Source organism: Myotis myotis, unplaced genomic scaffold (assembly GCF_014108235.1).
Source record: "Myotis myotis isolate mMyoMyo1 unplaced genomic scaffold, mMyoMyo1.p scaffold_m19_p_13, whole genome shotgun sequence".
NCBI classification, from domain to species: Eukaryota; Metazoa; Chordata; class Mammalia; order Chiroptera; family Vespertilionidae; genus Myotis; species Myotis myotis.
Window position 1 is genome coordinate 21,045,049 of NW_023416317.1, and position 144,179 is coordinate 21,189,227.

Genomic DNA, 144,179 nt, shown 5'->3' on the forward strand with positions numbered 1-144,179 from the left:
TCCTGTACTCAAGTTCACACAGCTAGGAAGTGGGTGAACTAGGATCAAACACAGGTCTGTCCAACTTTGCGTGTAGGCTTTTCATTTACACAATGACATGCGTCCCAGGGAGGTGGCAAGCTGTCACCAGCACCGTGAGTCACCGGCACAGGCTCCGATGCAGACCAGAGCGATTCTTCCATTCATTAACTCCGTTATTCCAATACAAGTATCTCGCCCCGGTTTTGCAACAGCTGGAGGGGAATGACAGCCTGGATGACCCCAAACAGGAGAACTTTTTTAAACTTTTTTTGACCTCCATTATATATGTTGCACTTTATTTGCGGGGATGAGGGAGGTATTGTGTTTTTAATCAATTTATTTAGCTTCTCAGTGTTGTCTGGTGTGGGATATTATTCAGCTGAATGGATATGTTGTCTGATGCAGGAGGTGGGTGAGAATGTCGGCAAAAAGAGAGACATGGCCCACTACGAGGCCTGGAAAGCTCAGCCCGGTTCAAACTGCCATTCCAACAGCAGAAGTCGAGGGACGACACAATTTGGAGTGGAGATGTGCTACAAGCCTAAAATACACAGATTAAGACTCGGTGAGAACAAAGAAAGTAAAATCTCATTAATATGTTTATATTGTTAGGCTGTTAATAATGATATTTGGGATATATTGAGCTAAAATATATATTTTATTAAGTTCACCTGCTTGAGTTGACTATTTTCCTGTGGCTCCTAGGAAACTGAAGATGGCACCTGTGGCCGGCACTACGGCTCCAGGGACAGTGCTGAGCTCCTTGGGCACAACGGCATGGAGGCCGTCCTAAGGGCTCCGGCTCTTCTTGCAGCAGAGGATAAGCTGCGGTTTAGAAGCACCAGGGAGGGGCTGCCTGGGAAGGGAAGCTATGGGCTGGGAGAGCACTCTGGGGGCTGTTAGGATTTCCCAACTGCGGAATGTTTAGGACCAAACAAAGCAGAGAAGGGAAACGTGAGAGAGCTGTTTCGGAGGAGAAAATACCTGCCGGGTCAAATTCAGATGATCGCACGCAAAAAGACACCTGATCCGGTTACAGTCCTTTGGAGGGAAGTTTCTACTCCTCAGCAAATCACACCATCAACCCTCGCCGGCTGATGCAGAACAGGGCTGAGAAGAGAGTTTTCAGGGCGCAGGGAAATACAGCGAGAACGCCTCGGTGAAGGCCTGCTCCTGTTTCCTTGCTAAGGATCCAAGAGAAAAACGCGGCCTCATTAGGCTCCAGACAGCAATACCCAACAGTGCGCTCTTTTAAGCCTCCCCGCAAGGCCGCTGACAGGAAAGGCCGTTGCCATGGAAACCGGCCCCGCCGGGAAGCGGAGTGGCGCAAACACAGACAGTCTCACGGCCGCTGTGTCCACAGAGCCGACCAGTTGGTAAATATTACACCAGGCACATACCAGAGACGCAAAGCAAACAGTAAGTCATCCCGGGGCCGCGCCGGCCGAGCTCCGCGAGGAAATGTTGAACTTGGAAACACAGGCTCGCTTCCCAACTTACAAAGGACCATCTCCCAACGCAACAGGGTGACGATGGGGCACCTCGGCATTTGCTGGCCCTGGAGCATCAGGGGCCTATTTATATGCCGTTGTGGTGGGTTTTTTTCAATAAATACAGTCGGCCCTGCATATCTGCGGGTTTTGAATCCAAATGTTTGGCATCCGCAGATTCAACCGACCATGGATGGAAAACAGTGTTTTCGCATTTGCAGGTGCAGTTTCCCAACCGCAGATTCCCATCCAGGGTTGCTTGACTCCACAGAGGCAAAGGGCCAACTGTAGCGTCAAAAGTTATTGACTTGTCAGTCCTCCCAGTTAGTTCTGGTTTATTAGATGGAGGCCACAGCTCTGGTCCAGCAAGAGCAGAAAGCTGTCCTGTACTCTCCGAGAGCCTGCGATCTGAAATCGTGTTTTTCAAAAGGTGGTCTCCTAACCGCCCTTAATCAGAATTAACTGAGGAGATGATCTAAAATGCAGGTCCCCAGGCCCCATCCTGGACTAACTGAATCAGAACATCTGGGAGTGGTACCCAGAAGCCTGTATTTTCAGCAAACTTCCCAAGTGATACTCATGCCCAGTAAAGTTTGAAAATCAATTCTCCCTCCGTTGTTTTTGCATTTCTGAAATGAGTTCTTGGAGCATCCGCATTGGAATCTCCTGGATGCCTGTCTGTGACCATCACCCACATCTCAGAAATCCTAACCTCTGGTCTCGGGAACCAACATGTAGAATGAGACCTCAGGGGGTTCTTGCCCACAGAGAGGTTTGAAGCACTGGCCTAACGCAGTGTGAAGCAGCGCTCCTCAGCCCTGCACGCACTGGAGGCTGGAGGGCCGGGGAAGCAGAGATGCCTGCCCCACCTCCAGTCTGGTGCACTAGGTCTGTCTGGAAGGGACCGAGACTTTATATTCTTACAAGCTCCCAGGTGACGTAGATGTTGCCCATCTGCAACTCAGGTTACCCTGAGTAGCACTAGAGTAAAACAGATTATTCTTTATTTTTAAAATATACCTGTGCATAAAAAAATCAACACAGAACCTATTGAAACAAAAATAGCCATGCCTTTTCTTTTTTCTGGTTGTTGTGTCTTTTTAATCTCAATTTTAATCTAGAAAAGAGGTCACCATGGGTGTTTTGAGTGTGTGTGTGTGGGGGGGGGGGGCGGTACACATAAAAATTTACCATTTCTAAGTACAGTTCAGTGGGCATTTATACACTCACAGTTGCTGTGCTACCATCACTTTGATCTGGAGAACCCATACTAATGAAGTAGTCACTTCCCAGTCCCCTGAATCCCTGGTAACCACTACTCCCTTCTCCCGCTCTATGGATTTGCCTCTCCTGGGCATGTCACATAATGGCATCGTGGAACATTTGTCTTTTTGGGTCTGGCTTCTTTTACTTAGCAGCATGTTTTTGAGGTTCATTCACATTGCAGCAGGTACCAGCACTTCATGCCTTTTGATGGCTTAACAATAGCCCATTGCATGGCTAGACCACATTTTCTTTATCCGTTCATCAGTTGATGGATATTTAGGTTGTTTTCACCTTTTGGCTAATGTGAATAGTTACTGCTATAAACACTCATGTACAGGCATGTCTCGTTTTATTGCTCCTGGTTGAATGCACTTCACAGATAGTGCCTTGTTTTGTTTTGTTTTACAAGTAGACAGTTTGTGGCAATCCTGCATTGAGCAAATTGAAAACCTTTTGGAGAGGGTTCTCCATTTTAGAGTCTATTAAGAACATTCGTGATACATGGGTAGAGGTCAAAACAGCAACATTAGCAGGAGTTTGGAAGATTTTGATCCCAACCCTCATGGATGACTTTGAGGATTTCAGGACTCAGTGGAAGAAATAGCCAGAGATGTGGTGGAAATAGCAAGAAAACTAGAGTTAGAAGTGGAGCCTGAAGATGTGACTGAATTGTGGCATCTCAAGATAAAACTTTAATGAAAAAGGAGTTGCTTCTTGTGGATGAGCAAAGAAAGTGGTTCCTGGAGATCCAATCAACTCCTGATGAGATGCTGTGAAGACTGTTGAAATGACGCCAAGGGACTTAGGATATTACACTAAGTTGGAATATTACACTGATAAAGCAGTGGCAGGCCTTGAGAGGGTTGACTCACATTTTGAAAGAAGCTCTATGGTAGGTAAAATGCTGCCAAATAGCATCACATGCTACAAAGTATGATGGATGCAGCCAACTTCATTGTCTTGTTTTCAGAAATTGTCACACACCCCAGCCTTCAACAACCACCACCCTGATCAGCCAGCAGCCATCAACCTCAAGACAAGAGTCATGTATTTTTTGGTTTCCCACTGTGTATGACATGCTGTATTGCTTTATTTCCTTTGATGTGGTAGTCTGGAACCAAATCTACAATATCGCTGAGGTATGCCTGTATAAGCTTTGAACACCATTATCAATTCATTTAGGTATATATCCAGGAATGAAATTGCTGGGTCATATGCTAATTCTGTTCACTAGTAATTTATTGAGAGACTGCCAAATGGTTTTTCACAGGGATATCCCATTTTACATAGCAACCAGCAATGCATAAGAGTTCCAATTCTTTCACATCCTCACTAATACTTATTTTCCTTTTTGTTGTTGTTGTTGTTATGGCCAACCCACTGGGTGTGAACTGTTATCTCATTGTGGTTTTGATTTAGTATTTCCCTGATGACTATTGACATTAAGCAACTTTTCATGTGCTTCAGGGCCATTTTATCTTCTTTGAAGAAATGTCTATTCAAATCCTTTGCCCATGTTTTAATTGGATTGTTTGCCTTTCTGTTGTTGAGTCATGTTATTTATATAGTCTTGATACTTAGACCCCTATCAGATACATGATTTAAATAGTTCATCCCATTCCGAGGGATGTCCTTTCACTCTCTTGAAAGGCCATACCGTCTTGAAGATTAACTGAATTCCAAGGCAATGTCAATGCTACAGAAGTTCATAACAGACAAGGGCCTGGATGCTTCCAGTCAAAACATTCCAAGAAGAAACTGAAGCCTAGAGAGCTACAGTGGCTATTCCAAGGTCTCGGGGAAACTCACCAGTATTAGAAAGGACAAGAGGACATTCAGTCCACTCCCCCAGCACCCAACATGATATGCAAACATATACACATGCATATGATATCATTTCATGTCCGGAATGTGAAGGACACTGAAATACACCCATAGAAAGTTACCTCTTCTCAAAAGTCAAAGTGCAATACACCTTTAGAGTTTGTTTGTTCACACCCCACTTCCTTTTCAAATGGGTTTTGTAGATTCCAACAACAAAGGGTCTCATGAGGTTAGTAAAATAGATACAGGAATAGTGAACTAGACAAAGGAAAAGGAAAGAAAGGAAATAGGAGGCACCATAGTATAGATAACAGAATCTATGAGTAGCTCCGAATTTTGCTGTGAGCTCCCTGGCAGCCTGGAGGGGAAAAAAGAAAATAAAATACTACATAGGTCTTAGTATCAGGGCTAGTTATTTTTAACAAATACTTTTCCTCATGGCAATTCCCCAAACCATCATCAGATAGTTAGAAGGTCTCCTCATGATTTAAACACATTTTGGTAAGTGTTTCTGAACACTGACAGTCTCCCATTCCACCTTTCCCTTGATATTTTGCAGTAGAGCAGCTCATGCAGACACAGAAAGCTGCGTGCTAGCGCTAAGGGAAGATGGCGTAGTAATCTTGGGAAAGGACTTGTAGGGCTCATGCGTTCAGCTGCACACGCCATCCCCGATACAGCCATCCTCAAACATCACGGACAGTCTACACCACACATCTCTAGGAGTGGAACGATTCCAGAGTCTTAGATAACTTTCCAGGAAAACAGAATGGGTAGTCTCCAAGTCCAAAAAAATTAACAATTCCTTTTTTGGAGAGAGAGAACTGCATCTGAGACATGGGAAAGATAAATCTGTGGAAAAAGTCCAAATAGACGTCCCCTAGTAAGATGATGTCTTCTGAAGCAAGGAATTTTCCAGTAGCCGATGCTTAGTGAAGTAGCAAAGCAAGAGTCTTTCTCCCAAGGGGACTGTTCACTATTTTAATTAATTAATCCAACACACCCTAGCGACAGAAAACTGTCAAACGAATGTATGTGAAGGTGGGAAAGGAGGAGGAAGTGGAGAGTCAGAAACCAGGAGAAGTGATCACGGTCAAGCAGAGTTCTCCTTTTCATTGCGTCTACGGATACTTTTTAGTTCTTGAGTTAGAGACTCCAAGTCATAAAATTTAACAGATGAATCACTGTATTCATTAGAGTCTTTCATCAAAGGCAACAGAAACTGATTCAGATTAACTGAAGCAGAGAAGAAATTTATTGAAGGCTGTGGGTGACCCCGAAGGAGAGGAAAACTCCGAATCAGAGGAGGAAAAACAAGGCTTAGTCTCTTCAGGACACAGCATTCTTGATTAATCACCCCCAGCCACGTAGGTTCTTGTATCACTGGGCAAGAGTGAAATTCCTGGGCAGGAGAGTCTGACTACTGCAGCTCCGGCCAAATGTCCACCCCCCAGCCAGGGGAAGGCAGGTCACCTGACCAGCGGTTCTCAGTGGGGGGCGATTTTGCCCCCAGGAGACACTTGGCATTGTCTGGAGATACTGTTGGGCATCAGTGAGCTGTTACAACCAGGGATGCTGCTGAGCATCCCATGATACACAGGCCAGCCCCTACCACCAAGAACCCTCCCACCCCAACTGCCAATGGTGCGGAGGTTGAGAAACCCTGGTCCCGACTGATTGGCCCCAAAGGAATGCAAAGGGGACATCCCATCAATGAAAAACTGAGGTGTACAGAGGACACGTCCAATGTCTGCTCCGTTCAGATTCCCTTGAGCCCCTTTGGCCTTATCTCTTTCTCCTGCCCCAGCGTGTTTCTACCAGCACCCATGTGCAACTTTCTTCAAAGGATGCTGCTTGGGCTGCTGGAGCCACGTGCGAGCTCAGAGAGCTGGGGGACTCGGAGTGTACATTTCCCATGGGTGACCCTGCGTTGTGGGGGATGGGGGGGGGGGGAATTCCGCTCTCTGGCCTCAAGTCGGGTGCAGTTTACACTCCAGAGCTCCCATGGAATCAGGCTGAGGATAGGGGGTCCCTTGCTGGGCAACTCCTCCTGTCCCAGGCCTACTTCCCCACTTCCTTACCAGGTTCTCCTGGAAACACTTTCTTTTTCTTATTGGGGTGACACTGGTTAATAAGTGTATTGGGGTGACACTGGTGAATAAACTGATATGGGTTTCAAGTGTACAATTCTGTGATACATCATCTATCTATTGCATTGCGTGCCCACCAAAGTCAAATCTTCTCCCTTCACCATATATTTCTGAATAACTCATTTGAACTTATATCCCCTCTGAGGGTCTGCTTTGGGGAACCTGGCCCAAGCCAAGGTGCTCTTCCCAAAAGAAAGGACAGAAAAGATCTTGCTGGGCCGCCCAAAACAACAGAGACCCACCACAATGCCTCGAACCTTCTTCTTGCCCGGCTCCCAGCTCTGCCCTCGCTACGACAGCACACTGGGTAGCCCAGGGTTAAGTGCATGGGCTTGCAGTCACCCCTGGGCCTGAAGCCTGCTTTTGCCACTGTGCAGCGCTGGGAGAGTTCTTTCCTCCGTTTCTATCTATGAAACAGGCATAACGCTAGGACCGCCCTCACAGGGTGGTCTTGAGAATTAAAGGGAAGGATAAGAAGCCTTTATTCTAGTGTGTCGTCCTATTTGAATGCTGATCAAATGGGTGCTCATCCACTGCAGATGCTGTGATTACTAATAACTAGAAGAAGAATCTCTTGCACAGAGCAAGGAAAACTATGCCTGTAAATTCATTAGAGCTGCAAGTCAGCTTTTTCAATGTGAATCCAGAAAGGAGGGATTTGCAGGAAGGTGACCAAGACACTTAGTTTGTGAAGTAATGGATACCTTCACCTCACTGTTTTTATTTTAAAACCAAACCTGTCACAATGTCTATCATCAACAAATTAACAAACAGCAAATGTTGGCCAGAACGTGGAGAAAAGGGAAGTCTTGTGCACTGTTGGTGGGATTGAAAACTGGCACAGCCATTGTGGGAATCAGTATGGAGATTCCTCAAAAACTTAAAAGTAAAATTACCTTTTGGCCCAGCAATTCCACTTCTGGGTTTTTATCTAAAGAAATGTAGAACACTAATTCAAAAAGACATGTGCATCCCTATGTTCATTGCAGTGTTATTTGCAATAGCAAAATATGGAAGTAACCTAAGTGTCCATTGATAGATGACTGGATAAAGAAGAAGTGGTGCATATATACAATGGAATATTACTTGACCATAAAATAGAATGAAATCTTACCATTTATAACAACATGGGTAGACCTAGAGGGTATTAAGCTAAGTAAAATAAGTCAGACAGAGGAAGACAAATATCATATGATTTCACTCATATGTGGAAGCTAAAAAAAAAAACCACACAAAATAACTGAACAAACAAAACAGAAACAAACTCATAGATACAGAGAACAGACGGATGGTTGCTAGAAGGCAGGGGGCTTGGGAAGCAGGTTGAAAAAGGAGAAGGGATTAAGAAGTAAAAATGATCACAGGGATGAAGTACAGCATAGGTAACATAGTCAATGCCATTGTAATAACTATGTGTGGTGCCAGGTGGGTACTAGACTTACCAGGGGGATCACCTTGTAAGTTAAATAAATGTCTACCCACTATGCCGTACACCTGAAACCAATGCAATATTAAATGTCAACTCCGATTGAGAAATAAAAAAAATTTTAAAGTACATGGTTACCTTCTGAAAATCAATAATAAAAGCGAAAGAAGAAAGAAAGAGGGAGGAAGGAAGGGAGGGGAGAAGGGAGGGAGGGAGGAGAGAAAGGAAGGAGTGAGTGAGGGAGGGAGGGTCATTATATTTAAGTCAGCAAAGAAACAGCAGCCAGGAAGTGCCCTGACTAGAGGGGTTCTGATGGGTGGGCTGCAGGCCAGCTGTTATCTAGAATGACACCTTCATAAGGCTCCAAGATGCTTTCTCGTTATTAACAACAGGTTGTGCTTTCTAATCATTACCAATACATACAGCAAAATCCCCTCTGTGGCCGGCCCAGGCATCATCCCTGCGGATGGCTGGAGAGGCAGTGGCTCACCCAGGCAGGAAGAGACGATTAGACAGAGGGAGAATTACGGGGCTTAATCACAGCAAGGAGATGGGGAAGGCACGAGAGAAACCACAGTGTGGACCCCTGGGAAGCTGAATTGCTAGTTCCTTGTGGAAATCAGAGTAGCTGAAGTGCAAGGTGGAGATAAATGCCTTATGAATGAAACATAAGAGGCCGCTAGTCTGCAGATAAGAAAATTAGATGTTTGTAAGCAGCAGAGACGAGCAGAGGAAAGCCAGCAATCCTCACGATGTGCAAACAAAGTCCTCCAAGTGGATGGAAATCAAACAAAGGCTATTACGGGAGACCTAGGGTAGGGGCAGAAAACTGGTCCCTGGGTGGGAAGGGAGGAGGAAGAGCTCAAACAACTCTCATTTCTCTGCCTTCTCTGCTGCTTGTCTGGTAGAGACATAGGGTTCTCAGTGAGGCGAAGAGGATGCCTTCTTCTAAGGTTCTGCATCTTTAGGAATTCTGATGGGTGGGCCGCAGGCCGGCTATTATCTATTCTAGAATGACACCTTCGTAAGCAGAAGCAGAGACTTTAGGCTCTAAGATGCTTTCTCAGTATTGAAATAGCCACACGTGGCTTGTGGTTCTGATACAGGAGCCACCAGCCACATGTGGTTATTATTTAAATTTAAAATATTTAAATTAAATAAAAACAAAAATTTCGTTTTACAGCGGCACGGGGTGCTAATTCCAGCTCGGTGGCTTGCTTAAGCAAGTCACATTCCCCCCAGACCTCGGAATCCCTCCCAGAAAGCAAGGTCTGCAAGACCTCTTCCAGCTCCAGTGTCCTCTGCTCTTCAGTCTGTCCTAGAAAGCAAGTCAGGAGGAGCATCACAGCTAAACAGCCACACACCTGCGCCTGCAGTCCCAGAGCTGTCGGGGGCATGGCCTTCCAGGCACAGCCTGTCACTTAGCACTTAGAGTGTGCTGGGCACTGGACTCAGAGCTTCACATCTATCCAATTCTTTAACCCCTGCAACAGATGTGGAAACCGAGGCTCGGAGAGGTAAAGTCACTTTCCCGAGCTCACAAAGCAGGGAAGTAGAGCCAGGGTTTACACACAGCAGGCTCCGGCATCCGTGCTCTTGACCTCTGATGACTCACCGCGTCAAGCACCACCAGCAGCACTTATTCAAAGTAAACATGCTCTTCCCAATTGGCACCCCCACCTTGGCCACCCCACAAAGCAGCAGGAGACTAAGGGGGTGAGGAGAAGAGACAGGGAAGGGAGGAGAGTGAGAGAGGGTACAGGAAGGAGACGGGGAGGGAAAGACGCCAGACATACAGAGATGGCTCAAGTTCTCAGCCAGGGGTGCCTACAAGGGACCTGCACTATCTGGTTTTCCAGTCTGACACCTGTCCAGGCGATGGATGAGTGATTCCTTCCACTTGCTGGGAGGAGAGAGCAGTGAAGACAGAGGCAGTGGACAGAGGCTGGGGGCAGAATAAGTGAGGCCCCGTTGGTTAGGAGTATCTAGTCCCTGGTAGAAGCACTGCTGACCTGCACTGACTCATTTAATCCCCGCAACAGGCACTTCTTGATCCCCACCGTGCAGGTGAGAAAAGTGAGGTGCAGAGGGTGAAAGGATCGCCCACAGTCACAGGGCCAGTCAGTGCTCCCCTGAGTCTCATCTCCGCTTAGTCAATTATCTTCAGTCTCCACGACCATGAATTGCTGTTGTAGCACTTCGTCCAAGTGCTCGTTCCCGGAGGAATGGCAGGAACACTGAGCTAGGAGTCAGGAGACCTGGGTCTGGGGCCACGTCTGCCTCCAGCAAATTCTGATCTCCGCAGGTTCTTTCTTCTCTCTCAGCCAGCATTTCCCCATTTATAAAATTACCATACTGATATAAATGATGAGCTTATGTAGGAGTCGCAGTAGTAATAATATTAAAAGTACTAGTGGTGGCAAAAGAAGAACTAATAGTAGGTGCAATAGTGATTGAAGTAATATTAGTAGTAATAGAAGTAGGAATAATAGAAGTAGGAGTAATAGAAATAGCAGTGGAAGTCATAGCAGTAATAGAAGGAGCAGGAGGAAGAGAAGAAATAGTAATAGTAGCGAAGGAAGTAGTACTAATAGAAGAAAGCATAGTAGTAATAGTAGTGTCATAGACATAGTGACAGTAGCAATGGAATTAGTAAAATATAGTATTAGTAACAGAATATGTAATAGAAGTAGTGGTACTAATGAGAGAAGTAATAATAATAATGAGTGTAGTCAGCGAGGAGGAAGAGGAGGAGGAGGGAAGGAGGAAGACACTGCCAACATTCACTGACAAGCACTATGTGCCAGGCACTGTGCCAGGCACCGTTCCAGACATCATGCTGAGTGTGGCTTGTGCACTCACTCCTTACATCCCTTGTTAGATAACTACTTATAATTATGCCCGTTTTACAGATGGGGAAACTGAGACCTGGAGGCATCAACCTGTGCAAGGGGGTGGTAGAGTTTGTGCCTTGACAGTCAGCTGTGTTGCAGGTTCCCAGGCGCCCCCACCAGGCCTGGCTGCCTCTCTAAGGCCTCCCTACAGGGAGTAGCTGTCCCCTCAGCTTTTACTGTGCTCATTCCAAAAGTCTTGCTACAAAACCTAGCAATTTGGTCCCTTGTCTTCTGAATTAGAAGGAAGCTTAGAACTCACTTCCCTCAGATAAGGTTCTGCATAAATACTTTCCATGGAATGCTCTCTCTGCTTTGTTTGAAAGATCCGCATGAGACTGGTTGTCACCCAACACTCTGTTGACATTTCCTTTTTAAAGAACATAACGTACATTCTTGGGCTGGATTCAAACATTCTTACATTTTGTATTTTTGTTTTATTTTTTTTTTTTTTTAAACTGTTTATGGAAAAACACAATCTTTGGAAATGTTAGGTGGAAGCCCCGAGTTCCCGCTTCCTCTGTGATGAGGGGCATGAGATGTCAGCCCTCAGCAATTCTAGGGGCATTCTCCCCTCCCCCGCCCCAGGACTGGCACAAAGCTTCAGAATAAGAACATCAACTGAGCACTCAGTGTGTTTCCGGCACTGTGCAAAGCATTTCCATGCATCTTTGTCATTTAATTCTCTCCATAACCTTATGAAATAGGGTGTTGCCATCAGCCCCATCTATAGGTGGTGAAACTAAAGCTCCCAAACGTTAAGAAAATCTCCCATGGTTGTAAGTGACAAGGAAAAGAATCTTAAATACAGGCCTGTGTGAATCTAAACAGGACTCCCGGATTGACTGGGAATAGCTGCAAATAACCAGCTAAGGGAATGTAAGTAACTACAGAAGGAATGAAATCTTCATTCAGCAACTCACACACACACACACACACACACACACACACACACACACACAAATGGGCATGAGAGGTCACTGGTAGCACCCACCTAAGTAAGATGGGAAGGCAGAGGCTTTGTGAATATCTTCACAGTCATCCATTCATTGTTTATTCAACAAACATGTACTGACCACCTGGAATGCCAAGCAAAGACCTAGGAACTAGGGATACAATGGGAGCCAAGACAGGTATAGTACAGGCCCTGCCCTCCCAGGAGCTCACAGCTGAGGGGAGCCAGCAAATCAATAAACAGTTACAATTCAGTGGGAGAAATGAAATGCCTAGCTTAACACAAAAGACTATAGCAATCTGGGAGGAGACCTGATACAGCCTAGGGGGTGATCATAATAGCATTAACTTACAGAATTTCTGGGAGGACTAAATGACATCAACTACACAGAAAATGTCCAGTCCAGCACCTCCCACAATTGTTTTAGAATCCCAGCATTAATCACAGCTATTTGTGGATGTGTGTGCACCAATAGGTTGTGAATTATTCTGGGGAGAGACAACATGCTGTTTCTCTCTATATTCTCATGCCTCAGACATAATAGCTGCTCAAAAAATGCTTGTCAAACCCAGCCGGCGTGGCTCAGTGATTGAGCATTGAGCTGTGAATAGGAGGCCACAGCCCAATTCCCGGTCAAGGGCACATGCCAGGGTTGCGGGCTCAATCCCCAGTATGGGGCATGCAGGAGGCAGCTAATTAATGATTCTCTCTCATCATTGATGCTTCTATCTCCCTCTCCCTCTCCTTTCCTCTCTGAAAGCAATAAAAATATATTAAAAATAAATAAATAAATGAAAACTGGCCAAATTACATTGGATGCCACTCTAACAGGACCCAGGCATTTCAGTGGCTTCAGTCTTCCTTCTCCTTGACCTGCAGCTGTCTAAAGAAGGCAAACCCATATGGCTCATGTCTTAAGCAAAACTTTAAGAAATGCTGCCAGCCATGAGAAAATAACCATGCCCTGGGTTCCCACACCCAAGGAATGGTTTGCAATCACGTGCCTAGTCTGCACTCTGCCCTCTGACCCGTGTTTGCTAGTGTGAGCAATCAAGAGGCCACTCTGAGAAACTGCACGGAGCGAGCAGGGAATACCATTTGGCTGGTATCTGAGCCTGTGGTCACCCTCGCTGTGGATGCGTTTTCACATTCACGTCTCACGCAGAGGTCTGTTCCCCCCAAAAAAACTGTTCTGAAGACACAAGACCTAATGTCCTAGCCCTCTGCTGCCTAAAATTGCCAACTGTTCCCTTCTTCAGCTCAGGAACTGCGTCAACTTTCAGATCCTAACCGCAGGGCCACAGAGGAGCCAGACGCGCTAACCAAATATTATTTGCTTCCCTGGTTTCTAGTGCATTCTACAGGAGCATTCAGCTCCCAGAGACCCAAGACTCTGCGAATTATGACCCCAACCCTTCACCACTCACTCACTCAGGCACCAGTCATGTTCTCAGACACCTCAGGTGGCTCCAGCGTCTCATTCCAAGTGTTGACTATGCTTTCTTTTTCCAACGTTATGAATGTGCTTCTTTTTAAGACATATTTTGCTTGGAAGGATCTGCATGTCCTCACTACCAGTCTCTCAGACTTCACCAGCAGAATATGCCCCTTAAAAAGTCAAGCACAGCCGAAACCGGTTTGGCTCAGTGGATAGAGCGTCGGCCTGCGGACTGAGGGGTCCCGGGTTCGATTCCAGTCAAGGGCATGTACCTGGGTGGGTTGCGGGCACATCCCCAGTGGGAGATGTGCAGGAGGCGGCTGATCGATGTTTCTCTCCCATCGATGTTTCTGACTCTCTATCTCTCTCCCTTCCTCTCTCTGGAAAATCAATAAAATATATTAAAAAAAAAAAAGTCAAGCACAACTGATCAGAGAGGTTCAGTGCAGACATTCAGCAGGAAGGCAGCGAGATCTGCTACCTCGTTCTAAGACAGTAGTGGGGTCGGGAGGGGAAGGCTGTGAAGGGCATGAGGTCACAGACGTGCCATCGGGGGACCATTCTTCACTCTGAAAATTATCATTTACTTGGAATACCTCTTCTGTTCCATGGATGTGAGGCGTGTTTTCTTGTTCAATGAGAAAATGGAAGGAATAGGTCATTGAGGCCTTCCATTTTTCTCATTCTTGTCATAGAAGCATGCAGAAACTAAAAATGCTGCTAAGTTAGGGCAGCCCAGGGATATTTTGAGCTTGCATTTCTGGCCATTTCTCTCTGTTTTATGTGGCTTCCTGCTCTCACATCTGATGAAAATAGCTCTTTCCATAGCAACACCACATAGAGATATGGCAGGTTTTGGTTTCTTTTTAAAGCAATACTGTTTATCTTGAAACTGAACAGAATTCTCCCCCTCTTTCTCTCACTCCTCAATCACACCAGTGTTGGCAGGCTCTCTTGAGGGCATGTGAGGACACCTTAGCCATCTTTACCAAGAAACGATAGTTCTTTCTGTAGTCTCCCATATGACATTAATCCTGGGTACTTATAAACAGTTCTGAACTTTGAATGTTCAAGTCCAAGTTCTTAGCTTGATGTTCAAGGCCATTTTCACAATGGCCCAGCCTGCTTATAAATTTCCATGTCCTAGCACTGCCTACATTTTACTTGGCATGCCAACAATGCCATGATGCTTATCTGGGATTCAAATGTACCTGGACTTCATGGTCAGCCCACCATTTCATTACAGTCAAGTTCAATATATCACTTCCTGTCAAACATACAGTTGCTTACACGCACATAAACACAAATACATAGACACTAAAATATACTCTCTATTACATTCAGACAGTAAAGTAGAATTTTACTGAAGGTCTGTGGAGAGAAACTGAAGAAAGGCATTAGGTTGTGATCCATTTGGCCAAATCCTTTAATAATTTTTTTAACAATATTTCCTCCAAGTACCTTTCCCTATGATAACTGTCAAGTTTATCTCTCCCCTCTTTACGCAAAAATCATTCTCCAAAAGTTAAACTCTTTCTCCTCACCCCACACTCAGCTCAAATATCCACTGAACAAAATAAGAGCCAGGAAACCAGCTTGGAGGTTTCAGTGAAACCAGGTCATTAGGCATACCCTGGTGACCCAGCTTTCCTGGTGAGTCGCTGGCTGGGAGAGGTGGGTGCTGATGCTCAGTTCCCTGTGTAGAGTTTACAAATACATCAGGCAACTCTGACTCCACAAGTGTACACACTGTTCCCTCTTCCTGGAATTCCCTTCCCACATTGCCTGTCTGATGAACAATTTAAGGCTTCAAGATCCAGGTCAAGAATCACTACTTCTGAGAAACCGTGGGGATTTCAGACATGTTTCCTCATCCAAGGGAAAATATGGAAGTCCAAAGCAGACCACTCTGACTTAGCCCTGTTACACGACCCCTGGGTTTCATACTTGTTGGCATATCCCTTGGCCCTATTATAGCATAAATTTCTTAAAGGGGAAGTCTTCCTACCCAAATCTCAGGCCAGCATAGTGCCTGGCAGAGTGTATAAATGTACCAATAAATGTTTGTCATATGTAATTTTATTTTTACCACACACCTGAGAGTTAGGTGGAGTGGGGGTATATATGAATAGCAATCACTGGGCAAATTCCTTTCCCTTTCTGAGACACAGGATATACTGTGTGTGCATGCTGTAAACACTTTCCACGCACTAACTCATTCAACCAACACAATAACCCTATGAAGTGCACACTATTATCATCCATGTTTTACAGATGGTGAAGTTGAAATTTAAATTTCCCTTCCACAGATTTGCTTTGTTTCAAATACTTGTCTCCCACCCTGGGAGGCCCCTCTGCAGGAGGAATATGCACTCAAGCATGACTATGTGACTTGCTTTGACCTATGGAGAATAAGAAGTGATATGTGTTGCCCTGGCCAGTGTGTCTTAGTGGTTGGAACATCGTCCCATACACCAAGAGGTCGTTGGTTCGATTCCCTGTCAGGATATATACCTAAGCTGCAGGTTCGATTCCCCAGTCAGGGTGCCTGTGGGAGACAAACAATCAATGTTTCTCTCTCTCTCTCTCTCTCTCTCTCTCTCTCTCTCTCTCTCTCTCTCTTTCTCTCTCCCCCCCCCCCCTCTAAAATCAATAAACATATCCTTGGGTGAATATTTAAAAAAAAGAAGTGTGTAATTTCAAAACTGCAAAAATCAGTATGTCTCAATTCCCCCCGCCCTATGAGCAGCCTCTGCTCATCACCCTACCATAAAGATGATGTAATGAGGACAGAAATACAGTTGACCCCATGTTCAAATAGTACAAAAAAATGAGCCTTTGTTTTGACCATCACTTGGGGGTCATTTGTTAACTCAGCATAACTTAGCTTAAACTTATGAATGAACTCAACCAACCTGGTCTTTTTTCAAATGAATGAGATTAACATCCATCTATCTATCCACATAAGCCATGAATCTGGAATTTATCTATGGTGCCTCTTCTCCCTTCCCCACCCCTTCCCCCTGAAAACAAATTCCAAGTCCTGTCAGTGTGCTTCCTAAAACTCCCTGAACTGGAATACCACCTTCTTAGGTCAGGCCACCGCCATTTCTCCCCTTGGCTACTGAAATGATATAGCTGAACTCCCCAACCCCACACTCCACTTTTTCCTCCCTCTACTAGTATACTATCCTCCACAGATGCTTCAAGGACAGCACCAATCATATTACCCTGATGCTTGGAAGTCTTCAATGCCTTCCCATTGTTCTCTAGAGACTAAGCAATATCCTTAAGTTGGAGACAAGCCCCTCTGTGACCTGGCTCCTGCCCACCTCCCCAGCCTCATCTTACCCCACCCTCTCACTTAGCCTCAGTGATCCAGCCACTATGACCTTCTTTCCACCTTAAATAAGTATCATCCACCTTCAAGTCTTGCATATGTTGCTCCTTCTACCTGGGGTTCTCTCTCCACTACCCACCATCAACCCCCACCTCACTATTCAAATGTCACTTCCTTGGGGGAAACCTCCAGGACCCCCATAGTTTGGTTCTGGCCCCTTAATTAAGTCTTTGATTGGATCATATACTTCCCTTTCATAACATTTTTCACACTTGCAATTTTAGATGTATTTATAGGATTGCTTTATGGAGCTGCCTTCTCAACTAGACCATAAGCTTCATATTAATGAGAATCATGCCAAATTCATCTCTTAATGTGAATGCCCAACCATTTCTGAAACAATTGGTGAATGAACAAGTGAAATAAAGTCCCTTTCCATTTGTATATTCTAGGGCTCCTCGTAATGCTTGAAAACCCTCCCCATTCAATTTGTTGGGTCCAAATAAACCCCAGATACCACAATAGTAATATTTCATTAGTGTTTCTCAAGGCCCTTTTACATTAATTTCATTTACTTAGGCCCTCTGGCCATGCAGGTAAGTTAAACTCAGGGCTGCTCTGGATCCTGGCCCTGCGCTAAAGACAATAAGATGAACGTGAGTACTGACAAGCAGGGCTGGGTCTCTGCAGCCTCAGAGTTAACTCAGTCAGGAGCTAAAACGGACTGTTTTTCTTTGGGAATGCGTGAGGGTGAGGACCAGAAACGGAGCCCTGGCTGATATTTTTCCCTCAACAACCAGCCAGGGATTTGGACATCCCAAGGGCATGGTCTGAGCGGTTTCATATAAACAGTACCAGAGGCCCACAGCGAGGCCCCTGTGTTTTTCTAGGCCACTGGTCATGACATTGGCTGTGCCACTGTTCTTACTGATGGTCATCAGAGGAAGGAGGGCTGGGCCAGCTGCCAATAGATGCTCCGTGATCGGCATAGCTGTTTATTTTCAGAGTTCCAACCCGAGCTCCCAAAAGCACCCTTGTTGAAGGTCACAGGACAGGGGAGCCCAAGCATCAGCAGCATGGGGTACAAGGAAAAGCAGCAAGTTTCGCCCGTGATCCTGGGTTCAAATCTCAGCACAGCCACTTAGCAGGGATGTAAACTCGGGAAAGTCACTAATTTCTTTGAACCCTGGTATCTTCATCTGTTGAGTGGGGACCAGGGTGAGGATAATTCTTTCTACCTCTGAGATTATTAAATGCATATGAAGCTCAGTGCATAGGAGGTACTCAGTAAACATTCACATCTTCTCTCCATCCCTAATTCTTCTTCCAGCGGAGTGGAATTCTCAGCTTTTACCCAAATGGCTAAGAGAGTGATTCTTTGCACCTCATACTCTCATCCTTACTTTAGTAGAAAAGACGGAATGTTTTTAGTTCCTTTAGAAGAATGACAATGGGGGGGGGGAGGGTGGTGGCAGTGAACTGTATGAGAACCAACAGAACATTAGAGAAATGACTGAACGTTAAGAAATAGCTTGCCCTGGCCAGTGTCGCTCAGTGATTAAAGTGTCGGCCCATGCACCGAAGGGTAGTGAATTCGATTCCCGGTCAAAGGGCATGTACCTGGGTTGCAGATTTGATCACTGGCCCAGTCGGGGTGCATGTGGGAGGTAACCAATCGATATGTCTCTCACATCAATGTTTCTCTCTTTCTCTCTCTTCCTCCCTCCCTCCCTCCCACTTTCCATTCTCTAGAAGAAGGAGAAGGAGAAGGAGGAGAAGGAAGAGGAGGAGGGAGAGAAGGAGAAGGAGGAGGAGGAGGAGGAATCTCTCCTCCTGTTACAGAAGTATTAATATCAATGTCTATCTTGTCCTGGGCCAGTGGGCCAGGCCCTGAGCTGAGGGCCCTGCATGTCTGCCAGCAGTGTGACGGAGGGCAAACCACCCCGCTATGCCTCCATGGCACGTGCTGAATAAGGATGATAATGACAGCTCATCATAGGGCTGCCGCGAAGAGGAAGTGCTTAGAACTGCATGCATAGTGAGTGCTCAGCAAATGATAGGTCCTGTCTTCCCCCGTGCGCATGCTGGAGCGAGTGTGCTGGCTTCCCAGAGCAGACGCAGGTACCTCCTCCCAACTCGGTGCTTAGCACATGGCGTAGCTTGAAATCAGCTATCATGGCATTTACAGCACAGAAATCAGAAAACACTACAAATATTTTTTTTTTTATTTTCAGAGAGCTTGTTATCAGCTATCTACCAGCATGGAGCTCTAATTATTCTTTCTGTCACCCATGAAGAAAATGGCTCTTCTGGGGAGGTTACGTGACTTTCCCAAGGTCACGCGGCCAGTAAATGGCAGGGTTGGGAGTTATATCAAGTCTGTTTGGCATCAAATGTCATAGTTTCTTTCCACAACAGATGTGCTGATATTTAGAATAAAGGAAGAGGTAGCAACTTGCATTTTTAATAGGCTCCGTATATATTGTGACGGTCTTAAAAGGAATCAAAATATCTAACCAACTATTGTTAATTTAGCAAACTCCTTTATAGCATGTGCTTTCACTTTCTAACAGCGCCTCACAGTATTCATTCACGAAATCCTAGCCATGACTGAGGTCCTTTTTACTGTCATCCCACTTTCTAGATGAGATCACAGAGGCAGAGGGGAGAGAAGCAGCTTGTTCAGGGTCACGCAGCGGAACAGAGATGCCGCCCAGAATCTACTAGTAACTCCAGAATCTGCTGTGCCCTCAGCCATGGGACTGGACCGCGTCTCCATGATCCCGAGGAGCGTTGGCCTCGAGCTCCAGCACAAAACCCGCCGCGCCCCTCTGCCCCTTTGCCCCGGGAACTCAGTGGCACTGTGTTTTTACTTCTTGAATCACAGAGAAAATATTTACGGAGGCTCCACAATCGCACCCCGGGGGCAGAAGTCAGTTTGCACAAGGGCCTCGCAGGTGGACTTCTTCTGTCAGCAAATTCTAACTGTGTCACGAACCTTGCCTTTGGAGCAAGGCCTCGCGTTGCCGAGGGTTGGCGGCTGCGGCCTCTGAGAGCGCGGCCCGAGGTGGTGCGTGGGAAAGATCTGTACTGATCACGTCCTATTTGAAGGCTGATTTCTTTACCTAATCAGTAGTGTGTGACTCCCAAATTTAGGAGGTAAATGAGGCATGTCCAAGTAGATTCGAATTCCAATCACTTCCCCCCAAGTCCATTGCTGTGACCTCGGCCCTGGGTGATGGTATCACGGCCTGTGGTTGACTTTAGATGGGTCTCCTGGCTTCCATTCCTGCTGCCCACAACTCTGTTCTCCAGAAATTAAACACAGTGAGACTCAGACGGTATAAACAACATAACATAACATCGCTACCGAAGCCCTTCCATGCTTTCCCCTCATACAAGAATCAAATCCAAACTTTTACCATAGCCCATCAGTCCCCAAGAGATCAGCCATCAGCCAAGATCCTCAACCTTATCTCCCACCTTCTCCCTCTATTATCTCAGCTCCAGCCAATGGGCTTCCTCGTCTAGTTCCTCCAACAGGCCAATTCCTTTTCACCTCAGGGCTTTGCACTTGCTGTTTTACTACCTTAAGTTTTTTTCCAAATGGAGATATGGCTCTTTGTCACCATTCAAGGCTCAACTCTAATACCACTTCCTCAGAGCACTCTCTGTGCGTGCCATTTAAAGGGCTCCGCTAGCATGTTCTATTCACACTCTATTCCCTTCAGAGGTCTTGTCACTTGCTTATGCATTTCCTGGTTTAGTTCTTTTTCTTCCCCCCCTGCACAAGCTAGAATATAAATTGCATGAGAAAAGGACTTTGTCAAGTTTACAACTGTCTCCCCAATGCCTGAAACAGTGCCCAGTACCTGATAGGTGTTTAATTGATATTTGTTGGATGAACAAATAACAAGTGATGAAACATAAGCAATGGCTATGACTCTACCCAATGTGGAGTCACAGCCTCCAGATCACAACCAGAGACAGACAAACAGGGACCTCAGTCCTATTTCCCGAATATCAGGGCTGTTGTGGAAATGTCCTATGGCAGTGGTCGGCAAACTGCGGCTCGCGAGTCACACGCGGCTCGCGAGTCACACGCGGCTCTTTGGCCCCTTGAGTGTGGCTCTTCCACAAAATACCACGTGCGGGCGTGCACGTACAGTGCGATTGAAACTTCGTGGCCCATGCGCAGAAATCAGTATTTTGTGGAAGAGCCGCACTCAAGGGGCCAAAGAGCCACATGTGGCTCATGAGCCGCAGTTTGCCGACCACTGTCCTATGGTATCATTTTTGAATGGAAGGAGAGGTCTCCAGAACTGATTGACATCCAGCCCAAGTCCTCAGGAAAGCAAAGTGATTTGTGGGATGAGGAGGTACCTGCCATTCTGCCTGCACCACATCTTCAGATTGGAAAGAGGGGGTGACAGAGCCTCCCCTCATCAGACCTTTGTACAGTGTGGCAGGAACTGTGACTTCTTCCTAACTGAATGAACAGAGCAAAGGCGACAGCATTTCATTAAACAAGACTCCACCTGAGCAGACTGGAGTGAGAGACGCTCTCTCCATTGCTGGCTGCCATGTTGTGAGAGGGCCACCTGGCAATGGCCTGCAGGCATCCTCTAGAACAGCGGTAGCCAACCTTTCGGACCTCACGGACCACCAGTGGTCCACGGACCACCGGTTGGCAACCGCCGCTCTAGAAGCTGAGGGTGACCTCCAGGTCACAACCAGAGACAGACAAACAGGGCCCTCAGTCCTACAACCAGAGCGGATGGATTCTGCCCACAACCTGAGGAGCTGAGAGTAGTTCTTTCCACAGTCAAACCTCTGATGAGACCACAGTCCTGGCTGGGAAGACTCTAAGCAGGGGACCCAGCTGAGCTGTGCGGGGACTCCAAACCCACAGAAACTGTGAGGTAATTAACATTGATGTTGTTTTAAGCCACTAACTATGTAGTAGGTTGTTACACAGAAATATGAAGTAAATTTAACACAGAGGAAGTTAAAGTCATTCATTCATTTACAGAAAAGAAGGCCCTTCACTAACGATATCTGCACTGAGGCCAAGTCAGAAGCGATTAGAATTTATACTGTAGAGCCTGCCATCAAGAAAATGAAGAACACAAGGCATTTATTTGCCACTTCAAAGACAAGTTTGGGGAACCAATGGCCAGTGCGGTTGTGATGCCCCCTGGTAGTTGGCATTAAATTAAGCAAAATGCCCCTATGAACTTGTCTTCTGGAGCAACCGGGAAAAGACAGCCAGGCCTGGGGGAGAGATTCCCGAGGGACAGTGCATATACTGAGAAGACAATGGAGCAGGCTGAGACCCTGGGCCTGCGAGAAAAGGAAGAAAACGTTCTGCTGAGCACACCAGGGGCCCCCCATGTAACGGGAGGCTTAGCAAGAAAGGGTCATGGGCTCCCAGGTAGCAGCTACCCTCTCGCCTGTCTCTCTCTGGGAACAGCTACAAACAGCTTCAGATCACTGACTTGCTTGGGCAGGAGCGTAAGGAAGGGGGTGCCAGGGCACACGTAGTCTGGGTCTCCCTGGCAGTCCGGTTCGCTGGGTGAGCTGGGCTCGCTGGGAGGTACAGGATGGTGCTGGAGAGCACCAGCACTGGGCTGAATTCTGAGGATGAGTTAGGTTTCAGGGCCAACCACTTCCCAAACTCCTGGGTAAGTTTCATAACACACTTGTTATGATCCCACGGGGATCATCCTCATCCCTCGCAAGTCATTAAAGTCAGTGCCTGGTGATGGCTGCCACCAGGCACCAGACAATTTGGGGAAGTGAAAGTACAAAGATGTAGCCCAGATGCCAAACAAATAAGCCATCATGAATAGAGCCAAGGGACCCATCCACTTCCTAGGGCATTACCTTCACATCGCCTGGCCATCTCTTCCCACAACAGTGCGTGTTCCCTCCTGGAGGTTATGACTCAGCTGCCCGGCTGTGGCTGGCGTGTCTGTTGGGCAGGCTCCCGTTATACCCTGGGTTCTCTCATCTTCTAGGAGCGAGGAGGACACATGGCAAGGGGCTAGGGAGGAGGAGGAAGGCAAAGGAACTCTCTGGGCAGTAGAATCAAAGAAATGAATGGGACTGAGGGACAAAAGGTGTTGGAATAGGATTGGCATGAAACCAGAGGGGAGAGGGCGAGACCAAGCCCAGGCTGGATCAGCACTAAGGACCAGGAGCTGGCCTTCAGTGATAACCATTTCCCGCGAGAAGTGGTTCTCAAACTGCAGTTCCTGTCTGCACAGCATCAGCATTACTTAGAAATTTGTTGAAAGTACAAATTCTTGGGGCCCATTCCAAACCTACTGCATCAGAAATTCTGGAGGTGGGGCCGGTCATTCTGTGTTCATGAGATCTTCGGGGAGTTTCAGTGGTTTGAGAACCACTGCTCTTGGGTACTCAGGGCCCTCACATTGTCCAAATCGAGGCTCTACCTGGGAAATAACTGGGTTTTGTCTATATTTTTCTCACCCGCCCTCATGGAATTGTATGAGTCCTATCTGCCGGGCCTTCTCGTCACTACTCTCTCCTCTCCCTGGTCTAAGCCGCCTAGTTCACGCTCAGGTGTTAATGCTTGCCATAGAATGAATCACCGGCCCCACTTTTTTATCCCTCCTTCTAACTGGTGCCTTTTGCCATGAAATCATGCAGTCCCTCTGCAAGAGGCAGATTATATGACCCCATCCCTTTCCTTTGGGCTTGGTCCTGTGACTTGCTTTGGCCAATGGGATGCTAGCAGATGTGATGCAAGCAGGGGCCTGAAATGTGCCTGTGCATCCCAGCTTGCCCTCTGACACCTCTGCCATCCCCACCACCCCTCAGCCTGGGCCCAGAACAAAACACATGTACAGCCTGTGCCATCACATAAGCCAACACACTGACTTACAAGCAGAATTGTACACCCCAGGATCCTGGGTTGGTCTGTTGCCCAGCCAGCAATAGCTGGCATTGGGCACCTACGGATTTGGGTGCTAGTCTCCTGGGTGAGCTATCTCCCCATGACATCAGACTTCTAAAAACCCAGCATCTTATAGCAGAGTACCCTTCAGGCACTTGTAAGGACACAGTGAGGTATATACTGAAGGGGGATCAGTTTGAGGGACCGGGAGCTCTCTATGTCTCTCCAGGTAACTGGGAGCGGAGCTCCCATAAGACACTACCAACTCAGACAATGAGCAAGACAGACAACAGTGGGTTTGAAGAGCATCTATAAAGTAAATCACTTCTTAGAAGAGAAACATTATTAAAAATGTATTCCAGCCCTGGCCGGTTTGGCTCAGTGGATAGAGCATCGGCCTGCAGACTGAAGGGTCCCGGGTTCGATTCCAGTCAAGGGCATGTGCCTTGGTTGCGGGCACATCCCTAGTGGGGGGTGTGCAGGAGGCAGCAGATTGATGTTTCTCTCTCATCAATGTTTCTAACTCTCTATCCCTCTCCCTTCCTCTCTGTAAAAAATCAATAAAATATATTTTTTTTAAAAAATGTATTCCAAAGGGTCACACTTCCCCAGCCTGAAAATATCCAAAGATGGAGACAAGAAAGGTAAACTGGAAGAAACAGAAAGAGCCATGTTCTATGATAGTTTCCTTAGTTAATCTGAAATCTTCATGAGCTGAGAGTAACCCAGGAGGGGTTTCCATGTGGGAATATCAGGGCTCTCTACCTAAGCTCATATCATAATAAAGAAAAGTTTTTTATTTCTAAACCTGCTTTTTCTGTTTGGCTTGGTCTCACCTGCCTAGCATCTACTCTCTCTTCATCTGCAAGCACATCACCCTGTTTTTCCTGGAGGGAAACCACCATCTCCCCTTTGTGCTCAGGGGATGGGAGAGGAGAGTTCCACTCCCACTGCCACGGGCACCAGATGCTCTCAGCTCCAACAGAGTCACTCACAGGGAGCCTGAGGCCTCTCCTCCCCTGCCTGTGCCTCCAACTGTACAGTGGGGGGGGGGGGGGGGGGGGACGGACTGTCATGGGACCGTGCCGAGGGGCAAACTGAGAGATGGGTGTGGGAACTGGCACCGGACTATTTCAGCCACTTTGGCCAAATGAGCAGGAGTAACCCTCCCTTTCCCTGTGTGGCCAGACCTGTACTGTGAGGCACTTGTAATTTCTCTACTAGTGGTTAACGAAGAACTCTTAATTAATTTAATATTAATGAGTAGAATCCGGGAGAGGCCCACAAACAGCAACCCCTATATCCTGGGGTGCTGGACTGGAAATCTAATATTGACCAAGCACCTTCTATGTCCCACAGCCTGAGCCAACCATTTTCTTACCCTGAGGGCAACTATACTTGCTTCTACCCAAGGGGTCCTCCTTACTGAAAAAATCTCTCTGCTCGGCTCTATCCAGTGCACTCCTACTCATCCCGCAAAACCCTCCATCACCTCCTCCTCTAGAGTTAGGTGCTGCCTCATCTGGGCTCTCACAGCACCAGCCCAAAACTCTGTTACCACCTGTGTCATACTTCCTTGTTTTATTTATTTATTCATTTTTAAAGTTCTTTATTGTTAAAAGTATTACATATGTTCCCTTTTTTCCCCTATTGTCCCCCTCCAGCCCGCCCCCACCACCCCCACCCCAGGCCCTGACCTGCCCCATTGTCTATGGCCTTGGGCATGCATATATGCATACAAGGTCCTTGGTTGATTACTTCCCACCCATCCACCCTCCCCGCCTTCCTTCTGAGATTCCGCACTCTGTTCCATGCTTCCATGTCTCTGGATCCACTCTGTTCATCAGTTTGTGTTGTTACTTAGATTCCAAATATGAGTGAGATAATGTGATATTTGTCTTTCTCTGACTGACTTATTTCACTTAGCATGATACTCTCCAGGTCCCTCCATGCTATCCTTCCTTGTTTTATATCTAACATATGGTGATCTTCTTATTACCAAAATATGAGTTATTCAATGTAAAACAAAATCCTAAAAAAACATGAATAAGATAAGAAGTGAGATAAATTCTCCCTTTCGACACAGTGTCTCTCCCCAGAAGTAAACATCAACAACACTCAGTGTGAATCCATCCGATGCTTTCGCTCGCATGCAGTGAACTGTGTGTCTGTCCCAGGACACATGAACTCCCCAAGGGCAGGAATCTGGCTTCCCTCACCTTGTGCCGGTACTGTGGGGCCATTCGCCTGGATTCCAACCCTGGCTCACACACTCACTCGTCTGCGACCTGGGATGAGTTAACTCATTCAGACCATTTCCCAAGACCAGGCACACACTGTGGACTGGACAAGATGAAGTGGGAGCTGGCAGGACACGTTCCTTCCTCAAAACAGCAGCCACATCGGTACTTAAAACCAGTCAGAATGACCTTAGCTGGTCTGGCTCAGTGGACAGAGCATCGGCCCATGGACAGAAGGGTCCTAAGTTCTAGTCTGTTCAAGAGCATGTACCTCAGTTGCGGGCTCCAATCCAGGGCCTTGGTTGGGGAGCATGCAGAAGGCAACCAATCGATGTGCCTCTCTCACATCCATATTGTTCTCTTTGTCTCTTCCCCTCCCTTCCATTCTCTCTAAAAATCAATGGAAAAATATCCCCAGGTGAGGATTAGCAAAACAAAAAAGCAGTAAGAATCAAAACAATCAGAGATAGGTCCACAGGGCTTTGCAGGAAGAAAACTGAAGCCCAAAGACATAGGGGCCGATCTCTCAGCAGCTGGTGGTGCAGCAAGGGCAAGAACAAGACCTCCCAGCCCAGGTCCAGACTTTGCAATAGAAAGACAGCGTGGCCCTGGTGCCCTGGATATACAGCGGGTCAGTCAGGCCCTACCTGGATACCTACATGACCTTGAACAAGTAGGACCCCCTCGGTTACTCCATTGATAAAATGCAGGTACTAACTCTTTCATTGAATTTAGTAACAAGAACATATAAAAGCCCTCAAAACATCAGTAAGTAAAATACAACCAAGGCAATAGGAAAAGTGGGCAAAATAAACAGACAATTCACAAAAGAAGAAACATAAGGCCAAAATATATATATATGAATTAATGTTCCATATCCTTAGTGCTCCAGGAAATGCAAATCAAAATTACAATGGGAGACCACTTTTTTATGTCTATTAGCTTGGAAACAATTTTCAAATATGACAGTTTCAAACATTGCATTGGACGTAATCTGCGGGCTTTCTGATAGGTTGCTGGTGAGTGCATACATCAGGGAAACCACTTTGGAAAACCAAGATGCACACGAATGTTCAAAGGCCATGTTTACAAGAGCAAGAGTCTGTGATTGCCCAAAAAGTCCTGGGGAGAAGACTGAATGAACACACCGTGGGATACGGCAGTCATGCATGCAGTAGTATGTAGGGTAACTTTCTACAGCCGTCATTCAGATGAACCACAGAGAAGTCATCATATGGATGGATCCCAGCAAAGTATTACATGGAAACCAAGTCCCTAAAATTAGGTAAAGTGTGGTAGCCTTTTATATGCAGATAAAAAAAAGAAAATGAAATATACACATATATACGTATGAATTTACATACATACTTATGCCTGTATAGAGAGGAAAGCCAGAGGGTGGGAAAAGGGGTTACCTCTGATGGTGTGAAGAGGGAGCCACACTCTTAGATGTCGGGTCAACTCCTGAGCTTGTGTTTTGAAGTCCAGGTCATGAGTGTTCATCTCATCGTTAGAATTTGTAATTTTGGGTGTGTGTCATAAACCCAGAGTCATTATTAATCTAATTCTGTGAAGCTGAGAACCAATGACAATGCGGACAAAGATTCCACTTGGCGGTGAAACGTAATTTTTGGCCTGGAACACGTATGTTCCCCTGGGAAGGATCGTTCCCTGGAGTCTTTGTCCACCAGAGTCAAAGAATGAATCTATGGACGGGAGGTGGTATAGCAAAGGTGGAAATTTATTGAAGAACAAGTACAGACTCCCACGTGGGGAGGGAGAAAGAGTTCCCTTTCCCTGCGGCTTATAAAGGCTGCAGATCTTGGTGCCTTGATATCCCCTCTGATGGGTCACTATTCCCTTAGACTGGTTACTATAGTAACTCCTGAGCTCCCCCCACCTCCTTCCTTATTGTTTTCCTAGTCCCTTTGGGGTTTCTTCTTCTCCTTCTGGATGAAGGGCTTCCTTCCCTTTATTTTGTAAATATAGACCTTTTGCTGTTCCCAGCTCCCTCATTCTATGGAAATGTGCCTGTTGCAGCTTTTCAGCTTCCCTATTCTGTGGAAATATGCCTTCTGCTGCTCTGCAGCCCTGTGCTTCTTCCATGGTCCCCTTAATTTCTAAAATTTCCTAAACCTGTCTTTTTCACCCCTAAAAATTCCTGTTTCAGCAGGTGTGCCATGAGGGTTCAGGAATGGCCCAGCTCTTAGGCACCTCCTTAATAGCAGCCAGCTGGGGGCGGGGGGGGGGGGGGGGGGCGGGAGCTGGGTCTTATGTGCATATGTGGCTCAAAACCAGCTTGAAAGGAGCTAAGAAAATAAAAGTCCTTTCACACCTTCTCCATCCACCTGGGGGCTCAACTGATGTTGTGACTCAATACCATCTCTTGGCTCTTTGGTGCTCCTGGTTTGAAGATCACACAACTCTTGTCTGGTGGATAACAAGGCCCAGTTACTTCCCAAAGTCTCCAGTGGCCCTTTCTGAATGGCAACTGTCCTCTTTAAAGTTCTGTGGCGGGTCAGCACTGCCCTCCCTTCAGAAGGAACTCTCCTAGTCGGGTCTCTGGCCCAAGGATTTCGCCAGCCTAGACTTTGGGTTAAAAGAAAAACTGCTTTTGGCAGGAAGGGGGCGGGGACACCTTGTTGACACTGCTCTCCTGCAGGCTGGAGGTGAGTTTTCTTTTTCCTCCCACACAACACAAGGAACAGAGAAGTCATTTAAGCCTCATAAATACTGGCAGGCTCCAAAAGCAAGTCGCCAGCCTTAAAAACATGTCTCTGTTTCCTTTGGCCAATTTGCAAATCCAGTCATATTTTCAGATCACAAGGTAAACAGAGGGCGGAGAAGAGTAAGGAGGCCTAACCTGGGCGGGCCAGCATCTTCCCAGAGAAGCTAGGAGAAACGGCACTGGATAGAAGAGCAGCCACGCCCATACTAGCCCCAAAGCCAGGAGGGTAATTTTTTTCTCTGCATCTTCAGGGGGAAAATCAGAATGTCCCTGAAAAGGGTGCCACACCTATCCCAGTCTCGGGGCTCAGAGGCAGGGAGCAGGTGGTGGGGGAGGGGGAAACTGGTCCAGTCTGTCATCTCTAAAGCTCTGGGATGGAATGGGCAGCCTGGAGAGGTAGAAAGTGACCCCCGTCTCTTTAAAAAACACAACCCCCTGCCTTGTGGTGAGCCCCTCTGAGCAAGGCTGCTGGGGAATGTTCCCGAGGGGGCAGAAGCAGAGCAGAAGCTGGAGGGCAGGAGGCTGAGACCAAAACCCTCTGAACTGAAGGCTGAGCATAAGCTCCAGAAGCCTGTGACTCTCAGACAGACAAGAAACCAAGATGCTAGCCGATCGTGAAGTTTCTCCCCCCTCACCACCACCACCAAACCCCTGGACTTACAAGCAGTTCTCTTTGTTCAGTCTATTCTATGAATTCAGGCTGTTCTGTGATGTAAAGTGAGAGGGCAAGGGCTACGCCCTCCATCTTACCCCGGATCCTCCATATTTAGGCAGCAGCCATCAGCCATGTGCTCGGCAAGGAGCTTCTTCCCAGAAGCCCAAGCCTCTGCATTTTAAACTAACCAATGACGATCAAGGGAAATGCGCGCCATAGACACAACCACATCCTGTGTAACAAGACCCCAACTTGCAACTGGCCAATCGGCAGGGCCCACAGTCCTCTCTCCTCCCCTTACTCCACCCCCCATAAAACCCCTCCTACCACAGGGCTATCTCGCTCTCTGCCGCTGCATCGACGAGTGTGGTTGGGGAGCCGAGCTAGCTCGAATAAAGACTCTATCTGCTTTTGCATCGGACTTGGCTGGCTCCCCGATGGTCTATTGGGGATCCTGAAATCTGGGCTTAACATAAAGCTCTACCCTAACTGGATTGTGGGCTCCATGGAGGCAAGGATTTCCGGGTGTTCGCATCCCTGTTACAGCAGCTATAACAGTGGCTGACACTAAGTACTGGGGAAACATGTGTTGATGAATATGGAGGAAAGAACCCTAGCCAAGGCCTCTACTTCTTTTCCGTAGGTGATCCAAGGACAGACAATGCCTCATCTGGCTGCCGGTGGCAGTGGCTGGGCCGCAGCAAATGTTCATCTTTGGAGCGTCTCTGCACAGATTCACAGAGTCCTCCCGCCCCCATGAGTCTAGCCATAGCCGCACCTGGTGATGTCATGTTGGAGCAGCCCCGAAATGTCCCTCTGCCCCAACACTCGAAAGGAAGGTAAACTGTGGCCCCGGACACCAGATGTATAAAAAGACTTCCGCTGCCCTGGACTTCAAACCTCCCCATGTTGTTGACATTGAACCCTAATTATGTTGACATTGGTCTCCAAGGTAAACAAAGCTTACAGGGGAAATGTTTGGACCTCGAGATTCCTGTTTGCTCCAAGTTTGGACTAATGGCCGGAATAATGAACATTTCCATTCATTTCCTTTTAAAGTGCTGCTGATAATGGAGCTAAATGGACAGCCCCAAGCCATTTCTTTTGGTCAATTATCAAAAACAGTCTCTGGAATGCCATCAATATGCCCCACCCCTGTGGAATTTCTCCTGGAGGAAATGCCAAGAATGGTACCTCCATGAAGGCCCCGAAGTTCTGAGAGTAAAAGCAAGGAGAGAAAGGAGAAGAAGGGAAGGGTAGGAGAGATGAGGGTGCCAGACAGCAATAGCTCTTCTGATCTGCTGATCTCCAGCCATAGTATTGTTACAGAATTTACCAGGTGACCGGAGAATAGGAGCCTGGTACAAAATTAAGCCTTTAAAGTACCTATCCTCACTGAACCCTTCAACAGCCCGAGACAAAGATTTTACACTCTCCATTTACTAGATGAGAAAACTGAGGCCCAGAGACCTGTCCAAGGTCACACAGCTGAGGTGTGACCAGGCTGGGACTTCTGCTAAAGTCTGTGCTCTTGACCACCGGTTTGCCCTGTCTTTGTGCCCAAATCCTGCTCCTCTCTTGTCTCCACATGCATCCGTCCCCATCATCTGAGGATGGTTTCTGAGTGGCACTGAGACTCCTCAGGCCTGGAGGAACAGAAGTGAGCATATGAAGTAAGGGCTAACGGAGGTTCCATGTGGCTGGGTAGTAGACTGCAAAGGCTGGAGATGGAAGCGAGCTTTGTGGGTAAGCCAATGAGCTGGCCAGGGTAGGGTTTGAAGTGGGGAGGAGTGTGGCCAGGACTGTGTATTAGAAACATCATGCTGACTGTGGCGTGCCAACCCTCCTGGGGCCCCAAGAAAGACAGAAACCGGGAGGTGGAGGAGTCATCTGGCCCACGGCACTCCCAGAAGGGGCAAGCCTGGCCAACTCAGGCTAGTCACCCAGCCTGGGAAGCCGGTCCCTGTTGGGTCTGGCAAGGAGGCGGTCATGAGCTCAGCAGGAGAGAAGGCAAGTGTCCCTGGGTTAGAGCTGCAAGGGTCTGCTCCCGAGTCACAGCTGGGCCATCGCACAGAAGGCTGGCCGAGAGCCAGAGCTACCTTTGTTTCTGACACGGGTGGTGCTGCATCAAACTGGAGTGAGGCTCATCCTTGGTACATGAGGGCTTAAAGCTCTGAACATGAGCACCAGAAGCGTTGCTACTCTGAGTATGGTCCAGAGCCCAGCAGCATCAACATCGCCTGGGGGCTCCTCAGAAATGTAGAATCTGCCCTGGTTGGTGTTCTCAGTGGTTAGAGCAGAGAAGTAAGGACTAACCCGCAGACCAAGGAGTCAAGGGGTTCAATTCCTGGTCAAGGGCACATACCTCGTTGCAGGTTCAATCTCCAGCCCTGGTTGGGGTGTGAGCAGGAGGCAACCAATTGATGTGTCTCTCTCACATCAATGTTTCTCTCCCTCTCTCTTCCCCCGCCTCCTCCCTCCCTCCTACTCTGCCTAAAAATCTTGGAAAAAATATTCTCTGGTGAAGATTAAGGAAGGAAAAAAGAGAGGGAGGGAGTGAGGGAGGGAGGGAGGGAGGGAGAAAGATTTGCAGAATCTCAGACTCCACCCAGACCAGCTGACTCGGACTCTTCAAGTCAGAAACGCTGTCCCAGAGCTGCCTACGTTCTGCCTACGTCAGAATCCCAGAGGCGCATTTCTGGAATCTGCTTGACATATTAAGCTCCCCAGGTGAACTGGATACATGCGGAATTTTAAGAACCAGTACGAGACACCTGTGAAATGTCTTAAGGACGTCAATATAATGGCATTCAAACCACATCTTTCAGATGCCTCCCCGACCCAGGAGAGTCACAAAAGTTCCCTTTGAGGTGCCATGGAAAAATACCATCCACCTCTCAGAAAGGATGTGTGACAGCTCATAAACGGAGCAGGTGGGCAGCTAAGTAGAATGAGTTGTAGGAAAACTCCACCAGCCCACAACCCACTAAGCACCTTTCTCCACATTTGGACGATGACAGAGCCCCAAGTCCCACCTCTGGTTTACGTCTTATGTAAAATCACAGGTTTTCCCAGGGAGAAAAAGCACATTTGCATTCAGACGAAGTTGTTGGTGACTTTTCAGAGCCTGCTTTTCCCAGTGGCAATCTGTCAGCAAGTCTCATTCTACCTCCAAAGAAAACCTTGAGGGTTCCACTTCCCCACACCTCCATGGCTGCGTCATGTCTCGTTCGCATGTCTGCCAAGAGCATCCCAGCTGGTCTCTCTGCTCTGACTCCTGCCCCTCTCTGATCTCCGCCCCACGTGGCACCCAAAGTGGTCACTGAAAGATGTAATTCACATCATGTCATACTCTAGCCAAAAGCTAAGAACTGCCTGCATCCCTCTCCTTGGCTGGAACAAATTACCACAAATATGGTGGCTTAAAGCCTTATTGTCTCACGCTTCTGGAGGCCGGAAGCCCAGCATCAGTATCACCGGGTTGAAATCAGCCTGTCCACAGGCCATGCTCCGTCTGGAGGCGCGAGAGAAAAATCTGTTCTTTGCCTCCTGCAGCTTCTGGAGGCCGCCAGCATTCCTTGGCTTATGGCCACATGAGTCCAATCTCTGATTCTGTGGTCACACTGCCTCCTCCTCTGTCTGTGGCAACTCTCCCTCTGTCTCCCTCTTTATAGGGACAAAGGTGATGGAATTTAGGGCCCACCTGCAGAACCCAGGATAATCTCCCCCATCTCAGGATCCTTAACTTAATCACACCTGCAAAGTCTGTTTTTGTCCTAACATAACATTTACAGGTTTTAGGAATAGGAAGTGGATATCTTTGGGGCTCATTATTCAGCCTGCCACACTGCCTTTCCATTGCCCTTGATAAAATCCAAAGTCTCTTGACTGTGGCCCCACATGACCTGACCTCTCACCACCATTCAGACCCCGTCTTGCTCCACTTCCTTCCTCTCGCAGCCCATGCCTTGGTCTGCTTTTAGATCTTCAAGTATGTTCCTGCCACAGGGCCTTTGCCCTGGTGGTTCCTTTTTCTTGGAATGTTACTACTCTTGGCCTCATTTGCCGAAAGAATAAAGGTGATATTCCCAAGAATTCAGAAAACAAGTTGGTGGGAAAAATAGAAGCAGCAACATGGGTAGAGCTTAAACCTACCTACTTCTCTGTTTTGCCTATAAAGTTGTTTGGCTAAAGGTGCTTGTACCTGTTTTTTGTTTTTTTGTTGTGGGTTTTTTTGTTTTTTTTTCAGTTGCCTAATACCTCTAGTTACCTGTAGGTTCCCTGGGAAGGAGTTGCTTACCAGCAGTCACCAACCAGTGGTCTGCAGACCACTGGTGGTCCGTGAGGTCCGAAAGGTTGGCGACCGCTGGACTAGACAGCAGTAGCTAAGCTACAACTGGGTATTTATAGGAAGCTCAGATGGAACCATCCGCAGCCTACTTGTTCTTAAAAAAATAAGACAACCCTAGGTATAGAAAGCTATTTTGACTTCCAGCAATAATTTCAATGATGTTTCTTCTTCTAGTGATCCATGAGTGCTCATTGTTGATTTTGGTGGCAATGTGTAAAGGCCACTGCTAATGGCTGCATCCTGACTGATGGACGAGAGCCCTGCCTGTGGTGAATGACCTGTGATTATCTCCTGACTCTGAGGGCAGGTCTATCGTTAAATGGCATTCCCAGGTGCTATTGTGATGAAAATGTACATAGATGTTCTTTCTTGCCCCAGAGAGAAGTCAGTTCTGTATAGTTATCCGAATCACCAGCAGCCACTGTGTTATAGCTGGTGAGTGGCCCAGAGTGATCATTCCCCCTGTTCCAGTTTGCCTGGGTCCCTCTCCATTAGCACTTTAATTCCTGCATCCCAAGTGATCCCTTAGTTTCCGGTAAACTGGGATGACTGGTCTTTCTAGTGGTAACTAACAGGCCTATCCTTAACACTTGAGGGACCCAGGGCAAAAGGGTGTAAGTAGAGGTCTCCATCGTGTCTGTCTAAACATATAGGTGTTATAAATCAAGTTAACGCACTGCTCAATAAACGTGTTCCATCCTCCTGCTGTGATAAATGTCTTCAAAACAACCTGGAAGGCCAGGCTTGAGCTCTGAGCTCTAGGACTCCCACCTGGCTTCCAGTCTACCTCTATCTTCTCTTCTCACTCCTAGCTGCCCGCCCCCCCCCACTCCCCCATCCCCTGCCCCCCATGGGTCTTGCTCATTTAAGTGCAGACACTGAAACTCCATCCACGCCCATAAACAGCCACCTCTTGTTTCTGCCTCCCAGGGTCGGGGGTCTAGGGGTAAGTGTGATAATGTCCATCCTTGGAGGAGATGCCCCCAGGGAAGAAGCCCACTCTGCCCTGGAAGTGGGATTAGGGCTTTTCAATCAGGGTGCCCTGGAGTCCAGGGAACCTAAGCCTGGCCTGGAAGGGGTGGTCACCAGAGGGCCAGAGTGGGGTCCCCAAGACAAGGGCCACTCTGCCTGAGTCTAAAGGCAACATTAGGAATCACCATTCACTGGAGGCCCCTTGAAATGAGAAACCATGAGATAATTTTCAATTACCAAACACACCACCAGGTCCTACTGGGCAAAGGTTAGAGTTGTTCAACTCAAAGGAAAGTTTGCACAAAGCCTCATAGATGCTCTCAGACTCTTCCTGGAAAGAACTAACTAAGGTCCTCACTAGAGGAAATGAAATACTATAGCAGGGAATAGAAGAGTGGCAGTGAGGAGACCAGGAGCTTAAGACTCACCCTCCTGAGCCCATGCTAACACAGGACTTCTGTTTTCCTTCGTGGGGTTTACTTTGATGGATGATGCAGATTGTGGTCAAAGCATCAGTAGGTCAGAAGCACTGCACACTGAAAATGACTGGTCCGCTCTGGCAGCTCTATTCATGAGTGTGGCGGGTGTCAGGCAGCTGGTATTGCACAAATAACAGCACAGAGGTGACCTATTGTGAGGTGGTGGAAAAGATCACGAAGGCAGAAACACCGATGTCATGGCTAAAAGCATACTGCCAGAGAAGCTGGATTTAGAGAAGGCCTCTGCCATTTGCTAATAGCAAGTCATTAGGTGAGTTACTTTGCTTATTTGAGCCTTGGTTTTTCTTGCTGTGCAAAATCGGGATCCAAATAAAACCTACCATATGTGATTGGTATGAGGACTGAGATACAACATAGAAAGAACTTAACCAGTGTCTCTAACATGGTAAGTGTTCCAAAATACTGCATGCTTGTAGTAAGAGAAGAGATGGTGATGGTGGTGATGTGATAGTGATCGTGGTGAATGTGACAGTGATGGTGGTGGTGGCGGTGAATATGATAGTGACAGTGGTGAGTGTGATAGTGATGGTCGTGGTGCTGGTGGTGGCTGGTGATGGTGGTGAATGTGATGGCGACGATGGTGAGGGCGGTAACTGCAGCACTGCACTAGTAGAGTAGTACTAGCTGTTGTCAAAAAGGGGCGGTACCACTGTAGTTATATGGGGCTTAGGCAGATTAGTTGGATTCTAAGGCTCACTATTCTTGAGTCTGGAAAGAAAGAAGACATCTTTGTTAATAATAAGATAGTGGGTAAGAGAACCCCCTTTGACAGAGGAGAGGATGTATGAACTAATCCTGTGGTAACTGCAGAATACCAAATAGATCTGCTGGGAGACACAGGGAAACATGACTCACTCAAGCCTTCATTGAAAACATGTGGCATAAACGCTGCAGTGCCCTTAGCACAGAATCATCTCAGGCCGCGCGAGGGACGCCAAGAGAAGCTGCTGAGGGAGCTCACCGTTGTAGTCATGGTTGGTCAGGCTCGAGCTGAGTCATCCTAGCGATTCAGTGGCATCTCAAGCCATAGACGACGGATCACTCACAGGCAAGCCTGAATCACCACTTCCACCAGCAACTTATCCCATCCCTGGCCAAACTTAGGTACTACTCAATGTGTATAAATGAATCATTTCTAAATTAAGCATGAAGATTTCCAAATTAGCTCAAAATGATCTAACATCTGGACAAGAGATACATCTTACTGAGTTGGAGGAAGGGACATTAAGAGAGAGAGAGAGAGAAATAGAGAGAAGGCTATGTTCTCTAAGAAAACTATTTCCTTTTGAAATATTGGGTCTATTTTTATAAAAATGACTGACTCACTTTATTTTTCTGATCACTGAAAAAGAAGGGGAGTATGTGTAATGGATTGCTTTACAACCAAATAAAGATGTCATGTGGCCACCAGGCTTTCTAATTTGGTTTATATTATTCTAGCTACATTTAAAATGCACATGCGAGCACGAGATTCATTCCTCAGTCGGATTGCCCAAGGTCTTTCTACTGTTACAAATAGCTTCCCGCAAAGCTTTCGCATGCCTTCTGGGATGCGGGAATATAGCTCACCTCACAGCGCTCTCTGACCTGGTCACCCCAAGTTCTTGATCTTGTTACTGTGGACTGCGAGCCTCACCACAGAGCTCTTGGCTCTCGGAAATACACTAGGAAGGTCCAAAGGCTCTCTCTGCCCTGACTTCTCAGTGCCTTTTGCTATAGGTTTTCCAGTTCCAGGGCACAAGGGGGACGGGAGGAAAGCATTCATAGTCATTTACCCTGAGACAGATCGGGGTTCAACTCCTGGCTCTGCCATTTCACTCTACATGACTACAGACAAGTGGCTTATCCTCTGGGAGCCTCAGCCTCCTCATCTGTGAAATGGGGACACTGAGAGTGCCTCACTGAGGATTATTGGGAGGATTAAGTGTGAGCATATTTGTAAAGGGTTTGGCTCAGAGCCTGGCTACATGGCAAGAGCTCCACAAATGTTAGCTCTTAATCCTTCTAATGGAGGAGTATTTGGAGTTATTTATTCAGACACCCCAGAAGTAAAGCCACTTGAAACTGATGTTTTAGGTAATAAAAAACTGTACTCTCCGGCCAAACCAAACTTTCACCTCAGGGCCCACGCTTTTCCGATCATGACGCTCCCCATTCATCACCTGTAGTTGTAATTGCTTGTTTAAAGATTTGTCTTCCCAAGGAGAGTAGATCCTGTGAATCCTTTTTCATTGCGCATGCCCAACACCCAGCAGAGCTCTTGGTACAGAAAGAGATATACAACAGTAATTTGTCGAATGACTGGAAGACTGAATGACTGATGCGCCGATGGGATGACAGACTGAATGAATGAACCACAGACCAGATGGCTGAATGACCAACTGAGTGACTGACTAAATGAATGAATGAATGAGTGAATGAATGAATTGGTCATCTAAATTCAACTGGATGATATGAAAATACTTTCCTAGCATGACAAAAGATGAGACTACTAAATACAAGATTTTTAATTTGAAAAGATAGCATCTTTGGGGGGAGGATATATTATAACTGTTTTTTAACATCTTACAGTTAAATTCTTTATTTCCTAACCTCCCCTCTCCCCCAAAGATGGGATAGATGTTAATATCCTACTGGAAAACATTACTCACTCCACACTCACGTGGCCCTCAAAATGCATATCCCCCAACCTCCATCATAACCCAGGATCTGCTTGACAGCTTCTGGCCTCAGTGTGTCTATCCATGTCAGATGACATCATGGCCAAACCATGTGTCTTGGGCTATGAGAACAACTGGGGGAATCAACAGGAAGCCCCAGACCTTCCACTGCCTGACTTCTGATAACTAAGAATCTTTCCTGAAATCTCCCACCCACCCCTTTCTTCTGGGTGAGCTCATCCAGGCTTTCCAGAAAGGCTGGTCAGGGGTAAGGCATTGCTGGACTTTGTCAGGCGGATTTGGTGTCTTCATACCTTCTTCATCAGACGCAGGACACACTCATCTTTCAGAAGCTCTGGAATTCTGCCATGGACGTCTGGACATTCCATTGCATTCCCACGGGGCCTCTTAGGGTGTACATGGTTAAGCCATAGGAGATCCAAATTGTTTTTAAATTAAAACCTGCCTCAAATGAACATCTTAAAACAACCGCTGAACTAGTATTTTGACTAGTCTATCCTCCTACAAAGAATCTGTGATTGAAATGAAGTAAGTGAAACACATATTCAATGTCATTTTCCTGGTAAAAGGGAGGGGGAAACTCCTAAATTCAGGCTGATCAAAACCCTAAAAGTCACAGGGAAGATTTTCTAATAAGAGAACCAAACATGGTGACTGCCTACCTGGCAATTTGTAAATAACAGTTACACAGCTGCCAGGAATCAAACACCTTCTCCAGGCCAGGCACTAGAACACATGTTTTCTATATATCAGAACATCTCATCTGCATGGCAGTACTATGACGCCGGTATTATTGCTTCCATTTATGGAGGGGTAAACTGAGGTTCCCAGCGGGTGCCCAGGCAGGAATTTGAAGCAAACTGTCTGACTTCAAAGCTGGTGCTCCTACCCCTCCACAGGCTGCACCACAGCCACCGAGATAGGAGGGGAGGATGACTGCCGATGAGGTGGGATGGCATGGTGGGATATACCTTAGGCGGAATAAAACAAGGCCTGAAATCTGGAGGAAAGCATGGAGAGAAGACCGCGTGAACACGTGACCACAGTTTTCTAATAGAGCCACTGTCATCAACGGGAGAGCCCCTCAATGGGTTCCCAGGGCTGGAAAGAACAGACGGATGACAGCGCTGGGGACACAGAGTCAGCCCAAGGGAGTGAAGCACCTTCTAACCATGACAGCTGTCCAGAACTGCTGGCACCGACTGCTGACACAATGAGCTCTCCGACGTGGGAAGCATCCATGCAGAGGGTAGGAAACGTCCTGTGGAGGCCACCGAGGTGAGGGCAGGACGCCTCTGAGGTCCTGTCCTACTGTTTGCTTTGGGCAAATGTTCACTCATCGGCTAAGAAAGTGCACCCCTGCCTGCACGCAGCCGTTGTCTGTCACTGATGAGCAGTAAAAGATCTGTTCAGTGTGACCGTTTCATCTCCTTGAAGGTGGAGGAAACAATGAGGGGACCTATCATTCTGAACCTATTCGTAATAAACAAGGGAGAATTGAGTGCACCTGAGAAGACAGAGGAATCTTGGGGAGAGGAAAGAAATATGGCCATGACTGCACACCAAGAAATGGGGTAGGTGCTTTACACAGCTTCACTCCTAAAGCTGGGTACCACCTCTTGAGGTAGGGCTGATCATTTCCATTTGAGAGCTCGAACAATCCCAAAGAGAGGTTGGCTTGCCCATGGCCACATAGCTAATACGTGGTAGAACCAGGGTTCAGACTCAGATACGGCAGACTGCAAAACCCTCACTCTTTTCTCAACAGTGTGCTGCCAAACCCAGTGAGTCAGAGGCTGGCAGGGGCGCTGAGAGAATGGTACCTCGGGAAGGTAGATTTTGATGGGTAGAAAAAGGAATAAGAATGTGGGGAGGCCTGGGACAGGAGTTGGCTGAAGGCGCCTGCCCCTGCCTTGACTTTTCCAAACAAGTCTGAGCCCGCGGGTGTTTACTTAGAAACGTCCTTGCTTAAAGGACGCATGTATCTTCTCAAGGATTCTTACCCTACTGATAGTATCTAATAGTTAATTTTAGTTCAAGCTGTTGTTACAATAAAGCCTAAGGAGGCAGGCGAACAGGGCTCTTTGCTCCTATAGCCAACCAGTCCCTTAGCCTCTCTTTCACAGAAATGCGTGTCAGAGTAATCCATTCATCCGTCGCTCAGGGGCTGACCAGCAGCCCCAGCAAGTGGTTCCCCGTGTGAAGAGCCCTGGCATAGTAAGGCTGCAGCATGGGTAGTACACAAGGAAGTAGATCAGAATGGGATGCCCAGGCAGGTCAATTTAATCATAGAGGACAGACAAGGAGAAGAGATGGATCAAGCCAGACATCACTCCCTTTGCACTTCAGTCTAATTTCAGCCCTGAGCCAAAGCACAGAGCTGGTCCCAAAGCACAAATGATGCAGGTTCACACACACAGGACCTCAGATACTTTAATCCAAACAAAATGCAAATATGTCAACTTTGCCCCGAAGGTAACATCCGGAAACATCTTCACCATTATTTTCCAGAGTATAGGATGATTTCAATACCTCATGGAGAGATGTTACCAGGGAACGCAGGTTCACGAGGCTTTGGAAAATTAAAATGCCCATAAGGCAAACAGAATGGAAAATATGAGCGTGAGAAAAGATGTGAATGATGACTTTAACTACACTGATTTTTATCTCCTTTGTCTCCTAACTTCCCCTGAGAAACAAGGATGCCATGATGCTCCCCAACCCCTCACTCAATAGAGATTTTCTGATGGGTTGAGCAGGCCTGCTGAGTAGACTCTTATTCTAAAATTGAATTTTATTCTAAATAGTGCCCATAATTAGGTTGTGGAGGGTTACCTACAAATATAGCACAGGTAGTAAGTGTGGATGTGTGGCGGGGAGATGAAATTTCTTTTACTTCCATGCTAGGGATGCAGGGCTGATAGTGTAGGGATTACATGTGATTAGCAGAGCTTGGCAGGTGATAACCCAAGCAATGGTGCTGATGCTTTAGCTGTTGTTTTATAGGTTTTATCAATAACAACTTTGGAGTCTGGAACACGTGGGTCCAAATGCAGGTTCTGCAACCTGAATTGTAACCTGGGGGAAATTACTTAATGTCATCAGGGCTCAGTTTGCTCTTCTATAAATGGGAATAAGACCACCTGCTTCAAGGTGCTCGGAGGATACAGTGAAGCCGCCCTTAGATAGAGAGCAAAGTCATGTTGATGGTAGCTCAGAAGTGGCACTTGGTACCAATTATCCCGGGCATGCCCCGTGAGGCTGGAAAACTCCCCTTTGAGAGGCCACTGTACACCCACCACCCAGGCCCCTCCAAGCTAGTCCACCCCGCCCAAAACGCCCCTCCTCCAAAGATCAAAATCATCCTTAGACTAGGAACTTGGAGTCGCAGTACTAACCTCTAAGCCTGTATAGTGTGTCACACCAACACCTCACCCCCAATGGGCATGTAGAACACAACACGTAATTTGCTACATCTCACTGCCAACTCCATGCAGGTCAGCGGATCATAGTGATTCAAGCTACAGAGGGCCCGGCTCAGCAAAGTGCTCCACATTCCCCAGCGTCTCACACCCAAGCCTCATCCCCAAAGATTCAAGGCTGGCTTCCCGTTAGCTGGAACCCTGGCCTGGAGACACTCCACACTGGGAAAGGCCACCAGGGCTCAGACCCGGCTTCTGCACACCGCCCACACTCACTCCTCACAATGAACCCATTTTTACAGATGAGGAGACTGAGGCACAGGGAGTGAAATACCTACAGTCACTGTCAGTGGCCGAAGGAAAACTCCACAATCTTCTCATGACACAAGGGCAGCCATGTGAAGGCCCCCCAAATTTCTTTTTTTGCCTCTCCCAGCACTTCTACCTGGTTTTCCTGTTCCAATTAGTTGCCGAATCCCAATTCCTTTAACAAATTCACGTGCCAACAGCAAAAAGACTATATAAGAAACACACAGGGCAGCCTATATCTCAACAACCTAGGGAAGGTCGCCCAGGCCTCTCCTAGACCCCCCTTTGGCTTCCATATGGGTCAGGACCCTCCACAAAGGGAGAGTAACAAAGGGCCTATTAACAAAGGAGAAAACAGGGTTCAAGGAACTCACTAAGGAGGAGGAAGCACCCCAGGCCGGTGACAGCAGGAAGCCAGGAAGCGGGGGGACGCCCCAGGCCCAAAGGGCTCAGAGGGAGAGCTGTCTCAGGCGGCCAGAGCTTCTACAGGCAGAGAAACACCACCACCTTCAACACCCAGGCCGGCAGCGGGAAGTGGAGAAATGAAGTGCACCCACCTCTGACCTCCGCCGAGCCCCTGCTGGCTGAACCCGAGGAGAGTCCCTTGCTGGAGCAGGTCAGCCTCCCAGGCAGAGCGGGAGGAGCCGGGAAGGAGTGGCTCTGGAGGGACCTGAGGGCATCCAGGCGCCCCCAAGCCTGGGTCCTGTCTCTGCACCTCCGCCCAGGCCGAGCCCTCACGCTGCCCCAGTGTCTCCTCCGTGAACCCAGCTGGTTTGGGATCCTGATTAGCTCTGAGGCTGGAGCAGAGATTGTTTCTCACCTGTAACTGGAATCACAACCTGGACCACCTGGGGCTGCTTTAGGGATGGACAATCCAACCTCTGCCCCACCCACTCGCTGCAGGCGGTGTTTTCTGGGCCTGTTTGTGAGCAGCTCTTCCTTTTTACCCAACAGCTCAGCACCTGAGCGAGGCTGAGGCTGCAGCGGGAGCCCAGCTCTCTGAGCTTGCTCTGCCGCCCGAGGGGCCAAGAAGAAAAAAGCAGAGAGTCGGCCAAGAACGACAAAGACCCAGTGAGCAAACCTGGGACAAGGCCCAAAAGAAGAACACAAAGGCACGGTTCCCAACAAGCTCAGTCACCTAGTCGGGTGTCACAGCAACATGACAACCTCTGTAAGGAAGTTCCCAACCACCAGCTTAGAGCCCAGCCTGGTCGCTGAGAGACTAGCGATGCTGGGCTCCTGGGCCAGGGCAGCCCTGCAGGAGCCCGTAGGGAGGGACTCGTTAAACCAGTGACCAAGCACAGAGCGCAAGGAACGTGCGCCAGGCACACCGCGGTGTGCGTGTCCCAGCTGCTGGTGAAGATGCGTGAACGGCAGGTCCCACCAGCTGTACATTTTGAAAAATAAAACTTTAGTAAGTCAAAAATTTAAAAAAAACAACACACACACAATTTAACCTCATAAGTACTGACAGCACACAGAAAATACCAGGCACGCATTCCCCTCACCTGTTCACTTCCTTCCTGCAACCCAGACGGGCTGCTGCAGAAACCAGAGAATAACACACACACACACACACACACACACACGCATGCACGATGGGTAGGCTGAGTGTAGCATTAAATATTATACCTATGGAAATTTAATGTGCAATATGTTTCCACCCCCACCACCACCCCCACCCCCACCATAACTAGAACCCTCTCTGAGATAAAGAGTAAATGCTAGTTTAAAAAGGAGCTCCTCAACACATGTAACTTTTTGCCCCAGGGAGCTTCAAGAATTATGAGAAGCAGGGGTATTTCTTTTTTAAAAAAAAAAAAAGAAGAGGCACCAAACTTCACTCCAAGAAGTAGCAGAGGGAATAACAAAGTAGCAGAGAATTAAACCTTTAAAACAGGCCCAAGAATCATGAGAATGTTTTCTGAGCTGTCTACCAAAGGACCACAAACTCAGCAGCTTAGAACAACACTCATTTATCATGTCATAGTTTCCACCAGTTAGGAGCTCAGACATGGCTGAGAGGGGTCCTCTGCTCAGGGCATCACATGGCTACGATCCCGGTATCAAGGTTTCCGCTGGGGCTGCGTCTCCTCTGACGCTTGGCTCCTCTTTCAAGTTCATGTGGGGCTGGCAGAATCCATTTCCTTACAGATGTAGGACTCACCGCAGCTTCCTTAAGGCCAGCAGGATCTAAGAGAGCTTTCTCCTGTCTCCGACCTACACAGACCTTCTTTTAAAGGGCTCGCCTGATTAAGTCAGGCCCACTCAGGATGATCTCCCTTTTGATGAACAATTAGGGACTTTAATTACATTTGCTAAATCCCTCCACTTTTCCCCAAATCCCACCATCTTTGCCTCATTCTATGGGTTAGAAGCAAGTGACAGGTATCACCCACACTCACGGGGAGGGGATCACGCAAGGGCCTGGGTCATCAGAATTCTGCCCACTGTGGACAGTTATAGACGAACACGTGAATACACTTCGTAAGGCAGGAGGAGTAAAGATCATTATCCTCATTTTTCAGAGACTCTTAAATACATTGCCCAAACCACTGATCTCGCCCCTGTGACAGAGCTGAAACACACAGAGTTCTTCTGGGTCTGAATCCTGCGCTCTTTTCACTCCCTTGTCTACCTGGCCAAGAGGGTAATGGCTCCACCACACCATCAGGTGGGAGATGTATCTGAACCTCAGACCAAAGGGATCACTTGCTCCCGGTAAATAATAACAAATCTGGGTTGTACGTGGCCTTGCAGGTGATGGTCAGCCACACCACTGTTAGTGAAGCAAGGATCAAAATGCAGGGCTCTGGACTCCTGGTCCAGTGCTCCTTCACCATGGGCAGATCCCCTTCTGTCTTTCCCTGTCCCTGCCAAAGACAGGCTATGAGGCAGGGGGATACTCAGTTCCAACAATCATGTTTTGTTTTTATCCCGATGTTTCGGCCTTAAAGGCAAAGTCTTTCTTGATCTAGGAGGGCATCCAAAAATATGGAAAAAAAAAAAGTAGTTATTCTAAAATTAGTTACTGTAAGAATGGCAGGAAAGAAACCAAAAATTTTAAACTGTGAACAATGCACCGATATATGGTACAAATGATGGCCCAAGTGGATACAAATTAAAATACATTATGTGGTTCATGGTATATATATTTATATCAATTAGTACACATTAAAATATACTAAGTGAAAAAATATAGTATAAAAATCATAACCAAAGAGAACCTATCACTCAAGTAAGCCACGCTTGCTACATTGTAACAATTTAAAAAATCATCATTGTGAGCGAGAGTTATTGGGATTTCCTAAAGTAGCTAGCATGAACCCAAAAGATCCGGGTTCAAGGTTTTGCTTGGCCTCCTTCTAGCTTCGTGATTTTGGACAAATGCCTGTCCCTCCCAGCACAGTGCTTGAAACAGAGTAGGCCGGACACTCAGCTATGGGTGCCCAGCCCCTTGGTCTCACCATCTGATAATGAGGGGTTGTTAGTTACTAGCCAGGTTTCTACTATTAGTACTGCTCAGGTGTCCTTGCTGTGAGTGAAATAGTAAATCAGATATTGCCACACCCCTGCTTGACACTCTTTATAATTTCTCTGTCCAGTACAGTAGCTATTGAGCTTTTGCAACGTGCCTGATCTCAACTGAGATGGCCTGAAATATAAGACACACCTAACTTCAAAGGTGTAGCATGAAAGAAAGAACGTAAAATATCTCAATAACATTTTATATCAATCAATATTGCACAATGTTTGGGATTAAATAAAATATACATAGTTCACCTGTTTCTTTTCACTTTTTAAAATGAGGCTACTAGAAATTGTAAAATGACATATATGGTGCACATTATAGCTCAGTTGGAAAGCAATGATCTATAGCTTCTTACTGTTCTCAGATAAAAATTTAACCCCCCTTAGTGTGACCTACAGGGCCCAACACGACCTAACCCCTGACTACCTGTCTCAGGTCCTCTCATACATTCCCCATAGGCCGAGTGTAGCGTTAAATATTATAACTATGGAAATTTAATGTGCAATATGGTCCCACCCCCAGAACCATAACTAGAACCCTCTCTGAGATAATGGGTAAATGCTAGTTTAAAAAGGAGCTACTCGACACATGTAACTTGTTGCCCCAGGAAGCTTCAAGAATTACAAGAAGCAGGGGTATTTCTTTTTAAAAAGAGGCACCAAACTTCACTCCATGAAGTAGCAGAGGGAAAAAAAAGTAGCAGAGAACTAAACCTTTAAAACAGACCCCAGAATCATGAGAATTCTATTCCATGATTCAGAAGGAAGTGAGCAGGTGAGGTGATATTCAATGGCTTCGCTTCTATTCCAGTGGGAGGAGACATGTGAGGCAGGAATCTTTCCTGTCTTATTCACTGCCTTTTGTTTTCACAGTTCAGGACCCAGCCCATTCTCCCTGGCCCTCATTGCCCTCAGCTAGGCTGACCTTATGATCCCTCTGACGTAGCAAGCACATATCCATCTAGGGTCTTTGTACTCATGACTCTGGAATTTTTCTGCAATTTTCTTTCCATGGTGTCTCTGCTCATAGCTGATTCATTCTCCTTCTTCAGGTCTCAGCTCACATTTCACCTCCTCCATCAGGCCTTCCTGGACCACCTGCTTTGAAGGAGTCACACAACCAGTAAATTCTTCCTCCATTTGTGCCCCCCAAGGCACTTGTTGCCATCCTTACTCAGTTACCTTATTTAATTATCTGTTCGTCTGCTGGAATAGAAGCCCTGTGAGGCCTGAACCTTTCCTGTCTTATTCACTGTCTTTTGTATTCACAGCTCAGGACCTAGCCCATTGTAGTTCTCAGGTCACCATTTGTTGAATGAATGAAGAAATAAATGAATGAATGGTGAAAAGAGCATAGGTCAAAAATCCCAGTTAGGACAAACCTAGTTCTAGTGATGAGGACAACGCTACCATCTTACCAGGTGCCCACTCTTTTTCCCTATAATCAGTCCTTGATGGTCATTTTAGGAGGCAGTGGGTGTAACTGAAAGGACACGGTCTGGAGGTAGAAGCTCTGAGTTCAAATTTCAGTTCTGCCACTTACTGGCTGTGTGACCCTGGACAGAGCCCTTGACTGTCCCCGATCTCCATTTCCCCCCAGAATGGTTGTCTTGAATTTCAAATAAGAGAGAATCTTATAAATATACCAGAGAGCCCTGAGGGTATTTATAAGACTAAGATGTTATTAAAAGGGAGAGATTCTTTCATTTACCTGGATGTCCCCAGTACCCAGCACAGGGTTTGGCTTAAGGCAGGTGCCCCAAACTGCTGGATGGATGAATGAAGCTTCTAATGAATGAAGCTTCTAATGAATGAAGCTTCTAACAAGCCCCAGCATCACAAAGCAACAAACCTTGGGGAAATCAGATCTCTCTGCTGGTCCAGCCTTGAACAGAGGTCTCATTTGCTCTCCAAGGGAAGCAAGTGGACCTCAGAGTTGGAGTGAGGCTGAAGTGTACTGGCCACATCGCCTCCGTTTCCCGGAACAGCCCCAAATGACAGTAGTCTGTCCAGGTGTCCACGAAAGCTCTCTCGGTCTCCTGAAACATGTGGCTCCCGGCGTCCGGGTCAGCAGCCTCAGCCGGGGAGAGAGTGAACTCCGGCAGGCGGCAGGATCACCTGTCAGCCACAACACGGTCTCTTCCAGAAAGGAGAGATTGGGCCACTGCAAGCAGTAGCTCCGGATTCCCACACTCTGCGAAACAGCCACGATAGCCGCTCCCTTCACTGCAACTGGGCCCAAGGGTAAACATTAGGAGAGGAGGGAGTGTTGTGTTTGGAGCGAACAGTGTTCAAGTTAACAAAATTAGGATGATTCCATGGAACAATGCTTTCTCAAGACGGGCAAGAAGGTGCCTGGGAAGGGAGTGGGAAATTACGTCGCTGGGAAGGTTTCTGCCTAGCTTGTGGGGGATAAAGCTTGCCTTTGTTATTCTCCCGGCTGCTGAATTACAAGGCCTCAGGCATGACAGCTCAGTGCAGCACTATTGTTCCTAGCATTTGCTACTGAAAGGCCTGTTCACGGGAAACCTCTCTCCAGCCAGGCTTCTGTTGGCTGCGGATTATATATTTACACACCGGCTTAACATGCAGCCCACCGGGGAAGTTTGGGCAAACCAGACCAGGTGTAGCATTGCACCATCTCTCCCTAGTCCACCTCGCCTGCTCACTGCTGATGAAAAGCCAGACTCCAGCCTCCGTTCATTCAACGGAAGGAAAAGGCCATTCTGGGTCTTGCAACAAGGGAGTCACCACCAGAAAGCCCTTTCCAGGAACCTGGGGGTCACAATTTGGGATCATTGGTCCCGGTTTGTGATTGCTGGAGATGATGATGTGTTGAGAACCAAAAGGCTTTTAAGAAGGAAAGTACCTCCGATAAGAAGGTCTAGGACAGTGATGACGAACCTATGACAAGCGTGTCAGAGGTGACACGCAAACTCATTTTTTTATTGATTTTTCTTTGTTAAATGGTATTTAAATATATAAAATAAATATCAAAATATAAATCTTTTTATACTATGGTTGCAAATATCAAAAAATTTCTATATGTGACACGGCACCAGAGTTAAGTTAGGGTTTTTCAAAATGCTGACATGCCGAGCTCAAAAGGTTCGCCATCACTGTCCTAGGGTGTGACCTGCAGCTCCCCCTGTACCCCCAAATCAGTCCCACATGATGTGCTTTGAAACAACACCACCCTTCCGCCCCTCCAAGGCCGGGTTTTATTTTAGCCCCTTGAGCCTGGTTTCTAGCACGGCCAATGTGGGGTCCAGGATGGAACCCACAGAAAGAGCAGTTTTTTCCCCAGAGTGAGAAGGGGCTTGTGTTTAGTCCTCTGTCCTGGCAGGGAAAATGCCTGTGGGAACCCAGGTCCGTGGAACTGGCTCAGTAGAGGAATGTGGGCTTCGAGGCAGACAGCAGGGCGTGGAGGGAAACCGGGCCAGTGCTGTCCTATAGTTGTTGTTAGATGCTGCAGCACGAATTTCCTGAATTATGGCTTGTAATCCTGTGCTTCTTCTCCCCAGGTGAGTTCCCCGCCTGGGTCCCCGGTGAAAGCCCTGCTGGAGAGTTCCGCTTCAGACCAGGCACCCTCTGTGATCACGTTTCTTCCCCTGTCAGACGGGAGCGATGGTCCTCGTGGTAATGAGATGACTACAAGGACACGGTAAGAGAACATGCGGGTGGGAGTGAAGACCTACGCCTCGGCATCCATAAAATCAGGACGGTCTTCGCTTCCTCGCGGAAGCAGGAGGCTTCACACCAGCGCAAGTTATGAGAGGCAGGTTCAAATTTACAGACATCAAGTTAAAATACGCATCACTCGCTGGTACGCTCACCTCCTCTCTGGGGATTGGAGCATTTGCCCAGGTTGGGGGGAAGGGAGCCAGCCACGGCCATGCCCCTGCAAGCCACCTGCCCTCCCTCGGCGGCACCCCTCCCAGGACCATCAGGCAGGAGAGGCGGGAGGGGAACAGAGCTCAGCATTTATTTTTGGACCCAGCTCACTAAAAATATCTCCGCCTTCCTGTTTGATCACTCTCCCTTTTGACCTGAATGAATCGCGGCCGGCGGCCCGCCCCTCCCTCTGCCCGTTGTCCTTTAAAGGAGAAGGGCGTGGGGACGGGCTCCGGCCGCTGGAGGGAAGGGCGCGAGCGCTGGGGCAGGCCGGGGCCGCAGCGCTGACATCAGGGCAGCCCCAGCTCAGCTGCAGCCTCCAGCCCAGCCCTGGCCGCCCCGAGGGAGGGGGAGGCTGCGCGCTGGGATTGGCTGGCCCGGTGCGAGCGCCCGCGCGGATTGGCTGGCGAGGTTTTAGAGGGAGTCCCACTCTCCAATTAAAGGGCCCGCCGCGCCCCGCTGCGCGCAGAGCTCCGCCCGGGCCCGCGAACTTGGCCATTCAGCCGGCGCTGTCCCGGCTGAGCGCCCTCGCGCCTCCGCCTGAGAAGCCGGGCGCTGTGTCTCCAGCCCAGAGAGGATGGCGAAGGTGGCCAAGGACCTCAACCCGCGAGTCCAGAAGGTGAGCCGCGACTTGTCTGTACTTACCCAGACATGCTCTTCTCCCCGGTTCCCTCTCCCATGCGTTCCTGGAGACTTAGCTAGAAGCAAGAAGGAAAGTCATTAAATTCCAAGACTTCGCAGCAAACAAAATAGTTGGGAATACTTGTTTAAACTAATAGGCACCCCTTCAGGCATAAAAACAAACAAACAGCAGCAACAAAAAGCCCTGGTGTGAAGCATTTGCAATGAGTCTTAGTTCTTTGGTAATGCTAATTAAAATTTAAACAAGGTGAAAACCTGCTTTTACATGGTCATCCAATGGTGTGTTGCGGGAGGGGGAGCCCTACCTCTCCCTCTCCCTCTCCCTCCCCCCCTAGCGATGGAGGTGAAGGTAGGAGGGGGGGGAGGGGGATGGGGGGGACTGGCTAGTACTGTTTACTCACAAGGAATTCCCCCTTTCGCTGCCACCCGAGTGCTCTGTGTTTTCCACGCGCGGTTTTTTAGTTGGTGATGTTGGCAGGGGCAGCGGTTCCAGCTCACGGGAACTAATTTCTGTCCCCAAGGTCTGCACGTTTCCCTTTCTCCCTTTCAAGAAGGGCTGGCCAAGAGCCCAGGAGGTCATGGGTGAATCACTGCAGGAGGGGCCTGCGGCTCAGCCTGTAGCTCCAGCACCCACCAGGTCCTTACCTGAATGCAGTCGGGAGAGGGCACAGGCTGGAGGCTCACAGGACAGGAGCTGGAAGGGAGCAGGCCTCCTTGGCCAAGGGAGAAACGGAGGCCCAGGGTCAGGCAGAGCTGGCCCCAGCAGGCAGCAGGGAATAAGGAAAGCCTTAACATCGAAACCCTGGCCCTGCCTCTTCTTAGCTGCATCGTATGGACAGTCTCTTTTCCGAGACCCTCTTTCCCTGTTTCCAATAAGGGGATGGTAGTCGCCCGCCCCCTCCCCCCCAGCAACAGTAACAGTGATGGTACAGTGTAAGCTAATCTCCTAAAGCTGTCTCTCCCTCCACCACCCCCTTTTTAAAAAGATCCAATTGGCTTTATTGAGGGATTTGTGAACCGGGGCAGAATCCTACGTACTAAATAGAGAGGTGCTCCAAGAAGTTCCACATCGGTTATTTTTAAACTCAGATTTCAGGGGGTTTGGTCTTGCAGGACAAAGTCCTCCTTAGATATCTGCCATTACCTGCGGGGTAGAATGAGAAGAAAAAAAAAGAAATTATGTCAGAATCAAAATAAAAACGCAAGCCCAGCCACTTAGAGGCGCAGCATTCACGCATCCGATTTATAGCTGTGCCTCTGCAAGGCTGACCTGCACCGACTCCCACACAGAGGCCGGAGGACCCTCTACACCCAGTCAGCCTTCATCCGGGCCTTTCTCTGGAATGCACCATGCACCCCTTGCACTTGCCGGACTATTTGCAGAATCAAGCCCTCTCTCCTGTGGAATTCTCGCCACACTTTTGACCCACTTTACAGTTGTGGGTCTGTGAAACCGTTTATTCTTGTATTATTAGTTATTGTTTTATCTTCCATATGAACAACTGTAAACCTACTTTTGCCCCACCCTGCATATACTCTATGATGTGGTCGCCGCGGGAAGTCTAGTAGCCATCTGTCACTGGATAAGTTCTTATGATATTCTGGACTACATTCCCCGCCTTGTTTTTCTTCTTTGCATAGGAGAGTGTGATTATCTAGGTTAGAGGTGGGACATGTTCTCCTTCTTGTCCCCTCTGGTGTCAGCTTCCTCGGCCTGCAAAGGGTTTATTTTTCATTTAGATCCAATTACAGGCTTAGAGAAGGAATGTGGTGGGTAGAGATGAAAGGGCAGATAGTCTTTACCTCTTGGGCCTATGACAATCAGTAGGAAGATCGCCACTTTGTAGCTTAACCAATGTCTTCAACTCAAAAAGTCAAGGGGGGAGGGCGGGGAAGAGAAGCTCTCCTTGTTGAGCAAATACAGTGCCATATCCACAGCATGCTGAAAAGCTTTCATTGCATATTTACTTTTTAAAACTGCAGCAAGTGTGTGTGTGGGGGGGTTATAACATTTGGCATCAGAGTGCATAATCACATGTAGGCATTTCAAAATGATTTCATAGACACTTAGAGCGTCAGGGGACCTATTTACAAAATGAGAAATGATTTTAAATGGCATATAAGCTGTCTCTACTGCCCTACCCCCCCTTCTCTCCCCACCCCCGGCCAGAAGCTGGAAAGTCATAAAATGGTCTTCAAGAGAGAACATAAAATACAGAACAACTGGAGTAGTCTTAGAAGTCCTCTGACCAACCCTAGACAGACCAAGGGACTCACCATGTGTCACAAACAGTTAGTGACAGAGCTTAGAAACAGCTCCCTACCTCCTCTCATCTGCGCCAAGTCCAGTGTTCCCATTGGATGGATGCTCTTGAGGTATTTGTTTTCCTGCTGGGGAAGAGAGGTCCTGTAACACAGAATTCCCTGAGAATGATGAAATAGCCAGCTCTGCTTGGTAACAAAGGGCCTTGAGTAAGCGGCTTGCCATTGAGAGGCAGGGGATGAGAAGTAAGGGCCTTGAGTCGCGGCTCACATGCCATTTCTCTTGGTGGAATCAGTCATTATTGTGGGTTTGTTCTTCTATTGTTTACTAAGTGTATTTAAGAATTTGGGGTACTGGTATTCTTGTAACCAGATCTGGGTTCAAATCCCCGCTCTACCACTTACTGGCTGTGTGCTCTTGGGCAAGCTAATTAGCTTCTGAGTCTGTGCCCTCAGTTGAAAATTGGGAGCCAATAGCAGCATCTACCTCCCAAGGTGACTGTGATTATTAAATGAGATGATGTATATAAAGGGACTTAGTACATGAGCTCTTAAATAGAGTCAGCCATTGTTATTGTCAGTGGCGGTGGTACATCTCCATGGGTGTGTGAATGCCGAAAGGAGTTTTTGGGTAAATGAAGGACAGACTTTTCTTTTTAAGTGTCCAGAGCAATGAATTTTCATTCGGCTGAACCAAAGCCCATTGCTCTACCTCGATGAGCTAGGACAAGACCAATAATCTCATCTGCATTCTAGCCCAAAAGATACATGGAACATGGAACTCTTGTCACCATTTAGATAAGGGCACTGAGGGCCAGAGGGATCGAGCTCCTTATCTGAGGTCACTGAGAACCTGTGCTGAAGCCCATTGGGCTTTGCAAGTATACAGGCCCCTCGGCTGCCAAGGAACTTGCAGGAATTCCAAAGGGACGAGGACAAAGAGACCTAAGAGCATGCTCACTGTTGACTGAGTGTGTGCCAGTGGACTGGCTCCAAAAGGTTCTATTTTTCACCCCTCAGCCCAATGTCAGGGGAGCATTCAGCGATGGTTCTTCTGAGCGCATTGCCAGCTGGGCGTCTCCCTCCACCCTGTCCACATCACATCCCTCTTGGCTTTCCTGTCCTTCAGCTTTCTCCCCCCTCTCTGTACTCAGCCCTTCCTGCTTTCACCTCCAGTTCCTGCAACGTGCAAAACTGCTGGCATGTCGCCTGGGTGAGCAGATCCAACGTAAACATGGCTCCTCGAGAATTGTCGTTGGCTCCCTCAATCTTAAAAATATAGTAAGCTGTCACTTAAAGACTTTAATAGCCATAGCATTGGAGACATGCCCATAGGTGTATAAGCAACTTGGCCCAAAAGAGAGCCTTCGTTGAGAGAGAGAGAGAGAGAGAGAGAGAGAGAGAGAGAGAGAGAGAGAGAGAGAGAGAGAAGAAAAATGAAATAAATTATCTAAGACCTTAAATAATGCCCCAAAACAGATGATGAAGTCTTTACTATGTAAATTGCAGATGCTTGTCATATTGTGCAGACGTGTCGTGTCTGAATATGTAGGATTGGGGGCTAATGATTGGCTTTCACCAATGTATCTGCCACCCGTGGTGAAGGGAGGCAGGGAAAGGCTTAATCACAAAGCATCTCTAGGCTTTCCTCTAAGCATCTCAGCTCCAAGGCCTTCTACAAGTAGGACAGTGGAAAGGGGACTTTCTGTTCCCCTCTGAAGGTCAGTTAATCTCTCCACATTAACCGACCAAACGTGACAAGGGTGAAAAAGAATAGGTTGGATTCAGCAAAGGCTGGGGACCAGGAAGGAGGGACAGGCTCACGTGTCTTTCTTTTTCACCCCTACTCCGCCACTTCCAGTGCGGAAAAGGTCAGGATCAGAGAAGTGGGGAAATAGCTCCCCTGCAAGCCACTAGAGTCAACCTCAGAAGAGGAATTTGATTTGACTTTAAAAAGGGAATCATTTTTTCTTTCCAAGCCGCTTACTCAAAATAGTGTGTGTAAAATAAAGTGAAAATCTGTCATGTTAAGTTCAGACCTTGGGAGTTCTCATATCTCCAGTGTTCGTCCATCATGGTTTAAATATTTATTATAAGAAAAGTTTTGGGGCAAGGGGTTGAGTCATTATAACAACTGTAGGCATGTATGCACTGGGTGACATTGGACAGGCCACTTTTTCATGAAGTGGCAGAAATTGGATGAGAACCTTCTAGTACGTTGACCTTTCCTGTCTACCAGGCTGTCTCCCAAATAACAAATCATTATGGAAAAGTGGGCCTAAAACTGTTTCACTGAAAGCAGAACTGTGGAGTAGCCTTTCTGGACACCCAGAAGAAGAGACAGTTGCTTTTTAAGTGCCTTCGTCTGGAAATGCCTCCCCCCACCTCCCCCCGAGGCCCCGCTTTCACTTGGCTGACAGCTGTCATGATCTCACCAGATGCAGGGCCACCAGGCACTTCTACAGGAGCCCCTCAAGTTCATGCCATTTCCTTAACTTCACGTGGAACCTTGGGGTGTCCCGAACCCATCTCAGAGCTTCTCATATATCAATGGCACAGATCTACAGAAGCTCAAGAAATGTTTTCTATGAAGCTTTTATAGAAAGAGTTAAACAAGGAGTTGGGGCTCATATATGCCCATGTGAGACTCTTTTGGTGCCTGAAACTTATATTTGGTATCTAAGTCCAGATATCTGATGTGGAAATTCAACTGTTTTCACAAGAACAGAAACAATAATGCAACTGCAAAGCCTTGTAAAACTCCAGATCAACTCTTTGGCTCATTGTCTGCTCTTTCATAAGAGAAGCAAACCCTTTTACATTTGTGGTCTTACTTTCACCATTGATTTGGCTCTTGTCCCTTCAGGACTCTGCGGGAAGACTGATTCGTCTGTTCTCTGTCAGGGCAGACAAGTTTGAGGGAAGGCAAAAGAGAGGAAGGAAAGACATTTCTTAAATGCACACGGGGCGGTTGACATTTCTCACATCTCATTCCATTTAGCCTTCAGGGCTGCCATGCGAAACTATCAATGACCTTTTTAAACATGAGTAAATTAAGACTAAGGGTTTAAATCATTTGCCTAAGATAAGAAGATGGCAGGTTAAGAACACAAACCCATTCTTCTCTGATTCTAAACTTACGCTCTTTCCACGCCAAGAAGAAATGAAAAGGCTTTCATCAGAAGCAGAGGTCTGGTGGAGAGGGACTATGATCATTGCCATGAGCTTCACAGAGATCAAGGCCTTCCTACACAGTGATAGTCTGATTCAGGAACCACCCAGCATTTGCCAAATGTCACTACGCATCTGTACCTCTCTGATATCGCTAGGTCACCACCAGGTGTCTACTACCACCCACACCGAGCCAAAGCCATTTCCCAGGCATAGAGCAAGGGCTTCTGGATTTCTCCTGGTTCCTGGTTTTCTAGAAGCCTTGTAGAATTCTCTAGGGAGGAGTTGTAGGCTGGCAGGGAGACAATTTAAGGCATCATGTAATGTTACCCTGAAATCACTAAAGACGCAGTAACACTTGACAAAAAGAAGAAGAAGAAAACAAAAAACCTTCCAGAGATCCCAGGCCCAGAGCTTACAGGAAACTCTAGCCTAGGGATAAGCTTGTGTATCCATGCCTGGTCAGGCTGACTCATGTTCTACCGCTAGCACGTGAATCAGGACCAAGCAAAACATGGTGCAAGCCCCCACCAGGACATGCTTTAAAAGGGAATACGATTGCTGAGGGGGCAGGAACCGAAGGCTCCCTTTGGCAACTCACTCTCGAAGGACAAAGCAACACCAGGGTCCAGCCCATGGCTGCTGTTTCAAAGCCACATGATTTCTTTATGGATTGTTTTTCTTTTCTTCCTCCTGTTTTAAAATACTGGCTTCTTTGTGAAATCAGTCTTTGGAGAACATGCAAATGAATCACTATATAAAAGAGCTGAGCCAAATCTAACGATCTGCTTGGTCAGTCCCTTAATGTTGGAGATGGGACATGGGGGAGAGAACTGGTGTAGCCAAAATTTACATGTGACGTGACTGAGAGGTGCATTGACTTACGGCATCTTTGATGAATAAAGGAGAAAAGGGTATCTTCTATGTTCCTTCACTTCCATGCTCAGAATACTGTGATTTCAACTTCACATTCTCAGAAGGTCAAGTGAACATTTTGGCTATGAACTTAGTTTTGGCCACAAGGTTTAGAGGCCATTTAGAGGAGTGGTCAATCACATGACCTTTACAAGTATAACATCTAGATGTGATTCATGTTCTGCCATTTGCTAGGTCTGCAACCTTTGCCAGGTCGCTTTTCTTTCTGGACCTCTGGTTCCTCATTGGAGAGAGAAGAGTTAGTAGTAGTTCTACCTTTAAACAATAGTTAATGAGATAAAGCAGGTAAAGTGCCTAGATGCATAGTAAGTGCTCAAAATATATCCCCTCCTGCTGTTGTCGGCATCCCCATCATTAGCACAGTGCAGGAATCCCAGAGGTAGTTAAGTGCTGGAACGTGGAAGAGCAAGTCCAGCTTACCTACGTCACACGTGGCTTCTAAGCTATCAGATTGCAGGACCTTCTCTTTGTAGCTAAACTTAGACCTCGCCATAAATATACTCAGGCCTCATCATATGCAAAACCATGACAATGACAACCATTTGCCCTGCAGGTCTGCTTGCTACACTTCCAAAAAAGCAGCCGTCCCCGGAGAGGCAACCAGTCATTGGCCTCGGATGTGTGATCTTACACAGGCACTTCGTACCCTCACCAAGCCTTGGATGTCTTACTTATAAGTCAGGGTAATAGCCACTCATTTCTTCATTTAGAAAATATGTTTTCAGTGCTTATTATGTGTCAGGTGCTGTGCTGAGTGCTGAACACAAGACAATGACTGAGAAAGTCTTGTTCTCAGCCATGTAAACTTGAGTCTGATGAAATTCATTTCTCAAAGATGGGAGAAAGGCCAAATCATGCCAGTGACCTATGATTCTTTATGTCCCTCGACCTCCGCCACCACACACACACACACACACACACACACACACCTTTTTCTCCTTTTGATACCCACCCTCAGATTTCCCAGCACTGCACACATCTGAGCCACATCCCAACCCTGCTCATCTCAACAGGGTAACAGTGGAATGAGCATAATTCTTCTCCCAGTTGTTGCACCTTAAACAGAGCATTGAGTGGAGAGAAGTCTGAGGCAAGGGCGGCTGACCACCACTGGCAGCTCTTAGGTACCACTGGTAACCAGTGGCCACTTCCGCCTCCTTCCTGACCTGTGGTGGTAGACAAGTTGTCTGTGCTCAGTCTATGTCTTCAGAGGCTCTGTCCTTCGTGGTGTTGATGTCAGGGGAACCAAAGGGCAGGAGCATAGGGAAAAGGCTCTTGGCTGACTAACACCCCATAATAAACCTGCCTTAAGAAGACAGCATCTATTTGGGCTGCATGACTAAGTGGCATTTCCAGGTCTGATGCTGAGGCTGAGCACTGAGGTGACTGACCTGGTTCATTGGCTGGCTGGAAGGGGTGGAGGGAAAGTGACAGCCCTGCCCTCATCCTAGAGCAGAGCCACCCACCTGCCTGCCACCGCCTGTGCTCCCCACCCCAGCCCTGGCCCTGTGGTCCTCAGTGTCCTTGTTAAGATGGTCTGGCCCTAATATGGGGAGGGATCAGCAGTTGGGGTTTCTTATTTTTAGATGAAGTCAGGGAGAGAGATTTTTTAAATATTTTTAATGGATAGATGTGACGTTAAAAAAGGGATCTGTGGATAGAATTGAGGGTACCCAGAATGTAAATGCATCTTTACATCCCCAACATGAAACTGAAATTTAGCAATTTCTTTAATTATGAATGAAGACAAAGCCCTGGCAGACAAAGCCCTGGTGTCTTCTTTTTTTAAAAAATAAAATAAAATAAAGCTATTGTACATGACATTTACATTAGAAAAAGATAGCTAGATACAGGCCCTGTGTCCTTGACACCAATGGAAATCTGGTATTTTCATAGCCTATTCCAGCAGTGGGAGATGCCCAAAGGACCACTTCTACTGGTCCCATGCTGAAATAGTAGTAATTACATCAGCTGCAAAATTAACTTAATAAAGGCACAAATGTTACTAACTTTGTTTTTATAAATGTTTGTAATCCTACATATTTTATTATATACATTTAACACATTGTTCTGGGAAGGAACACTTTCATGTTAGTCAAAAGAACCCAGCTATATTAAGACCTCCATTGAAATAAAGCTTTACATGCATATCACACATACACACACACTAGAGGCCCAATGCACAAAAATTTGTGCACTCGGGGGGGGGTCCCTCAGCCTGGCCTGTGCCCTCTTGCAGTCTGAGACCCCTCGGGGGATGACCACCTGCTGGCTGAGGCCCGCTTCCTGGGGGAGTGGGCCTAAGCTGGCAGTCAGACATCCCTCTGGCGCCCCGGGAGCCCTCAGGGGATGTCCACTTGCCAGCGGGGAGCAGGCCTAAGCTGCAGTCGGACATCCTTAGCACTGCTGAGGAGGTGGGAGAGGCTCCCACCACCACCACTGTACTGGCAGCCATCAGCCTGGCTTGTGGCTGAGCAGAGCTCCCCCTGTGGGAGCACACTGACCACCAGGGGCAGCTCTTGCATTGAGCATCTTCCCCCTGGTGGTCAGTGTGTCATAGTGACCAGTCATTCCCAGTCGTTCTGCTGTTAGGGTCAATTTGCATATTACCCTTTTATTATATAGGAGTGCCTGGCCAGCCTCGGTGAGGGGCTGATGGCTGTTTGCAGGCTGGCCACAGCCCCTTCAGGGTGGGGGGGTCCTGCTGGGGTGCCTGGCCAGTCTGGGTGAGGGGCTGAGGGCCGTTTTCAGGCTGGCTAAGCCCCCCAGCGGGGACCCTCACCCCATGAGGGTTTGGCCAGCCTGGGTGAGGGGCTGATGGCTGTACGCAGGCTGGCCACAACCCCCAGCCACCCAAGCTCCCAGTGGAGGCTGGCTGGAAACAGGTATCTGGGATTTATTTGTCTTCTATAATTGAAACTTTGTTGCCATGAGCAGAGGCCTCAGCTGGCTCAGGGCTGGCAGGAAACTTGGCTTCCTCCATCACCCAGGCAACCAAGTCTCCGGCTTGCTTCAGCTCCGTGGCTGCTGGCCGCCATCTTGGCTGGGTTAATTTGCATATAGTCACTCTGATTGGCTGGTGGGCATGGCTTAGGGCATAGCGAAGGTATGGTCAATTAGCATCTTTGTCTTTTATTAGTATATATATATATATATATATATATATATATATATATATATATACACATACATACACACACACACACACACAACTATAGGGGATTGAGATCTGAGGTACTTGGCATAGAAAAACTGGGTTTCAATCCAGTTCTGCCACATGTTTCCTATTTTACCTTGGACAAGTCACATTAGCTCTGAGCCTCAGTTTCTTCATCAATAAAATGGGCCTAAAAGTTTTCCTCACACCAATTTTCTATTTAGTTCTGAATACAAAACTTGGCAAATAATGAATGTGTGTAAGTTAAACATGAGTTATCACCCTAGTTGGTTTGGCTCAGTGGCTAGAGCGTCAGCCTGTGGACTGAAAGGTCCTGGGTTCGATTCTGGTCAAGGGCACATGCCTGGGTTGCGGGCTTGATCCCCAGTAGGGGGCATGCAAGAGGCAGCCAGTCAGTGATTCTCTCTCATCATTGATGTTTCCATCTTTCTCTCCCTCTCCCTTCCTCCCTGAAATCAATAAAAATGTATTTAAACAATAAATAAATAAATAAACATGAGTTTTCACTATTAAAAGAACTAATGAGTGAAATGGTAAAGAGAATTAAAAAATTGTTTTGATTTATTTTATTTTATTTATTGATTTTAGGAAGAGAGAGAAGGAGGGAGGGAGAAGTGAGAAGAGAGAGAGAGAAAGAGAGAGAGAGACATCAATTTATTGTTCCACTTACTTATGCATTCCTCGCTTGATTCTTGCATCAGTATGTGCCCTGACTGGAGATCAAACCTGCAACCTTGGAGTATGGGGACAACGCCATAACCAAGTGAGCTACCTCGCCAGGGCCAAACATTATTCTGATGAAACTTATTACCTACCTCTGATTTTGCAAACTAAAAATTTACTTTGTGCAAGCACATATGCCATGATTATGTGCCAGGGACTGAGCTGGGAAGTGGAGAAGTAAAAGGAAAGGAATCCCAGGAAAGGAACAGCCAGTTCAGCCATCCAAGATTATACCGGTATCTAAAGGCCTTGATCAGAGATACAAACATGGGCCTCAGAGATCAGAAGAGGAGGTACTCAACTTACCTGGCGCTGTCAGGGAAAGCTTACCCAAACGCGACATGTGAGCCAAGTGCTGAAAGACAAGGATGGATGAGCTATTAGGATCGGGTCACAGTCCAGTTTTATGCCTTCCAAGTCTGACACCCAATGTTTTCCATCCTATTTAACTTCTAATTTGAGGGATATCATCCATCTTACACTGTGGAGAATGCATTCCCCTGTATCCATCCATGATGCACATCTATGATTTTCCATCTGAGAACTTGCTGCTCTTGCCTCTCGACCAAAACCCTTTGGGGTGGTGGGATGGCAGGGCCTGCCAAGCTGGCCTGCAGGAAACGTCTTATGGCCGCGGCTGGAGGCTCTCCTAAGCCCAGCAGTGGAGTGCCAGCAAGCGCAGCCCCAGCAAGTTTGATTTTTTGTAGGAAGATATAGATTCATGTTATATCAGAAGATAACTGAGGATAGACGAGAGAGAGGAGAGAGAGAGAGATTGTGTCTAGCCTCAGTTATCTTCTGATATAATATGAATATATGGAAAGCAAGGACAAAACACACACACACACACACACACACACACACACCCCAGTAGGATTCTTCGGTGAACGGAGTGGAAGAAAATCAGCCTTTGAAATAGGGGCACTTGATTGACAAGATCCAGAATCTTGCAGCAAAACCCTCCCTTTTGCACTGCTCTGATTTCCCATCGCCGACGGGTCTACAATGGGGGTCCCTCCTTGTCCTGTTGTGGAGCAGATGATGCATCAAAATGAACAACACGCGGCTTGGATATTAAAATGCCACTGGGGGGATTGTTCTGGATTTTTGTCAGTTGCATATGGTACGTTAAACAGAGAAAAAGAGATCCTGCTAATTAACTAGAAAAGGAAATTATGGGGATCCTCCCTGTGTTTGCAAGGACCTGAAGAAGAGGCAGGTTCTGATGGAAAAGCTGTGTCTCTTCGTGTCTGTCCTAACAGCCAACAGGCCCAAGCAGCCTGCGGGAGAGCGTGCTGCAAGAAGAGTCACACTAATTAGAGCACCTACTGTTACCCACTCGGCACTTTTCCTGGGACCCAGCCCAGACCGGGCCCTCACAAGGGAAACAAGCATATACCTATTTGAAGAATTCTTATACTGTACTTTTCCGCAATTAGAATTAATTTTCAACAGGGGGAGTGGGCTTTGGAGATTCTTGAGGTGAACTTCCTTGTTTAACAGATAAGGAAACAGATCTGGCAGGTCAGGTCAGAGAGCTTGTTAGTAGAAGAGCAAGGATTAGAATTTAGGGTGTCAAAGTACTTCAAGTCCAGAAAGACTTAAAAACTCTATTTTGGTCCAAGTACCCCATCTAATACCTTAAACATGAGATGAACTGGGAAGCTAAATGCTGTAAGAATACCACTGGTGAGCACTTATTCCTCCTAAGGCGATCTGTTTTTTCTTAATCCCTCTAACTATTAGGTAGCTCTTTTTTTATTTGAGCTAAAATATCTCTCTCCCTCTCTCCCTCCCTCCCTCTCTCCCTCCCTCCCTCCCTCCCTCCAACTTCTCACCCTTAGTTCTCTGTTTCCTTAGTTCAAGTTGCAATGGCCAGTTCCTGTTCAGCATCACTTCTGTGTACCTCCTCCATCTGGGCAGGGACTTCCCTCTCCTTCCTTCTTTACTCAGTGGGCAAGGCCACTCCCACGCCACCAACTATCCTGTTTCTTAGGGGAGTCTTTACAGTGGGAAAATGTGCCAAGACAAGGGAATCGGACATTGTAAAGCACTAAGAGAAGTACTCCAAACCCAAGTCGTAAATACTCATGAAAAATTAGCACTGTTCCACATGCCTCATTCATAAAAAGGAGGAGAGAGTAATATGAAATCAGAGAAAGCTAGGAGGAAAAGATGAAAACCTTGGTTAATAAAGAAAATATCTTGTAAAAGCTTTTTAAATTATTTGCAAAGTTGTCATAGCTTATTACTTACTATATGGAATGCTAAAACAGTAAGAGAGCAATCTAAGTTTTATGTCCTTGTGACTTTTCCATCTAAAGGAAATGCTCAATAAATAAATATGAGCATTTTAATGAGCTGGCCATTAAAATTAACTCTCATTTAAAAATACCTCTAAGAAAGTGAAAGACAATCCACAGAGAGAAAATGTTTACAGTACATATATCTAACAAAGGATTGTATCCAGAATGTGTAAATAACTCCTATAAATCAATAATTTTTAAAAGTCAACCCAATTTTTTAATCCTCACCTGAGGGTATGTTTTTTAATTTATTTTTAGGGAGGGGGAGAGAGAGAAAAAGAGAAATATTAATGTGAGAGAGAAATATCGATTGGTTTCCTCCCATACACACCCCAACCAGGGATTGAACGCACAACCTTTTTGGTGTATGGGATGAATGCTCCAACCAACTGAGCCACCTGGCCAGGGCAAGACAATATAATTTTTTAAAAAAATAAGGATGACTTACTGAACAAGTATGTCACAAAGAAAGATGTCTAAATGATTAATAAGTGTAGGAAAAGATACAAAACCTTATTATTCATCAGAGAAATACAAATTAAAAGGACAATAAGATAGCATTATGTACCCAGCTGAATGGTAAAATTAAATAATGACAATAGCAAGTGTTGACAAAGATGTGGAGCAACTGGAACCCATACATTGCCAGGGAGAATGTAAAATGGTACAATCACTTAGGAAAACTGGTAGCTTCCAATAAAGTTAAATGTATACCTACCCTATAATCCAGCAATTTCACTTCTAGGTATATACCCAAGACAAAGGATCGTCACTACTGTCCACAAAAAAAGCTTGGACAAGAGTATTTGGAGCAGTTTTATTCATAATAGCCAAACAATGGAAATAATTCAAACCTCCATCAATAGAAAAATGAATAAACAAATCCTTTTATATTTATACAACAGAAAACTAATTAGTCATAAAAAAAAATCTAATCTTTGCAACAACAAGGGCAATCTTAAATATATTTGATGGAAGTGAATCACAAAAGCCCACCTACTGTGGTCCTCCATTGATGTGATCTTCAAAACAGTGATCGGAGTCAGAAGAGTGGGTGCCTTTGTAAGAGGCTGTTATCAACTAGAATGGGGCATGACGGAACTTTCTGGGGCACAGGACGTGTGCCGTGTGTTTATCCGGACGGTCGCAGAGAATATCCGTGTAATCAAGGGAATACTTGAGATGTGTGAATTTTCACTACCTGTAAATTTTCCTTGAAATACTGTTAGAAAGTAAAAAAGAGCCCTAACTGGTTTGGCTCAGTGGATAGAGCATCGGCCTGCGGACCGAAAGGTCCCAGGTTCGATTCCGGTCAAGGGCATGTACCTTGGTTGTGGGCACATCCCCGGTGCGGGGTGTGCAGGAGGCAGCTGATCGATGTTTCTAACTCTCTATCCCTCTCCCTTCCTCTCTGTAAAAAAAATCAATAAAATATATATTTTTTTAAAAAAGAAAGTAAAAAAGACAATGTTTGATAAATAATTGGAAAGTGTTATGTATCCAAACAGCAGAAGGTTGTGGGGACAAGGAGCTGAGGGCTGGGCTCTTGCTGCAGCCCGTGGAGCAAGCATGTGAATGGACCACTTTGTCTCAGGGACCTGCTCCTAGGGATTCTTTCCAATGTTTCCATGGACCTTCGTTTGGAACTGAAGTTTCTGTGTGACGGGTCCCTTTTCAGCTTCTCCTCTTGCTACAACAATGGCCACTCGTTCCCTGACTGTATGCTTTCTTCCTCACATGCATGCTGCAAGGCCTTCTTCTCTATGGGACAAAAACTTCCCCCTTCCCCAGCCCCCTCCTCCATGAAGCTGTCAGTCCTCCGAATTCCTGGTGTGGATTTACTCCCTTACTGAATGGACAGTTTGAATGGCCCTGGAACATGTACACTCAGCCTTGCCTGCTTAACTCCTGTATCTTAATATCCTGTTCATGCCTAAATTCTCATTTTAGAAGTCCTTGACTCCGAGACCATACCTTATTCTCCTTTGTGTGCCCCCACAAAGCCTGGCATACAGTAAGGGCTCAACAATGGCACTGGATAGACAATGAAATAGAGTGAAGGATACAGGAGAGAGAAGGAAAGGTTTCAAAGGAAGTCAGGGCAACTCGGTTCTCCATCCTGACAGAGGGGAGGCATCCTGCAGGGATGGAAAGGGGGAGAGAGAACATGAGGCCAGAGGACACGAGACAGACGTGGAGTAGAGTGGGTGGGACCACCGGCCACTTCCAGTTGCCCCACACATGGAGCTTAATCTAAAACCTGATTCGTGGACCAAGATCAGGAGTGGGGTGAGGGGAGAGAGAAGGACTTTCCTTGGTGCTGTTGTTTAGGTTTAGGAAGGATCTTGAGATGAAAAGGAAATGAACCTGAAAGGGTTGGGGAAGGCATGATTCCAAACCAGACCCTGAACTTCTAATGTCTGGTTCCAAGTTTATGATCCTCCTTCCAGTTTGTCTACAAAAGGACTGACTTCAGGATGGAGGATGTGAGCCAAGCCTTTGCCGTGTTTCCTTCCTTCAGACAACTAACTTGAACCTTCATCTGAACCCGAGGCCCCCGTTTCTGGCTGGGAGTCTCTTGAGAACAAATGCCAATGGTTTGCCTGGTCTGGAGGCGGTTGGCTCAGATCTCAAGACAACAGCAGCCCCATCTCAGGAGAGTTGGCCCTCCTGAGAGGCAGGAGCCAGCGAGGCGACTGGACACTGGCTGACGTTGAGTCCAAACCACTCCTAGCTCAGGCCCATATCTCCTTTAAGTTTCTAGTCCTTGATGAATATTTATACCCAAATAGGGCCAGTGGAAAAGTTCCATCTGGGTGGATTTTAAGAGTTTTGCCTTTGCTCAGCTCCGTTGACCAAACTCAGGAAAGTGGTGGAATCTTTGCCAAGTACATGCTCTTTGAAGTGTAAGAAATTCTGAGAAGGCGCTGGGCCCATCATATTTCTGCTTATCCTGAAGACTTAGAGTTGGCACTCCCTTTTTTAAAAACGCTTAATATCAACACCTCTGGGCTTTGTAATTTTAGCCAAGCCCTTGACACCGAGCTGACTGCGAATGCTCTTTTGAAACAGTGGGTGACGGCCCATGCTAAGTTGTGCTGGGATTGAAAATGCTTTCTTAGTTGACATTTTCCCCATGTGTTAAAAATCATAATGGTTCAATTAATCACTTTGCTTCTGCTCTTTACTTTGCTAGTAGAGAAACAGCCCCACATTTTCTCCTTAGTTTTGCTAATTATTCCATACTCGTCAGAACCAAAGCACCAGAAACCTCCACCATGTTCTGCCATTGATATGAGGGGCAAAAATAGAAGGCTTGCTCTTGCACTAGGCCTAGTAGCTGCACTTATTAAGCATTTAGGCCACACGCAGGCATTGTTCTACATAGTTCTTTTCTAATGTTTCCACCAACCTCACTTTACAGATGAGTAAACGAAGATTCAGAAATAAGATTTAGGGACTAAGTAAATTGCCATGATGATATAACTAGTGTGATGGATGTGAATAGTAAATGTAGGGAATCCAATCCACATCTGCACACTCTTCCCTCTGTACCTTTCCCATCTGTACCCAGCATGTTCACCCAGCAGGGTTCCAGAAGGATGGGCCATGAGCATGCTGGTCATACAATGAATTCAGTTGGTACACAGTCATGCATTCACAAATTCAACCCCATGAGCATCTTCCTCCCTCTTCAGTTCCTCCTCCTTCAGATTATGTCAAGGAGACAGCCTCCACCTGGGGCTTAAGTGTCTCTAAGACCTCGGACACTTACCCAACTCCACGTTCAAGTTTAAGTCTATGGGGGCAGGGTCCCTGCGTGTTTAGTTCATTGCTCTGTCACCAGTGCCTAAAATAATGCCTTGCACATAGTAGGCCCTCAATAAACATCTGTGTGAGTAGCTTACTCTATAACATTTTCATTTTTGCCTTTCATCAGTGCTTGTTGGTGCATTGATGGAGAGTGGGCCTCAGGCTCAGAGTGTTTAGAGAGCAACAGTATTAGCAAGAATTTAATAATGCTGTTTCATATTTACTGTATTTTTATGGTTACCTCCCATTTATATACATTTTAGGGATAAAGATTTCAAGAAATAAGTTTTTAAGAAGTGATTTGTTTCAAGAAGAAATATAAGTAAAGATACCACACAGATGGCATATTGCGGACAAAACTAATGAAGGAGGAAGATGAGTCCCTTAAATATCTCATGTTTGGTACTCTCTACAGCACTGTACAGTTTTCAGAGCATCTCATGTACATCATCACAGTTGATTCTCAGAACAATCCCATGAAGCCCATAGGGATTGCGATCCATTTTAAAGATAAGAAAATCGAGTTTCAGATGCAGAAACTGCTCGCCAGGGGCACACAGGCAGTGAAAAAAGTAGCCAGGGCTCAGGTTCAGCTCCTCAGCTCCAAGGCCAACAGTTCTCCCTCACCTCTGCCAGCAAATCATTTGAAGGGCGGGCGTGGATAAAGGGATATTCCAGAGCAATATGCCAAGACCAGAAATGCCATGGAAAGTCTGCAGAACTTAATGACTCTCATGGATGGGCCTGGCTTTCACAATTTCCTGGTGCTTGTATAGATTCTGTTTCATGGAAAGCCTGTGGTTGCCACGTTCTGAATTTCTCTAAAGAAGTCTGATTTTCTCTAGTGAGGCACCTTCCAGAAAGTTCAGAAACTGGCACTCCCATTGGGGAACATCTACCTTCTGGGGTACCTCATGGAAGGAAGGACACAAACTAGAAATGGGCCCCTCGATGAGGAAAAGCCCGGTTCTGACCAATCAGAAGAGCTAACTTTCCAAGTCTACTTGCCTCGAGTACCTGACTGGCATTCAGACCGCAGGCCCAGGTGACTGCACGGGCAGGGATACCATAAATGTGGGAAAACCAATGGGTTTGAGGGGCAAAGAAGGTGAGTGGGCAGTTCCATTGGTCTATACCTGAAGACATTTTAGGAGCTGAAAACACCCCTGGAGATAAAGCTGAGATCTGGAGGGAAGAGTTGAAGCCATTTGAGTAGATTCATACATAAGAGAAGAGATATTGCCGAAACCGGTTTGGCTCAGTGGATAGAGCGTCGGCCTGCGGACTGAAAGGTCCCGGGTTCGATTCCGGTCAAGGGCATGCACCTGGGTTGCGGGCACATCCCCGGTGGGGGATGGGCAGGAGGCGGCTGGTCGATGTTTCTCTCTCATCGATGTTTCTGACTCTCTATCTCTCTCCCTTCCTCTCTGTAAAAAATCAAAAAATCAATAAAATATATTAAAAAAAAAAAAAAGAGAGAGAGAAGAGATATTGAGAATGAAGAGAAGACAAGAGCCAGGGCTAGAACCTTGGAAGGGAAAAGGGAGCCATTGAGGGGGAAGGGTTGGCCTATAATCCTCGAATCCAGGGTGGTTCTTTTTCCTTCCAACCCCTCCTGCAGGCATCAGCCTCAGATGTGTTAGCTTTTAATGCACCAAGAAGCATTGATGAAAGGCAAAAATGAAAGTGTTATAAAGTAAGCTACTCACACATATGTTTATTGAGGACCTACTATGTGCAAGGCATTGTTTTAGGCACTGGTGACAGAGCAATGAACTAGACATGCAGGGACCCTGCCCCCATAGGCTTACAGTCTAGCGGAAAAGAATGACATTAAAGAGTTATATCCACAACGAACTAATTAGAATTGTGATGCATACAACTAAGAAATACAAGACGCAGGGTTTTCTAAGACCATATGTTAGGGGTGTCTGAGGGAAGATTAGGAGTTTGTTAGGTAAAGGGAGTGGGAAGTGGTCCAAGCAGAGGGAACTGAATGTGGGCAGGCTCAGAGGTATACAGGAATGTGGCATTATTCCCGCGGCATATGGTTAAATGAATAATTCTAAATTTACTCAAGAGATAATTTTCTGGAAAGAAACTTGGCTTCTGTAGTTCTGATTTTACATTTTAATTGTGTTAAATGAGCTTCAAAGGTGAGATCTTAAAAGGGAATCATTTATAAAGTGAATTACCATGTACTAATGTCTATTTCATAAAACTGGGCTTAGAGAAACCTGGCCTAAATACTCTCTTAAGGTATTTTCATTTCTAAGAATCTGTGACTTTCTTTATGTCATATTTTCTTAAACACAGAATTCAACTATATAAACTTTGTAAAACTACTGCATTATATGAGTTAAAACCAAAGAAAGGAGGAAATACTTGAATGTGTATTGAATGTTAGTTTTAAAAACATATAACAGCAAAAAAGAGAGAAGGGGGAAGCCATTTATAAGAAAATACTTGTTTTAAATGAAAAAGTCTTGCTAAACATCATTACACTAAAACATAAGTGTTGTTTTGTTTTTTTAACATCAAGGCACCAATATTGGATGAAAGGGGTGTGTAAGTGTGTATGAGTGTGTATGTGTGTGTATGAGTGAGTGTGTGTGTGAGTGAGTGTGTGTGAGTTTGTGTGTGTGAGTGTGAGTGTGTGAGTGACTGTGTGAGTGTGTGTGTGTGTGTGTGTATGTGAATGCTTCCATTGTATGAGTTAACCTAAGAACTTGGGCCTGAGATTCCCAGCAGGAACCATTTGCATAAGCAAGGCCTGCAGGCTTTCTAATGACAGAGCAGTACATGGACACAGCACATTTCCTTTTAAGACATTAAGATTCAAATAGGCAAGATTACAAGTTCTCCAACTTGGTTTGCTAAGTCTCTCCCATTTCCAAAATTATTCCAATAAAAGTGTGTTATCATTGGAAGGATCAGAAATGCTGCAAGTTAAGAAATCAGACACACACACCCCCCAAATTACATCCTTATAGGACGGCCTCAGGCCGCTGAAATCAGGAGTCCTGTAAGCGATGGGAGGGACAATGAGGAAGCATTGCTGGCCTCTAGCTTACAGTTTTCTACTTGAGGAGTCAGTCGATTAAGAGCTGAAACCTAACAACCATGAAGCCAATTCGATTTTAATTCCCAAGCACAACCTGAAGATACCAGGCCTCGGGACACCACAGCTTGTTCTCATTTAGGAAATCGGGGGGAGGGGGGGAAGAGTCCCTACTCGGACTTTCTTTTCCTTTATCGTGACATCCCCGAGCCCCTTGGTAAATCTCTAGATACGATTCCCAGAGGATCTGGGTAACTTCTGGCCCCTAGTGAGGCTGGTGGTTTTACTGATCTCTTCCAAAAAGCTGGCAGGGCCTGTCTAAGAAAAGAAGAAAAAAAAGACCATTTCAAGGGGGGAAAAAAAAGAAAAAAGAAAAAAAAAGATTACATTGGAGCCTCTGGAAACACTTAGTTTGGCAAGAAACGCCAGGACAGCTCTTGACCTGTGGGATCCCGTTCAGAGTGGAAGAAAACAACGCCCCTCTGGGAATCCGCGTGTCTGGCGAGGTCCATGGGAAGTCTGAAGTGCAGAGGCAGGGGGACCCTCCTCCCGCCGACTGTTTCCGTGAAGCAGGGAACCCCTCAAATAATGGGCCGACTTTCTAGAAACAGGGAGTTCTCAAAAACAAAGGAGGAAGGTTTTGCCCCTCCGCTGCTCCTGTCAGCCTGCGTGCATGCACTTCCTGTGCCGTTGGCTGGTCAGTGGCTGCATCTCCTTCAGAGGGAGCTGGTGTCAAAGATCACACTGGTTCAGCCTTAAAACTCCTATCCCTGCCCGAGCCGGTTTGCTCAGTGGATAGAGTGTCGGCCTGCAGACCGAAGCATCCCGGGTTCGAGTCCTGTCAAGGGCACGTACCTCGGTTATAAGCTCCTCCCTGGCCTGGGCCCTGGTCCTGGTTGGGGCTCGTGCAGGAGGCAACCAGTGGATGTGTTTCTCTCACATCGATGTTTCTCTCTGTCTTTCCCTCTCTCTTCCACTCTCCCTAAAAAAATCAATGGAAAAATATCCTCAGGTGAGGATTTAAAAAAAGTCCTATCCGTTCAGTGTAGCAGGGCCCCTCATACATGGACTCGTGGGCCTGATTTGGATACAACCGCGTGTAAACATCAGTTCTCAGCAAGAAACAAGCAGGGAAGAGGCCTCGACCCTGCCAAAGAGTGTCAGCCGAAAGGGTCAGCGTCCTCGCTTCTCGGTGGCCCTCGCGCAGACCCAGGGACCAGCGCCATCACCTTCGGGATCAAAAGATATTCTGTGAATACCTCGCCGCTGCCCGCTTTCAACTGGGAGCGGGAGCCCCGCCTTGCAGACGGCTTCCTACAGTTGCTACAGCTCTTCCATGCAAGCGCCCCTGTGGCAGGCCTTTCCAAGAGCTGCAAACCCTTGAAAAATGTACTGGTTCGAGTTTTATCACCTCTTTGCCTATTTTTTATGAACATGCTAAAGATACAAAAAGGTACAGTTATCGAAAAGGCAGACTGGAGAAAGGAAAAGGAAGGGGCAGACCATCCCTATCTTGCTGGCGGAGTGTCTGCTGCGTCCTGCCAAGTGATAATGGGGTGGGAGGGAGACGTTACTAACCGGCTCCATGGGGCTGGCAGGCCAGGCCAGAGAGAGGAGGGAACTGGGCCTGTAATCATTCATTTTTCGTCGGGAGATTTCCAGGATGCGGTTAAGAATGGGGTCACTATCAGGGTGGGTGAGGTTTTAGAGGGAGTCACCCCCAGGCAGGCTTGGCCGCTCACTGCAGCCATGGCCCGGGGTCCGGGCATGCCCCTGTGTCTAGAACCAGCTGGGATGGGTGAAGCTTTGTGGCCAGAGCGGGAGGGGAGGCAAAGGCAGGGTCTTAAACAGAGAGACCTTTCATCTTATATTTTCCTCTCTCCACATCTGGACTTGCTTTTCCACTCCGTTTTCAGAGCCAGATTAACCCTTTGTGTCCACACCTTGGGGATCTCTGATCCTTTCCTCCCCTGGAGGGGAAGAAAGACCCAAACAAGTGATTACAACGACAGATGTTCCATAAAGGCTCAGGCCTGGTGGCTAGGAGCTAGCGCATGGGGGAGGGAGAGGTACCGAGCCTGGGAAAACCAAGGACCTCCCTGAGGAAGGGACATGGTTTCCAGAACTTTCCCAGGGGCATGTTCATCAAGGGCCTGGCAGATGATTAGGACCCACCCCCTCCCGAGGGTCTGGGATCCCTCCCCTGCCTCTGCGCCCCCAACCTGGCCCCAGCACAGCAGGCTTCTGTGACTCCCTGCTCCTGTCTCTCCGCCCTGATCTTACCTTAATCTTACCTGTGAAACACAATGTGTATAGTCTGCCCCAAACCCAAATTCTCCTAAAGCTGAGTCTGGGCAAACTATCTTGGCAGACAAAACAAGACAAAACGCCATTTCTTATAGAGGGTAGCTGGTACCCTTTTGTTGGGCATTTATACAGAACTTTATTGGGACATCAGACACTGCGAACATCCTGAGCTAAATCCATCAAACTAGCTCTTCCTACCACAACCGTCCACGCGATAAATTTAACATATACAGATCACCTAATAGGAAAAGAATGGAATCTATACCGCGAACTACCAACAACCCAGGCACTTGTGCAATCAGAACAGCACCCACTAGCCGTTTTCCTCTTCTGTTGCTTTAAATAGGATCGGTCTTTAAAAACAAAACAGGGGAAAAAAAAGATTTCCATCCATAGAAGTCTAAGTACTAGATCACTTGCGTTAATCTCAATTTGTTTAGTCTGTGCATTTCTGTCCTCATTACACAATTCAGGAAACTGTATCTAAATCAAGGAGATTTCTTCACATCTGTGCTTGCCCAGACAGAGTAGTAGAAACGGCCCAGGGCAGCCCCGGGGGAGAAAGGACACAGCCACACGCGGCCCTGCGCACACAGAGGTCACCTCTGATGCAGACGAGGACTTCGCTGCCGGTATCGGAGTAGCCGTGCTTTTAGGAAGCGCTTTATCTGAAGTGGTTTCCCTGGCTGATTTGCACGTCATCATGGAGCCCACAGGTCCAATGGTCCAGAATGAAAATTCAAACAGGGAGAAAGACCGCCGGCAGCCAGTTCCGCACACTCCTCTGCCTGGTGCTACCGTAGCTAAGCCTGTGGTCTTGAGGCCAGAGGGGTTAACGCTAGACCCCTCCAGGATCTGGCAACAAGTCCCACTCTTCCCTCTCCCACTTGGGGAAGGACGGTTCTCTTGGCCACACCTGCAGCCCCGGCCTGAGGCCTCCCCAACCAGCAGAGGAGCGTCAGCAGGGAGATAAGTGAGCCAGAGGACAGGCGAACACAGGGCACCAGTTCTGCCCAAGACTGGAGTGGGCAAGACAGGGAACGTTCATTTCACATCAAAACAGGAAAATACATATTACGGAAATGCGTGCCAAAAAGCATCCTAATGAAAAGCAAACACAGGAAAGAGCCTTGTGGTTGGCCTTCCCAGCATCCCTGGGGTTCTGGGCCCGCTGCACCACCGGTGACAGGGCCCGTCACAGGGAGGGTTTGTGGTCAGGAAGAGTGGCAAAGGGAGAGGCAGGTATTGTGCTGGTGAGTTACTGATTTCATTACTCTGTTAAGGTTTTGTAGGGGGCCTGGCTGAAAAAAATGAAGAGATTAAGCAAACAAACAAACACCGAATAGACAACAGTATGGTGATTACCAGAGGGGAAGGGGACTGGTGGGAGGTAGAAGAGGGGATAAATGGTGATGGAAGGAGACTTGACTTTAGGTGGTAAACACACAACTTTTAAAAAAAGATTTGTAACCCTTTTTTAGCAACTCATGTTTTCAGTTGTTGGGGAGCTTCAAAAAGTGGAGGAAGTTCAGACCCCTGTCAAGATCCTGGGGTTCTTGAGCAGGACAGTGAGGTGCCCCCTTATACTTCCCAGCCAGGCCACTCCCGAAAGGACGAAACTTCCTAAGGGAAGAACAAACTGACAACTCTTCGTGCTGCAGCTTGTGACCACCTGGGGCCTCCGGTGTCCCCAGTTTGGGTTCCTCCGTCTGAGACGGACTCTCTCAGTTCCCACCCCCCATGGCCCTGCAGGGTGGGGAGGACTTCCCTGTCCTCAGGCCAGGCAGAGGGTCTCCACAGCCAAGAGAGCCCCTGAGAGGAGACAGCCAGCCACAAAACCTAGAGGAAGAGAAAGGGGGGGGTAGCTTCCCCTCTGTACAGCTGTTAAGAACGTTATTGCATTTGGCACAAAAGTCTATGAGGCAGGCTTGTGCCAGGGCAGCTGGGACCAAAATGAAATGACAACAACGGAAGTCAGACCTGCGTGAAAACTCACCTTGTAGGAACTGTGTCTGCAAGTTGAGTACGGTGGTGGGTGTTAAGCCAACGATGTTAAAATCCAAGTTGGAGCAGCTGAGGATACAACAGTGTGGCCCCGTTTTTTCCAAACTTATCTGCACATCCGAATCCCCTGAGGTTGGGAGGGTGAAAAGATCCGCAGGTGATCCTAACGGGCAGACAAGTCCCTCACTATCAACGTATGGTACCCGGGGCCTGGCAGGGCAGCTCAGTTCATTAGAACATCATTCCAAGAGGTCAAGCTTGCAGGTTCCATCCCAGGGCACATACAAGAAGCAACCAATGAATGCATAGATAAGTGGAACAACACATCGATGTTCCTCTCTCTCTCCTCTCTCTCTCTCTCTCAAATCAATATGAAATAAAATTAAAATAAAAAAGTGTGATCCCCAGACCAGCGGCACTGGCTCCCCCAGATTTGCTAGACCAGAATCTGCATGTTAGCCAGATCCCAGGTGAGCTTTATGCTAATCCGTGTCAGATTAATTTGAGAAGCTCTGGCTTCCTCCTTCCTGGCACTGATCACATGTCTAACTCTATATTTCTGTGAGTTATTTGAGAAAAAAATATGGAAGGGTGCCAAAGTATCTTGGAAATGGCTTCTTGGCAGCACTTGCAGGATATTGGTTAAATTAAGGTGGAGATTCCAGATTCAGAGAGACCTGGGTTCAAATCCAGGCTCTGGAGCTTTAATTTGACCTCTGTGAATCCTCTTCGTTAGGGAGCCCAACTCCTGGCTTTGTCACTGAAAGTGTTTCATCCAGGCCCAGAATCAGTTTCAGGCAAAGCCACACAGCGAGTTACCCTTCAGTGGGCTCGTGTGCAACCTTGGGAGACCAGCAAAGATCCGTGGTTTTCAGACAGATGTTTACACCTAAATCCCCGGGAGGGCTTGGACAGCCATGCTGGGCCCCACCTGCAAAGTGGCCGATTCAGTAAGTCCAGGGTGAGGACTGAGGGTCTGCAGGGCTAACAAGTTCCCAGGTGATGCTTGGGGACCACACCTTGAGGAGCCCTGCAAGGTAACCTATCTCATGCGGGTGTTGCAGGATTTGCATGAGCTCAGGCTTAGCTCAGTGACTGGAAAACCGCAAAGCCCAGTACTTGTTACAGCTGATATGAATTCTTTTTATTATGGAAAAATGGGACTTATTGTAAGAACTGCATACAGCCAGGTGGGTACTAGACTTGTGGGGGAGAAGGGGGAAAATGGAGATTACTTCATAAGTTATATAGATGTCTAACCACTATGTTGTACTCCTGAAACGAATCTATACTAAAAGAGAAAGATGCAAATTGACCATCTCTCCATGATTGCCCACAAGCCACGCCCACCAGCTAATCAGGAGTGAGTATGCAAATTAGCCCAACAAAGATGGTGGGTTAATTTGCATACACAGGTGTCAAGCGCCCCAGGAGGCAACGGCAGCCATGGGCTCCCAGGACCTTCGCTGGCCCCCGGGAGGTAAGGCCGGCTGCGCCTAGCCACGTCTGCGGGCTCCTGGGACCATCGCTGGTGGAGAGCAGAGCAGGAGAGTGGGTGGAGAGCAAGAGGTTTGGAAGACTTGGCAGAGCAGGAGGCCGCTGGACACAGAGCAGAGTGAGAGAGAGGGTGGCTTGGAGGATGTGGCTCCCTCTGTCACCCGAGCTTCCTCATCACAGCTGTGGAAACTGACAGCAGGGAGGAGGAAGTCCCACCCCCACAGAATCAGCCAGAATCAGCCATTGGTCAGACAGCTCTCAGCGACCTGACAGCGAGGACTCTGATTTACCTGCATCTCAGACCACGACAGTAGAGAGGAGGGACTATGTCTAAAGAACAACTGTTGTCACAAGGTAGCTCTGCAGCCAAAATATGCTGGCGTTATCTACAGAAAATGTCTGAAGAGCAGCGTGCGTCTGATCTTGAAAGAAGGCGGCGCCTGCCACAGATGTATCTGAATGCTACTGGAAAAACGCTCTGATGCCAAAAAACACCGGCATCATCGACAGAAAATGTCTAAAGACCAACGCATCATCGACAGAAAATGTCTAAAGACCAACGTGCCTTTGAAGTTGAAAGAAGGCAGTGGCAATGACAGAATATGTCTGGAGAACAGTCATCAACAAGTACTACCAATTCTGGTAGAAACTGCCGTCTCAGCGAAAATGGAGTACATGAGGATGCAATTCTCGAACATAGTTGTGATGGAATGACTGTTAGATGTGAATTTTGCCTATCACTAAATTTTTCTGATGAAAAAGCATCTGATGGGAAATTAACTCGATGTTGTAGCAAAGGGAAAGTCTGTCCAAATGATATACATTTTCCAGATTACCCAGCATATTTAAAAAGATAATGGCAAACGAAGATTCTGACAGTAAAAATTTCATGGAAAATATTCGTTCCATAAATAGTTCTTTTGCTTTTGCTTCCATGGGTGCAAATATTGCATCACCATTAGGATATGGGCTGTACTGTTTTAGAATACACAGACAAGTTTATCACCGTACTGGAACTTTACATCCTTCGGATGGTGTTTCTCAGAAGTTTTCTCAACTCTTTATTTTGGATACAGCCGAAGCTACAAGTAAAAGATTAGCAATGCCAGAAAACCAGGGCTGCTCGGAAAGACTCATGATCAACATCAACAACCTCATGCATGAAATAAATGAATTAACAAAATCGTACAAGATGCTACATGAGGTAGAAAAGGAAGCCCAATCTGAAGCAGCAGCAAAAGGTATTGCTCCCACAGAAGTAACAATGGCAATTAAATACGATCGTAACAGTGACCCAGGTAGATATAATTCTCCCCATGTAACCGAGGTTGCTGATATATTCAGAAATGAAGATGGAGAATCTCCTTTTGAAAGGGACTTGCTCATTCAGCGTAAACCAGATCCCAATAATCCAAATGCCACTAAAATGAAACAAATCAATATCCTGTTTTCTACATTAGATGCAATGACATATCCTATTCTTTGTCCACAATTGAAAAAGGCTGGGGAACAGATATTGCATTAAGACTCAGAGACAACAGTGTAATCGACAATAATACTAGACAAAATGTAAGGACACGAGTCACACAAATGCAGTATATGGATTTCATCTCTCTGTGCGGGACATGTTCAATCCTATTTTAAATGCAGGAAAATTAACTCAACAGTTTATTGTGAATTCATATTAAAAAATGGAGGCCAACCGGATAAATTTCATCAAAGCAAACCAATCTAAGTTGAGAGTTGAAAAATATAGTGGTTTGATAGATTATCTCAAATCTAGATCTGAAAATGACAATGTGCCGATTGGCAAAATGATAATACTTCCATCATCTTTTGAGGTTAGTTCCAGAAATATGCAGCAGCGGTATCAGGATGTTATGGCAACTGTAACGAAGTATGGCAAGCCCAATTTATTCATAACCATGACATGCAACCCCAAATGGGCAGATATTGCAAACAATTTACAATGCTGGAAAAAAGTTGAAAACAGATCTGACTTGGTAGCCAGAGTTTTTAATATTAAGCTGAATGCTCTTTTAAATGATATCTGTAAATTCCATTTATATGGCAAAGTAATAGCTAAGATCCATGTCACTGAATTTCAGAAACGCGGACTGCCTCAGGCTCACATCCTCTAATTAATTCCCTTTCAATGTGCATGAATTTCATGCACTGGGCCACTAGTATAAAATAATACTGAATGTCAAATGCAATTGACAAATTAAAAAAAAAGATGGGACTTAAGCTGGTCCCTAAAGAGTGGGTGGGATGGAAGCCCTCTGGGGTTTAGGTGACCATGAGCAAAACCACCGAATGTATATTTAGGAGAACTTCTGGAGGCCCAGTGACTGGGAAGAGAACCTGGATGGAAACGGGAGATGATGTGGGAAGTAGAATGGGAAAATGTGGACAGGTGAGGCGGCCACATCATGGGAGCCTCCTGACATCTAACACTCAGCAGCCTTGAGCCCTTTAAAAGTGGTTCAGCATTACTTCAAGCAAGGTGGCTGCTCATACCCTCAATATAAACAAGCTATTAAGAGTTGAGAGTAAACCCAGAAATAATAGCAAGTGGTTATGGTTTTTGTCCCTTTATTTTAAGTGATGTCTCTACGAAACAAATCCATCGTCACAGCTTGGGTCACAGTGTGACTCCAACTCCCCAGAATGGTCCTAAGCATAGCTGACCAGGCGTCACTTCGGGGAGAAGCCTGTAAATTAGGTGAAGCCAACACCTGGTGATTTTCTCCCACAGGCACCGCTCAGGACTCTGATTCACTTTCCTCTCTGGCTGCCGCCTCGACAACTGCCCTTGAGGCCTGTCCGTTGCCTTGAACATCTGTCTACACTTTAGTTTATTTAGCAGAACAAGGTTGGATGATAGAAATCTCAGGACCAAGGTGATCATGACATTTTCCTAGTGCTCCCACCCGAGCCCTTCCAGGACTTCCCACCCCTGCAAACACACCCTCCCACCCCTTTGGATCCAACAGGCCTGATGCCCAGAGCCCAGGACAGACTCGGAGGAGGCTGTCGGGGCCTGGAGACTCCTGGTGTGGTAGGAAGTCACAGGATCTGGATTCCACAGGCATGAGTGTGAATCATGCTCTGAGCAGCAAATCCCATCAGTCCTCTGAGCTTGCTTTTCTCATGAGCCAAACGCAATATATCCACAGCCTACGGCTGATAGGAACATACTTAGTAAACTATAGAGAGCTCGGTGCAAAGTGCCACGGCAGAGCGGACGAGAGCCTAGCTCTGCAGTAAGGCTCCTTGGTTTCACTTCCTGCCTCTAGCACTTAGGAGCTATTAGATCCTAACCTCTAGGCCTGATTCCTCATCTGAAAACGAGGTTAGTAAAAGTCTCTCTCTCATAAGTTCATTAAGTAGCTTTAGTTAAATATGAAAATGCTGGGCATTTCCCCCCAACACATAAGTCATATTCAGTAAATGTTAGTACCGTCGTAAACATTAGGCGAGATCAAGCGTGTGCTTGAAGGCCAGTACCGATCCGTGTACATTGGAAGGTGCCACCCCCCAGATGAGCTCCAGTCCAGACCGCTCTGATGGCACAAGTTGCTTCTGTGCCCAGACGCACTGTCTTGCATTGCCAGTTGACTAGCAGTAATGGGGACACCTCACCGGGCTGTCATAACTGCTAAGGAAGAGAATGCTTAAGGGAAATCACCCCGTGGGCTGTCAAGCTGTTATTATTTTGGGATTGTTGATGGTAGTGGGGTAGTTTCCGGGATCATTTTTCTGGATATGATCTCAGCTCTTCTCTGGACCTTCTCATAACTTCACTCCACCCCAGCCATCTCCACCCTCTCTCCTGGGAACCCCTAGGGGAGGGTTTGTGTTTAAGTAGTGGAGCATGTTGACCCATAACCTTTAATAACACGTAAGCTTGTGGCGCCTACTTGCAAAAGACATGTCAGAGTAGTTGACTTGGAATAGAATTTAGTGCCAATTCAGAACACCCCAGCTCAGAAGGCAAGCCCATGCAGAGTCAGGAGGGCATGGGATGGTGTTAAGGCATAATTTTCTAAAAGGTACAACCATGACTCTTGTGCAAATATGAAATAGAACTTAGCAAAGATTTTAGTCCACTCATTCGCTAATGAAAGAATCAGTAAGAGATTCCAATCAGTTAAAAAACCATTTTAGGGAAGCATGGAACAGACTGAGAATCTCAGAGGGAAGGGTGGTGGAGGGAAGAGATTAACCAAAGAACTTATATGCATACATGCATTGCCCATGGGCACAGACAATGGTGCGGTGAAGGTCTGAGGGGGAGGAGGGGTGTGAGTAAGGGGTGGAGGAGAGTTACTTGGGGGGTGGGGGAAGGGGACATCTGTAATACTTTCAACAATAAAGATATATTTTTAAAAAACTTTTAAGGAGCTAGGTATGCATAGTCAGTTTAATGTTAGGACAAGATTGATGGGTTAGGTACAAGACTAGTTCATGTCCTCTAGGACAGTAGTCGGCAAACTCATTAGTCAACAGAGCCAAATATCAACAGATCAACAGTACAACGACTGAAATTTCTTTTGAGAGCCACATTTTTTAAACTTAAACTATATAGGTAGGTACATTGTTATTAACTTAATTAGGGTACTCCTAAGCTGGCCTTTGCTAAATATGTCCTCAATCTGATTGAGGTACGTTCACTGAGGTCACCCCTTCCAACTCTCCCATCCACACTCATCGTGTATACTTGTTTCGTCTGGCTCCTTTCCGAAAACCGACTTCTGCGCATGGGCCCAGAAGTTTCAATCGCACTGTACGTGCGCGTCCGCACGTGGTATTTTGTGGAAGAGCCACACTCAAGGGGCCAGAGAGCCGCATGTGACTCATGAGCCGTGGTTTGCCGACCACTGCTCTAGGACAATAAACCATAACCTTTGGAGTTATCTTCTTCAAAAGAACATCGCCACTGCGGAAAAAGCTCCAAGTTCACATGTCACACCGAGTCTGGGGGCAGAGCAAAGTACATTTCTCCAGATAATCCTCAGGGTGTGGGGGCAGAGGCAATGTCATGTTGCCAGCAAATGATGTTGAAAGGATGCACCACCCATCTTTCTGCCTTGTTTCCAAGTTTTGGGTTTTGTTTTGTTTTTAATTCTCACCCGAGGATATTTTTTCCATTGATTTTTTAGGGAGAATAGAAGAGAGAGGGAAAGACAGAGAGAAACATCGATGTGAGAGAAACACATTGATTGGTTGCCTCCTGCACAAACCCTGCCCAGGGCCTGGGCTGGGGAGGAGCTTGCAACGAGGTACGAGCCCTTGATTGGAATCGAACCCGGGACCCTTTGGTCTGCAGGCCGATGCTCTAGCCACTGAGCCAAACCAGCTAGGGCTGGATAATTTTTAACAATGGTAAATGATTATTTCACTTTATAAACAACCTTTCAACCTTACATGATGCTTACAACAGCATTGCTGAGACAAAAAGGGCAAGGAAACCCCACTTATCAGAGGGGAAAACTGAGTTACAGGGAGAGAAGCTGAGCTGGGCGGAGAACCCCCATTGCCAAGTCCAGGTCTCATGCTCACCCCTAAAGTCCGCATTGCATTCCCCCTTTCGGGGTCCTCTTCATCTGCAGCCCTACATTGTTCTTGGTGGCATTTTCCCATCTAAGATTTCCCTTGGGGTTCACCTGAGGTCCATGCTCAAAGGCAGGAGGTGTCCCGGTCGCCCTGCCCCTTGCATCCCCAGGGGACTTGGTCTGAGTCCTTTTCAGCCACTCACACAATTAGGTTCCACAACATCAGATGAACCAGATCCTACTACCCTGAGCCAAAGAAAATTGTCAAAACATTTTGTCCTCCCCTTGAAAAAAAGGACAGAATCGATGCTACATTCCAAGAACCCATTTTTTTAAGTGACAGGTCCTTTTAAGCTCTTCTCTTCTCTGCTTAGCTACTGTGGGCCACTGTGCCATCTGTCATCAGAGATGCAGTCCGCATCAGACAAGCCCACAGTGTATAAGCCGGGATATCTCACTTGAGCACTATTTCTGGTCGGCACCCCCTCTCCCCCCGGCGCCCCCCCCATAAGCAGGATCGTTTTCTGTGCTGGAGATAGCTGGGCTGGCTGGCTCCGGGCTGATAGCACGCAGTGCACGGGTGGCTATTTAATGTGTTAAACAGTCTGCCAGGAAACTGGCTGCAAGTGTGGCTTGATGCCCCAAATCTATTTCTTCCTCACAACGCCATATATTTTCCTCTCCCACGGACTTCTGTTGCCATGGAAACTGTCCCACCAGCAGGATGGAGACAGGGTCCAACCCTCCGCTCCCTACACTTAGTTACAGAGGCAACACGTATACGTGAAACCAAGTAAAGAGTAAGAAAGACTATGTATGGGTATGCAGTTAGGAAAGTAGGTCCCCTGAAGTCCCATAGCATTCTGAAGCTGGAGGGGGGGGGGGGTTATTTTGAGAACATCTGGGTCTCTCAGACTGTTTACACAGACATAATGACAACGACAAATAGTACAGAATAAGTGCAGGCTACGCCCCTCCCATGCAGCACCCATTTCTCCCTCACAGTAACTGCACGGGGCAGGTGGTTCTTATCATCCCCGTGACACAAACGCAGAAACTGAGAGTCCCCAAGACCCATCACCTGCCCAAATTCAGCTGAAAAAGGCCCAAAATGGGGAGTAAAACCCTGACCGTCCAACCCCGAAGCCTGGACCTCTAACACACAGCCGCCTGCTCCCCACCTCCCACCTCTCCCCTCACTTCCCATCAGGCCAGGCTTCAAAGGCTCCGGCAGCCAGTTCCATCCGGCGTCTCCCGTTTTCCTTTGAGCATGTGATCCTCCCTGCCCCCAGCCCTGGACCACTTTATCGCATCCCACAGAACAAGGGCTCTGCACAGCAAAATGTGGGCAACCCCGATTCTGCCAGGTTTCTCATTTTCCAGAGGAGCAATTTATGCGGGGCGAGGAAATGAGTCGCCTCTAGCTGCACAGCTCATAAATGTCAGAGTTGGCACCACCGGCCAGCCTCCCTCCCCCTTCTCCTCCCCCCCTCCCACCCCCGCCAGTGCTCCGCTTTGCTGTGTTTCCTCACATCACTGTTTCTAATCCAAACCCTGAGCCAGCAGCTCGACTCCCCTGGCCAAGCACCAGGGCTAATCCCCTTGTAGGCTGACGGTGAAATCAGCCGCTCATTAGAAGAACCATAAAGCTCAAGCATGCAGGGTGCTGGCCACTTAGGAGGTGCTTCCACACAGCTCTCCCGCTCCAGGCCTCGCTGCCCCTGCGTGCATTTAAAACAATCCAATAATGAAGCCCCGTTCACAAAGTGTACGCCTCCCAGAGTCACCTTCGAGCTACCACGGAGTGTGAAAGGATCGCGGAACCTCAACCAGTGGAACCCAAGGTGTCCAGGACAAGAGGCGGATGCCTGCGAGGTTTCCCACGCCAATGGCTCTAGGAGCAAAGTTCTGCCTGGGAACGAAAGCTCCCAGCTCGGGACGAGCGGGTGGCGGTGCGCGTCATCTTGTTATTCCATTTTAACACGAACCTTAACACCACTATGAGCAGGCTTCCCTTCACATACCTGCAACATGGCTCTAGCTCGCCCAAGCTGTGAGTGCTTATTAGAACCAAGAGCGTGGACCCGGCGCGAAGAGCATGCTCAGACAGCGGCCCCCTGCCCGTCAAGCCCTTGTGTACCTTTCTGCCCTGGCACGTTCTCTTCCTTCTGCCAGGAATCCCTTTCTCCTTTCCTGCCAGCTCACCTTGCGTTGCCCTCGTCCACAGTCACCGCCTCTAAGAAGCCTCCCGGGATTTCCCATATGGGTTTATTGAAACCTTATTCTCTGCTCCTAAAGTATTTGTGAAAACAAAAGCAGTTACCATTTTTTAGTGCCTAATACAGTCAGACTCTTTACATGCATTATCTCTGTACCTGTTTGGCAGGCTCAGCTGGCCCAAGGTCAATGTGGCTGCTAAGTCACGAAGCTGGGTTTGGAATTCAGGTCTCTCAGGCTCCAGAATCCATGCCTTTCTACTATACAACTGGCAGCTTTCCTGCCTCAGAATTACCCCTTCCAGGAGCAGGTGATAAATATGTGTTCCCTGCTCCATCTGCCTGTAGACTGTGACTGCTTCTGGGGCGTACCTGAGTCTTATGATGTATCCCTGTGCCTGGCACACAGGAGATGCTAAATAAATGGTTAAGTGGAGCCCTAGCTGGTTTGACTCAGTGGAATAACTATCGGCCTGGGATCTGAAGGGTCACGGATTCAATTCTGGTCAAGGGCACATGCCTGAGTTGTGGGCTCGATCCCTAATAAGAGGTGTGCAGGAGGCAGCCGAGCAATGATTCTCTCTCATCGATGTTTCTCTCTCTCTCTCTCTCTCTCTCTCTCTCTCTCTCTCTCTCTCTCTCTCTCCCTCTCCCTCTCCCTCTCCCTCTCCCTCTCCCTCTCCCTCTCCCTCTCCCTCTCTCTCTTCCTCTCTGAAATCAATAAAAAATATTTTTAAAAAGATAAAACAAAAAATAAATGGTTAAATGGATCAATAGCTTGTTGAATAATGAGCTTATCCCTTTATCTGATGGAGCCTTGTTTTTGATAAAATCATAACAATGTACCAAATCACACTCCGCACACCCCACTCCCAACGTACAGTCAGGTAAGTTTCTCAGCCAGCAGGTCCATATACCAACCCACTGCTTCTCCAGTTCTAATGTAATACAAGTATCCTAAATTTTTTTAATATAATGTCATTGATTTTTTAGAGAGAGAGGGGGGGAGAGGGACAGAGAGATAGAAACACAGATGAGAGAGAAACATCATTAATCGGCTGCCTCCTGCACACCCCCCACAGGGAATCAAGCCCACAACCAAGCACATGCCCTGACCAGGAATCAAACCAGTGGCCTATTACAAACATGTCAAACTCAAAGGCTAACACGGGCCAAATAAACAAGGTTTAAGTTTATGTGGGCCGCAAGAAACAAAAGCTTCCATTTTCATAGAAACATAGGTTTATTTCGATGGAGACACGCTGAATACAAAGGGCTGAAATTAATGAGTTGTCGTTAATGAATATTCGTTGTGGGCTGCACGTTTGACATGCTTGGCCTATTGGTTCCTGGCTCAACGCTCAACCCTTGAGCGATACTGGCCTACATTTTGTGAAATTGAAGGTTCCGATTTAAAAGGGCTGGGTGGGGCCTGAGGGTCTGCATTTCTGGCAAACTTCCGGTGACGCTGCTGATCCCAAGACCTCATGTGAGAGCCATTTGGGTCTAAACGCAGCAGCAGCAGCAGCCATTGAACGTCTGTTCCGTTTGGCTGGTAACGAAAAAAAACAACTTCACTCGTGGGTTGTGCTCCTTCCAAAGCAGGACCAGACTGCGAGTGCTCCTGGTTTTCCATGTTTTAGCAAAATGTTTAAGTTATGCTTTGGGCTATAAACATTTGGCAGCATGAACATTGGCTTGCACTTTGGTTTAATCACACCCTCCCAATAAATTACAAGTAAATGAGGGAGAGGGGACATTTGCTGGAAGATTCCTTTCCAGTGACAAGTGGATGGGGAAGTGGAGGAGGGGGAGGGAGGTAGCAGATGGTCCCTCACAGCGGCCTTGGCAGCGAGTGACAACTGCAGGCTGGGAGGGAGCCGCTGCAAGTTTATGGGAAGTGCCCCATGTCCTGCCCTTTCCCAGCGGGTCTCCTGGTAAACAGTCAGCGATGGCTGGTTCGTCTCAAGCCCTCTGAAGCCCACACCACCCCTTTGCTGGCACGCCCAGTGTTTCAGAGGTCAGGCATCCGGGTCCCAGATGTTTGGAAGGAAAACATCCTCTTTTCTGCTCCTTTTCCAGATGTCCCTGGGCCAGCAGCAGTCAGCGCGAGGTGTGCCTTGTTTGAGATGCAAGGGGACCTGTTCAGGCTTCGAGCCGCACTCGTGGAGGTAAGGGAGTTTGTCAGGAGGCTCGTCCCCTGCGCTTCTGGGCTGTCCTCTCAGGGAACCCTGGTGATTCTCTGCTGGGGCTGCTTGGGATGCACGCGCGCTGTGGGGAGGCGTGACCTCTCGGCCTAACTCAGAAATGCCAGAGAGCCCTCAGGAGCCAGGACGAGGCAGGAGTTTAGTTCTCCCTTAACCGTGTCAAGGCAGAGGCCCAGCCCAGCAAGCGCTGCCCCCGGAAGGTGTGGGCAGCTGTTAGCTGGTGCCTGGTCCACTCTGGGTAGAGTTCTGGCCTGGGGTTTGGTGCATGGGGCTGCTCTCGTCCTGCTGCACCATCATCCCTGTTGGTGAGTTCTGATCTAAGTGCCCCTGGGACAGAAGTCAGGGTCTCCACATACCTAAAACCAAGACCTGGAATTCATACCCATGGGGAAGGACCCCAAGAGCCAGCTGGACTTTTCTTTCTTTCTTTCTTTTTTAGCTATAGTTTTATTGATTTCAGAGAAGAAGGGAGAGGGAGAGAGAGATAGAAACATCAATGATGAGAGAGAAACACTGATCAGCTGCCTCCTGCACACCTCATGCTGGGGATTGAGCATACAACCCAGGCATGTGCCCTGACCAGGAACTGAACCATGACCTCCTGGTTCCTAGGTTGATGCTCAACCACTGAGCCACACCGGCCTGGATGGACTTTTCTTTCTCTTATTCATTGAGGGCTCTGAAAACTGGAGGTGGGGTTGCCACACTGTATAGTCCCACTGTTCACACCAGCATCTCTGTGCCTGGCACCCCAGGAGCTGTGCAGGGCACAGCCTGCGTGACTGTCCCTGCAGCCCTGTGAGGCACCGCAGGGCACGACAAAAAGAAAGCGCTTTTGTCTCCCCTGCCAGAGCGACGCCCTGGGAGGCACTCAGCGGGGGGACAAAATTTGGGACGTGTTTATCTTAGAGATATTAACTTCCACTGTGAGAAGGCAATTCCAAAAGTACTGAACTGAGCTAAATCTTTTGTATTTAAATGTTAAAATAACTCTAAGTGGTGTAGTATCTCCGTTCTGCAGAACAGGAAACGGAGGGTGGGGAATGGGGAGATGGCTACTAAATGCAGCATTCACACTCGGGTCTGAGGGGAACCCCATCCCGTGCCGTGAGCCTTCACAGCACAGAGCTGTTTCTTCACTCCATTCCTTGACAGTCCTCCCTCACAGGAGCTCACGTGGTCTTCTGGATGCAAAGACCCTCCAAAGGTCATCCAATCCCAATTCCTGTCCCCTGCACAAATTCCACCCACAGCTACAGCACTCCCAGGACAGGGAGCCCCCCACCCCTGTTTTGGCCACTTGAGCTCTTTCTGGCCTGGAGGAGAGTCACCCCATTGGTCCTGAATCTGCCCGGGGTATCAGGGTGCCTGGTTTCGTAGAACAATGTTTAGAATCATCAGCTTAGGACCTTCAGACAGCTCCTTTCAGAGTTCTGGGGGCAGCGGGCTAATGATCCCCACATGCACACACACAGTCCGATCAGTAGCATGTCCTTTCTCGCCAGGTTCACAGCCCCGTGCTTTCTGTAGTCTGACGCCTGAAAATGGCTGTTTCCTATGGTTGGTCCAGTTTTCTAGGTGTTTCTGGGTGGCGGGCAATTCTGGGCCCGGGTTCCTCACGGCTGGAAGCAGATGTCTCTCAGCATTGTTTACATCCCTACATTTCCTCACCATCCGATAAATGATTTGAACATCGAGTGAGTGTATCCTTGAGAAGGGCAGCTTGCATCCTGTGAACTCTTTGGTTAGAACCACCTTAACAGGGACCTAAATTCAAGCCATCCAGGAGCAGTGAGGTCCCATCTTTACGGGGAAAACTATGTCAAACCACTTTTATGCTCCAGTTCCCACACTCTCCTTAGTCTGAAGTAGACGTGAAGATCCAAGTAGCCAGCCTGGGTAAGTGGGAAAGGCCCTCAAGTAAATCACAGGACAGCATTCACGTGCCGACTCTGTCTGGACAGGGCTCCTCCCTTCTCTAAGCCTCAGACTTTCCAGCTGAGAAATGGGGGCGTTGGAGCTGAGGTGCTCTGGGGTCCCCTCTGGCTTTACAATCCCATCGTTTCAGGCAAATTGTTTATAATCAAGCAAACGATTCACATGTTAGAATTAGGATGGAATTAGTGTCAGAAGCACAGAAGAGGAGCATCGCTTAGAGAGGAGGGTACAAGAGCAGGCTTTCAGAACAAACAGATGATGAAAACAAGGGGGAGATTCCCAGCAGCCTTCCTTTCAGCATCCCGCTATCCCAATAGCCACACCTGCTCCTCGCCCACCTGGCAACCCTCACAGAATGCTGGACTCCCCTCAAGGTGGGGACCCTCCAGGAATCCAGGTGTTTCAGAGAGAGCCCAACGCAAGGTCCCTCCCCAGCATGCAAAGATTTCTTTATATTATTATTATTATTATTATTATTATTATTATTATCCTAATTAGCTTTATTTTTTCCATATACACTGCCTTCAGTGGGGAGAGAGAGAAAAAAAAACACCCTGATTTAAGGAAAACTGGAACCATAATATGAAAAACGGAAGAGAGACCACTGGCTCTTCAAGTTACAAAATGTTGCATTCTTCAGGGGGCGCTCTCTGGGAGTCCCCTGTTGGTGCCCTTCTCCTGCGGCCCTGCCCCAGGCCAGCTGCAGCAGCCGCCTCCGATACAGTGTTAATTCTGCCCCTTCTCACGGGCAGGGGATGGTTGTAATTCTGCAGTAAAATAGCTGGGCTATTTCCTATGCTTTTCGAGGGACAACCTGGAGAAAGTCACCTGGAGCTGCTTCAAGTCCCGAAAGGGACCGAGTGGTGACTGTCCCACTGGTGTGCATCGGGATCACCTCGGGAACAGGATCCCAAATGCCCAGCCCGGGGCCCATCCAGACCCATCCATGCCTGTGACTAGCGAGGCCAGGGCAGGGCATCTCCAAGTTCACCCAGCTCCCCAGGGGATCTGATACGCAGCAAAGTTTGGAGACTCCTCAATAGACCTGGCGTCAGCAAGCTGTCTGTGATGAGCCAGACAGTCATCATCTTAGGCTTTGCAGGTCAAATGGTGCCCGTCACACCTAGTCACCTTGGTCCTTGCAGCATGAAAGCATTAATTTATGTGAGGACATGGAAATTCATTCAAAATTTTTTACCCACTTAAAAATGTAAAAACTATTCTTAGTTCATGGGCCATCCAAAAGTAGGATTTGGACTGTAAGCCATGGTTTGCAGCCCTGGTGTAGAACCGCCCTCTCATTTGATGAGTAAGAAACGGGCCTGTGGACCCAGTGTTCAGACCGAGATGAGATCCCAAGCCTGCGCCTTTTCCACAGTCAAAGGTTTTCTGTGACGGGCTGCAGAAATGGCCGTTTTAACACCACCAAGGACCCATGCATCTGTGTCCTTTACAATCCGGGTTCCTGGAAAGAGAGGCTGGACTTCTATAAAGCCCCAGCCGTGGGCCTAGCAACATGAGAAGCATGCATAAAGGAGGAATGATGTGGAAACCACCTCAAAGAACATCTCATTCATTAGCATTTTTCATTTCAAAGTTTGCATTCCCACATCTCCACTGGCCCCGGGAAGTCTGCGTTAACCAGGAAAACAACGGCAGCTTCTCCTCCCAGTTTTACGTACAGACGGCACTGGGGAGGTCAGAGGGCCCATGGGAGACCGGGATTTCCTCCTCCTCCCACCTCCTCCCACCTCCTCCCACCCCCTCCCACCTCCTCCCACCTCCTCCCATTTCCACTGCCCACTTCAGACCAATGGTGCTGTGACCGTCTTCTTGGAGAAGCTGTCTCCTCTGTGCCTCATAAAAGGGTGAGGCAAGAGGACGGTACTGATCAGGAACAAAATGCCCCAGTTCCACAAATCACGCAACCTCTTCTCATGAGAACGAAAAGACCTGTCTTTGCCCCGCATCGCCTTTAGGGTCATATTCCCTCTTGAAGTGCCAGACTTATCCTTGAGGTTGTCCATTGTGACTTTTCTCAAACTGTGGCCTATGAATGGGAACTTGGGCTGCAAGTTTCTCCTCAAATAATGTCGCAGATGCTGCCTTCCTCCCCCACTTGACGGCGCACTGCACGTCAGTTCGCTAAGACAGGAAGCAGCTCACACTAAACAATGGGCTCCACCTTCTGTAGCCCAGTTTCCCACCGCACCTCCACTGAGCCCTTGTCCTCGCGCCACACACTGACATCCTGTGGTCCATCCAGCGAACCCCCACAGCACATGCACCTCTCACAGGGCCCCACTGAGTCCACTTTACGTGATAGCGTCCACCCGATTCTCTCTCCCCTCCCACCCCACCTGCAAGTTCTTTGAAGGCTGTGAAGGGGCCTCCTTCCCCTCAGGTTACACCAGGGTTTCTTAACCTCAGTGCTACTGACATTTGAACTGGATGACTCTTTGCTGCAAAAGGGGGGCTGGGGACTGTGGGATATTTAACAGCATCTCTAGCCGCTACCCTATAGATGCCAGAGCACCCCACTGTGACAATCAAATGTGTCTCCAGACATTACCAGGTCCCCCAAATGCAACGCCATCCCAAGGGCCCATTGGTCTCAGGTTACCATGTGTCTGCTGCTAACCTTTCCAAGTTACTCAAGTTAAACTTTGCACTTGCTTTCAGAAGGGTGGATGCTGCCAGCAGAAGACCACCTCTCTTTCCCGGAGGTTGATCTCACTTGTCCCCGTCTCTACCCACCCCCAGGAAAATATGCAAGTCCTGCAAGTGCAGCCAAGAGGACCACTGCCTGAGCTCCGACCTGGAAGATGACCGGAAAATTGGCCGCCTGCTGATGGACTCCAAGTATTCCACCCTCACGGCCCGCGTGAAAGGCGGGGACGGCATCCGGATTTACAAGAGGAACCGGATGATCATGACCAACCCCATTGCCACTGGGAAAGATCCCACCTTTGACACCATCACCTATGAGTGGGCTCCCCCCGGAGTCAACCAGAAACTGGTAAGACAGCGTCCTCCTACCAAGTGGTTATTTTCTTGCCCTTGTAAATGTTAGCCATGCCACAGCTTCCCACATTTCAAGAGGGCAAGGTTACAGAAATAGTAGAAATGGCTGTGGTTTCATTTCTGTTCCTACCTTAACAATGTGACCTTGAAGTGAAGACTGTCTGGGCCTCAGTTTCCTCGTCCATAAAATGGGTACAGTTGTTCATATGACCTCTAGGGCCCTTCCAACTCAAGTACCTGGCTGCTCATGGTTCCCTGTGGGCTCCTCACTTCTCAACAGAGGATGGCTTATCACCCAGACGTCTCCAAGTGCTTGTCTGCATCTGAGCCATGTTCATTTCCCCTCAGCGTGGCTGGGATGTGCCATTTGCAAGCCTTAGGAGAGCAGAGAAATGGCTTGCTTCTCCCTCACAGCTGAAGTCTCTTGGGCTTAGAAGGGAGAGCCAAACTGGCTTTTCCCAGCTGTGGGACAGAGGCACCCAGAGAAGGCTTGGGCAAATAGTTGGAGAAGGCCTGAGGAGGGTAGAAAGGATAAGGCCCACAGAGAATGGGTGACTTGCACAAGTCACCTGCCTACCCCCTGGAATCTCTGGGTCCTCCCTGGACAGCCCCTGGAATCTCTGGGGGCTCATGAAAGTCCCCATGCTGGGCCTTGCCCCAGACCGTTAAACCAGAAGCTCCCGATCTCAGGGTCAGAATCCCCAGAAATGAGCAGTTAAATGCTGCCCCAGGTAGTGCCATGTGCAGCCACCTTCAAGACCCACCGGACCAGTCCAGTTCTGAGTGGACCACGCAAATTTCAGCACACAAATCACCTGGAGAGCCTGCCTAAATCAGCCGGGATGCTTGGGTCCTGAGATTCTGCACTCCTGACAGGCTCCCAGGCGATGTAATGCTGCTGGTCCCCAGGCCACACCTGGGACAGCAAGAGCCTAGATCAGTGGTTAGCAAACTGCGGCTCGCGAGCCACATGTTTCTCTTTGGCCCCTTGAGTGTGGCCATGAAGTTTCAATCGCACTGTACGTGCGCGCCCACACGTGGTATTTTGTGGAAGAGCCACACGCAAGGGGCTGCAGTTTGCTGACTACTGACCTAGGTGATTTCTACATGTTAGTGAGCTAAAGGAGTTTTAGAGATGCAAGCCTGACATTTAGTTAAATCTCGCCTGGGAGGAAAGGAGAGCCTTTGGAATCCCACCTGGTTCCATCCCCACAGGCTTGGAGCTGGAACAGGAACACAGGGCCCCCGGGAAGGAAAGCTGCCTGTCCCCAGGGCCCCAGCCAGGAACCCATGAGCTCTGCAGGCCACAGACACCCACGGCCAGGACAGAGCCATGAGAGGGTACTGTGGGTGCAGGGCTCAGCCACTGCTCCAGGCTTCCAGAGTTTATTTCTAAAGCTGAGCAGGAAGGGGTGCAGCCCTCTAAGGCCAGAGCCACAGACATATCCCGGGACCGGGGAATCCTGGCACCAGGCCATAGGGACCCAGTCCACCCACCTGACATGATGACAAAGGGAGACCCCCCCCCCCCCCCGCCCAGTGATGGGGGGACATTTTTTTCTCTGCAAATCATCCGTCTTCCAGAGAGGCGGAACAGAGGGGGCTGAGACCAAGCTGCTGAGTTCAAAGCTGCCTCTACCACAGTCTAACCGTGTGGCCCTGGGGAGTTGCTTAACTTCTCTGCGCCTCAGTTTCCCAAGAGGCACTATGAGTACCTTCCTGCTAGGGGTGTTGTCAGAAGTAAATGGGCTCACGTACATAAAGCACCTAGAAGAGCCTGGAACTCAGTAGCCACCACGTCGTAGCCATTCCCATCATTCCTTAAACCACTCGGCTTAGGGAGTGGGCGGCCTTCATGGAGGAGGTGCCTCTCCCAGGAGCTGTGTCACTGAGGCTGCCTCACCACTTGGGCAGAGAGAGCCAAGCCCTTGTTCCCACTTCTCCAAACTCCTTCCTTCGGGCCTGGGAGCAGGGCAGGCCCCAGGCAAGAAGTGGGAAGCGCTGCTGTGGGCGTTTGCCTCCCAGGGACTGTCCCTGCCCAGCCTGTTGGTCGTGGGCCTGTTGCTTCCCTCTGGATGGTTTCATCTACTCCCCCAACCCACTGTCCCCAGAAAGGCCCTGGCCTGCAGGGGTGCTGCTCAGACGCACCCAGGAGCACCTGTGAAAGGGCTCACTTCCAGGCCTCTCCAGATTCCTAAGTCCGAGCCTCTGGGTGGGCCCAGGGGAGCTTTGCACAAGGTCTCCCAGCGAGTCCTATGCAGCATAAAGCTGGAGACGGGGTTCCTCAGACCTACCTGTCTGGCCTGTGCTGGAAGCCACCTGCAATCTCATTCTGGTCAAAAGAAAAACCATGCATCACCCTGGTCTTCCCAAGACTGGTTCAAGGATAAGCCCTTCCTAGCTGGGCAGTCAGCTGTGTGGCTCCATAGAGACCCTTGTTCTCTCAAATTCTGGGTGAAGGATCGTGGCCTCTTTGGCCAACAAGAGCCCATCACCCCCTGGGCCCCTTTCATGGGCTGTAGACCCAGGTGAGCGCTGCTGCTCACCTCTCTCTTAGCCGTGGTGGCGATCAGGTGAGTCACCACAGGCTTCGAACACTCGCCAAGACCATCACGATCGTGCAGTCTACTCTGAACTTTGCAGATGAGAGAACCGAAGCCCAGAGCGGTCGGCACTCTCTCGGTCTTCCACAGAGAGCAGCAGCAGGGCTGGAGCTGGAAACCCAAGTTTCCTGACACCCCAGGACTCTGTCCACCATGCAGGCCATCTCCCGCATCTGGGAAAGCACCGTGAAAAGTGTTAGGGTCTGTGCAGGGATTAACAGGAGGTGCTGTGAGCCCACAGTACCAGAAGGCTCCTCAGCTGGTGTCCCTAGAATCCAGGGCAGAACCATGGCCACCATTCAACTGGTGAGTCCCACAGGAACCCAGGTCTCCTCCTCCTCTTTTCTAAAAACACTCTTATCCAGAACTCATTTATGATGAAACTCAGCATATACCAGGCTCTGGACTAGTACCCCTGCCCAGCTTCCTCACCCCTGCTCCCTAAAAGCAGATGACTGCTCATTATGAATTGCAGTTGATTAACACAATCCCCAATGATGAGATATGAGACAGGCAGGTTCTAAAGCAGTAAGTTCGGCAGCAGCCACCTGGGCAGTGGGAATCAAGCAACCTGGTGGTGTGTCAAGGTCATGCCCAAGGTCAGACACAGAAGTGGAGAACAGTTGTCAAGGATAAGCACTTTGCCTTTCACAGTTTCTCGTGCTGCGTGACTCTGACCTTTACTTCCCCCTCTCCCCCATCCCCAGGACCTACCCAACTAGAAGATTTCTGTTCATTTATTTTTTTTCTAAAAAGGCCAAATTGGTGGTTATTTCTGAACATATTAATATTCAGATGGTTACCATTCATACCCATGTGGAAATGTTACTGACTTCAGACCTTATTGATTCTACTGTTGGAAGGTGCCTTTGCAGATTTTTAAATTAATAAACCATGAAAACCCTTATATCCATAATGATTTAATTATATTTTTCCAAGAAAAGCAATTTTAAACTAGATTGACTTTTTTAAAATTAGGCATCGACATGAGGTTAGTAAAAATACTCCATTTTGAAGGAAACAAAATCCATGTCCCAAAGCCAGCAACTCTAAAATGAACACCTGCTTACGTCACACCATTCTCATCAAGGAAGTGACCTGTGACTACCACTTGGGTGTCACCACTCCTTCCCTGGGAATCCTTGGGTTCAGCCAAACCCTGAAGAAGCTGGAGGAGGTTCCCCAGTTCTCGGGTCTCTGCTGGGGCTGGAGAGTCACGTCGGTTTCTCCCCCTGCCCAGGGCCTGCAGTACATGGAGCTCATCCCGAAGGAGAAGCAGCCGGTGACGGGCACCGAGGGCGCCTATTACCGCCGCCGCCAGCTCATGCACCAGCTCCCCCTCTACGACCAGGACCCCTCTCGCTGCCGCGGACTTTTGGAGAACGAGCTGAAACTCATGGAAGAATTTGTCAAGCAGTATAAGAGCGAGGCCCTCGGTGTGGGAGAGGTGGCGCTCCCAGGGCAGGGCGGCTTGCCCAAGGAGGAGGGCAAGCAGCAGGAAAAGCCGGAGGGCACAGAGCCCACCGCCCCGACCACCAACGGCAGCATCGGCGACCCGACCAAAGAATACGTAAGTCTCTCCCAGGCCGCGGGCTGCTGCAACCGCCCTGCAGGCCTCCTCCCCTCATCCCTGCACTCATGCATGCAGTCAGACCTCCAGCAGCGATTGGTGCTCATTCACTCTGCGCCTGGCATTGTCCCGTGGACAGTAACACAAGGTCATGCCCTGCAGAGTCTCTCTGCCCAGTGGCAGTCACGGACAACCAAACTGTGGCAGCTTAGGGAAAGGGCATCTACGCTTGCTTGGGTGAAGGTGGGTGTGGGTTAGGAGCCCAGGGCCATGCTGGCCTCAGAGCTAGGAGCCGCCCAGGCCCTAAAGAGTTGAGCAGGTGCCATGAAAGGCCCAGGGAGCAGAGCGGAGGCAGAAGATGGAAGGAAGTCCCATGTGATTAAAGGCAGGGTGAGCTGGGGGGAGATGGACACCAGGCTGGCCAGGTCAGCGGGGGTCGCTTCCCGAAGAGTCAAGCCATTCATCCATCCATCCTCCATCCCTCCATCCCTCCATCCCTCCATCCACCCATCTACCCATCCCTAAGTGCTGATCAGCCTGTGCTGTTTGCTGAGCCCAGGAAATCAAGCAGCATACTCTCCCCACGTGGGAGAAAGCCATGGCTTACGGCTTCACTCCAAGGGCCATGGGGGCGGTGGCAGGCTCCCCGGGAGGTATCGTGGGATTGGACCCCTGCTTCTGAAAGCTCTCAGAGCCAGAGTTAGGGTGATGTTGCGGGACGGGGCAGGGCGGGGGGGATCCTCTGGAGGCTGTTTGGGAACACACAGAGGAGCCAGGGTCTGGGTGGCGGAAGCCTCAGGGATGGGTTTGCCTCATTCTGTCCCTCAGGAAGTGAAAGGACCAGCGTGAGACTTTGTCGTTGCTGAGTTTCATGGCTGCCAGCTCCCTTTTGCACCATCCCCCTCCCCCAAACCCTTCAGCAGTCAGGTGACCTCAGGCTTCCATTTGACATTTGGAGATAGAAGTACACGGTCCTCAAGCAAATCACCTGGCTTGCTGGGAACAGGCTGCAGTCACTGTGTGAGCCAGACACCCAGGGCAACGCCAGCTCAAATGGCCCTGTCCTCGCTGCTGCATTGACGCAGACTTGTTATCTCAAACCGAGGCCTGCATCTCCCACCCCCGTGCTGTTGGCCCGCCATCTAGCATTACCATCTAATAAACTGTGTTTATCTGAGAATTAAGACAAAAGAACAAAACTTACTTTCTCTACCACACATCTGGGGGTGATGCTGAAAAGACCCATTTTTCAGGAGGACGACACATCCTAGGGACTTTAAAATTAGATCCTGTTTTATAAACAAATCTCCCCCCTGACGCTGCCTTCTTTCCACCCTCAAAGAGCTATTTGTCCTTAGGATTAATCCTGTGTGATTCCAAGTTGTAAGGCGACTTCTTTAAGTCGTCGTGACATTTCCCAGTTGCTATTCCCGAGAGACACATGTTGATCTAAGAACGTATTTTCTCTTGGACTCAACCCCACATTTTGTTCAGGGTGGAAGTGGGGCAAAGGTGGCTTGGGATCCCAGATCCCTGCCCACGGTCCACTTTCAGAAACACTTCTGACACTTAGGAAGCATTTAAACAAGACCAGACAGTAAATGGCAGATTCCATAGTGAGAAAATAAAGTAGGGACTCCAAAGGAAGCCACTTGTGGCTGGCCTGGGCATTGTCCTTCCTTCCCCCCCTCCAGTCTTAATGCAATAACCAATTATGTGATTGATTACGTCACCAGCGCTAGAGGCTGAGGTCTTGTCTTGTTCTTGTTCATCTCTGTCGCTGCAGCCGTGCCTTTGATAGACATAGCAGGTGCTCAGTAAATATGTGACCCACGGATGAGTGAAAATGCATGAATGAATGAATGTTCACCCTAAGTTGAGCCTGGAAAGATGGGGACAATCTGGATGGCCATGTTGCCTAGGGGGAGCAGGAGATCGAGGTCACGTTTATAAGCACCTGGTCCGAGCCTAATGCGATGCTCACTCTCTCGGGGTCTTTGTTTAATCCGAACAGTGGCCTGGTGGGGTGAATTTCACCAACCCCACTTACTGGTGAGGAGTCGGGGATTCAGAGAGGAGAGGTAATTTTTCCAAGGCCCCCCAGCTGCCAGGTAGAAAAACATGGATCTGAAAGTCTTTCTGGAGATATGAAACCCTGCTTGCCATCTGTTCCAGGAAGAAAGGAGGCTGCTGCTCTTCTTTAACTCCCTCTTTATTTCCTTGAAGCCAGTGAGCAAATCCTATCAAGGTAGCCAGATAGCCCGCCGGGCCATAGACCGTGTATGCCCAGCAATGCCAGGTTTAGTATGGACATGGGCTGCACTCCCTGAGCGGTTCCGCCTTACCCCAGCGGTTGGCCGCATTAGGTAGACCTGGGGGCTGGCCATCCTGGGTGCTGTGCCCTTGTTGTTTCTCATAACAGGGCAGTGTGGGCAGGTACCCAAGGCAAGAATCAGGTGCAAGGTCTGATTTCTGCTCCCCTGATGAGGGCAATGAACTTGACTCGAAGTGGTCAGGGCATTCAGCTTATCCTGGGGGTGAGGAGGAAATTGTAGGACTTGGTCTGATACCCCAAATCCAGAGTTTTACGGAGAAAATGGAGGTCAAAGGGGAGGCACGTGAAACTATTATACTAGAACTGTATTGTTAACATATCGCCGCTTATCATCCTAATAGTGGTCATTACTACTGCTGCTAATAGCGACGGTTTAGTGGGCATTGCTGTGAGGCAACGGAGGGAGTGCTGAGCTCTGCCGTGTCTGAAACTCCCACACCCAGGGGCCCGAGGAAAGACCATGGGGTTCAAACCAAATGACAGACCCCAGTCCATCCTTCCTGCTTCCAAAGGCCAATTCCTCAGAAAGCTAATGCAAGGGTCGGATGGCCATGTAAGCTTGGGAGGCCTCAGAGTGAATAAAAACGAAGGGCTTTTCTAAGCTAAAGCAGTGGTTCTCAAACTAAAATCGCTAGAAGCTTGTTCACATTCGGAGGACTGGGTGCCACCAGCGCTCCCTGCTTAGGAGGTACAGGCGGGGCCTGAGCATCTGCCTGTGTCACGAGCCCTCGGGGTGATGCCGACACTGGCCTGGGGGCCACACTTGGAAAACCACTGCCTACAAGTGTTATCAATGACCTTACGCATCAGCTGAGCGGAAGTGGCATCAGCAGTGGGTCTGCGGTGAGGGCCCAGGAGATGATAACCAGGCATTTCCTGGGTTTATGTGGCCTCCTGGCTTAGGGCGTCCAACTTGGAGAAGGCTACACATCAGTCTCACATTTTCTGAGTTGCCATGGGGAGTTCTGGAAACACAGGCACGGCATTTAACACACTGTTTACACCCGACCCCGACCCCTGTGTCCTTGACCACAGAACACTCAGCAATCAGGGGCCACCAACCAGCTCCCACTTCGCTCTGTGCTGTGCCCCTGCCGGCACTGGGGCCAGTTCTCCTGGGAGCTCACCTGGCTCCATTCTGGTGCAGCTCAGCCTGTCACAGTCATGGCCTTCCTCAGGGACCTTGGGCGGGGCTCAGGCTCTAGTGAGCAAGGTCAGCTGCTGAGCCTCCTCCACCAGTGTCCTCAGAGGAAAGGGTCATCCAGACCAGAGGCCAAAGCCATTCCCAGCTCGCCCATGTGGGATTCCCACCCTCGGGCTGAGTTCTGAGTGAAGCCAGGTAACGGAGGGCCAGCCTCAAGGGCCGGCCAGGCTGTGGGGATAGCGCCATCTGAGCCCGACCCATCCTATCGGCCAGAGCTGCCCAGTCATTCGGATCTGAGCAGAGTTCGCAAATCTGCACCCCCAGCTTTCAACCCCCAGGCCTTCAGGCGACCTAAAATCAGCCGTGTCACATCTGAGATGACCCAAGGGCTGTGGCCGCCCACGCGGACCGCAGAGCAGTGCTCTAAATGTGTTACTATGAGACTGAGGTTAGGAGAGGCAGACACCACAGGTGAGGTCTTGAGAAATCCCTCTTCATGGGGACACACCATGGCAGAAATATCCCAGACACGAACTCACCCCCTTGTCCCGCCCAAATCATGCCCTTTCAATCAGTGAGGCCAATTAAAAACCCCAAAATGTTTAGCCTCCCTCTTGCCCTCATTTGCCCACTACGTGCTGGTGGAGGGGTGGGAACTCTTTACTGCACAGAAGGCCCATTTATCTCTTTGAATCCCCCTAACAGCCAGCTATAGATGTTATAGCCATTTCACAGATGTGGAGCCTGAGTCACAGAGAGCGTAACCGACTTACTGATGAGAGATGTGGCTGGGACTGCATCAGACCAGTGGATTGTGAGAACTCCTGGGTGGGGCCCAGCAGTGTGGGTACACCAAGGCAAGGGGGGTGTATTTCGGTTTCTGGGGGTGAACAGCAGTGTTTGGAGTAACTCACAGCCCAGCCCAGTGGATAATTTGGGGACCTCTTGTCTGGGTGCCAAGAACAAGGGAAGGACTTGCCTGCCCCACCCCAGTCCCATTCACCATGAGTCTTGGGGCTTCAAAGGGTTCTGTGGCCAGGGAGCTGCCAACTCCAGCAACCGGGACCCTGTCACACCAGAATAGCGTGCCCCAGACTCCCTTTCCAGGCCCCCCACTGCTCCCCACCTCTCCCACCTGGAAGGAGGCTACGGGTGTCTGTGCACCCTGCGGACAGTGACCTTCCTGCTCTGATTGTTACCATCTCCACCAAACTGTTTCCCTGGTTTAGGGAGCTTACGGGATATTCTCTCAGAAATGGGATCTACAGATTTCCTGGGCATGGTCCTTTTGCCCAGGCATTTCCGCCCTTCCCTACACCCCACACTTGTAACTGAAGAAGGGGGAAAGGAAGCCAGAACATAACATTTACTGCAACCTCCACCCTTTAGTGTTTCTTATTCTGCCCCCAGCCTCGCCCACATCCCCCTTTATCAGGCCAAGCCATGCCAAAAAGAGTGACTCAGAGGAGTGGAGTAGGTTGAGGGAAGGGAAGACCTTCCTGGAAGTTGTAAGGATTTGTTAGTTTGGTCCAAAGTGTAGCCTGGCCCCCACCCTCCTCTTCCCACAAGAATGCAGAGGAAGGACTGGTGTGGGCCCCGCCCTCCACGGAGGTCTGCCTCTCAGATGGAGACTCAGCAGCTGGCAGCTCAGCCCGACTCCAGCCCCAACAAGGGACATATTTGTGGGCAAGGGACTTCCAAATCTCTGTCCAAGCAGATGTTTGGCTCGTGGGCTTGGCACGCTGGCTTGCCTGCCAGCCCCTCTCTGGGAATATGAAACCACTGCCCGACCCCCACCTTGTGCCCATCCAAGCTGGAGGACAGGAGGGTCTCAGACCCAGAGAAGCAGCCCCGAAAAATCACCATGGTTACCAGGCTCCTCAACATCTGCCTCCCTCCTCCCTGTGGTGGAAATATTTTAATAACAGTAAAGGAGTTATTTTTTCACAGAAAATTCCCTTGATCCCACTTTTTATTCTTGTAAATACTTTTCCATGTTGCCACATAGGCCTCACAAGCATTTCTCTTCTGAAGTGGACCACATAAGATTCCATTGACTGAAAGAGGGATTGGCAAACTTTTTCTGTTAAAGGAAGAGAGTGAATATTTTAGACTCTGCAGCCACACGGTCTCAGGCACAGCTACCCGCCCGTCTTTGTAGCACTAATGCAGCCACAGACAGTGTCAAAACTGATGAGGGTGGTTGTGTTCCAATAAAACTTTATTTGCAGACACAGGCAGTGGGCTAGATTTGGCCCATGGAGGTAGTTTGCTGACCCCAGAACTAGAAGAAGCATAAAAAAAAAATAATTTGTAATGAATTACTTTGGCTTTATCTGATTTTATGTTGCAATTATAGGTTAATAGAAGATGGGGATGATGATGATGATGATGTCATCAACCACCTAGGTTGTGCCAGGCACTGAGCCAGGATGTACATAGTTATTTTATTTAATCCTAAGAATTATCCTACAAGATACATGACCCCCCCTCCCTTTTTTGAAGACTAACATATTAAGAGAAGTTCTTAGCCAAGTTAAACAGTGTTCTCAAACTCCAGGTCACAACCTATCAGTGGACAGTAAATCAATTTAGTAAATTATAACCAGGATTTTTTAAAAAATTACTTTGAAAAAAATAAAACACAGAAGTGCTTCGGGGGTGGTAACTATTTTTCTGGGAACCTTTCGTCTCAGGGTGTGATGTGCACATGTGTGTACTACCTCAGGCCATACCATGCATTTCCTGCTCTGGATCACAGACCAAAAGAAACACGAGAAAACATAGTTAGGAAACTGTCTAGTGACCTCGCTGGGGAGTGGTTAAATCAGACTGGAACTCGGGCCTGCCCCATCCCACGCCCAACACAAACTCCAAAGACCAGGCACTCCGGCTGCCGGAGCCCCGCGCCGAGCTCTGCGCCCGCCGGCGGCTGCCCAGCGATGACCTCGTGGAAGGTTCTCCCTGCTGGGCAGCCCCTTTGGCAGAAGGTCCGTCGTTGCCCACACACTAATGAGCAAAGCTGGATTCGAGAACGCCCAGGCCCATGGTCTCCTTACAAGAGAAGCGTTATGAGCCTTCCTGGTTCCCTCTTCCCCTCCACCAGACACCAGCCAGGGAGACTCAGAAGTGCCTCCATCAACACACAGGAGGGCTTCTGGGATAGAAACTGCTTTCCTGGGGGCCTTCTGTCTCCAGGGGGTGTGTGCACATGTGGAATGTGCCCCATATTCAACCACCTGCCCCAAGGACGTGGGAGGCCAAGGGGTGCCAATCACAGTGACCTCACATGTAAAGCATTTCCCATGAGCAGGGCCTGCCGCCTGCTTCAGAGTAGGAAAGTGAGGCTCTGTGAGGTGGGTGGCTTGTCTGAGGCTGAGCAGTGACAAAGCCGTGGTAGAGGCCTTAGTCCAGAGGCCATGGTCCTAAGCACGGCACCCAGCCGGCCTGTCCTGCCCAGGCAAGAGCCTCAAGAGGGTGATAGTTACGGGGAGCAGGATGCAACAGGGTAAAGATGCCAGAAATGACCAGGAGCCAGGAAAGAGAAGGGAAGGGAATGGAAGAGAAGGGAAGAAAAAGGAGAGAGGAGAGGAGAGGAGGGGAGGGGAGGGGAGGGGAGGGGAGGGGAGGGGAGGGGAGGGGAGGGGAGGGGAGGGGAGGGGAGGGGAGGGGAGGGGAGGGAGGGGAGAGAGAGGAGATGGGGAGAAAGAGAAGAGAAGAGAAGAGAAGAGAAGAGAAGAGAAGAAAGAGAGAGAAGAGAAGAGAAGAGAAGAGAAAAATAAACACTGACTGGGATACGTAAGGCCACAAAGCAAAGATGGTGAACAATCACCATAAGAGGAAATGAGGAGATGCTGTTTATAAGTGAATTGGGGAGCATTTGTATTGGAAAGGACCCAGGGCTGAGTGCAAGGCCTTGTGCTAATATTTACTGTATTGTACTGGTGCGACTTTCACAAGGCACTCCGGGTTCAGGCTGGGTAGGCCTTTGGATAAGAGCCGTCCAGAGGAGACAGTGGGATGGAACAGGACTCTGGCAACCCTGACCGAGAGATTACTGCCGGTTTAGAGGGCTCTCTGTATCTGCTGATCCCTCTCTGAAGGCCAGCGAGGTTCGGTCCTTGGAGACAGTTCTTTGGCCGTAACTCTTGGCCACCGGCCTTAATCTGCTGTTGCCTAAAACTCTGTGTCTTGACTACGTCCATGACAGAAGTCTTCAAAATCCCTTATGCTCACACCTGATGGTCCTGTTACCTAAGGCTACGCATCAAACCTCCCCAGGATGCAGAGCAGGGGTGGGCAACCTCTGCCGAGGGCCATACAAAATGATCAACTTAAAAATTAGCCGCTATATTTGGTCAAACATTTAATGAACTCATCCCTACGGCCTTGGCAGGACCAGACCAAATGACGTTCCCCATCCTGGTGTAGAGGCTTAAAACAATAACCTCTGTTGGTAATGAGGGCAGGGCTCAGTGGGGAGAGCTTATCGCTGTCCTGTCCCCGCGGCATCAGCAGAGCAGCTCACAGGCTGGGGCTGGACTCCTCTGACTCACACGTCTGGCCTTGGTGCTGGGAAGACGCGAGCAGCTGGGGCTGGGCCAGCCGTCGCTGCTGTGTGTCTTCTCCACTGGGTCGCCCCAGCCTGGAGGCCTCAGGACCTCTCCCGCCTGCGCTGGGCCAGGGTGTGTGCAGTGACAGGGGGAGCCCGTGGAGGTTGTGTTGCCTTTTCTGACCTTCCTCGGGCATCTAAGAGATCCCTTCCATTGGACAGAAGCCAGCCATTAAGGCGGGACCACATTCACAGGAAGGGGCTCAGACACCCCACTGGTTGGGGGAGGGCCCGAGAATCTGCAACATTTTCACACACTGAGGGACCCCAACCCTGCAGGGGTCTTAGTGGCTGAGGTGAATCTAAAATGCGCCTCAGCTTTCTCACAGCAGGTGATTTTACAGGTTACAAAGGCCCGAAGTACGGGACTTTCGAACTCTTTCAGTGACACCCTCTTCGTTAAGAGGCTGGTCACCGGAGCGGGGACAGGGCAGACCTTCATGGCACAGGGAAAAGGTCAGGTTTGTGCCGCCTGTGGCAGGTTTGTGCCACACGTCCTCCCCCTGGGGGAACAGTCTGCAAACTGAGTGTATGGCAAACACTGGAAAGGGTCTCATGAGCAAGCTCTGATTTTTATTTTATTTTTTTAGAGAGAGAGAGAGAGAATGGAGAGAGAGAGAGGAATGGAGAGAGAGAGAGAGAGAGAGAGAGAGAGAGAGAGACATCAATGTGAGGCTGGAACATCGATTGGCTACCTCCTGCACCTCCCCCTTACTGAGGATTGAACCCAAAACCCGAGCATGTGCCCTGACCAGGATCAAACTGGCAACCTTTTGGTGCATAGGATGGTGCCCAACCCACTGAGCCCCCGTGGCCAGGGCACAAACTCTGATTTTAGATAGCAGGGAGTACGAGTAAGAACCAACTGATACACTAATGATAAGTGCTCTTCTCTAAGCTTTCCAACATGGTCCCAGAGGACTCCGACTTGACCACACTACCTCCTTCACAGGCAAAGCAGCCTAGGAGTGGCCACGTCGGGCTTTCTTAAAAATAGCCTAGAATGGAAGCATGCCCGGAATTCTAATTGGATTTCGCTGAACCCGAATCAAGTTGGTGATACCGTTTTTGCTGGGTTTCTTTATAAGATCGTTCTGAAACACTCTATATGACAGTGGATCTCCCGACCCCATCAGCATCCCCTGGGAACGGGCAAATTCCTGTGCCCCATCCCAGACCGACCGAGTCAGACCCCCTGGGAGGGGCCCTGCGGTCGGTGTGGACAAGCCCTCTGGGGGAGGCTGGGCAGACTCCAGTCTGAGAGTCACTATCTAAGAGACGGTCGGGTTGGAGCGAGATCAGAGCAGGCCCACCAAGCCAGGCCCTGGTTGTAGCTGAGTCTGGGGTTGTCCCAGACAGTGAAACTCACACAACTCGGAAGGAACCCTGGGCCTCCTAACCCAGCGCAGACCCCGCCTTCAGCCTCTCTGTCACCGTGGGAAAGTGTTAACTCCTCTGACCCTCGGCTTCCTCATCTGTGAGGGGGGCTGGGGCAGGGGGTCACAGGAGGTTTTAGCTAATGATGGTTGAACTCCCACCAAGTCCACTAACTGCGTTACCTCATGTCATCGGGCAACAACCCTATGGCGTTGTTAGTATTATTAGTAGTATCCTCATTTGACAGGTGGGGAAACTAAGGCACAGAGAAGCTGGGTAACTTGCCCAAGGTCACACCTCTCAGCCACCTCCCGCACTTTAAAGATTGTAAACCACGGCACCAAAGATGATCGAAGTAGAAGTTTGTCCAGAGACAGCTGGGCCGGGATTGTAGGACCCCAGCAGGCGAGGCATTGTGACTCTTGGAGGCCAGCCTGCCCCTGGTGGCCGGGGGACCAGCAAGGTGACCGTCAGGACAGTCGGCCCCAACATTCTTTGCGACGACAGGGAAAGAGGCACAGAAAACAGCTCAGAAGCGAGAAGGAGTAAATTGGTTCCTGACACGTGCTGACAGGGCTCATTACCCAGACGTCTTACTTTCATAAGATGGCAGCGGCTCTGTTTACTGAGAAGGGCTGGCTACTGTCAGCAACGCGGCCAGGAGCCAGGGGTGCCGGGAAACAGCGAGGGAAGAGGCCACCTCACAGAGGCCCTTGACAAAGGCCTTTCAGACAGCGGAGGAGCTGGGACCAAGCTCGGGAGCACGAATCCCTCCTCCTCCACGCTGCCGCCAGGATTCTCTCTCTACAGTGCAAACCAGCACGGCATTCCTCACCTCAAGAACCAGCAATGGCTCCCCATTACCTCCAGAGTGAATCCCAACCCATGACCTGGGTTCAGAGCCACCCATGGTCACCCCCAAACTGCTCTTCTGACTGCGTATCACCCATTTCCTTCTCTGGGCCACGGGTGCCTGCTGATGCCCTGAGGCCAGCCAGGCTCATCTGTGTCCCTCTCCCTCCCCACTGATGCATCGTGGTGATACCCAACCCGGTGTCTTGGGCCGACAGTAAGTCCCCCTGTGGGAGGAAAGGACTGGAAACTTCGCTCCGTGAAATTTAGAGAGCCAGACAGACAGACAACTCGCTTGGTACTCAGCAGCCCTTGCCAAATAGTTGACCCTTCCCAGCTACACTGAAGAGATGTTGAGAATAAACGAATGCTGACTCATCACTCACTTTTGGTTCAGACGTCTGATGGGTTCCTGGCGAGCTGGGAGCTGGGACTGGGTCGCGTGCAGCGGCATGGGGCTCCCACACCACTCATTCTTGTGGGCAGAACCGAAACCACAAACCCAGCCCGTTCTCAGCACCATCGGCAGGCGTCGGACCAGTTAACATTCCTTCTCTGGATGTTCATCCAACAGCCAGGGATGTGCTCAGGGACGGCACGTGGACACTCTGTCATTTGGTTCTCTTTCCCCACCTTCCACCGTGTTAATTTTTATTTCCTCTTCAGGCACAGGAGGATAGTAGGTATGTGATTCAAGTGTTTAAATTAAGAATACTAAGTGAGTAGGCTCTTCACACATGCCTACTCCTCTCTAGGTGGCAAAACAATAACTACTTCCATGGGAACTGACATGTAACTGCTGCTTAGTAACATAGGGTTCTCCTCCGAAGCCAGGTCAGCAAGTGTTTTGTGGAGAAGGCCAAGTTGCAAATATTTCAGGGGCTGTGGGCTAAGATCCAAATCGACGAAGTCATGTGGGTACTTTATGTAACAAGAGAGAAAACAAATTTCCACCATATTTTAAATATCTGTCATTCAAAGTACAGTTGATCCTTCAACAACACAGGTTTCAACTGTTTGGGTCCCTTGCAGTTCAAACCCATGTTACTCCAGGGTCGACTGTATTTGCAGTCCACGGTTGGGAATCCAAACGTGCAGAGGGCCATTTTAAGTTCTATGCCGCTTTTCCACTGAATGGAGTGTAGGTGCCCTCAACCCCCATGTTTGAAGGTCAACTGTATAACATTATAATTAAGCACACGCTTTTGTAATACAGGCTGTACTAGTCAGTGCAGGGTGTCATTACGGGGAACTGGGAACAGCACAGAGCAGGTGGCTTAAACCACAGGCATGCATTTCCTCACCGTCTGGCGGCTGGAAGTCCAAGGTCCAGGTGCCGGCAGGGCTGGTTTCTGGTGAGGCCTCTTCCTGGATTTCGGATGGCCGCCTCCTCCGTGTCCTCTCGTGGCCTTTCCTCTGTGACATGCAGGAAGAGAGAGAGAAGTTGCTTATCTCTGGTCTCTCCTCTTACAAGGACACCAGTCCTGACTAGGGTCCCCCCTTTATGATCTAATTCAACCTTAGGTACCGCCTTAAAGGTCCTTTCTCCAAATATAGTCACCTTGTGGTTAGGGCTTCAACATGTGGTTAGGGCATTCAACATGGAAATGTGGTGGAGACACAGTTTAGTGCATAACACAGATATGCTTGTGAGAAGAACTGAATTATTATTTTTGAGAAAACATTTCACTGAATTGGAGTTCAAACATAAAACCCATTCTTCTCTGGTGGGTCCTACAAGAACAGGCCATGGTCAGGTCTGGCCACAGCCACAGTTGTTGGCCACAGCAATGCCTGATCAACCTGTAGCGGAACCAACCTTAGCTTGAGACAAGTGTTCCAATCCCAGCTCTGTCTCCTGTCAGCTGTACATTACTGAGCAGTCGCTCAATCTCTCTGAACCTGAGTTTTGCCATATCTTGGGGGGAAATAATGAATTCTCTAAAAGGAAGAGAGCTCCAGCAGGGGAAACAATTCCCTGGGGTTTCTGTAAGAGGTATTAGTGATAATGCGAGTTCCTGAGCACCGTGCTGGACCCAGACCTGCCCTAAGGAAATGCTAGCCGCCACCACCACCATCATTGTCATCATCATCATCAGAGTTCTGTGGAGCAGGAGATGACTCCAAAATGACTCACAGGATTGTATGGATTGAGTGTGTACTCTGGGTAAGATGTGATGAGGCTGGCAATTTACCTCTGTGGTTTTCCTCCCAATTTAATGATAACATCAGACAAATCCCTACTGCGCAGTGCTCCTCCAAACTGTCAGTCACCAAAAACAAGGAAAGTATGAGGAACTGGCACAGCCAAGAGGGGTCGAAGGAGACAGGACGACTGCATACAATGTGGTGTCCCGGAGGGGGTCCTGGGACAGGAAAAGGGCATTAGGTAAAAGCTAAGAATACCACAGACCAGGTAGCTTAGACTATAGAGATTTAAAGTTTGGACTTCAGTTAATAGTCACATCTATATTATTCATTAATCATGACAAATATGCCAAATTAATGTAAGCTATTAATATGTGTCACAATTTTTCTTTAAATCTAAAACCTCCCTAAAATTTAAAGTGTATTGCAAAATAATCATACATGGGCAAAAATCCATTCCAAGTACAAGGTGGGCCAGTGGGTCTTCATGTAACAGGATGAAAGGCTGACTGACATGCTTTCAAATTCCATAGTAACTGACTTTTGGGAAACTACCACTTGAATTTTAATGTAGAATCAGAAAACTATACACAGTTTGCTGGGAAGGCGATTAAAATACCCCTCCCTTTTCCAGCTCCATATCAGTGTGCGGCCAGATTTTCTTCATGGAGTTCAAAGAAAACAGCATCATGCAAAACATGAAAAGGGGAGGCGGTGATCAGAACCCAGAGGCGCTTGTTGAGCGAGTCATTACAGGGATTTGCAAAACTGTAAAGCAAGGCCACTCTTCTCACTACACTTTCTGTTTTGAAAAAACAGAATTATTTTTAATTACAAATATTTACGTTAACATTCTGGCTTACTGTCTAATGGATTAATATATAATTAATTAATGTTTTCTCGGTTTTAATTTCTCTTATGGTAAATATCAATAGCTATCACTCTATGAACAGAAGTTTTTATACTCTTTTTAAGAGTATAAAGCGTCCTGAGAACAACAAGGTTGAGAGTTACTGTGCTAAATAAGTATTTTATTTGGTCTTCACACCAACCCCCTAAGTGGGCAATATGAACCCACTTTGCAGATGAGAAAACTGAGGAACGACAGTAACTTGCCTGAGGTCACCCAAGAAGGAAAGAGACTGGAGTTGAAGCTGGACCCTGTGTCCCTTTGCTCTCCTGACTGCCTTGTATCTTCGGGGTCCCCCCCAACCCTCCAGGTCTGTGAGCTCTGCAAGGGAGTGGCACCCGCCGACAGCCCCGTGGTCTACTCGGACAGGGCCGGCTACGGCAAGCAGTGGCATCCCGCCTGCTTCGTGTGCACCAAGTGCTCCGAGCCGCTGGTGGACCTCATCTACTTCTGGAAGGACGGTGCGCCCTGGTGCGGCCGCCACTACTGCGAGAGCCTGCGGCCCCGCTGCTCCGGCTGCGATGAGGTGAGAGCCAGTGTGGCTGCAAGGCATGGGGCACCCCTGCAATCGCGGGGGAGGACCCAGAGGCCAAGGAGCGTGTGGCTTCACTGGAGATGTGACCCACAGAGAGGAAAACTGAGGCTCAGGCCGCACTCAATGCTCTCTGCCTGTTTCGCATCTGGAGAACGGGGCCAGTATTACTTTGCACCCCTAGGGTTGCTGGGATGGGTCAGACGCAGAGTGCCTGTCCAGCCTTGGCCTTGGCCCTTAGTAGGTGCTCAGAAGGACATGACAGGGGCTGTAAAGAGGAAGCAAAGTCCCTGGCTCTGCATCTGGTACTTGTGTGGTTACCCAGCTCCTGGGCCTCAGTTTTCTCCCTTATAAAATGGGCAGGACAACAGTGTCCGGGCCATGTTGCTATGAAGGTACTGAGTGAAAATGCTTGGCATGGGCCTGGCCGAGTAACTAATAAATGGGGGTTGCTGTTAGTCTTAGGATAAAGGAATATAATGTGATATCACAATACAACGTTAATATCATATAATACAGTAGCTAGAGATGTTATGAGAGGGGTTCGACGCTCCAATATAGGTTAAGGCTAGAGGAACGCTAAGGTATATTAATAATGACAATAATAACTACTGTCATCATACCTATGGTGACAGGAAACTCACTACCTGTATCGTTAGGTTGTCCTCACCTGGGTATTTAATATTATCTTAGAACAGTGGTTCTCAACCTGTGGGTCGCGACCCTTTGGCGGTCGAATGACCCTTTCACAGGGGTTGCCTAAGACCATCCTGCATATCAGATATTTACATTACGATTCATAACAGTAGAAACATTACAGTTATGAAGTAGCAACAAAAATAATTTTATGGTTGGGTCACAACATGAGGAACTGTATTTAAAGGGCCAGAAGGTTGAGAACCACTGTCTTAGAGTGTAACTGGGGATTGCAATTGCCCCAAAGAGTGTCCCAGAGACTAGCTAAGGAAAACCTGCTGATGGTGGAGGCCTTTTCTTTCCAACCGAGAACCTACGATACAACCGTGACTTTCACCAGACACTGTACTCAGTGCCTCAGACTGGAGTCCGAGTTCTCCAGGGAGGCATGTCAAGCTCAAAACAAGGTCAGGGACAGGCTGAACCACCATCCTCCAACCTGCCCTCAACACACTGTCTCTACCAGGTTTGTTTCCTCTATTCTCCTCCCCAGATAATATTCTCGGAAGACTACCAGCGTGTGGAAGACCTGGCCTGGCACCGGAAGCACTTCGTCTGTGAGGGCTGCGAGCAGCAGCTGAGCGGCCGCGCGTACATTGTCACCCAGGGTCAGCTTCTGTGCCCGACGTGCAGCAAGTCCCGGCGCTCCTGAAGGGCTGCCCGTCCACGGCCGGGACCCACAGGCGCCCACGGAGAAGGAAAGCCGGGTGTGGGGAGGCCATCCTCAGGGTCTGACGTGACAGCCAGCCGGCAACAAAACCTGCAATATTGTTTCCAGTGGGAATATATACGCACGTATATTCTAGGTTGGGTGGTGGTGGATCCTTGAGGGTCAATAGTTTCAGAGCTAGAAATGACCTGACAAGTCTTAGGACAGAGTTTCTTTGTCTTTGTGGCTGTTGTGTCCCAGCTACTAACTAGAGACTCAGCTGGCATCCTGCAAGGGACCTGCGGGGGGAGTTTCCCAGAATGCAGTTCTGAGTGATGGAACCGCGTAGCTGTAGAGAGCGCGTGCTTTGTGGTGAGCCTGGGAGCGCCTCCGGGAGCAGGCTGGGATCCCAACGACCGTTTGTTGCCTCCTTTCCAATGGAATTTGAATTTTAAATAAAAACTTTTTTGGCATGATAAACAGCAATAAACATTGTATGCAGTCCACACACGCCCTTATCTAATTATTGACACGGAGGCCGTGGTTTCGTGACACCCGTTTAGCCCCTTCCCTGGATGCTGGTGCTGGCACAGGCATTGAAAGTGCCAGTGCGCCTCTTCGCCGGTGTGTCTCATCTCGCTCTTTGCAGAATGTAGGTCCTTGGGGCAGGATCCCCAGCCCCCGTTTCAGGTTTCCCCAGATCCCGGATGGAAACGTGTGTCGCAACAAGCAGCCTCCTGGGAATGATGAGCTGCTTAAAGAGAAGGGACCCGACTTCCTGCACTCAGAGCCCAGCAGGTAATGGGGGGCCCTGGGTGTATGACCAGGTAGAGTGTTGGGGAGCCGCCAAACACGACCATGGGACACGGTGACTTGTGTGGACAGACCTTGCCAACTGAACACTGAATGACCAGATACACTAGGTGCTGAGTGCGATTTTCTCTCTTTCTCTGGCCTCTCTGAGCATGTGCAGCTTCCAAGTTAATTTCTTTTCCACCATTTCTAAGAAAAGACATCTTTTTCTACTGCAGATACAAGGCACAAAAAAGGCATGAGTCCTAGAACTCCCAGTCCTGTCTCCAGACCTTCCTTCTTTCTTAAACTTCCCATCTGTTGCCAAGTCTCTTGAATTTTATCACCCAGATTTCGCTCTCGCCATCTCTTATCTGCAGTCCCTCCTTCGTGTGCTTTGCAAGTTTGGCCAAAGCTACGTCAATACCCTCCTGAGTTGGCTTTTGCTTCCGTCTCCTCTGCAGCCATCGGTTTCCTGTCTTTTCACGTCTGACTCCTCAGAGAGAAGCTGTGAGTGCTGTCCTCCCTGCCCACTCTCCTGGCTCCCCAGCGCCTCTCAAGTTAAGAACTACGTGCTCACCCTGACGTTTGAATCGTTCCAAAACTTGGCTGGTCTTTCTGGTCTTATGACATCGGAAACTCCCTTTGATCAAGCTCCCCCCACCATGCTTCTGCTAGCTCTGAGCTGGTTATGTGAACCACTTCCTTCTGCTGAAATCCTGCCTGTCCTAGAAGGTGCTTCTCAAGTAAAACCTGCTTTCTCAGTCCCTTCCCAGAAACATCAATGAATATTCACTCATCTACTCACTCATTCATTCACTCCACGAATCTTCAGGGAGTACTACAGCGTTCCAATTCCTATACTGGGTACAGAGGTATAACACTCTAAAAACAAACAAACAAACAAACAAACAAACAAAAAACCACTGGATTTTACAGTCTGCGGGGGAGATTCTGGGCAAATATCCCACAGTCAATGTGAAAATACATCTACTATGGATGCTATAAAGGGGAGGTACATGTTGCTATAAAGTATTTGAAAGATATTGGACCTACTCATGGATGCCAGATGTGCTCTTAGGAAAGTGACACTTAGAACTGATGATTAAAGGGTGAATACACCTGAGTCGGCAAAGAGGAAAGAGATAGTTAAAGATGGATATGAGGACAGCATGTGCAAAGGCCCTGGGGCTAAAGCGGCACCAGTTTATTCAATACCTATTACCTGCTCTTAGAGATACGGTGGTGAGCATGTCCCATGCTTGGGGCTGAAAGAAGACTGTCGTAGCAGGAGCACAGAGAGTGACGGGATTAGATCGGCGCTGAGGCCTCAGAGGTACTCCAGCTTTGTGGGTGACAGAAAAGGCTGGTCTCTGTTCTAGAAGCAATGGGGAGCCTTCAACGAGTTTTAAGCAGGGGTTGGTGACAGCCAGACAGGAAGATTATCAATTGCCCGATCTCTCCTCTGCTGAAACCCAGCATGATGCCTAATGGATTTTGTCCACAAGCTGGTGGGTAGGATGATGACCCACAACAGACCCATGGGCCCCACCCAGAGCATGCTCCTGCCTTCCCATGTCTCCTGATGACACCCCATCCTTACATTTGGAACATCTGAATTCTCACTGACACCCCCACCCCTGATAGGTCACTTGGTACAGTCCTTTCTCTCCCACCATCTCTTTCCCTTCATCCCAGAGGTCATATTTCACCTTAAACGTTTTCTGCCCAGCCTGGCAACAGTCTCCTAGTGCAGTGGTCGCCAACTGGTGTCTGCAGACCACTGGTGGTCCATGAGGTCCGAAAGGTTGGCGACCACTGTCTAGTGGGTCTTCCCACCAAGAACTCACCCTCTGCACACACACAGGTGAGCTGCTCAGAAACACAGCCTCATTGTGCACTTCCCTTGCTCCCTACTGCACACACACAAGTTGAAACTTCTTAGCCTTGCAATCCAGTTTCTTAATTTTCCTGGCCCCAATCCACCTTGCTTCCTGCTCCCCTTGCAGAAGCCAAATGAACAGCTTGCAGGCCCCTGTGTGCACCCTATTCCCTTCCCCGCCTCCACACCCCACCCCCACCCCCAGGTCCCCACACTGTGCTCAGCGGCTGCCTCTTCCCTGGGGCCGCCTCAGCTGAGTGGGATTCTGTACCAGGATTGGAAGGACATATGCTTAAATATGACAATGTTAACAGCTCCGTGATCCGCCCCCCGTGTCAGCAAGAAGAGCGGTCACATTCCCAGGAGTGGATGTTCCTAGTAATATTTCCTTGGCCTGCCCTCTCCGTGGGGTATTTTAGGTTCATCTGTGCTGTCACAGTGCCCCCGGCTTACGGTGATTCCACTGTGCTGTATGCATTAGCTCCTGAAAGGCTCCCGTGGGAACTTCTTGAGAGGATAGGCCCTTCGTTGCCTCTCCAATCCACAGTGCAATGCTAGCCACCAAATGAAAGAACCAACAGCCTGGGGCCCTTGGATGATTCCCGGCTGCTGAAGGCACTGTATTCCAATGTGGCCCACACCGAAAGTAAAGACTTCGGACTGAGGCAGACACTGATGGCCGCCTGCACTGCCATTCTCCACCCACACGACCTCTTCCTACCCACTTCCATTATATAAACTCACTTTCCCAGCCTCCTTTGCAGCTGGAGAGGCCACGTGACCCAATCCTGGCCAATAGGCTCCGCCATCAGGAGTTGCTTAAAATAGTTTCCTTCCTTGCCCAGCCTGTGTGGCTCAGCGGTTGAGCATTGACTCAGGAACCAAGAGGTTGCCCGTTGGATTCCAGATCAGGGCATATGCCCGGTTGCAGGCTCGATCCCCAGGAGGGGGCGTGCAGGAGGCAGGTGACCGATGATGTTTCTCTCTCACTGATGTTGCGCTCTCTATCCCTCTCTCTCTAAAAGTCAATAACAACTCATTTTTAAAAACTTTTCTTCCTTAATGAAAAGAGAGGCTCTGGAGGAAACTGCCTGCCTTCTTTTCCTTTTGCTGCCGTTTTAAACTTAACCAAAGGTTACAAGAAGAGAACAAAGAACTCTGCTTCTTGAACCACTTGAGGATGTGGCTGACACAATGCCCCATCACTCCTGAATATTTTAGTGTGTGATTCCTACAAACAAGAACATTCTCCGACATCACCACAACCAACCATCAAAATCAGGAACTAACATCTATCAGCTAATCCTCAGATACAACTCAAGCGTTATCAGTTGTCCTAATAAGGCCTTTTATCGCGGAAAGATCCAGTCCAGGATTATGTGTCCCATTTAGTTATCTTGTCTCTTCGGCCTCCTGTGATTTGAAAGTGCTCCTCCTTCTTCCTTTGACATTTATGATCTTGACATCTTAGAATATTAAAGGCCACGTACTGAGTAGAATGTCCATCAACCTGGATTTTTCTGATATTCTCTCATAATTAGAATTCAGGTTATGCATTTTTTTGGCAGGAATGCCATGGAAGTGTTTCATGGCACCCGATCAGATAATAAAAGATTCTTATTTGTTTCATTAGTATTGGTATTAATCTTAAACACTTGCTAGATTTTGCCAGGGGCAACTAATTCTTCTTCTCTTTGTATTTAATGAGCATTTTGGGGAAGGTACTTTGAGACTATGTTAATATCCTGTTCCCCATAAAAATTCTACCCACTGGTTCCTTGTATATATTGATGTTTCTTGACTGAATTCATGATTACTGTAATAATTGCCAAATGTTGATCTCTCTAATCCAATCATTCCTTCAATGTTTATTGCTTAGCATTCTAATATAAGGACAAGATCTATCTTCTCCTTGTTTATTTATACATTTATATCAGTTTGGAGTTATAGATGTCTTTTTCATCCAATTGTTTATCATCTGTTACTATCTCTATTTATTGATGCTCAAATTGTTCCAAATTTTGCCAAAGGAAGCTCCTTCAAGTTAGCTATGTCTTTCTGACATGTCCCCATCATTCTTTTTTTCTTTTTTATAATAGCCAATCACTCTTTCTTCCCTTCTTTCTTTTCTTTTCTTTTCTTTCTTTCTTCCCTTCTTTCTTTCTTCCTTTCTTTTCAATATATTTTTATTGATTTCAGAGAGGAAGGGGGAGGGAGAGAGATAGAAACATCAATGATGAGAGAGAATCATTGATCGGCTGCCTCCTGCACACCCCCTACTGGGGATCGAGTCCGCAACCCAGGCATGTGCCCTTGACCAGAATCAAACCCGCAACCTTTCAGTCCGCAGGTCGACGCTCTATCCACTGAGCAAAGCCGGCCAGAGCCCCATCATTCTTTAAATACAACTTTACATTCTGTCACGGTAAGAAATGCCCGGCTCATGTTGTATTTTCTTTGGCCCAGCCTTGGAATCCGCCGTTTCTCAAGGAGTTCCCTCATCTGAAGCCGGTGCTGTTGGGTTGAAACTCCTGGTGCCGCCTTAGAACCTTGAGGAGACACGGGAACCAAGCCAGTAGCAGGATTATGGAGCTGAGCGTTAAACAGAGCATAGGTCCCTGGTTATGTCCTCGAGCCAGTGACCTCGGCTCCGGGCTTCTTCTTACACGAGAATTGTTTCTTTATTCTTTAATGCGAGGTGATCTGTTTCCACATTGCCCGATATATTTCTTTATCAGACGGTTTCCCATCAGTGCGGATCTTGGTCATGTAGCCAAAAGCAATGTGACTGGTACCCAAGAAGTTTCACGTTTCAGCCCGTGTGAATCACACATTTCTGAAGCCATTCCGCTCCTTCGTTGATTTGGGTTTTTAATCAAGTCTGTCCCATGGGGACGCGAACGACAGTGACATGAGTACTGACTCACTGAGTTATCAGACTTTGGCTCCAAATGCTTGGCTTCAAACATGAGAAAGTTACATGAAAGACAAGACTGCAAGGGCATCTGTGCTGGCCGTTGACATGTCTGGGCCATTGACAGCGATGCTGGCGCGGCTGCCGCGGGAGGGAGAGGATAAGAGGCTCGCCCTTTCATCTCAGCTGCTGTTTGCATCCGGTCAGAGTCTACTCGGGTGAAGCAAAATGATCTCTTTGTTTGATTCCTCTCTTCTATGATAATAAAGCATGCGGGCATCGGCCTAAAGTGCTTCTCTGTTCTGAGTTTGGGACAATGTTGGTTCTTAAACAACAGAAAGGATTTGGACTGCAAACAGAAGAACTATTATCCAGGCCTCTCTTGTTGCAAGTGAAGGAAATCCAATTCAAACCAGTTTAAACCCCGCCCCCCGCCCCCCATGCCCCAATCAGAGGGAATCCACATTCTAGAATTTACTTTCTGGTCAGAAAGTTCAAGAGAAGGGCTAACTTCAGGAACAGCTGGATCCAGCCGTCCAAATTAGGAAGTGAATTCCTTTCTCCATCTCTCACCTCTCTTTTCCCCCATGGCGGCTTCACCCTCAGGCAGGCTCGCCCAGATGGTAGCAGACGAGGCCTCCGCAGCAGCGAGGGTCCCTTTGGCCCTTGGAGCCAGTGACCCCAGTGAACAGGAAGTCTCTCCTTCTGGGGCTCTCAGGGGATGACTCTGGTTGGCCCAATGTGGTTCACGCGCCTTTCTTTTGACCAATCACTGTGCCTAGATGACCAGGGGACTGAGATGGGCCTTGATCACCGTGCCAACCCAACCAGCCAACTTGATGGGGAGGAGGAAGGATTCAAAAAGACAGCCACACCCACATCAGATGAAACAGGCCCCTTGTGGAAAAGAGAGGCCTTGTGAGCGCGGGAGGCCGCAAAGGGAAGTCTTCTAGGCAAAGTAGAGCTGGCTTGGTTCTCTGAGGAGGCAATACAGGGGCAAAGCACAGGAAAGCGGTGGTCAGAGAAGCTGGAAGAGAACGAACCCACGGGACCCACGGGACTAAGACTCCCGGATTGGGGAATGGAGGCTCCTGGGAGGCCGGGGAGGGGCAGCAGCAAAGAGCAAGGGTAGAAGCCAAGTCACAAAGCTCCTCTTGAAGCAATTATCATGCCACTAAAAATCTTATTTGTCTTTGATATTTTTTTAATTACTGGCAAGAAAAGGCGAATGTTTTTAAAGGCGGCCTAACTAAAATGGTATTCCCTAAAGGAAATGTCTACCAGGTTTTGTTGTGGCCTTTTCTGCTTAATTTCATGGAAGGTGATGGAGACTTACTAAACTGTTTTTATGGGAAAAGTTTAATAAATGTGAGGGATGTACTTCCATGGGTTCAAATATGGAAAGTTTTAAAATAGAAGAGTGACACAAGCAGCAAATGATCCCAATATGCTGGATTATGCAGGCTGCTGGCACAGGTTCCGCTTCTTAATCAAATATATAAATTATGAAATATTGTTGCAAAAGATCGCCAGCCTTGGCCCTACAAGGGAATGGCTTGTGCTTCGGTTGACAGGGAGCACAGTGGCGTTCACCTTCCGCTGATAAGGGGAGAGGCAGCAAGAGCAGACAGGCAGGCATCCTTGGCCAACACCAGGGACCATGTGGTGCCAAAGTGGATGGAAGAACATGCTCCCGCCAAAGTCCCAGGCCAAACAGGAAGGTGTTTGTCAGCTCAGTGCGTTGCCTGTGTGGTCTCCCTCTGCAGGGGAGGTGTCTGTGATTGCTTGAACAAGAGTTTGCAAACAATGAGCTTTTGGCATTCGTTCCCATCTAAAAGGCCACCCTTCTGCCACCTCCTCCAGGAAGCCCTTGGTGATTCCTCCAAATGCTCAGTTTCAACTGACTATGTGATTGGTTTGGCCTTGACCAGACTATAGTATGTCAGACTCTATGGTTTGTCTTCTGAGCAATGGGCAACTCACTCACTCACTAGTTCATCCTTTTATTCATTCATTCCCTGCATTTACTCAGCACCTACTATGCCCCCAGCAGAATCCCAGCTTGTGCTCCTTCCCAAGACAGTCCCAGCCTCCTCACAAATAACTCTAGCCAGCCTGCTCTCTCCCAGTCACTCACCAAATAGACCCCACATGCCTCGCAGGGCAGTGCTGTCATGGACAGTGTGGGCTTTGGAGCTAGATGTCTCCATCCTAATCCTGACGCGACTGTGTCGCCTTAGAGAAGACAGGTTGCTTTGTCCCCATCATAAGGGGACAGGTTGCTTTGTCCCTGTTATAAAATGGGGAGAGTGGTAATACTTGCCTTACAGGGTTGTTCTGAGGATTAAATGGGTTTATGCATGTTTAAAGATTTAGAACAGCTCCTGGCACATGAGTGTTCCCTAAGTACCGGCTTTTACGGATTGTTGTTGTTTGTATTACCCAACAGTGGACCGTGGAGGAGGTGGCTCCATTGCAAGATCCTCTCCTCTTAGAAATAGTGGTTTAAAAACATTGTGTGTATTTTAAAGTCCATCAGCAAACTTCCTTTCCTTGTTTCTAGTCACTGAGACCTTCTAATAAATGCTCAAATATGACCTGCCCACAGAGAACATTTCAACCTCTTGCTACACACACACACACACACAGTGAATGTGCTACCCCTGGCATGCAGATTACTTCAAGCAGAAAAACGTCCAACAAACTCAAGAGGAGTTGTTTTTTCACCTTCTCCTTTACCTGCCTAAAGGAACTCAGATAGAAAAACCTGCTTCGGGGAGGAAACCTTAGCATAGTCTCCTTGGCATCTGTGAACTCAGTGTGGCAGCCTGGGAGGACCCGGGCACGCTACACTCCCCTCTGTGCCCCATGGTTTCTGGGCGCCAGCACATGTTTGCTTTTCCTCAGCTACCGTGTATTGCCTGCTTTCTCTTTGAAGCCCCAGACTTCGGCCTCCCGCTCCTTAGTCCAGAACGGCATTCAAGCCTCAATGCTCAGCATGTCCTCAGGTCCCACATTCCGGGGAACCCCCATAGGCACATATGTAATAAGTTGGTCAGTTTCTCCTGATGATCCACCTCGTGTGAACTGATTCTTAGACTAGCCAGAAGAACTTAGAAAGGTGGGAGGGAAATTTTTTTCCACCCCACAATACTTCTTGGTCTACCTGCCATTTCAAAGCCAGGCCTTGCCTGTCCTGGATCCCTGCTGTCAGACACACAGTGGGTCCCACCAAGTCTTAAGAGAGAACCTGAGAGAAGGCTGGGAGACATTATACTGATAAGATCAGACATTTTATATCTCGTCTGACTCACCCTAGGTGTAAAGGCAACTCAGAAACTGAAATGCCCAGAGGCCTCCAACTTGCAAAGTGGAGACAGGCATTTGCTGCTGACATCACACCAGGAAGGTGACATTCCCGAGAAATGCATGTGTGGGAGTTCCCTGGGGAGCTTGTTGAAAGGGGGTTCCGGTGCAGCAGGTGTGGGTTGGGCCTGAGAGGCTGCATCTCCAACGAGCTCTGGGTGAACAAGCTGCTGGTCTGAGGGCCACACTTAGAGAAGCAAGACCACAGCCTGTGAGAGGCCGGGTGATCCAACCCCTTGCCTGAGAAGTGGGGAAACTGAGGCCGGAGAGTAGAGTGGTTTTATCAGGGACACACAGCAAGCTCCAGGTAGAGCCAGCATCCTCCCTGATCCGCTAACCGGGGATGGGGTCCCACTGCCTACAGGACACAGGCAGTGCAATAAAGGATGAAGCAGGCCAGGTGCCAACTGCAGGGACCACGCTGCCCCTGTGCCTGCTGTTACTTCACTTTTTAAAACATCAGCAAAACATACCTGTAGGCTATGATGGTCTGCAGGTGGCCAGATTGCATCCCCCATAACCTAGACTAGGACCCAGTAAGCTTTTTCTGTAAAGAGCCGGACAGTAGTGATTTTAGGCTTTGCAGGCCATATGGCCTCTGCTGCAGCTACTCAGCTCTGCTGCTATAGAGGAAAGCAGCCACAGACAGTATGCAAACAGAGAAGCATGGCTGGGTTCCAATAAAACTTTATTTACAATATCAGGAGATGGGCCTGATCTGGCCTGTGGGCCATATTTGCTAACCCCTACCTGAGCTGATTAGACAAACTGGAGCGGGTGAGGGGCACGGTCTCTATTTATACAAACTGTGACTTATAAAACGGTATTTTAAAACGGTGGTTTTAAAAACTTGTGTCTTTCCAATAATGCTGTCTGTGAGTTTGTAGACATGGGGACAGAAGTTAACTATCTCGTTTCCGCAGTTCCAAAAGACACATTAAAGGAAAACATTGCATTCCTAAAATAAGGAGTCATCTTAGAGTCCATTTAATGTGCTAGAGTTTCTCCCTCCAGCCCCCACCAAGTTGTTAGTTAAGTGGATGGTATGGGCTAAAGGGAATTCCTTAAGTGGAAAAGAAAAGACCAAAACTAGAAATAAAATATATGAAAGAAAAGAATATCGCACTAGAAAAGGCAAACATATAGTAAAGGTTAGTAGATCAACCACTTATAAAGCAAATATGAAAACAATTGAACTGGCAATAAGTACATGTCTATCAGCAATTATTTTCAATGTAAATGGTCTAAGTGCTCCATTCAAAAGACATATGGTGGCTGAATGGATAAAGAAACAAGACACATACATATGCTGCCGACAAGAGACACACTTCATATCTAACAACACACACAGTCTGAAAGGGGATGGGTGGAAAGAGGTATTTCATGCAAGAAGAAAGGAAAGAAAAGCTGGGGCAGCAATACTTAGACCAAATAGACTTTAAACAAAGACTGTAACAAGACACAAGGATCCTAATCATAAAAGGCTAATATGCAAATTGTCCCCTCGAACAGGAGTTTGACCGGGAGTTCAACTGGGAGTTCGACCACGGGGTGAGGCTGGCCAGCCCCCCATGACCCCTCCCCCCATCCAGCCCTGCCCCTGATTACCTCCCCACCCCAATTGGGGGGCAGGGCCAGCTGGCCAACAGCTTGTGCCCGCCCTCCCCCAGCCGGCCCAGCCCAATCGACCCCGATCGGGGCGGGCTGGATGGACCCCACCCATGCACAAATTCATGCACCAGGCCCCTAGTATGACATAATGACAGAGGGATCAATCCAACAGGAGGCTCTAACACTTATAACCATCTGTGCACCCAACATAGGAGCACCTAAATACATAAATCAAATATTAACAGACATACAGGCAGAGATTGACAGCAATACTATAATGGTAGGGGACATGAACATCCCACGTACACACCATGAAGAGATCTTCCAGACAAGATCACAAGGAAACGTTGGCTTTAAGCGACAGTCAGACTAGATGGACTTAGATGTGTACAGAACATTCCATTCTCGAACAGTGGGACACACATTCTTTTCAAGTGCACATGAACATTCTCCAGGATAGACCTCATGTTGGGCCACAAAACAAGTCAATAAATTTAAGAAGATTAACATCCTATCAAGCATCTTTTCTGACCACAATGGCATGAAACTAGAAATCAGCTATAAGAAGAAAACTGGAAAGAATAACACGTAGAAGCAGAACAACATGCTGGAAATCAAAAAACACCTTGAACAAATGAAAATAGAAGCGCTGTTACAAAATCTATCTGACCATCCAAGGCCCTTCTATGGGGGAAGTTTATAGCAATATAGGCCCTCGAGAAACAAGAAAAATCTCATGTAATCTAACCTTAGACCTAAAGCAACGAGAAGAAGAGGGAGCAAAGCCCAAAGTTATCAGAAAGAAGGAAGTAATAAAGACCAGAGGAAAAGTAAATGAAACTGAAGCTCGAGACCTCACTCTCCCTGATTTCAAATAACTAGAATAGCATGGTCCTGGCACAAAAGCAGACACATCGGTCAATGGAGCAGAATAAAGAGCCCAGAAATACCCCCCGCCTTTATAATCAATTAAAGTTATGACAAAGGAGGCAAAGGAAAAAATGGCAAAGGAAAAAATCTTTAACAATGTTGGGAAGCCCTAGCCAGGTGGCTCAGTTGGGTGGAGCATCATCCCATATACCAAAAAGTTTGTGGGTTCGATTTCAGGTCAGGACACATACCTCAGTTTCAGGTTCCATCCCCATTCGAGGTGTGTACAGGAGGCAACTAACTGATCTCTCTCTCGCTCTCTTTTCCTCCCTCCCTCTCTTCCTGTCTCTCTAAAATCAATAAACATATCCTATTATAATTATAAAAAATTATAATTATAATAATGTTGGAAAAACTGCAGAGCTACATGCAAATATATAAAATGTACCACTTTCTTGCACCATATACAAAAATTAACTCAAAATGGATTAAAGACTTTGAACATAAGACCTGAAACCATAAAACTCCTAGAAGAAAACACAGGCAATAAACTTTGACATCAGGCAAGGGCAACAAAATGAAAATAAACAAATGGGACCACATTAAACCAAAAAACATTTGCAGAGTAAAGGACACCATCAACAAAACGAAGAGGTAACCTACTGAATGGTAGAAGATATTTGCAAATGATGTATCTGATAAGGGGTTAATATCCAAAATATATAAAGAACTATAAAACTCGGCATCAAAAATCAAATCATCCAATTAAAAATGAGCAGAAGACCTACACAGACATTTCTCCAAAGGAGACACTGTGAGCAGACCCTTAAAAAGACACTGAACATCATTAATCATTAGGGAAATGCACATAAAAACCACACGAAGATAACACCTCACACCTGTCAGAATGGCTATCATCCAAAAGAAAAGAAATAACAAGTGTTAGAGAGTGCACCCTCTGATGATCCCACTTTGCAGAGGAGGAAATGAGTACAGAGCTGCCCTCCTCCTCCTCCTCCTCCTCCTCCTCCTCCTCCTCCTCCTCCTCCTCCTCCTCCTCCTCCTGTATCAGAGTCCCAGGTTCCTCCCAGTGAGGGCAGCGGGCCCGCCTCCATCACCCCCGACCCCCTGGAGCTCACAGTTCCCTGCTCCGCGCCCTCACACCTCCTGACCCCGTCTCCTGGGTGCTGTATCTTGGGTTGCACACACAAGCCATTCAGAGCAATAACCTGGATTCCAGGCGCTCAAGCTAAGCTACAGTTATGCCTGTGAAATCATAACTATGTTATGCTTGGCAGAGAGGCCGTCCAGTGGGGCCTAGGCCACAGCCCACCCCAACATAGTTTAAACATTTTTATTAGTTTAAACTTGTTTGTTAAAAATTGTTGACATTCCACATAGAACATCTAAATGGCCACACTCTGTTGAGAAGTCAGAAGGCCCGGCCCTATCAGCCTTGAGGGATCTGCCTCCCCATCACCACTGGCCCTTCACCAGGCACTCACTGTCACTCAGACTGGCAGAGCCGCCCTCAGGTGTCCCTGCTCTCAGCCCCTCCAATTCTTCCTTCACCCCACCTCCCAAGGAATTCTACACCAGGCCCTGGCCACAGGGATCTTGTTAGAAAGTTCTGTCAGGCTACCCCCTTGCTCAAAACTGCTGATCCTGTTTCTCTACGATTGAATGTCTCAACTTACAAGGGTATTGCCCCCTTCACAGCCTGGCTTCTGGCTACCTTCCCAGCCTCACTTCTTTTCACTTATTTTCAAAGCCATCTTAAGTGGGAAAGATAGACAAGGAAGAAATGGATGAACAAGATTATGAAAGAGCTATGAAGGAGCTAAGCAGGCCAGTGTGGTAAATGGTAATTGTGAGTCACCTTGGGGTAGAGCCATCTGGGATGGCTTCTCAGAGGAGGTGGCCTTTGAGCTGAGCCCTTGGTGGACAAGCAGAGCTGTCTGATGAGTGGTCCCAGAGGCTCATTCAGATTCTCTGGGGTGGTAGGCTCCAAAATGAATCCAGTCCTTCATATCTCCCTGTCTCCATCCACACCCCTAGCAATGAGACTTTGCTGCCCTTCCCATCAAAAGTTGAGTCTGTTTCCCTATTCCTTGAACCTGGACTAGCCTTGTGACCTGCTTTGGCCAAGAGAATGAGAAGACTATACTTTCCCCATTGAATTGATTTGGCATCTTTGTTGAAAATCCTTTGACCCTATGTATGTAAGTCTCTTTTGGACTCTCTTCTGTTCCACTGATCTATATGTCTATCCTTTGCAAAACCAAACCACTGTGGTCACTACAATTTTATAGTAAGTCTTGAGATCTGGTAGGGTAAGTCTTCCAATTTTGTTCTTTTCCAAAATTGTTTTGGTTGATTTGCATTTGCAATTTGCACATAAAGAAGTCATTTGCATTTGCACACAAACTTTAGAATCAACTCCTCAACTTCTACAAAAGTGCCTGCTGGGATTTTGATTGGGATTATGTTGAATTTATACATCAATTTGAGACAAATTGTCATCTCAACAATTTTGAGTCTTCCAATCTATGATTATGGTATATCACTCCATTTTCCTAGGTCTTCTTTCATTTCTCTTATTGCAGATGTCTTCCATTGTCTATGTCTTGGATATCTTTGGTTAAATTTATCCCTAAATTGTGGAGGCTATTGTAATTTCTTAAAATTTCATTTTCTAATTGTTTACTGCTAATATATAAAAACACAACTGGTTTTGTTTAGCCTTCGCTGGAAGCTGCTCACATCTGACCTGCACATGTGTTTTCAGTGCTTGGCCAGAGGCATTCGGGAGAATACAAAAAAGTTGGGACTTCCCCTTCTCCAGCTCTCGCCTATCCCGGACTCCCCCCTCCACTCCCCAGGGGTCACAGAAGCCCCAAAGGACCAAGTTCCTGTTCCCTGAACAGAAAGATGGTGGAATGGCTCCTGGAGTGTTAGCTACTGTTCATTTCACTGTGACTGCGCCCTGCCCTCAGGCTAACGCCATAAAAACTGGAAACTACTGCACGTTGGTCCCTACTTTCAAGTTTTGACCCTTTTCCAAATCTGCTCATTTTAGTGCACTTTCCAGAGCCTTTGGGCACTGTGTTTTGTGTTTATCCAGAGTTTACAGTTGTTCTCTGAGGGAGGATCAGCCTGTTGGGAGCCGACTCTGCCATCCTGGAGGTGGGACTCATTGAAAAACAAACATACCACGACAAAAAGTAAAATAACAGGTGCTGGCAGTGATGTGGAGAAACTGGAACCTCTGTGCTTTGCTGGTGGGAATATAAAATGGTGCAGCCATGAGGAGAACAGCTTAGCAATTTCTCAAAACATGAAGCATAGAATGAGCAGAGGATTCAGCAAGTTAACCTCTGGACATATTCCCAAGAGAAACAAATGGTCAGACTCCGGCAGATGCTTTTACACCAATATTCAAAGCAGCATTATGCACAACAGCAGAAGATAAAAATAACCCAGGTGTCCAACAGCAGATGAACGGATGAACAGAGTGTGGCCCACACATACAATGGGATGTTTCTCAGCCATAAGAAGGAAGGACCTTTTTTCTGATACATGCTGTTTGCTCTGGCTGCCATAAGGCAGTGCCACCGCCTGGGTGGCTTAACCAACAGAAATGTATTTTCTACAGCTCTGGAGGCTGGATGTCCAGGACAAGGTGTCTGCAGGGCTGGTTCTTTCTGAGGGCTGAGTGGGGAGGATCAACAATCCTCTCTACTTGGCTTGTAGATGGTCATCTTTTCCCTGTGTCTTGCCCTGGTCTCCCCCCTACACGTGTATGTGTCCAAACTTCCTCTTCTTATAAGGACAGCAGTCATATTAGATTAGCTTCTAATGACCCCAATTTAACTTAATCATCTCGTACAAACCTGACCTCCATATATGGTTGTCTTCTGAGGTCCTGGGGGTCAGGATTTCAACATAGGAATTTAGGAGTTCCCCTTAGGAGGCCCACAATTCAGCTCAAAACACCTACAACATGGATGAACCTTGAAAAATATTAGCTAAGCAAGTAAGCCAGACACAAAAGGACAAATACCATGAGTTTCCATTGATTAGGGGTGCCTACAGTAGTCAAATTCAGAGACAGAAAGTAGAATAGAAGTTAAGGGGGGGAGGGATGAGTGTTCAATGGGAACAGAGGTTCAGGCTGGAGTTGGATGGTGGTGATGGTTGCACAACAGCATGAATGCACTTAATGTCACTGAACTAAACACTTAAAAATGGTTCATGTGGTAAATTTTGTTATACTTTATCCATTTTACCACAATACACATGAATGCTTTTTAAAAATATATTTCTATTGATTTCAGAGAGGAAGGGAGAGGAAGCGAGAGCTGGAGACATCAATGATGAGAAAGAATCACTGACCAGCTGCCTCCTGCACACGCCCTACTGAGGACTGAGCCTGCAACCTGGGCATGTGCCCTGACCGGGAATCGAACTGGGACCTCCTGGTTCATAGGTGGACGCTCAACCAGGGACCACACTGGCCAGGCTAAAAGAATACTTTAAAACAGTGATGGCGAACCTATGACACACGTGTCAGAGGTGACACACGAACTCATTTTTTTGGTTGATTTTTCTTTGTTAAATGGCATTTAAATATGTAAAATAAATATCAAAAATATAAGTCTTTGTTTTACTATGGTTGCAAATATCAAAAAATTTCTATATGTGACACGGCACCAGAGTTAAGTTAGGGTTTTTCAAAATGCTGACACGCCAAGCTCAAAAGGTTCGCCATCACTGCTTTAAAAAAAATCTATAAGAAGAAATTATTACCTGAAGTTTCTATTGTTTCACATCTGAAAATCGGTGTAGTAGTAGCAGTTGTTTCTATTTTGTTCCTGGGGAAACAAGAAATTATAATTTCCTGGTGTGTTTTTTTTCCTTTGAATTATGTACCTCAACACAGTGACATGGACCATTATTTTAAGACAAGTGACAGGTTATTAAAAGCAAAATGAGAAAGAGGAAACAGCTTCTGAACAAGTGTTTTGAAAATGAGATTACAGTCAGGTCTGAGTTTGAACAGCGGGTCATCAATAACATCAATAGCCCGGGCATTTAATTTGAATAGTATACTTGAAATTTCCAAGGTGGTGACCTGAGTGTCCTTTTGCTCAATAAAATACCATCTTTTGGGCTGCAGCCTGAGAAGACTGATTTAACCCTGTGTCATTACACACGTAGAGCACAGAATGGCCCTAGGAGTTCAACATACAAGGACAAGCAACTCCTGTGGAATGCACCTCAGGGTCCACAAAGCATCTCAGACTCTTCCTTTAATATTCACAACAACCTTGAGAGAATAATAGTGACCCCATTGAACAGGTGAGACTACCGAGGCCCCAGTCTTCCTGCAGGAGGCTACACACAGCTTAATATCTGGAAAGCCTATGTTTATTATAAATCACTTCGGGAAGTATTTTTATTCTTTCCTCTGATAGTTCCAAAATAACGGCCTTTTACATGTGTCTGTGCAGTTTTCTCATTACCACTTATTGAATAGACTGTCTTTACCACATTGTATATTTCTGCTTCCTTTGTCATAGATTAACTGGCCATATAGGTGTGGGTTTATTTATAGGCTCGCTATTCTGTACCATTGATCTATGTGTCTGTTTTTATGCCAGTACCATGCTGTTTTGATTACTATAGCCTTGTAGTATCGTTTGGTATCAGGTAGCATAAAATCTCCAACTGTGTTCTTTCTCAAGATTGCTTTGGCCATCTGGGGTCTTCTGAGGTCCCATATAAGTTTTAGGATTATTTGTTCTACTTCTATGAAAAATGCCATTGGTATGTAAATAGGCATTGTATTGAATTTGTAGATTGCTTTGGATAGTATGGGCATTTTAATAATGCTAATTCTTCCTATGCATGATCACAATATAGCCTTCCATTTATCTGTATCTTGCTTAATTTCTTCCTGCAATGTCTTATTATTTTCCATGTACTTGTCTTTTACCTCCTTAGTTAATTTATTCCATAGGTATTTTATTCTTTTTGATACAATTGTAAATGGGATTGAAACTTGACCACTTTCTTATACCATATATAAGAATAAACTTAAAATAGATTAAAGACTTCAGTGTAAGACTTGAAACCATAACACTCCTAGAAGAAAACACAGGCAGCAAACTCTATGACATCACTGCAGTACTATTTTTTGAATATGTCTCCTCAGGCAAGGAAAACAAACAAAAAAATAAACAATAGGATTATACCAAACTAAAAAGTTTTTGCACAGCGAAGGAAACCATCAACAAAACAAAAAGACAACCCACTGAATGGGAGAAGATATTCACAAATGATACATCTGATAAGAGGTTACTATTCAAAATATGTGAGGAACTCATATAACTTATAACCAAAACAAAAAAATCTGATTTAAAAGTGTGCAGAGGAACACAGCCTGTGTTGCTCAGTGGTTTAGCATCGACCCATGCACCAGGAGGTCACAGGTTCAATTACCAGTCAGGGTACATGCCTGGGTTGCAGGCTCAATCCTCAGTAGGGGGTATGAAGAAGGCAGCTGATTGATATTTCTCTTCCATTAATGTTTTTTTCTCTCTCCCTCCTCCTTCCTCTCTTTAAAATCAATAAAAACATTTTTTAAATGGGCAGAGGACCTGAATAGACAGATGGCCAATAGACACATGAAAAGATGCTCAAAATCACTAATAGTCAGAAAAATGCAAATTAAAACCACAATGAGATATCACCTCACACCTGACAGGATAGCTACTATCAATAAACCAACAAACAACAAGTGTTGGCAAGGATATGGAGAAAAGGGAACCCTCATGCACTGTTGGTGGGATAATATATTGGTGCAGTCATTGTGGAAAACAGTATGGAGGTTCCTCAAAAAAAATAAAAATAGAGCTGCCATACAATTCAGCACTTATGGGTATTTATTCAAAGAAACCCAAAGCACTAGTTCAAAAAGATATATGCACCCCTATGTTCACTGCAGCATTGCTTACAATAGCCAAGATATAAAAGTCACCCAAGTGCCTATCAATAGACTAGTGGATATAAAAGTTGTGATTCATATATACAATGGAGTATTAGTTGGCCATAAAAATAATGAAATCATGCCATTTGCAACAACCTGGATGAGCCTAGAATATATTACGCTAAGTGAAATAATTCAGTCAGAGAAAGGCCAATGCCAGGTGGATTGATGTTTCTATATCCCTTTCCCTCTCCCTTCCTCTCTCTGAGATCAATAAAAACACATTTTGCCCTAGCCGGTTTGGCTCAGTGGATAGAGTGTCGGCCTGCAGACTGAAAGGTCCCAGGTTCGATTCCGGTCAAGGTTCGATTGAGCCAAGTTGCGGGCTCAATTCCCAGTAGGAGGCAAGTGGGAGGCAACCAATCAATGATTCTCTCTCATCATTGATGTTTCTATCTCTCTCTCTCTCCCTCTCCCTTCCTCTCTGAAATCAATAAAAATATATTTAAAAATAAATAAAAACACCTTTTTACATTAATATTATTTAAAAATAATAATTGCCTTTTCATTCCAGTGGTGAAATAAAAGGGAGACTTAGATGATAGCTATATAAAATATATACCTGTATTATAAGCTTTGGATACATGCTTTATCACCTTTATCGATAATCCCAGGCAAGTTACCTAACTTTCTCATGCTTAGGCTTTCCTCAACTGTAAAATAATAATAGAGATAATAATAGAACTTAGCTGGGACATAGTAAGCACTTAATAAATATTAGCTGATTTATTATTGCATTGTTGATTATTGTTATACTAGAGGCCCAGTGCACAAAATTCGTGCACAGATAGGGTCCCTAGCGGCTGCCAGCCACCGGCCAGGGCCTTCATTCTGTGCTCCCCCTGGTGGTCAACACATGTCATAGCGAGGGATTGAGCTCCCAGTAGGTTGAACTCCCACCTGAGGGAACAATTTGCATATTAGGCTTTTATATATATAGATTCTTGGCAGTATGTCAAGTGCTTTAAGCATATTATGATCCATTTTATCTGTTTTCACAAATAGACATCCTATTACTATCCATCTACATCATCTAACAACCATCCCGCAGCTCTGCAGAATAGGCTCCTATGCCTGTCTTACAGGAGGGAAGCAGAGGCTCGCACATCCTCACCTCCCCAAAGCATGCACTGTGTGTTGGTTTTGAAGTCCAAAGTTTTACAAAAAATAACTGTGACTTTGAAAACCTGGTTCCACAAACAATCACTGGTTTATGATTTTCAGCAAGTCGCTTTGCCTTCCCCAATCTCATTCCTCATCTGGAAGATGGATAACCAGCCCCTGCCTCCTCCACAGAGTAGCTGTGGGCACCAGGGGCAGCTGTGGCTGGGGAGACACTTTCTCATGATGAGAGAGAATTCAAGCTTCCTGGGGGGGGGGGGGGCAGGGACATCCACATCTGCTCTGTTGCTTACTGTCCCCGTTCCTAACGCACTGGGTGGAACATAGCCGGGCCCAATTAACACTAGCTGGATGAATGGGCAAAATAATTGCTATTGCTTCCACTGAGCAAAGGTGTCTCAGAGCAGAAGTTTCCTGAATAATTCCCCAAATCCCAGCAATCCTGTGGTCCTCAGAGCAAGAGCCTGGGAGGATGGTCACAATATGTGTCCCAGTTTTACCTGTGACTCCAAAGAGGAAACACAGAGGCCGAGTCCCAGGAGAGACAGGGGTACAGTAATGCCACAGGTTGGTATCTTTGCAAAGACTGCCAGGACGTGCCCTGCTTGTCCCCCAAGCCCTCTCCACAGGGAGAGCACAGTCCACGGGGTGTCTCAGAAACTGACGTTCACACAGAGAAATTAATGCCGTTTCATTCATGACCTTGTTTTGGTAGCTCAGGCACCCTTTGGAGGCTCACTCTCAGGGCACAAAGAAACGCCTTCTAAGTCACGCATTGACTGCCCTGTGGCCATCCCTGCATTCAACTTGGGTTTTTCCAATGCTGCTCAACAGAAACTAAAGTCCCACTAGTTTCCTATTTTATCGTGTACAGAGCGTGTATCTGAGGATGAATCTGCCTGAAAAAATGGGGAGAACCCTCCGGAGGAGCTGTTTGTTTGATTGCTGATAAAGCTAGAAAGGAAACTCACTAAGGCTTTTGTTTTTAATTTAGGTTTAATTTTGAAAGGCTCTATTGCCGAGCGCCCAAAGGAATATGCCTCCAGTGTCACAATGACATGGGCAGCTGGGCCGGAGGAGAGGAGCTGGGAGCCCAGTGGAGCAAGAGCTGTGCCCACAGGGGTGTGACCCTCCGGTCACAGTGATGGCCACACACATCGTTATACCGCTCACTGCAGCATGCTGACTCAACCACCAGCTCTGCCCCTTGTCGGATGCTTAGCTGGACAAGGTGCTTAGCCTCTGTGAGCCTCAGTTTTCTTATCTGTAAACTAGGGGCCCGGTGCATGAATTTGTGCACCTTGAAAGGAATTGTGGGCCACAAGGCTGCGGTGGGCACAGGGGCAGGTCTCAGACCATCCTCTGTGCCCCCACCCACTCTGTGCCCCCTCCTGCTGCAGCCCCTGGTCCTTTGTCTGCCCGCCACCCCACTCCTGCCATTGCCACTCCCACCCACTGATGGCCCAGAGCAACTGGGGCCAGCGCCAGTAGCGAGTGCGAGCAGTGGCTCTGGTGCCAGCTGCAGGTGCGAGCGGGGCCATCACCAGCAGTGGGTGTGAGAGGCGGTTGCTGTCCCCAATCGCCCCTCAAGAGCAGGGGGAGGTGAAGAAGTCGGGGCTGGTAGCAGCCCCTCGCACTCCCTGGTAGCGCCAAGCGATTGGGGCTGGTGCTGGGTGCCGGCAGCGGGTGCAAACGCCCGGCAGAACCACGGCATGCAGGAGCAAAAACTTTTCAGTAACCACCAGAGGTTTGCTCCAGTGACAGCGACTGGTGCCCTGCCTTGGTCTGGCACCCCCGCTCATCGCTCCACCATCCCACCGTGGCCCACCATGTTCTGTGCTCTGCCGCCTGCTGCTGATGCCTGCCATGTTCTGTGTGCACCCCCTGGTGGTCAGCGCACATCATAGCGACTGGTTGTTTGGCTGTTCGGTTGTTCCGCCGTTCGGTCTATTTGCATGTTGAGTGACAAAGCGACGTTAGAAGTGGGGAAATGTTTATAAGAGTTTGAGCTTCCTTCACTTGCCTCAGGTCTCCTCTTTCCCACCTCTACCACCCCCTCTCCAAAGAAACATTGCACCCTTCCAGGGCAAGGTCCATGTCTTGTCCAGAGGTGAAACTCAGCTCACAATGAGCAGGCTTTTACATGAGACACACCTGGACTCCCGTCATATTCCCAACACACTTGGCCATGTCACGCTGGGCACATTTCTTAAGCAGAGACTTGGTTTTCTCTTCTGGAAAATGGGTCATAATATTTTCCTGCTACTGGTATTGTGCAGATTAAATGAAATAACAACTGGACTGACACTTATTAGATGTTCTAATTGGATTTCCTTCTCCTTTTTCTTCCCCCAATGCGCTGGTTTTTACAATCCCACAGGTGCCAGGACAGGGCCCCTGCACGCAGTGTGTGCCAAAGTAATGTTTGTGTAATAAATAATTGGTGATTCAATAAGTAAGTGTTCTAGACCAGCCTGCTAATTCGCCTGATCTTGCAGTTCAGCAAAAGGATCATTTCCCATAAAACACTCTAGCCCCCAAGTGTCTTTGTGGGAAACCCAGAGGGGACTAATAGAAGTGATATCCATTAATCAGCTGTTAATAACAATAAGCTATAGATTTCAATGGTCTGGTATGGAAATCAAAATCTTCTTCTTCTTCTTCTTCTTCTTCTTCTTCTTCTTCTTCTTCTTCTTCATCATCATCATCATCATGTCTTATGCATCCCTAACCTCATGGCAGGCACTGTCCTGAGAGCTTTGTAAATATTCATTCATTTACTCCTCATAATGACTCTAAATGCAGGTGCTGTTATTACCCCATTTCCCATGTAAGAAAAACGAGGCACTGGAGCCTTAAAGAAGGTCTCCAAGCATCAGAAAGGTGAACTAACTAATTCAATTCCCAGAGCCATGAAAGTGATTCCCAATTACATAGTTTTAAATACACACACACACACACACACACGTAAAGTCACACACTGCAATGAGATCAGGCCAACGACAAAGTTAGAGGCCACCATCCCCAAGACCACCTTCCCTTCTCACACCAACTGCACACTCAGGAGGCTCCCGAAACCTCAGGTTCAATGATTCGCTGGAAGAACCCACAGAGCTCATGAAGGCTCCTGTGCTCACAGTGCTGGTTCCTTATGGGGAAGAGAGGCGGACTAACACCAGCCGAGAGGAGTACCAGGGCAGAGTCCATGGAGCGCCAGCCGGGGCTCCCACTGCCTCTGCCCGTGGGCCACGGACAGGCTGCTCTCCTGCACAGAGTTCGCCAGCAAGGGGTGCTCACAGGCGCCAGAGCTCAGTGTTTATGGGGCTCATTGCATCTGCATGACTGATTGACTGATGGATCGATTGCCCACCCCCATGGTTGGTCTAGTCCAGCGCTTTCCCACCTTCTCCATCTCGTGGCACACATACACTAATTACTAAAATTCTGCGGTACACCAAAGAAAGTAATGTATGTTTTGCCGCTCTAACAAAAAATAAAAGTATAGTTTTGATTGGTTCACACTGGATGGCTATTGTTGTGTTGGCTGTTGTCATTTTTTAATTTGATAATCTAAGGGGGAAAAGGTCAGTGCCCCTGACTAAACAGGCACGTACTTCATGCTTTAAAAGTTCTGTGGTACAGCCGTGTGCCAGAGCACACCAGCCGAAAACTGCTGCTCTAGTCAACTGATAGTGCAGGCCCCAAGCCCGCACCCTAAGTCATATGGTGTTCTTTCCAGCTTGGCCAGCCCCAACTTCAATCCCACTGTTACTCTCTGGCTGGCCCCAGGCCCCAGGCAAACAGAGATCACCTCCTGGTAACCAGGGGCAAAGACCAGATTCCTTCCAGGCAAGGTTAAACTCTCTTCTGCACATTTACATACTTGTATTTGCATTTGTACTTATACACAGACATGTATGTAAAGAATGCATAGAAGAAAGACTGGAAGGAAACACCAAAAAGTCAGCCATCAGAATAACATGAAATGGAACCTAAATATTTCACTCTATGTATTCTTCCCATATTTCTCTATTTTAAAATCTTTCCCGGTGAGAATATATTTGCATACTACTTATCAGGACCGTTATCTTTAAAACTTAGAGAATAAAGAAAAAAGGGGAAAGAAAACGAAGTCTATTGTGGTAGCCAAGCCAGCAGACCAGGCGCCAGTTCTCAATCGCACATCATCCCTATAAATAGGACGAATTCTGCTGACTTGACTCCGTGCGGAATGGCATGAGCTGGCCATATGGCGGAATTCGGAGTTGGGAAATCCTACTGAAATGGCATGCTGCGGGGCCTCGGGAGGGAAGGGAAGGAGGGAGGCAAATCCAGGAGAGGAGTGATGGTCAGGCAAGGGTCAGCTTGACCTGCAGGGCCCTGGCAGCGGGCTGGGCTGAGTCCTGCCAGGAGGTAAGTGGGACAGCGGCCAGGATGCAAACATGGAACTCAGATCCTGGCCTTGAAAATGGGGGAGGGAGGTAAAGGTCAGAGGAGTAGGAGGAATCGTCCCCACTTTGCTCACCTTCTACCCACAACCCTGGCCAGAGCCCAGGGGAAGAGAGCGGGGAAGCCTCGCGTCCCTCCCGCCTCGCGTCCCTCCCGCCTGGCCCTCCATTACTGTTCCGTGCTCGTGTCCCACGTGCAAAAGTGCTTCCATCTCAGCCCCCTGGGCTCCCTGACTTACACTCCACTTCTCTGCACATCCCTGGCCCACCTGTCTGTTCATCGGGAGGGGGGGCTCCCACACCCCTGCTGGGGAGGGGAGGCAGCTGTCCCATGCAAAGGCAAGGCCTGGGAGGGTTTTCCTTTTGAAATGGGAGCTACACTTTGCCCTCTGAAAAGACTTTCTAACAAAGCCTAACAGTGAAGAAAAGCCAAGTTACCTGCGTGAGAAACACAAATTAGACACCACTTTGAAACCGCAATGCAAGTATCCTATGGGCTCTACACTACTCATGGTCCTCACCACTGTTTTTCCTGGTTAGCACGGATTTTTAAAAAGAGCTTATGGTGCTATAGGAGTCGGGGCTGTGAAGTCACAAATACAGCATCTGCTCTATGGCAGGAACTGTGCTGCTTGAATGAACACTCACGGTGATCAGCAAAGAAGAACCCATTTTACAGATGTGGCAAACGGAGGCCCAGAGAGGTTCACAGGCTCAAGGTCACACAGCCGGAGAGGAAGAGCCACGATGCAAACCCAGGACCGAGTCAGCGTCTGCACTCTCGCCAGAAGGTCCGAAAAGCTGCTGGTTCTTGGAGGTTCCCAGCCCAGTGGCGCACAGGGACCTGTGGTTACTTGTTCCCTGTCAGGATTGTCCCCACATTCAGTAGCATTCTGAATCCCAAAGGACCTGGGCTGACGTGAAGGTCACCCATTACAGGGACAGGTCTTCTGGACCAAAAGAACACTTCCAGCATCCAACAGAAGACTTTTCTCTCCTCCAGGTGTGAGAGTCACCCTGGGAAGTTGTTATTGGACACCAGGGTGTGATGACTGGGGAGAGAGCAATGGTTATGAGCACAGGACAGAACCTCGGCCTTGGGACTACCCAGAAACGCCTGTCCCCATGGAGACCAGGGGGCTCTGGACCCTCCCCTTCCCACCAGTGGGCATGGGTGTTGGTGATTGACATGCATCTCACCCATGGAGATCAGTGGAGGACAGAGGCCCTCTAAGAAATGGTGAGCACAGAGAGCGCTGGTGCTCAGAACAGTGTGTGTGTAGGGGGGGGAACCTGTTGAAAGGAAGGAGGGAAAGGAGAGGAAGGCAGGGAAAGGGGGAAAGGAGGAAGGAAGCCAGAGAAATGTGAGACCTACAGTCACCCTAGTTACACAGCCAGTGAGTCCTGCCCCAGGAAAAGGTTCCCCAGGTCAGCGGTGAGCAGGCCTGGGCCATAGGAGGCTCCCATTTGTCTGCCTCTGTCACCCAGGGCCCTTCCTGGCGACCTCAGCCAGGAGGCTAGAGCCTTCACCCACTGTGGGGGCATCAGCCTCCAGGAGCCCTGTCCTGCCAACACTGTTGCCTCCGGCTTTGCCTCTCCCTGGTTTCCAGGGCAACCAGGGGACCTGGCGGCCCTCCAGGCAGAGAGCAGAAGTCAGCAGCAGCCTGGCTAAGTGCAGGGGGCACCTGGCCCCACCTCGTTGCCCTTAACAGTACACAGGGCGAGTGCGCCCACAAGAATGTCTGCCTTGCAACCCGGCTTCCCCAGCAGCCTTGCGTGGGGGCAAAGTAACCGGAGCTCCATGTACGGTGCTGAATGATCACCCCAAAAGGGCGCACGAACCTGAACGGACGCGCCTGCCCAGTCCACGCGCTGGGTGCGCACAGGTCGCGCAGAGCTGAGCGGGGCTGCCAGTGTCAAATGGGAGAATTAGGACCCAAAATACCCAGACAGCCGGGAACAGTTGCATGAAGCCAACAAGGCGGAACTATAATGGGGACAGATGGTTGGAGGCCCTGCGCCTGGGCCCTAAAACGCAGCTGCCCAAATCCCAGAGCGGGCGGGAGGCTTAGCAGCAGCACGTGTGAGAATGGCGGAGGGCTTTTGTGGGTGTAAGGTGCTGGGGTGGCTGCCAAGCTGGGCCATGACAGTGACTGCGGGAGGAATAAAGTGAGTGTCTGACTCCTCTCTGCGGTCAGTGCCTCCAGGTCCCACGCTTTGAGAAGGACGGGGAAGAGCTGGTATCCATCCAGTGGAAAATGACGAGGACAGGGGCGCGGACTGAGCCATGTCATATGAGCAATGGCTGCAAGAGCTATGTTTAGCCTGGAGTTGAAGCTCAAGGGGGACATGAGAGCTGCCTTCAAATATCTGAAGGGCTGTTGCAAGGAAGAATTTAAACGTGTTCTATGTGGCTCCACGGGGTGAAATCAGGGCAATGGAAGTGGCGTGAAGAAGACAGTTTGAGGCAATGGAGAAGTCAGGTCTAGCAGTTAGGGCCCAATAATGAAACGGGTTGTCTGTGAAAGACTGAGCTCCCCATCACTGGAGGTAATCAAGCACAGCCAGAACGACCACCTCGTAGGGGTGTCGGGGAGGGTGCTGGCTGGCCAAGATGACCTCCATGGGCCTTTCAGCCCCAGAAGGGAGCCTTTTCCCGCAGGACGTCAGGAGGAAAGGCCTTCCTCCAGGGCTAGGTGTCTCAAGGGGCCTTTTTCTTAAATTCTCTGGCTGAAGGTGGAGCCAAGCATTTTCAGCAGCTGTCATCCCACTGATTCCTTTTCCTAAATTAGGCTCCTTGGGGCCTCACACCGGCTAGAGCCCAGACACAAGGGCCCTGCATAGTCCAGAAAGTAATTAAGTCCATGATATCATCACTCAACTTGTCCCAAAGAACACCGAAGCCCCAGGGGCAGGGGCCAAGTTTCCTCACATTACCATTCTTCCAGCACATTTTGGCCTTTTGTCCCGGAGGGCCTCTGCAAGGTGACACATGCCAAGTGGCGACCGAAATAGAGCTGAGCACTGGGAGCCAGGCTGTCACCCAGGAGGGGATGTTCAGCCAAGGACATGGGGACGTGGCCTCCGACGTCCTGATCCACGTCTCCCTCCACGGAGGCTGCAGTTAGCTGCTTCTCACTCAGCCAAGCAAAGCCCGGCGTGGGAGCTGACCCCCAGCCGGGAGCAGGAGTGGGACACCTTGAGGTGGGCGGGACCGGCAGGTCTCCGAACGAGGGCTTCCGAGCAGAAGGGGGTCCTGAGAGCATCTGACCCACGCGCTCAGCCGATGAGTGAGTGCTCGCTGCATGCTAGGCATTTTGCTACAGCAGCTCACAGGGAACTTTCGTTCCCGTGGAGGGAAAGAAAGAGGATAATAAGTGAACAAATGTTCTCTCATGTGGCACACGAGGAAATCAGAGCCCAGGGAGGTTGAGTGACTTGGCCGGGGCCACAGAACAGTGGCAAGGCCTCGGTCAATTCTAAAACAGAAATGTCAGCCCCACTGGGCACAGAGTAGCCAAGGGCCCCTTCCATCTACAATCCACAGGCTCTCATCTCTGGAAACGCCTTCTTCAGGGAATAGAATTTTTGGGAATTAAAACTCCTCAATAAGTAGAAAATATACAATCCCTAAGTGCCTAAAGGAGGTGGATGGGAACCCCAAAGAGCAGACAACCCCCAGAGGAGTTTGAGTTCTGAAAACAAGTTTATCTTCTTCCCGAGATGACTATGAACATGAGGGACATGAGAAGAAGGCTGGGGATGAGGAGGGAGGAGAAGCAGCAGCTTGAAGATGCTGCCGTAATGGGTGGACCACGTTTGAATCCTCACCCAACAAACCAACTTGAAATAAACAGGTGTGCTTGTCAGCAGTTGCATGTGGAGCAACGTAACCCATTCTGAAGTGCTGTGGATGGAGGCCCAGGATTCTAGGAACTCCCCTCGTGGGGTAAGAGCATAGCAGGGGGAGGTGGTGGCAGATGGAACAAGACAGGCTGTGCGTTAATCATTGCTGAGACTGGGTCCTGGGTACAAGGTGCTCATTATTCTGCTGTTCTCTCTAGACTCTTGTATATGTTGGAAATTTTCTATAATTAAAGATTTAAAATGGAGATATTGTCAATATTTTGAGCATCACAGCTAATGTCACAGCCTAGAAACAGAATTTTAAAAGGATGCAAATAGTTGGCAAAGGTCATTTTGGGTGCCCATGGTTAGGTTATTGCTTATTAGTCTTCCTGGGAGTCATCTGAGCAAATCGAGCTGGGCAGGGATTGAGAAAAGCACACTCATTAAAACTATGGCCAAAAAGTAGCTCATCCTCACTACCCATTTCCCAGGGGCCGGTTTGCTGGCTTCCACCTCCTTTATAGGGAAGGGGGGGGGGGTCCCGTGGAAACGCCTAGAAGATGTAGGGGGTTCCTGTCCCTTTAATTGCTTCACAGAGGTCTCTGAGCTGCGCCGTGGCTCCAGGGACCCCACCAGCAAGCCCTCGTGGAGACTGGAGCAGCCCCTCCGCAGAGCCTGGCCCACCCCGAACCCAGCTGCTCAGATGCCTCTCTGAATAGAAGCCTGTGGTGATGCCTCCCTCCTTCCTGCTGCCCGAGGGAGCCAGGCCAGAGGCTGATTAATCCCGAGCTAATTTTTACCTGTGTCCACCTGTCGATGTCAGTTTCCACTGGTCCCGAATAGCGCAGCCACGTGGCACGGTGCTAGGACAGCCTGTCTTTGGGCAGGACTGTCCATGGTATCCAGTGAGTTCCACTGGCAGTTTGGGCCACGGCTCTAGGTGGTTCACAGACCCAGCAATACATAACACAGACTCCCTCGGCGAGAAATTTACTGTGTCCCACCATCCATTCTCTTCAAATCTTGCCAGTTACTGCAGGAAGGAAGGCTCACTTTGGCGCCAGCGTGTCTTTAACACCTTCCTGATGCCAGTTACGCTCCCTTTTTAACAAAACAAAACAAAAACACGGCAAGCCTCAGGCCTGGAGTCTTTGCAGGCAACAGTGAAGTCATTAACTAAGACATCATGTTTGAATCTGTAGCCACTTTCTGTTTATGGACACGATGCTGGCTTCCCATGAACAACCATAAGATAATGTAATAGAATTCAGGTGCACTCAGATTTAACACAGAGCTGATGCGGTTTGCACATGTCCTTCCTGAAGCTGCCCGGCACCCCCAACATTAGGGGGGACACAGGAGGGGACACAGGAGGGGCAGGCAGAGTGCGGAGAGAAGGTGATCTTAACCAGCTACGTTTGAGATAACCAACATCCAACTTTTCAAACTCTACAAAAGCATAGAACAATATGAATATACTTTGTATGTTTTATTGTTGTTGTTGTTGTTACTTTTCTTAAAAAGGGCTCCCTTAGTCCCCTGGCCTAGAACTCCAGGAGTCATCTCTGACTTTTCCTTTAAAACCCACTCATCATCTCCATCCTGGATAGTTACCACCATCATAAATTATCATCACCATCATCATCATCATTATCATTATCATCATCATTATCATCACCATCATCATTATCATTATCATCATCATTATCATCACCATCATCATCACCATCGCCATCACCATTATCATCACTACCGTCACCATCATCATCACTATCGTCACCATCACCATCATCATCACTATCGTCACCATCACCATCATCATCACTATCGTCACCATCACCATCATCATCACCATCGTCACCATCACCATCATCATCACCATCGTCACCATCACCATCATCATCACCATCGTCACCATCACCATCATCATCACTATCGTCACCATCACCATCATCATCACTATCGTCACCGTCACCATCATCACTATCGTCACCGTCACCATCATCATCACTATCGTCACCATCACCATCATCATCACTATCATCATCACCGTCATCCATTATTCTCCTCATCCTCGTCATACCAAATGCTTGTTATGAGCCAGCCTCCACTCCAGTGGCCTCAATGAACCCTTCCACCAGCACCACAAGCAGAGACACCCTTCCCCAGCCTGCTTTAGAGGATGAAACAGGCGGAGAGGCTGAGAGCCTTGCCCTTGTTTGCACGCCAGGCAAGTGGCAGCCGGGACGCACACACAGATCTGTCACAGAGACCAAGGTCTTTATTTCCTGCCTGGGGGCAGCCACTGACACAGCTTAGGCTTTTCCCATGTCCTTCCTGGTCTTCCATGTGGCCTCACCAACACTCCTGCCTCCTATGTCCCCTCTGCTCCCACGGAACCAAGCCATCCCTGGTTCAGCCGCCAGCATGACCTATCTAACATTCAAATCTGTCCCAGAAACGCTCCAGCTCAAAATCTCCCGAAAGGGCTCCACCACCAAGGTAGTTAGTATAAACTCTTCGCACCGAGCAGGGCTCTTTGATGGAAGGCAACAGAAATGACTGAATATTTTAAGAAAAGGGAGAAGCCAAGAACAGAGAATTTGTTGGAAGAACACGAGGTAGCTACTTAAGCTAAGTACTCACCATGAGTTTGTTGAAAGGATACATAAGTAAGAGAATCAGTGAATCAATGGGGCAGGCTGCTTGGTGCATATCAGCCCTTTCTAAGCAGAAGTGTGGAGATCCATGGAATTACTCCCGAAGCCCCTAGAGCAGTGGTTCTCAACCTTCCTAATGCCGCGACCCTTTAATACGGTTCCTCGTGTTGTGGTGACGCCCAATTTAATTGTTACAAATTTGAACATAATTAAAGCATAGTGATTAATCACAAAAACAATATGTAAATACATATGTGTTTTCCGATGGTCTTAGGCGACCCCTGTGAAAGGGTCATTCCACCGCCAAAGGGGTCGCGACCCACAGGTTGAAAACCACTGCCCTAGTGGGTAAGGCTCTGAGCCACACATAACCCCTCCCCACTACTTCCATCTGTTTATGAGTTGACAGGATCAACGTGAAACACATTTATTAAGGGATCCTTTTGTAACCACAGGGAAAGTAAATAACGCCCCAGCCTAGAATCCGAAGATTCACATTCTAGTCCTGGCTCCACATTGGGTGGACGTTCTTGGGCTGGGCATGCCCCTTCTCTCAGCCTCAGTTACCAGATCTGTAAGCTGGTCACATCCAGCAACGTTAAGTTGCCTGCACTCAGGGAGAGAGCGACGCAGGGTGATTGTATAAACACTGAGTAGGTCCCAGATGCAAGCTCTGCAGATCCACTTTCTTCATCAGACTTTTTGAGTTCATATGAAAATGAACTCTACCCAGTCACAGGAAATAGTGGAAACAGTGACAGGAAGAGGGCATTGTTCAGAGGAAAGACAGACTTGGGTTTCAATAGCTGCTACTAATAATCCACTGAGTGCATTCCCGGCAGCAGGGTAGGTAGGGGGACGCTGAAAATCAAGGGTGGGTAAGAGCTGGAATGTGTCCACCATCCAGCAAATGGATGACACAACAGAACACGTATCCTGGACATGCATGTATGTGCACTTACTGGAAAAGGCCCTAGCAGTATCCCTCACAGAGGGGGAAGCTGAGCATCAGCGAGGCTGAATATCCACGTCTTACACTACTGCTGCTGCTGTGCCAGTGGTCCCTGCAGCCCCAGATCTCCTGCCCCACACCCATGCCTCCTAGTCTTCTAGCCACTCCACACACATAAATCCTTTCTTTTTTAAAATATATATTTTATTGATTTTTTTACAGACAGGAAGGGAGAGGGATAGAGAATTAGAAACATCGATAAGAGAGAAACATCAATCAGCTGCCTCCTGCACACCCCCTACTGGGGATGTGCCCGTAACCAAGGTACATACATGCCCTTGACTGGAATCGAACCTGGGACCCTTCAGTCCGCAGGCCGACGCTCTATCCAATGAGCCACACCAGTTAGGGCATATCCTTTCTTTTAAAAATAAAATAATTTTATTGACTTCAGAGAGGAAGGGCGAGAGAGATAGAAACATCAATGATGAGAGAGAATCATTGATAGGCTGCCTCCTGCAGGCCCCACCCTGGGGGTCAAGCCTGCAACCCGGGCATGTGCCCTTGACCAGAATCAAGCCTGGGACCCTTCAGTCCGCAGGCCCACGCTCTATCCATGGAGCCAAACCAACCAGGGCCACATAAATCCTTTCTAATGCACAGCCTGCCTGCTTTTGCCCCACAGGGACCCAGCTGCCCGGGGTCTCCCTGAGGAGGCGGTGGTGCTTCCGAGCCTGGGGAGGCAGATGCAGAACGTTCCTCCACGTGAGCCCAACATACAGTGCTTATGCTCTAAGCTGGTTGGCACCAACCCACCGTCAACCTGCCAAAAATCCCCCGTGCTCTTTGGGCTCGAGCCCAAGGTCATCATATCACTTTCCAGGGAGCCATGGAATTGGGCCCAGAGGGGAGAAACATCTGGAAAGTAGAAAATAGATACATATTACTCTTGGAACCAGATCAACCCTCACCCACTGCACATGCTCACTCTAACAGGCAGTGGGCTCACCTTTAAGACACATGCAGGTGGGACCTGGGAGTAGGGCCAGTAACTGGGGTGGCGGGGTAAGGGGGGGAGTTAAGGGGGGGCCTGGCCTGGGGGCGGAGCCACACCTTGAAGAGAGGCCCTACCAAACTCCACACGGGAAAAGCTGCATCAAGATTGCGCTGTCCTAGGTGTCTGGCAAGAGACATGAGCTAGTACAACTTCTCTGGAAAGCAACTTACAAAAATATGTATCAAAAGTCGTTTACATGCTCATATCCTTTGATAAATCTACTTTAAAAATCTGGAATGAAGGAAATAATCAGAGATGAACACAAAATTGTGAGTACAAAGTTTGTGTACAGCATTGTGTACATATCATTATTATCATATACATGTATATGCACATAAACGTACATATTATTATATATGTACTATTAGCTACCATAGCAAAAGATAAATAAAAATTAGAAAAGAAAAAGAAAAAAATTAAATGGCCACTATCATGGGAATAGTTATATAAGCAAATTATAGAAATTTATATAATAGAATAGAAAGTTTAAAATATCATGTTTATTCACAATGTTTACTCATAATGCTAAGAAGTAGAATGCAAAGTTATAAGAACCAAATGACTATAGCTATCTTGAAGAAAAAAAGCCTAGAAGGAAATACCCTATAGTAACTGAGTCTGAGTTGGTCTAAGAGGCAAGAACCTGGGTGATTTCTGCCATGGTTTTCAAGTGTTCGGGAATTACTAGTAATCTGAATGGCTTTTATAATCAGAAAAAATGGAGGTGCATCTTTCAGCCCATGCGCCTCAGAGAGCTCCCAGTGGATTTGCCTGGAGTCCTCTGTACCTGCTCTTGCATTGGGCCAATTCCAATTCCGTATGTACATTTGGCATCTTCCCTGGTTGATGCTATGTCTGACCTCAGGCCAAGCCTTGTTTTCACTTTCCTACAGCTCTTTCAATGCTGCTCTCTACCTGACCTCTTACAGCCTCAGTTTCCACACGAATGAATGGTCACACCCAGCAGTCCTCAGTTCCCACGCTCTATGTCTCAAGATCCTGGTTGTTCCCGGCTCAGTCTGGAAGGAACACTCCCTGGCGGCCCAAGTGTGCCAGCCCGGTGAGTTCCTGGGGCCAGTCACACTGATGGCTGCAAGGGGTCCCCAGGCTGCCAGGGGTTCCTGGGGAGTTCCTGAATGTGTGTGTTATAAGCGGAACTCGGCTCTTCCTTTGTCTGGTGACTCTGCTTATGCCCTCGCCAGGACACAGAGCCCCACCCCTTACAGGCTTCTGTGAGAAATGCACTCACACCAACCAGCCCGGTCAGAGTCCTGGCAGGAAACAGCACATTCAAATTAGGATCATTTAAGTGGCATTTAATAGAAGGAAATTTTACAAAGGTAGGGGCAGTGTGTAAAGAACCTCCAAGGAGCTAGCAACAGCCAAGCCAAGGCAAGGTACAAGTGCAAAGTAGGGGGGAAATATCCCCAACATCACCCCTTCTTCCTCTGATGCCCTGACCAGACATAAAGGGAAGCTCCTCATTGGCCGAACCCAAAGGGAAGCTCCTCATTGGCCAAACCCAAAGGGAAGCTCCTCATTGGCCGAACCCAAAGGGAAGCTCCCCATTGGCCAAACCCAAAGGGAAGCTCCTCATTGGCCGAACCCAAAGGGAAGCTCCCCATTGGCCAAACCCAAAGGGAAGCTCCTCATTGGCCGAACCCAAAGGGAAGCTCCTCATTGGCCGAACCCAAAGGGAAGCTCCTCATTGGCCAAACCCAAAGGGAAGCTCCTCATTGGCCAAACCCAAAGAGAAGCTCCTCATTGGCCAAACCCAAAGGGAAGCTCCTCATTGACTGAACCCAAAGAGAAGCTCCTCCACTGGCCAAATGCAAAGGAAGCCAAAAGGCAAGACAGCCGGTACAGGATGGCTTCCCAGGGCTAGAGGGCAAATAGAAGAGGCTCCGCCCACCAGGAATTGGGGGATTTCTTACTAATGTCTCCTGGCAATGAGTGTGCACATCCTCAGAGAAAGCCCGCCTCCCCCAGCGCCCTGAATCCCCTTGAAGAGCCCCCACTCGGCATGTTGGCCTCCTTAGGCCCTCTCAGCAGTGTCACTCTCTTCCCTCCCTCCTGCCCTCAGCGCACAGTGCTCAGCCTTTGAACCTGTCACTCCCTCCCCAACCACAAACTCCCCTCCTCGGTTTTGCAGAGCCACTCAGCAAGCATCTGCCCTCTGTCCCAAGGGGGCAGGCATCACAGCACTTGCTCCCCAACAGCACCCCCCCACCCCCAGGAGGGCTAATCATTTTCTCACTCGTTTCACATTCCGTCATCTGTGCTGCGCAGCTCAAGCTCATTATTAGCTGTAAAGCCTTACTCAGGGAG

At 48.1% G+C, this 144,179-nt stretch overlaps 1 protein-coding gene across 2 annotated transcripts; it reads left to right on the plus strand.

Annotated features, from left to right (window-relative positions):
• The first annotated feature begins 49,448 nt into the window (after nt 1-49,448).
• On the plus strand, nt 49,449-109,783 carry LMCD1 (LIM and cysteine rich domains 1). Of its 2 annotated transcripts, none has more exons than XM_036332028.1 (6): nt 49,449-49,625; nt 84,763-84,851; nt 89,589-89,844; nt 93,693-94,022; nt 107,711-107,926; nt 109,122-109,783. In XM_036332028.1, exons 1-6 carry the CDS (start codon nt 49,584-49,586, stop codon nt 109,278-109,280), a joined length of 1,092 nt encoding a protein of 363 aa, XP_036187921.1. In that variant the 5' UTR covers nt 49,449-49,583; the 3' UTR covers nt 109,281-109,783. The 2 variants fall into 2 exon arrangements, with proteins under 2 accessions (XP_036187921.1, XP_036187922.1); XM_036332029.1 differs by lacking the exon at nt 49,449-49,625 and adding an exon at nt 82,879-82,991.
• Nucleotides 109,784-144,179: the final 34,396 nt, after the last annotated feature.

Coding starts and splice junctions, on each gene's coding strand:
- LMCD1 (XM_036332028.1), top strand. CDS start 49,584: ATGGCGAAGGTGGCCAAGGACCTCAACCCGCGAGTCCAGAAG. Junction 89,845..93,692: donor CCGGAGTCAACCAGAAACTG/GTAAGACAGCGT, acceptor CCCCCTGCCCAG/GGCCTGCAGTACATGGAGCT. Junction 94,023..107,710: donor GCGACCCGACCAAAGAATAC/GTAAGTCTCTCC, acceptor CCAACCCTCCAG/GTCTGTGAGCTCTGCAAGGG.